The following is a 144,179-nucleotide window of genomic DNA, read 5'->3' on the forward strand; positions in this document are numbered from 1 at the left end:
AGTCTGTATGTGTCTGTGTGTGACTGTGTGTATGTTTGTGTGTGTGAGTCTGTGTGTGTGTGTGTGTGTGTCTGTGTGTGTGTGAGTCTGTATGTGTGTGTGTGTGTGTGTCTGTGTGTCTGTGTGAGTGTGTGTGTGTGAGTCTGTGTGTGTGTCTGTGTGTGTGTGTCTGTGTGTGTGTCTGTGTGTGAGTCTGTGTGTGTGAGTCTGTATGTGTCTGTGTGTGACTGTGTATATGTTTGTGTGTGTGTGTGTGTGTGTGTGAGTGTGTGTGTGTCTGTATGTGTGTGTCTGTGCTTGTGTGAGTCTGTGTGTGTGAGTCTATGTGTGTGTGTGTGTGTGTGTGTGTGTGTGTCTGTGTCTGTGTGTGTGTGAGTAGATGGCTGGCTTGACCGTTGCCCATGTCAGTATTTTCCCCGCGTGCCGCTGGATCGCCCGCTCGCCGTTCCCGACAGCCCCCTGGTGGTCCTCCATCAACACCACCGGGTTGTAGTACCGGATGCTCTTGTGATGCTTTCAGTGTGTTGGTGCAGCAGCACAATTTCACCACTTTTAACACACCAGGGATGACGTAGAAAATGCATCCGCTAAAGCTGCGCCTCCTCCACGCCCGCACCGAGCTGGTTCTGAGGTCACAAATCATTGCTCCGCCCCCTCTGCCGATCCGGGGAGGGCTGCAGACTACCACGTGCCTCCTCCCGTACACGTGGAGTCGCCAGCCGCTTCTTTTCACCTGACAGTGAGGAGGTTCACCAGGGGGACGTAGCGCGTGGGAGGATCACGTCATTCCCCTCCCAACCACCCGAACAGCCGCTCCGAGCGACCAGAGGAGGCGCTAGTGCAGCAACCAGGACACATACCCACATCCGGCTTCCCACCCGCAGACACAGCCAATTGTGCCTGTAGGGATGCCCGACCAAGCCGGATGCAACACGGGGATTCGAACCGGCGATCCCCGTGTTGGTAGGCAACGGTATAGACCGCTACGCCACCCGGACGCCATTCAAAAACCGCTTTTGTCATTTTGAATGCTGTCTACTCATACCATACCAGTGTATCGATGAGTTTGTTTCTTTATTTTGTAAAGACTTCCCGTCAACTCCAAATAAACATTTGCGACGAGCATGTTTATTTTCTACGACTTGGCCCCAAACCATCCGTTTATAATCTCTACAGTGACGGCAATGTTGTGGAGCACCACCATTACACTGTCGTACAGCACGTGTGCACTTTTCAAAAAAAATCCCAGCAGCTCCGAACCCAAAACTCTAAATGTCAAAAGGAAGGGTGGTCCGTAAATTCCACGGCCAAATTGGCGTTCCCAGCATGCTTGCAGAGTCGAGAGTCTGGGATCTGACCATGTGCTGGAATGCACAGAAATGCCACCCGGGAGACGCTTTTTAACAATCTAAGAGTGAATGCTGTGGGCAGTGCTGACTCTGTGCTGCCCTTGGCCAGCGTGCTTTATAATGCTGCACATTTACGCATAGATGACACGGTCGAGGGCCAACTGTCCAAAGTAACGAGGAGTGCGGAAGAGAGGTGAAGAAGAGCGTGCAGGCAGGGTGGAGCGGGTGGAGAAGAGTGTCAGGAGTGATTTGAGACAGAGGGGTACCAGCAAGAGTTAAAGGGAAGGTTTACAAGATGGTTGTGAGACCAGCTATGTTAGATGATTTGGAGACAGTGGCACTGATGAAAAGACAGGAGGAGGAGCTGGAGGTGGCAGAGTTGAAGATGATAAGATTTTCATTGAGAGTGACGAAGAAGGACAGGATTAGGAACGAGTATATTAGAGGGACCGCTCAGGTTGGACGGTTTGGAGACAAAGCAAGAGAGACAAGATTGAGATGGCTTGGACATGTGTGGAGGAGAGATGCTGGGTATATTGGGAGAAGGATGCTGAATATGGAGCTGCCAGGGGAGAGGAAGAGAGGAAGGCCAAAGAGGAGGTTTATGGATGTGGTGAGAGAGGACATGCAGGTGGCTGGTGTGACAGAGGAAGAGGCAGAGGACAGGAAGAGATGGAAACGGCTGATCCGCTGTGGCGCCCCCTACTGAATGTAGTAGTAGTAGATTATCAACGTCACTGAATCCAATAGTGGTTAGTTTTTGCTGATCACAGCAGTAATTCAGATGGCTGTTAACAAATTGGGCTGCCCAAGTGTAGGTTGTCCCCTCTCTCTCACTATGGTACTGACTACTGACTGGCAGTAATGTGTGTGGCAGTGGTTAAAGTAGTGCGATGCAACTGTCCTCCTGTGTTCCCTTTGTGATTCCATGTGACTCGCCTGTGGTGGAACATGTGCCGTCAGCCAATGTCCCAGGAAGACCTTGCGGATTGGAGTTGCATCAACTTGGCGAACCTAGACCCAAAGCACCGTGTGTGCAGGTCCCCCCCGTGTCTGCGGTGGGTTTTCTCCGGGCGCCCCGGTTTCCCCCACCATCAAATAAGACGTGCATGTTAGGGTCAGCACTCCTGTCGGTGTCCCCGACCGAGGCATGGCGAGGCGAACTGGAGTTGGTCCGCGGGTGCTGCCGCTGCTCCTAGCCACACAGCTAGGATGGGTTAGATGTAGAGCGTAATTTCCCTACGGGGCTCAATAGAGTAATATCAAAATCCAAAAAAAAAATCAAAAAATCAAAAAAAGAGGAGGCTGCGGCAGCAGCATCAACGCTGTTTAGATGTTACCCCCCGACCCCCGCATCACGCCTCCTCCAACGACACGATTCACCAGTTCTCGCCTGAATAAGTGTGTGTGAGGTTCATAAACAGCCTTCGGCATCCACTGCCTGGTGTGTTGACAGAGGTATTGGGTGTGTTGCAGTTTGCCTGTAATATTGAAGTGAAAGACGTACAGCGTTAACACCGGTACCACGTGACGTGAAATTCACTTTTAAAACAACACAGTACTGACAGAACTGCTTACCAGTGCTGGTTTTTGCTCGCCTCCGCTTCACTATGTTTTCATTGTGTTCCAGGATGGCGAGCATACCTCTCGCCCTCATGCCGGCGTAGCAGAAGTGTTGCCTTTTGGGTGAATACTTCGACATGGCACGGCGGAAAACCTCCAGTGGACCTGTGTGTGTTACCAACACATTTTTACCTCATTCATTTTCAGGGATTTTTATCTTCCATCATTTCTAATTTCGCCCCTTTTTAATATGAACACACTCCTTACTGGGGCGGGACGGCTCACAAAGCTCACGGGTTCGATAGCCTCACGATTTCGATTCAGCACGATACAGCGGACGCCTTGGTACGCAAGAGAAGAAACACCGCTGCAGTTCTCTATTTTTGGTTTATTTTAAGAATCAGGCCCAACATTTTGCCGTTGTCGAGGCACGTATTCAAACGTAACGCAAGTGCAAAAGTTCCGACATTATTTTGTGTCATCTTTTCTTGTGTAACACAATTGCTTTAATTTAAAACTTTTGTAACCGGTTATTTTCTTGCCCGGTGCGGGATTCGATACGGGGTGTACTGCACCACAAGGGGACATCACTAACCGCTCGGCTAAAGGGTGAGACCCGTTAGCTAGGGGCTAACGTGTCTTATTAGTAGTTTACAGTCGTCACCCTTCCCGGAAGCGCGCCCTCGCGCTTGTTATTCCCGCGCTCCGAAGAGACTTCTGAGGATCTGCACACTTCCGGATCCCACCGCTGCCACCAATGTAACCGGTTATCTTCTTGCCCGGTGCGGGATTCGATACGGGGTGTACTGCACCACAAGGAGACATCGCTAACCGCTCGGCTAAAGGGTCAGACCCATTAGCTAGGGGCTAACGTGTCTTATTAGTAGTTTACACTTTTAACGCTACTAGAACGACCAAGGCGGTCATTTTGACCGCTTTGGATTTTCAAAGTTTAATAACCTTGTGGGGGGGGAAAAATAGATACAGACCTGCCGCTCCCTGAGTGCGCCTAAAATTGCATAGATTTGCGTTAAATTGAGTTTTAGATCAATTGCACAAAAAAAAATCATGATAAGATCTACCTAAAACGACCATGAGCGGTATTCTGCCCGAGCAGTTGTGTCCTAACAAGGCGTAGGCAGATAGCGAACGAGAGAATGAATGTGGCTCGAGCTTGACGTCTTCTTCGGATGGAAGTTTATTGAAGACTTTACTCCATACATTCGTTCTTCCCTTTTTCCCGTAAAAGGACGCATCGCTCCAAGGATCCGACGCTTATAGAACAACTTGTCTTCCTCTGCTTGAAACGCGTGGGACCTGAACTCATTCATTCCAGACAACAGCTACCTATCATTTACACCGACACAAAATGCACTACCCAGTCTCACCACCAGGTGTCACATACGCACCGCAAAGGATGCCGAGTAGCTAACTAACATTGGCCTAGAATAGACTGAGCACAACCTTTAAATTTCTCAGTCAGAGCAGGCGGTCAAAATGGCCGCGCGTAATTTGCGCGCCATCGTGCGCGTCACGTTATGACGCGTGTTGTTCACGTCATTTCCTTCGCAACGTTCTTTTTTTTTTTACATTTCACGTTTTATAGGCCCTGTTGTGTTTGTTAGATCAGCAATATCACCTGTTTTGTGTTTCAGGTATTATCTCCAACATGTCTGGGTACAGACGCCGTTTCGGACGCACCATGACCACCACCCAGGCGTTGCAGTATTTACGGACAGCGGCCATTTTAAATTGTTTGAAAAAAAACAATAGTGTAACGATCACTGATGTGTAGACTCGCTAGCCCGCTGGCTAACGGGTCGTAACCTTTAGTCGATCTCCCGCACCATGGGGACCCCGCGGAAACCCGGGTTCGCGTCCCGGCTGCGGCGGATTCCCGGCTGCCCCCTGAATTCGCTACAGTATGAAAGTTGTTAAAATGTTAATTTTGGTGTCAGTCGTTCCCTAACAGACACACTTAACATATGTAATGCAGTAATATCTCAAGTGGGGACTCATCTTGACAGAATATAGAGCTTAAAAACCGGCGGTCATTTTGACGGCCCATGGCCGTTTTAGGTCGGAGTGAAATCCCAGTCGTTCTATTGTTGATAACACACGATCTCGCGAAACGGGGAGCGTCTCGAACCGTGAAGGCCATATAGAACGATTCAGAACTCAGTCCAGTATCGTCCCAACCCCCTACTCCTTACCACTATGTTTGAAGAGACCCATGTGCTCCATGTCTTCCATGAGGCGCTGATCCGTCACAAGATCCCGCAGTTCCTGGTAGGCTCGTGAGTCTCTGGCGAGCCACTTCTTCCTTCTGCGCTCTTCTTTGCTCAGCAGAGCATGGTAGCACTGCCTAGGCTCCCCATCCTCAGTCCAGCTGTGCTCATCTAACACATGATGGAGGATGGACAACCAACGCCTCTTGAGTTCCTGTGCACACAAAACTGTTATTTCGAAGCAAAGACGAGTTGTAAATCACAAAAATGAAAAAAAAAAACACTAGGCATTGCTTACTTCTGACACTCCTTCACAAGTTGCAGAAGACCACCACATGTGATTTGCAATGGACCTGTTGGGTTGGGGGGGGGGTGAAAACTCATTGATACTAAATGATAGCAGTACATTTTTTTAGAACTTCACCTCAAAGATCAACTGGTCTTCTGTGGTCGCAAAACTTACCTTGACCAGTTAAGGAGCTCGCCCATGTCTTTCCTCTTCGCTTTCTGTAGCAACTTCTTATAAAAACCTGGAAAATACCACAAAAAAAACGTTTTAAATGGCAAGACGACATTAAGTACACTGGGAAAATATATCAGTTTTCAGTGAAAAAGAAACATTACCTCCTGCTGTTAAATAAAGTATCCTTGTAAGTCTAGGGATGGGCATCGTTAGGATCTTATCGATATCGATACGATACCAATACCGCTTAACAATACCAATACTTATCAATACTCTTATTTATACTACTCTCTATAATTTGTTGCAAAAATCAAAGACATGACATGAAAAGATGTTTAGCTTTTCAACAGTTATTTTATTCATCATTAGAAGACGGTGAAAATGACAAGTAACAGCTTTCAATTCGCCAGTAACACCAAAGGATAGCAATACCGTTTGTCCTGAAGCTTATAGGTACCCAGGTACTGACCCGATTAGGTACCGGTACCAAAAATTAGCGGTACTCGGTACCCATCCCTACTTGTAACTACCGTGTCCACTCGTTGAAGTATACCTTTGGATGTGTGCTTGATGTCAAACTGATGGTTGTATTCTGGAAAATGTCTTTGCATGGTCCTCTGGACTGACGGGGACCCGTCTGTGGCCACCACCTCAATTTTAAGGGCCCTGTTCCGCAGCTCTGTGAGCCCACGTTTAAATCCCAGTTCCTTCATCGCTCCGGAGCTGGGGGCTTCATTCACCTATTTATAATAGAAGGATGCAGTGGCCTTTAGAATACTGATTCTGAACCTGACAAAATATGACATTATTGATCAGTACTCCTGATGTACACTTACCTGCACCAGTTCTGTGTGGACAATCTCCTTGGTGTCATCCACCATGAAGGTATAATGGCAGTACTTGCCCGACAAGCCTGAGCTGTCATACCTGCGTTAAAGGACAAAAAATAAAAATAAAAGATTAGAAAAGGCCAGGCTGTTAAATAAGTCTTCCGCTCAGCTTTAGCAGCATGAAACTAATACACACCTCGCATCCCCGGCAAGATGAACCAACTTGGGTGGCTCCTCTCCCTCTGGTGCCTGTTGAAGAAAAAGCCTCGCAAGTATCTGTTCCCTCTGCAGCGCATAGAGGTCCTCAACCACAGGACTCAGGTGACTCTTCTGCAGCTGGTAAAAAGTCTTTCTGGTCATCATCTTTAGGTTCATGACCCGGCACCAATCTTCTAACGCCGTCATCGTGCTTCCCGTGAAGAGCACGGCGCAAGCCGTGAGGAGGTCCACCTCAGCCACCCCTCCAACGTCAGGTGAGGAGAGCCACGTGCCCGAGTGCCCTCCCCGACAGTCCCACTTAATTCTCATTTGTGCGCCATTATAAGAAACGTCAGTGTCACTGATTGGCTTCCCGCAGATCTGACACATTTTGAAAAGATCCAGAACTTTGGCCTCATACACAACAGCCTTACGCTGCTGCCAGTCTTTTCTCTGAGGCTCCTCGTCTGATGAAGACAAGCTGCTAGACTCTGTTTCCGGGTGCTGGTCCTCAACGCTGCACACAGTACCGCCAAGTTCCGTCGCTGAGTGTGAATCAGTCACTGGGCCAAGCTGTGTTGAAATATATTTAAAAAATGCTTATTGAAATGTCAGAACATGGTAAGTACTTCACACATATTCATGCCAGATCACCTTGCAGAGCAGCAATATATATAGAAATAAAAGCATTCTCAATTTAAAACAGTTCATATTTACCGGAAGGTGTCTGGGCGTCGTTGCAGCAGCTGGTTTGGTTGGTGTGGAGGTCAACAGGCCGGTTGTAGATGTTGAAGGAAAGACGTCCTAAAAAGTAAAGGCTGTGATTAGTAAGGGGAAACCAGAGTGCAGATGTAATACTTTTTGCATTTCTACATAAAAACTGTGACGGTAAACATCGGATTTTTCCACATATGGTTCTTAAGCTGACTATCAACCAATTTTGAGTCTGCATGGTCATGTAACCATAAGGTTCTTTCAAAAAATAAAAAATAAAAATAAAAAATATATATATATAAAGAGTTCATTTGCAAAAACAGATATCTCTGTTTTTATTAATTTTCATAAATTATGTATTTTCTATTGTACATTCCAGCTAATATCAATCAAACTGCAGTTGGGTTTTATTGATTAGGTATAAATAACTCAACAGGATACAGGTAACTTACAAAATTAAACTTTTTATTTTAAAAACAAATTTTCCAATCAAGTTTTTTTTTGGGACAAAAACAGATAAATCCAACATTCATTTTTTTGGCAAAAGCAGATAACGCAACATTTCATGTTTCAAAGTTTAAAAAAGCCATGCAATGGGCACAAGTTCCTTTTAAGTGCACTATTTAACATTCTTAAATGTAAAACACATAGGTAAAGAACTTAAAATTGCAATAAAAACAGTCCATTAATGAGCAATTTTAAACATTCATAAGATCATAACTTGTCTGGAAAAATACTGTATTTCAGTGTTTCACAGTTGAGTTTACAGTATTCAATAGTGTCTACTCCATATTCCATGTTACGTATTGTTACAATACTCAGTGTTTCACAGTATTCAGTTTAGCTCAGTGTTTCACAGTATTCAGTTTAGCTCAGTATTCAGTGTTTCACAGCATTCAGTTTAACTCAGTTCTCCATGTTACTCAAAATTCACTGTGACTCAATATTTCAGTTTTTAGCGCTTCACAATAGGCTATTCAGTGTTTCACAGTTAAGTATTTACAGTATTCCATAGTGTCTGTTCCATATTCAATGTTACTTATTGTTGCTCAGTTTTTCAGTATCGGTATTCAGTGTGAGTCAATCACTCCTCATCACTGCTTTCCTCCAAGTCTTGTCTGTCGACATGGTCGCATCCCACATCAGCCAGTGCATCATCATAGAAGTTGTGGACTGTTTTGACTAACTTCAAGTTCACCTAGCAGTTTCAGGACATCCGCTTTGTTTGCCTCCTTGACACAGTTTATTGCTGGAGTAACAGCCGGTTTGAAGGTGTCCCACTTTTTCCCACGCTTCAAGACAGAATGGTAACACAGGTCACCACTGTACTGCTGCTTGAAGCTCAGCTTGTCACCACAGATTTCCAAGACACTGGCATCACTGATCTTACACGATCGAGAGGAGGAACAGTGTTTAGCTGCTGCAGCTTCGAAGTCATAGCATTGCCGGTGTTCCCCATACACATGGACGTTTCCATGTCTCTCCATGATTTCCAGGTACTCAGACAGCAGCAATATGGAGTCCTTCTTCCTGACCTCCTGCTCCAAGTGACCAAACACGCGGTCAGGGGGCAAGAAACTGTGGCCACGGATTGGAAAGGTGTAGTTTATTCTCAACTCTTTAAATTTCTGCTTTCTCGGGGCAAAAAGCATTGATAGTAGGTTAATGTTCTTGTTTTGCCCATAGCAGGAATCTGAGAAATCCCTCAAGGTGTTGTGCTCTCTAAGCTCACTCCGAACAACTGTACCTACATAATACTGCAAAGCAGAGGCCACCATGTTGCTGTCTTTCTTGTCCTGACCCTCCAACCATGTAAAAAGGTGAATGTCCTCTTTTCTCTGACTCTGACCACGGCCACGGTGGCGAACAACACCAAAAACATACTGGTACATCTGTCTTGAATAGTAGGTCTGTCCTACGGGTGACTTTGGCAGCACCAGATTCTGCATTACATCACCTGTGAGTTCTGGGTCCTTCAGCTTCAATCGAGATCTAACACAGGTGCTGCACACATCCTTTGACGGGTGTCCGAAAGCCAGATTAAAGTTATACATGAATACGCTATAATACAAAGCGTATGCAATCTGCTCATCATTTTGACGGTGAAAGAGTTCATGCATCTTTTTCACATTCAAGACAGCTGGAAGACACTTTCTGCCAGCTGCACCACGGCGAGCATAATGGCTGGCTCTGCAGGTAAATGTCTTAACGTGGCCTCTCACCAATTCTCTCTTGGCCGCCTTTTCATCCGAGTTGCGAGCACCACCGCGGTTTTCAGGCATTGTCACCCCGTTCTGCATCCAGTACTTGGCAATGTTGCACAGGCGATCTTTCTTCATACCTGGAAAACAACAGTAAGTTTTTAATATCAAAGCAATGTAGGCCTACAAAGCCTAACTGCCGTAATTGTGCAAGGGGTAAAACTGAGAAAATGGCTTTATAATGATCAGTCTACTTCATCTGGAAGGCTTTAAGCTAGTCTAGGGCTAGAGTAGTAGGCCTAAGTTATCCAAAGGAGTTGAATCAAGTGCAATTGGACCAAGTCCAGTTGGTATCGAGTCCAGTTAGTTGCACTTGATTCAACTCCTTTGGTTAACCATGACCTGGATGAATGAGAACATTCACAAACATAGGCCTAAGTTAATATTCATGAAAATACCCTAGCTGTAGGTCAAGCTACACTAGTGTAACCGGTTATTTTCTTGCCCGATGCGGGATTCGATACGGGGTGTACTGCACCACAAGGCGACATCACTAACCGCTTGGCTAAAGGGTCAGACCCGTGCGTCTTATTAGTAGTTTACAGTCGTCACCCTCTCCGGAAGAGCGCCCTCGCGCTTTGTTATTCCCGCGCTCCGAAGAGACTTCCGAGGATCTGCACACTTCCGGATCCCGCCGCTGCCACCAATGTGACCGGTTATTTTCTTGCCCGGTGCGGGATTCGATACGGAGCGTACTGCACCACAAGGCGACATCACTACCCGCTCGGCTAAAGGGTCAGATCCGTTAGCTAGGGGCTAACGTGTCTTATTAGTAGTTTGCACTAGTAAAAGTTAGCTAGTTAGCCAAAATCCCAATAATCACAGACATTGAGCAACATTCGACAGCCGACTTACCAAAAATACTCATAAATGACGCTTTGCAGACGGGTATTTTTCTAGTCCCATTCAGAGCGAAGTACTTGACCGTTTTGTGTTTTGCTGGATCGTCCCCTTTAGCTCTTCGCCGTTTAACTGGCACGGTATCCATGCAAGAGAGAAGGACGCCATCCTGTTTTACTTTGTCTGCTGTTGCATAAAGCGCTTGGTCTATCCTCCGCATCTCTTCAGCAGACAGCGCATGCGCCTGGCAAACGTTTGCCGAGGTGTGTTCGCAAGAGACGGACGCGGATGTTCCCTCGCCGCTATAACGTGCCGTTTTCACCGCGCCACGTGGACGCGTTTCAGCCTCTCTTCCTTGTACGGCCTGGAGGGGGCAGCATCACGGGTTCTTCGAGCTCATCGTAAGCATCCATCTGAAAGGCGCCTCTTTCTGAGCCGAAAAGATCCAACGTTATGCTGACATTTCCCCTCAGACCTCGCCTGATCACAGCGGCGGCCATGTTGTCGTCACCCGACGTGAAAGCTGCGCGCTGATTGGCTGGACGGATTTGCGGGTTGTGTTCAAGAACGGCGCCGGCGTTTGTCGTTTTCTGCTGCGAGACGTTTACGCGCAATGCATTGACAATGGTCGATGACGGCTTTTGTGACAAAACGTATTAGGATTCAGAATGTGCTATGTGTTAGGAATAACTCACGACAGCCAGTTTGGTTGTTTTTTTTTTTAAGAATGGCGTTTATCTGCTTTTGCAGCTGAACTCTTCATACTGTAACGTGCATGGATAAGAAGACACGCTGGCCGCTGGCTGGCGGATCGGGCCCTTTAGTCCAGTGGTTCTCAACCTTTTTGGGGTCCTGGACCCCCTGCGTATTTTTGATCTACCCTGAGGACCCCTCCACCTGATCTTGGGGGAGGGGGGTTGCAATTTGATAGAAACAGTAGAAACTGCATTTTAAATTGCATTATAGCATTTATTCACTCTTTGGGGCAAAAATAAAAGCTTTCAGTTGCAACTTAGATATGGTTAACAAAACAGAATTCTTATGCAGTAACTTTCAGATATATGTAACAAAACAGAATATGTACTCAGTAACTTTCAGATATATGTAACAAAACAGAATATGTATTCAGTAACTTTCAGATATATGTAACAAACAGAATTTTTATGCAGTAACTTTTAACAATGCAAACGGGAGCGAGATCTCTTATTAAAATACAATAAATTACACTTGTGAAACAGATGTAATTAGAGAAAAGAATCCTGTTACCCTTCATAGTTTAGGTAGATAAATGTCTTGGTCACATTTGAGTAAAATAATCCTATATCTATAAATGTCACAGGATCTTTTTTTAAAGATATTTCATTTTCACGGACCCCTTGCAATTATACCACGGACCACTAGGGGTCCACGGACCACTAGGGGTCCGCGGACCCCCGGTTGAGAAACATACACCCTCCCCACAGCAACCCAAGGGTTGACGTGGGGATGCCGGTTTAGTCGCCGACGACCCGACGGTTGCAGTTTAACGTCGTACCCTGAACCATCTACAAGCAAGCATACGAAGTACATCCTCCCTTTCAGGCATTGCCTTTCTGCAGAGGATCCACAGTTTGTAAATTCAGTGAATAAATAGTTTATATAAAATGACCACATGGAAAGGCCTTGTTCTTATTACATTTTGAATTATACTCGACAAATGGACACCGCTTGGCATCCCCTTCATCACATTTTATTTTTATATATCTTATAAAGCCATATCATTTTGCTATCCTGTTTTAATGTCATATCCTTCCCTCACTAAGACGTGTGACTATTTTCTTTAACATGGTGATGGTGGTCGTGTGGCTCGGGTCCTGGTGGCATCTGGACCCTGCTTGGCATCCTCCTCCTCATATTCTTCATATAGTTTATAATTCCACTATAATTCAGTTATCCTCTTTCAGTGTTGTATTGTGTAAGTTGTGTAAACACAACATCCACTGCATGTAGTCCGTCTTGGGAGAGAGATCCCTCCTCTGTTGCTCTCCCTGAGGTTTCTCCCTATTTCTTCTCCCTGTTAAAGGGTTTTTTTTTCTTTTTAGGGAGTTGTTCCTTATCCGATGCGAGGGTCTAAAGGACAGGAGGTTGTGTTGCTGTAAAGCCCCTTGAGGCAAATTTGTGATATTGGGCTGCACAAATAAAATTGACTTGACTTGAAAGATAAAATGTATTTACTCTTATCTGATTATTTTTCTCCTTTTATTTAGAAAGTCTGAGCAAATTTTCAATTACGCGTGTAACAAAAAAAATCAAATATTACTGTGTGCAATATATTTTGAGCACTCCGCTGTACTTTTGTGGCTCTCATCCGTGCGACAGAAGTAGCCCCTCTTTTAGGTACGAGCTCCTCGTTTCGTCTTGGCTGGCGGCAGTCCTCCTCCTGTTTGGAATGACTCCATTCTGTGTCACGGTTCACTCTCCTCCATGTTTGCTTGTGCTGCCTTCGTGCAAATTTCCCGCCCGCATCGGGGCCGTGCACAAGAACGCAAAGCGTCATTCAAATGATGAAAAACATTGCCGTGGAGAGTGTGATCTGTGATGAAATAAACGATAGCGCTTGCTTATAGCACGAAACAGGCTTGTATTGTCGCATAAAGACTCTCCTTGACTCACTGGGTTATTTTGCTCCTTATTGGTTGAGCACTTCCCCTACCGTTGAGTGTTTCTTTTAACAAAGTAATACGAAATGAGACTTTTTCTATCGTCATATGATATATATCTTCATATCACAAACCCCTAATTATCACAGGCTTATCATAATCTATTTGCAGACTTTCAGATCTATATTACATCTGAAGTATGGACGTGGAGAGCGCCAGCAGTGTTGGAGCCGGAGTTCGCAGTCAGTACAGTTAGCAGTGCACCTCTTCCAACTGGCATATTCAGTCTGATCCACGCTTCATTGGGTTTTGTGCAGATGATGATTTTATACTCTGTTGTATTAACCTTTTATTGTCTACCCTACTTTGTTTTGATTTTATGCTGTCTTATACAGTGCTGCTTGTTTTTTACGGTCTTCTGTAAGGTGTCCTTGACTGCTCTGAAAGGCGCCCACAAATCAAATGTATTATTATTATTATTAAGTTCCCAGGAGTTCACATCACAGAGGACCTCTCCTGGTCCTCACATCTCACTGCGCTCCCCAAGAAGGCCCAGCAGCATCTTCACTTCCTGCGGCGTCTGAAGAAGGCGAGTCTCCCCCCACCCATCCTTATTACATTCTACAGAGGCAGCATAGAGAGCATCCTGACCAGCTGTATCTCTGTCTGGCACGGGAACTGCAAGGCCTCCGACCACAAATCCCTACAGCGGGTAGTGAAGACAGCTGGAGAGATCACGGGAACTGCTCTCCCATCCATCCAGGCCGTCTATGTGATGAGGGGACGGCACCATAGAGAGCATCCTTGACCAGCTGTATCTCTGTCTGGCACGGGAACTGCAAGGCCTCCGACCACAAATCCCTACAGCGGATAGTGAAGACAGCTGGAGAGATCACGGGAACTGCTCTCCCATCCATCCAGGCCGTCTATGTGATGAGGGGACGGCACCATAGAGAGCATCCTTGACCAGCTGTATCTCTGTCTGGCACGGGAACTGCAAGGCCTCCGCCCACAAATCCCTACAGCGGATAGTGAAGACAGCTGGAGAGATCACAGGAACTGTTCTCCCATCCATCCAGGCCGTCTATGTGATGAGGGGATGGCACCATAGAGAGCATCCTGACCAGCTGTATCTCTGTCTGGCACGGGAACTGCAAGGCCTCCGACCACAAATCCCTACAGCGGGTAGTGAAGACAGCTGGAGAGATCACAGGAACTGTTCTCCCATCCATCCAGGCCGTCTATGTGATGAGGGGACGGCACCATAGAGAGCATCCTTGACCAGCTGTATCTCTGTCTGGCACGGGAACTGCAAGGCCTCCGACCACAAATCCCTACAGCGGATAGTGAAGACAGCTGGAGAGATCACAGGAACTGCTCTCCCATCCATCCAGGCCGTCTATGTGATGAGGGGACGGCACCATAGAGAGCATCCTGACCAGCTGTATCTCTGTCTGGCACGGGAACTGCAAGGCCTCCGACCACAAATCCCTACAGCGGATAGTGAAGACAGCTGGAGAGATCACGGGAACTGCTCTCCCATCCATCCAGGCCGTCTATGTGATGAGGGGACGGCACCATAGAGAGCATCCTTGACCAGCTGTATCTCTGTCTGGCACGGGAACTGCAAGGCCTCCGCCCACAAATCCCTACAGCGGATAGTGAAGACAGCTGGAGAGATCACAGGAACTGCTCTCCCATCCATCCAGGCCGTCTATGTGATGAGGGGACGGCACCATAGAGAGCATCCTGACCAGCTGTATCTCTGTCTGGCACGGGAACTGCAAGGCCTCCGACCACAAATCCCTACAGCGGGTAGTGAAGACAGCTGGAGAGATCACAGGAACTGTTCTCCCATCCATCCAGGCCGTCTATGTGATGAGGGGATGGCACCATAGAGAGCATCCTGACCAGCTGTATCTCTGTCTGGCACGGGAACCGCAAGGCCTCCGACCACAAATCCCTACAGCGGGTAGTGAAGACAGCTGGAGAGATCACAGGAACTGTTCTCCCATCCATCCAGGCCGTCTATGTGATGAGGGGACGGCACCATAGAGAGCATCCTTGACCAGCTGTATCTCTGTCTGGCACGGGAACTGCAAGGCCTCCGACCACAAATCCCTACAGCGGATAGTGAAGACAGCTGGAGAGATCACAGGAACTGCTCTCCCATCCATCCAGGCCGTCTATGTGATGAGGGGACGGCACCATAGAGAGCATCCTGACCAGCTGTATCTCTGTCTGGCACGGGAACCGCAAGGCCTCCGACCACAAATCCCTACAGCGGATAGTGAAGACAGCTGGAGAGATCACAGGAACTGCTCTCCCATCCATCCAGGCCGTCTACGATGCACGGTGCACCCGGAAGGCTCTCAGCATCATGAAGGAGCCCACCCTCCCTTCCCACATCCACTTCACCCTCCTACCCTCTGGCAGGAGGTACACCGGAGCATACATGCTGCCTCCACCAGACTATGCAACAGTTTCATTCCTCAGGCTGTGAGGTTCCTCAACAGCCTGAGCACTTAGACCTCCATAAAATGACTTTTTGACCTCCTCACTTACTGTCCGTGTCAGGTATGCTTGCGACGTTTAGGTCTGTGAAGTAATTCTTGTTTTTAATGCACTTTTGAATGTTTATTGCATGGCACTGAAACATAATTGTGTTACCTTGTATGTATGAGACATGCATATAAGGTAATGACAACAAAAGCAGTATTAGTCTAACTTTATGGCGGTAATGACATCAAAGCCATATTAAGTTTGACACCGCAGTCACGTCATAGAACTTATTTTGTGTAATCGCTGCATTACGTGGTCATGTCACATTGCTTAGTATTATTATAATCCATTTATGGACTTCCAACTCTAGATCACTTTTGAACCACATCAAGTAATAATGCCAAGCTAAAGCCGTGTAATTCAGTCCGACCCCACAATTGTGTGACAGAGCTGGCTTTTGGAATCATCACATCATTTGATCACGTCAACGGGCCTTGTTATAAATCCAATAATTGACTTTTCAAGGCCTTTAAAACGTGAACTTATTTCTCATGGCGAAAAATGGGTTCTGTGACACGACTGCCTGGTTAGACTGAATACTCTGACCTCGTCATTTTGTACATTTCAAAAGTTAGGTAGAGTTAAAGGTCCATACACGGGTTATTATGGGGCTGTATTATGGGGCTCCTACAGAAGCAGCTCCGTGATGCGGTCGGCGGGTCAGACTGGATCACGTGGCTTTGGGTTCAAATCACCGCCTTGCTGTTCAGAGGTTAGACCCGAAACCCGACTAGCCGACGAATGGCCAATGGAAGCACGACGTTACCCATCTCTAAAAGGATGGCGACACCTTATCAAGACTGGCGTCGTGCCGATGTTGGCAGGGACCATTGTGTCGTCCCGAAGGCTTCCCTTTTTGTTAGCGAACGAAGCGTCAGACTCACCCGAACCAGCTTGGTTCGCCTGCGTTTCTGCGGCGGCTGGGAGATGCCGACGCTGCCGGACTCTCCTCCTCCTCCTCCACCTCCGCGGAGTTTCACAGAGGGAACGACGCCTCCTCTCAGCCTCCTCCTCCTCCTCTTTCTGTCCCCGGGCCCCAGCGGTTCGCCTTGCACGCCTCTCTCGTAGTCGTCCGCCGTGAAGTGCAGACTGCACACCCGGAGGTTTCTCAGAGTCTCCGCCGGGGTGCTCTCTCCGTACTTGGGGTTCCGAATGGCCCCGAGCCACCGCTGGCAGCGCTCGGCGTCTTTCAGCGGGAAAATGTGAAAGACGACCCCCTCCAACTGCTTCCTCCGGTCGTCCCCGCAGTTGGGGACGACACAACAAGAAGGCATAGCAGCGCGAATAAACTTCTTTTCTCGGCGAATAAAAACTTCGGCGAATCTTCTCCTCCTCCCCCGCCTCGTTTTCTTCTTCTTCTTCTTCTTCTTCTTCTTCTTCTTCTTCTTCTTCTTCTTCTGCCCCCTGCCCAGTCCGCGTCTTCTTCTGCATCTTCTTCCTCGGCCTTTAAAGGAGTTGGCAGATAATGAATTGGTGCGTTACATCACCAACTGGTAAGGAGTGCTGCTACCTGGGAGAGGGGCGTCCACCTGGCCCATTGTTTCTTGCTGAGCACATACTTGACGCTACCCGGATGTACTTTTTTCCACTCTTAGAAATGTAACGTTGCTGCTGTGAGCATGCTATGGATGTTTTAGCACCACAGAAACTGGAAAAAAAGAGTAGTACAGCGGGGTAGTGAAGCAGACTGTGGCCCCATTAAGAACACTGAGATCCCCCTCCAGCATTCCAAAAGGGTTAATCCTGTTTTTGCCCCCCCCCCCAGATAAGTTAAACTAATTATATTGTACCTTGCCCCCTGTTCCCGTATTCTAAAATACTTTAAATTGTTCCATTTGCATCTCTGTGTCTTCATGCAGGCCCAATCCTGGTAAGAAAATTAAAAAAAATGAATTAGTCATCTGGATAGGAAGTTTATTGAGAGAAACGTCTCATCACTCGTGCAAGTGACCTCTTTCAGTCTAAACTGGCTGTTGGTGTCCCCACCCTTATGAATGTAAGCGGTTATTTTCTTGCCCGGTGCGGGATTCGATACGGGGTGTACTGCACCACAAGGCGACATCACTAACCGCTTTGAAAAGTTCCTCTCTGCTTCAGCTACAATTACTGGAAGAGCGGTCCACAAATTTGGATAAATTTCTCGGCGCTCCCTTTTGTGTATAAATATCAGCAGCTCAACAGGGTCATCATCGCGAACAGGACCAGCGCATGCACTTCTGTCGCCCTAGGCGAACAACAATTATGCCACCACTCTATTTGTAATGTACTATACCAGCAGCAACCCACAAAGGCCAATAAGCCATATACATAAAGCAGATAGTCTAGTCCAACACTAGTGTGCTCAAAGTGCCAACAATATGAATGATGCAATATGTGGGGATTTTGCAGATCCATATGGAAATAATGCTCCAAACAGGTCTGCATAATTTCTACTACTACTTTCGGCTGTTCCTGTTAGGGGTAACCGCAGCAGATCATCTGTTTCCATCGCTTCCCGTCCTCTGCATCAAAAAGGCATGCATGTTAGGGTTTATACTCTGGTCTGTGCCCCTGACCAAGGTTTGGCAAGATGAACTGGAGTTAGCCCCTTGTGCTGCACAGCGGCTGCCCACTGCTCCAAGCTACATGGCTAGGATGCAGAGCATAATTTCCCTACAGGGATGAATAGAGTATATCAAAATCAAATCAAATCTTCCTCTGTCACACCAGCCACCTGCATGTCCTCTCTCACCACATCCATAAACCTCCTCTTTGGCCTTCCTCTTCTCCTCTTCCCTGGCAGCTTCATATTCACCATCCTTCTCCCAGTATACCCAGCATCTCTCCTCCACACATGTCCAAGCCATCTCAATCTTGTCTCTCTTGCTTTGTCTGCAAACCGTCCAACCTCAGCTTTCCGCCTAATACACTCGTTCCTAATCCTGTCCTTCTTCGTCACTCCCAATGAAAATCTTATCATCTTCAGCTCTGCCACCTCCAGCTCCGCCTCCTGTCTTTTCATCAGTGCCACTGTCTCCAAACCAAATAACATAGCTGGTCTCACAACCATCTTGTAAACCTTCCTTTTAACTCTTGCTGGTGCCCTTCTGTCACAAATCACTCCTGACACTCTTCTCCACCCACTCCACCCTGCCTGCACTCTCTTCTTCACCTCTCTTCTGCACTCCCCGTTACTTTGGACAGTTGACCCCAAGTATTTAAACTCACATGCCTTCGTCACCTCTACTCCTTGCATCCTCACCATTCCACTGTCCTCTCTCTCATTCACACATAGTTATTCCATCTTGCTCCTACTGACTTTCACGAATCAAAGAATCAAAAGCAATTTATTGTCATTTCTATCGTGTACTTGACACAAAAGAAACGAAATTTCGCTTCACCCAGCCCACAGCAGTGCAACACAAAAGATAATAAAATATCAAAATTTCCAAATACACCACCAAAAACAGAAAACAAAGAAAAAAAAAGAAAAAAGAAACAAACAAAACCCACAAACCGTTAACTACACAGCCCGTTCAGTGCAACACAGTCCAAATATTCACTCCTCTTCTCTCCAGTGCATACCTCCACTTCTCCAGGCTCTCCTCAACCTGCACCCTACTCTCACTACAGATCACAATGTCATCCCTAAACATCATAGTCCATGGAGACTCCTGCCTGATCTCGTCCGTCAACCTGTCCATTACTATATTGCAAATAACAAAGGGATCAGAGCCGATCCTCGATGTAATCCCACCTCCACCTTGAACCCATCTGTCATTCCAACCACACCCCTCACCATTGTCACACTTCCCTCAAACATATCCTGCACCACTCCTACATACTTCTCCCGACTTCCTCATACAATACTGGGGGACGTAGCACATGGGAGGATCATGCCGTTCCCCCCAGTTCCCCCTCCCCCCTGAACAGGCGCCCTGACCGACCAGAGGAGGCGCTAGTGCAGCGACCAGGACACATACCCACATCCGGCTTCCCACCCGCAGACACGGCCAACTGTGCCTGTCGGGATGCCCGACCAAGCTGGAGGTAACACGGGGATTCAAACCGCCGATCCCCATGTTGGTAGGCAACGGAATAAACCACCACGCTACCCGGATGCCCCCCAATGTCTTCTCTGATGGGACTCTGGGGAATGTGGCTGACAATGTCTGGTTCAGCTGTGCTGGTGCAGTTGAGGAGTTCCTGGAAGTGTTCCTTCCACTGGGCGTTAATGGACTTGTCCTTCAACAGCTCCTGCTCGTCCTTTGAGCTCAGCAGGTTTAAGCCACGGCTGCTTGGACCATAGAGGGCCTTAGTAGTACTGAAAAAGCCTCTGGCATCCCCTGGTTCTGCCTGTCTCTGGATTCCCAGAGCCTTTTCTGTCCACCAAGAGTTCTTAAGCTCCCTCACCCATCTCTGGACGTCCTCTTTGGTTCTGGAGTGAGCCAGTCTTTTAGCCTTGCAGGTTACATCATTTTGCCAGGCATGAAAAGCTTCCCTTGTCTTGGAGATGAGCTGTTCTATCTCTGTGTCATTCTCATTAAACCAGTCCTGGTGTTTTCTGGATTTGTACCCAAGGGTGGTTTTGCAGGTGTAAGGATGGTGGATTTGAGCAGGCTCCAGTGCTTCTCAATGTCATTAGGATATTTCTGTTGGAGGGTTTCCCCAAGAGAGGCCTCAAGTCGCTGCTGGGTGGCAGTTTCATCAGGCTTTCATGGTTCAGTCTTGGCCAGATCTGCTTCTTTTGAACCCTCCTCTTCTCCTTGAGTTTGACGAACATCGTGGAGTGGATGAGGCGATGATCTGTCCAGCAGTCATCTGCATCAACCATGGCCCATGTGATGCTCACGTCACAACATTCCCCGGTTTGTACAATGACATAGTCAAGGAAATGCCACTATTTGGAGCGGAGGCATTTCCAAGATGCCTTAAAATTGTTTTTCTGGCTAAACAGAGTGTTAGTGATGGTGAGGTTGTACTGAGCTCATTTGCTAAGAAGCAGAACTCCATTGCAGTTGATGTTCCCAATGCCTTCCTTTCCTATAGTGCCCTTCCAGGGGGTTTGATCCCGGCCGACCCTGACGTTGAAGTCTCCAAGATGCATAATCTTATCCTCCTTGGGGATTCTTGGCATTTTCTCATCTAAGCAGGCGTAGAAGGTCTCTTTTACTCCCTCTTCAGAGTCTAAAGTAGGGGCATAGGCACACTCACAACTACTGCCATCTGGTTGTTGGCAAGCACCAGACAGATGGTCATGAGAAGCTCACTGATCCCCACAGGAAGTTCAGACAGGTGGCTGATGATCTGGTTCCTGATGGCAAATCCAATGCCGTGGATGCCGGGCTCATTAGCAATGGTTCCTTTCTAGAAGCAAGTGTAGCCACCCTTCTCCTCCTTCAGTTGTCCTTCGTCTGCCCATCAGGTCTCAGAAAGGGCAGCTATGTCAAGCCGGCATCTCTTCAGTTCTCCAGCGATATCGCGGTTTTCCTCTCCGGTCTGTCACTGGTTGCACTATCCATCAGTGTGCACACATTCCAGACTCCAAAGTTCATGTTTCTATGTTTCTGAGCCTGTGGTGATCCCTCTGGACACGGTAATCCAGTCAGGAGGTTTGAGGCTGGCTATTTCTATGGCACCTTTTTTAACCCCTTCTCCAGGTGGGTTGAGCAGAGGGCTGCTCAGTTGTGGTGCAGCTACCGAAGGGCTCTTTCTACCTCGTTGCAAGAGCCCAGTGAATGAATCTAGTACCCACTGCCTGATGAGCCGGCTCATGACTCGGGGCTTCCAGATCTCACAATTCTGCCCCTGTCGCCACTTGCCAGTAGCCATAGGACATAATCCGGGATGTTTGGTTGGATTCCCTTTATGGAGGATGCCTGTGTGTGGCAATTTTTAACATGGGGAGACTGATGCACAGACAGCCATCACACGGTCCTTGACAGATCTGGGTCAGGAGCCAGTGGCATGGAGCCCAAGATGACTGGGGGCCCATTTCTGCTGCAGCCTTCATCTGCCTTCCCAGCCGTTGTGATGATTCTCTAAATTTCCTCATCATCCTCCGCCTGCTCCACTGCTGAGGTCTTGGTTGGATTGCTCTTTGTCAGAGACCCACCCCTTGACCTTACCGCCATGGGTGACACTACCAGGAGCATAGCTCCAGACGGCATTGCATTTGGGATCTTAGGACCACGACAAGGTGACAATCCACACAGAACACACACACACACACACACACACACACACACACACACACACACACACACACACACACACACACACACACACACACACACACAAGCGCGGCCAAATGAATAATGCCCTCCAAGCTTTCTGTCTGGTGGGGATAATGACTTCTGTAACTAGGGTTGTAGTGCCCGGATATGGGCTCTGTTGTCTCCCGTCTCAAATCTGCATTTACAAGTGGTCAGTCTCGTCTCGGCATTTCGAGAGTATCTGATTTCTGTTTCGTGGCTCATCCATCCGTCCGTTATCAGAACCTATCTCAGCAGTCATTGGGCGGCAGGCAGGGACAGGTCACCAGGCCATCACACACACACACACACACACACACACACACACACACACACACACACACACACATACACACACACACACACACACACACACACACACACACACACACACACACACACACACACACATACCTAGAGGCAATTTAGTATGGCCGATTGACCTGACCATGTTTTTGGACTATGGGAGGAAACCGGAGCACCCGGAAGAAACCCACGCAGACATGAGAAGAACATGCAAACTCTACACAGAGGACGACCCGGGACCCCATGGTTGGACTACCCCAGTTACAGGCACGGTGTTTCAATGGACTTGCACTGTTCTAGTTTCAATTTAATAAATACGTTTTGGCCCCACTGGTCTTGAAATGGACTCACCATTTTAAAGTCTGGGGCTTGACTTGGACTTGATGAGCTTTAGTGTTGGATTTGACTCAGACATGTGCTTAAATATTTGGTCTGGACTTGGTCTCGTCTTGGGTGGTCTTGACTACAAGGCTACTCTGTACCTTACTTAATTACCCTTGTATTCACTATATTAATGGCATACAGTAGTTTACATAAAGCTGACTCTGGAACACGTGTTAGAGGTTCTTTGGACCCATCACCAAACATCAGTATATACTCGTTTCCATACGCTTAGGAAACGCTCGTTTTTATCTTTGTCTCAAGTATTTCAAAACCTACTTCTGTCTGGTGGGGATATGGATTTCCCATAGCGAGGAAGGCACAGACAGCCACACAAAACCCTTTATCGTACACTCTTACCTCTCTTGTTATTGCACCCCCAACCCAGGGGGCAGCAGGGCCTGCCCTGGAGATCTGCTCAAGAACCAAGCCTTCTCATTGAGTTCTGTTTTAATGTAGGCTCGGGGTTGGAAATTTTGCATTTTCTGAGCCTGTTTTGCATGTAATCTAACAGTGTTAACGTTGATCAACCAAAGTAAATGCCATTATTTGACAAAACGTCCAAAAATCTAATAGTGCAGAAATCTTTTAAGGGTTTTCTTTGCCTCCTGTGTTTTTTCTTTTTAAATAATTAAGCTTATTTATATAATAACCAAATAGAATGTTAAAAACCAAGAAAATTGGTTTCTCGTTCGGTGTGCAATCTTTTTCATGTATAATTAGTTGGTTAAATAAATGTGGAGCAGTCATTTCCAAATGTTGGTCAGATTTTAATTTAAAAAAAAGTCCCTATGTTGTTGCTTAGCCTTCACAGCAGTAGCAGTGGAGACTGGATACTCTTTTTTGTTTTGTTGTAATTACAAAACATCACAAAAGCCATTTGTGCACAAAGATACATACAAAGACAAATACAAGTAAAACACTTCTGACAGGGGGGGGGGGACTCTATAGATGCCACAAGTGCCAAGTCAATATTATGAAACCACAGATGAGCACAAAACAATGGTTTTCATTCCTTTCACAATACGACACGTGGCAAGTAAAAAAAATAAGAGTTTGTGGCGACCCACATCTATATAACAAGAGACATTCACCTAAGAGGACGGTGCACCTTTAAGGGAAGAGGCGAGGGGTCAGATAATGCACTTCCGCTTCCGGTTGACAGGAGTTCAGTGTCGTTGTCGAATGTATGACATGCTAAGTTGGAGCTAGTAAACTACCTCGACTACGTCTACTCTCACGTCTCCTGTCTCGTTGTTTTCTAACTCCACAAGTTGCAATAAAAAAATGGTTAGCTTTGGAGACTGGATAGACTTCTTTTTTTCTGTAATTACAAAACATTACAAATGTCACGTATGCACAAAGATGCATACAAAGACAAGTAAAACCCTTCTGACTGTGGGGGGGGGTCCATATTATATACAGATGCCACAAATACCAAAACAATATGATGAAACCACAGATGAGTACAACGAATAGTTTTCTCTCCTTTCGCATTGGTGGCTTAATGTGCGATGAATACGACACTTGGCAAGCGCAAAAATAAGATTTAAAATTTAAAATAATAAAATGAAAACAGGCCAGCTTTGGAGGCCGGACAGACTCGCAGGCACGTTGACGGCGGCGCTCCCGGGGTCACGTGACCACGTTGCGTCCCGCGGGAGAGGCCGGAGACTCCGGGCGGAACGACGTTCATATTCTCGCGATAACGGACGACTGAGCCACGGAGCTAGCGCTAAGCAACATGGCGGAAGGTATGAGATTGTTTTTTTCTTCCACTGCTTTAACTGTGCCCTCTCTCTTTCCTCAGGGCGTAGGTACCGAACCGCTGGGATGGATCTGTTTGTGCGCAGAAAGTTTAATTCACCATACGTTACCCGCGTTATCGGCTCGGCGCCCCGTACTCGTTTCAGCTAGCTAGCTTAGCTAGCAGGAGCCAGGTGAGCTATGGTTCTGTTGCTAGCCACCCCTAAAATTCTCCTCCGTGCAAGCCAGCTGAAGCGAGCAAGTTGGGAGTTCGTGGTGGGATGGACGGCGGATATTCGGGTCGTTTTCGAGAGCTAGTAAGGCAGTTCGGTAAACTAATGTTAACCGACGCTGCTGGCGTGGATGGTTGGTGATGCATAATTGGACCCCCCCCCCCCCAATACCTGTGGTTACAGATCACTCCCAACCTGTTAACGATAATATAATGGCCAAGTCAACAGTTCATACTGCAGTTCCACTTGGCTGATAACCGTGCTGAGCTTGAAGACGCGCTTAGTGTCGTTCTGAAGACGGTGGAGAAACTGGTGGTACGAGACCTCGGGTCGCTGGGGAGAAACTGTGTCAAAGGGAACTGTGCGTTGGGCGTGCCTGTTCCATGATAATGCATCGAAAGAGCAGGATGCGCTCTTTTTGGATGTGTTCAATGGTTGTTTGATCGTTCACACCCGCACATATTTTACCCACAACCGTGCTATTCTGTCTAAATCAGATAAGCCTGCTGCTGGCTCATATCCCTTGTCAGTTTTGACAGTTGACCCTCTCCCCGCTCCACCCCTGTCACTCACCATGAATTGTCTCATACTTATTATAGTTGGTAACGTGGCCAAGGCAATTTTATCTGTATAGCCCAATATCACAAATTTGCTTCAGTGGGCTCAACAACAACACAGCATGAGAGAGTTTCTTGATGAAAGCGTGCAGGCTTCGCTAACTTGTTTTTCAGCTCAGGAAGAGACTTTGTCATAGTCTCGCAACTCATCCCTAACTGTTCACTATCATAAGAAACACGAGAGATGTCTGGGAGGGGTTTTTCCACCGGTATCAGAATTGCATTTCACGTTGCGATGACTAGATTATCATTTCAAGGCCCCCTTTTTTTTTAAAGACGAATTTGAACCTTTGCCTTGCAAATGAACTAGAAATGCACCACGTTATTAATTATGCAACATGAAAGTGGATTTGTGGTATCAAGTAGAAATTAACTGGTGCTTTTTTTTTTAAATGTACATCGGTTCAGTCTGAGCTCACTGTTGCAGCGTCGAACCTTTCCTGTTGCTGACTGATCAGGTGGTGTTGAAACTCCCCTTCTGCCCCTCATGACCAGTAACGTTGCCAGTAACGGTTTATGAGGGAGGCCAAAGAAATGTGTCTCCTCAGCATTCTTTCTTCACTGAAAGTTCACCGGCTAAAAAGGAAGGAAGTGGGCCTCAAAGAGATTATGCGCAACCCTGCCTTAGGCATGCATCATGCATTAAAAGTTTAAGTTCTATGAAAAGTATGTCTTCTAATTAGAAAATAGGGAAGTTTATCATAAAAGAAGTTAATCAAAGCATAATTACCCTCATTTGACTTTGTTGTTGCTGATTTAATGAAACATAAACTTCCTAACTTATATACAATAAAAACAGGTAGAAGCAGTAACTTAGAAGTCCAGTTGTGACATATGCTCTAAGTTAGCTTTAACCTTGGAAGTACCATACCATGAAGCTGATTCATCAGAAATAGTTGTTTACTTTCTGTCTGTCTCCTTGTATTCCCTGTCCTTTATTCTCTTTGTCCCCTGGACAATTACGCGGGGCAGAGGAGGTGGCCAAGCTGCAGAAGCACCTAGCCCTGCTCAGGCAGGAGTATGTGAAGATGCAGCAGAAGCTGGCTGACACCGAGAGACGGTGTGCTGTGCTGGCCGCCCAAGCCTCTGGACAGGGTTCCACTGGCCCTGCTGCTGGAGACACCTTCATCAGCCGTCTGTTGGACATTGTGGCCAACCTCTATCAACAGCAACAGTACAGGTGAGTTTGATGGTTATCATCATTGAAAGGATTTGGCTATTATATAGTTATACTTGGTGAATAAGGGCCATTTCTCATTAGTGTCTAAAAGCCAGAGTCTGTAAATTAAACCTGGAGTGCGGAAGTTTTTCTCTCCCCCCTTCTGGCAATGAGAGTAATTACTTCTCTTCTTTGGGCGCTCTCCAATGAGGTAAAGCTACATCAATGGATATCGGTATTTGGCCGCGCCATCGATCACTGTCTTTTTTGCTTTTTCTTTTTTTTCTTACTTTAATCCTTCCTCTGAACACCGAGGATTTTTTTCTCTGGAGCATCAGATACATTTCTTGGTCACTTCTTATGTTTTTCCACCATAGTTTCCAAGCCCGGAAGCTTTCTGCCAGAAAGCCCAGGAAACAAGCCAATTAGAGGCATGCAAACACTTTCTTCACACAGTTCAGCCCTGGCAAAGCAATCATCGCTGGTTGATGTAAACTGTGTCACTACACATCACCTGTGGTGCACAAGTGCAGGAATATGGCGCACGAATATCGTCACGGATACCAGATTTAAAAACTCCGGTATACTGCGAAATACAGAAGGATTTACCAGGCAATGATAGGCTTAATCATCATTTTCTGAACTCATTTGGCAAGGGCTTGAATGTCACAGACATTCATTTATATGCACAAGTCCCTCATCTAGCTTTAAGTTCTGGGTTCCTTTGCGGTTGCTACAATTGTCTTTTTGCTGAGTGAGTGAAACTATAGTTGAGCAAATGCAAATACATTATTCGCACCATAAGTCTAACAAAGGATTGGTTTGGAGGTCACATTTAATGTACTTTCTTCTTGATTTGGCTGAGAAGATTTTATACTGTTATCGTAAAGCTTGACATTCAAAGTCCGAAGTCATCATGAAAGAGAAAAAAAGAAAGCCACTTTATTTTGTCATCGTATTCTTAGAACGAATGTGTTCTCTGCATTTAACTCATCCTATTGTATAGGAGCAGTGGGCAGCTGCAATGCCCGGGGACCAACTCCACTTTTTCTTTGCATCGCTTCGGTCAGGGGCACAGACAGAAGTATTAACTCTAACATGCATGTCTTTTTGATAGTGGGAGGAAACCGGAGAACCCGGAGGAAACCCACGCAGACATGGGGGGAACATGCAAACTCCACACAGAAAGGATATGGGACGGCCTGGGGTTTGAACCCAGGACCTTCTTGCTGTGAGGCAACAGTGCTAACCACTGGGCCACTGTTCCAGTGTGCCGCCCTGTCATCATCATTGGCACCAAGCTACCTTAAAACATATCAGCTCTATGCATACCTGGCTTGAAAACATTGCTATGTTGAGAGAAAAAAAGAATAATCTTTGGTCACCTAACTGAATTGACCATGCGGTATCTTTGGCAGAGATTGTATTTTAAAGCAGCAGTGCAGATGTTTTGTCTCCCCCGTCCTACAATAATTACTTCTCTTCTGTCAGCACTCCCAACAAGGAAAAGCTACACCAGTGGTTATCCATCGATTACTTTCTTTTTTCGACTTTAATCCTTCCTCTGAACGCCGGGTTTCTTTTTTCTCTGGAGCATCACAAACTTTTCTTGGACGCTTCTTAGGTTTTTCCACACTAGCTTCCAAGCCTTGAAGCTTTCTGGCAGAAAGCCGTGAAGGCAAGCCAATCAGTGACATGCGAATGCTTTCATCACACGGAAGTTCAGCTCCTGCAAAGCAGTCATTGCTAGTCGATGTAAAATGCATCACTATGCATTACTTCCGGTGCGCCAGCGCGGGAATGCGGTGGGGGAATGTTGCCCCAGACACCAGATTTAAAACTCCGGTGTACTGCGAAATACGGAGAGATTCCCCTGGCGGTGATAGGTTTAATCGGCATTGTGTGAGCTTGTTTGGCAAGGGCTTGAATGTCATGGATATTAATTTATATGTAAAAGTTCTGCATGCCAGCTTTAAAGAAAACCTTTAAGCAAAAAAGCATAAGGTCGTGAATGCAACAGCGGCATGTTTAGTTTGAGTCAGTAAGAAAGACAGGGTGCACTGTTAAAGTGCTAACCAATCAATTTATAGGGCACACAGGTTTTTTTTTTTTTTTTACACTTGTTACTGTTGTGACAGTAGCATTGTTGGGAAATGGATCCTCTGGCTGTTTACTGTGAACACGTACTTAATGCAAACTTAATGCACGTTTTCATTAAGATGTTAGTTTAGTAACTGATTTATGCACTTTCTGAATTTGGAAATATGTAATCCACTTGTGTTACTTGCCCTTTCTAGTGTTTTTACTTGCTTTTTGTCTTGTTATTAATCACAGTAAATGAAGGCAACGCTCTCGATATATTTTAGATAAAAATGTCTCATCCAGGGCGGCACGGTGGCACAGTGGTTAGCGCGATCGCGTCACAGCAAGAAGGTCCTGGGTTTGAGCCCCGGGGTAGTCCAACCTTGGGGGTCATCCCGGGTCGTCCTCTGTGTGGAGTTTGCATGTTCTCCCTGTGTCTGCGTGGGTTTCCTCCGGCTGCTCTGGTTTCCTCCCACAGTCCAAAGACATGTAGGTCAGTTGAATCGGCCGTACTAAATTGTCCCTAGGTGTGTGTGTGTGTGTGTGTGTGTGTGTGTGTGTGTGTGTGTGTGTGTGTGTGTGTGTGTGTGTGTGTGTGTGAGAGTGTGTGAGAGTGTGTGTGGGCCCTGTGACGGACTGGCGGCCTGTCCAGGGTGTCTCCCCTCCTGCTGCCCAATGACTGCTGGAATAGGCTGCAGCATCCCCACGACCCTGAGAGCAGGATAAGCGGTTCAGATAATGAATGAATGCATGTCTCATCCATTTTATAAAAAGCCGTCCCGTAGAATTACAAAATGATCTGTGAAAATTACCGTTACCTAGATTTTATTGATTGCAAAACTGGAAAATGTTGTTTTTGAAACGCTTATGACAAATGTTATCTTGGAAAGTGCTCTCAGGTCTCAGTGATGCTGTGTCCTGATGTGTTGCAGTGATCTGAAGGTGGTGGTTGCCGAGGAGAGGCTCAGTGCCCACAAATTTGTACTGGCTGCTCGCAGTGATGTCTGGAGTCTTGCCAACCTTGCCTCGACTTCAGAATTGGATCTATCCGGTGAGCAGCATCTGATGCAAAACCATTATATCAAGTTGTCCAAGAAGACAGATGTTCATTATTTTCAAGTCCATTCTCAACCCATTTAATCCAGTGTCCGTCTATAAGTCAAGTCAGTTTTATTTGTATAGCCCAATAATGAAAATATACTTGCCCTGGAACTCAGAATTACAGTTTACTACTTTGTTTGTGTAAATCCCTAACTGTATTACTTGCTGGTCATCTAGATGCAAAGCCTGAGGTCGCCATGGCGATGCTTAGGTGGGCATACACTGATGAGTTGGAGCTTAGTGAGGATGATGCCTTTCTTATTGAATTAATGAAGCTGGCGAACCGCTTCCAGCTGCAGCTGCTCAGAGAGAGGTAAGCAGTGATCATACCATGGTGTTTGTTTTGTGGGCTGCACCTCAGCTGGACATGTAATTTATGTGTTATAAATTTTATATTTTCGTATCTGGTTTTTCTACTGAATAGTACCCGGCAAAGTAATGCTAAATGATGTTTTCTGTCTTTATTGGGGCAGGTGTGAAAAAGGCGTCATGTCTTCAGTGAATGTAAGGAATTGTATTCGCTTCTACCAGACAGCTGAGGAGCTTGATGCCGCCACGCTGATGAACTACTGTGGGGAGATCATAGCCAGTCACTGGGTGAGTCCCTACAGCTCAGTTTTAATTGGCTGTTTTGGGAACTGTATGTTGTTTGGTACATCTTAGTGTGCGTAATGAAGACGGTGGGGCTGAATCGGTAGACGCAGTGACTGATTTATTAAGTGGTTGTACCAAGAGACCTGCTGGACTACATATCGACAGTGACGTTACATCAGACTGTCAGTTTGCTTTGCTACCAATTTCTGTCTAGCCATGCTAGGAATGACTCGATATCCTGCATACTTAGCAATGGTTTTTAAAGGTAGAATGAGTAAGGGTTTCCTAAAAAACAATTTCATACAAAAATAATCCTTCGCAATCATCACTTCTGACCCACCAGAAGCGTGTGGCAGTGTCTCTATCTGCAGAGACCTGTCCTCCGCCTGTATTTTCTTATTTTGCTGTGTACCGGAAGTTTCTGGGCGTCAACCTTTGGACAGCGGGACCCTAAAAAGGTAACGACCAGGAGCCAGATCGAGATCGTAAGCACGCATCCAAGAGAAAGCTACGACAATGGTGTACACAGTGCCGAAAAAAATGCAAATATAGCAAGGCGAAATGCCAAGCGGACAAAGCTCATTCAAAAATGAGTGAATCTGGGGTTGGATTTCACCTGCTGGCGAGCACTGCGTGAGCGCGAACGGTTTATCCAGATTTGTGATATTATGAAAATAAAGACAGGGTTAGGGTCAGACCAAAATGGTCCATAGCAAGCCTTTTCTTTTTGGAATGTGGAAGTTCATATTAGACTTGGTCGCATTCGTGCGAGGGTCCGCTATAGGAGGCTGCACATCCACAGACTGACAGGCAAAACATTTTTATTTGGTAGATTTTTTAGCTTGAGAGCTGCGTATTAAAAACTTTTTTTCTCCATATTTCCCATTCAATCAACTCAGGTGCTGTTTAAAAGCATTACAATGGTGGGAAAAACACTAGTTTTTCTGTTGGTGTGTGTGTGTGTGTATGTATCTGTCCACTGCTAATCTGGCATACTACTGGGCCTGTCAGCCTAATAATTTTTATGTACAGTTATGACTGTATGATCAAGGACCTCTCATGGTTGCAGTGAATCAAAACCTTTGAAAAAGCAGTTTTACACCACAATAGAGTGCTAACTCCTCAGCTGGTTTTTCGCCTAAGTCCGAGCACCGGAGAAGGGGAGATACACAGGCAGTGCCTCTGTATTTTCCCTTCTCCCAGTAGGCGAAAATAGGGGTGTTTTGTCACCAAGTCTGAGCACCGGAGAAGGGGAGATACGCCTGGTGGGGATCTGCACTCTACTGAGTGCACTCTTCCATCCATCCATCCATTATCCGAACCGCTCATCCTGCTCTCAGGGTCGCGGGGATGCTGGAGCCTATCCCAGCAGTCTTTGGGCGGCAGGCGGGGAGACACCCTGGACAGGCCGCCAGGTCATCACAGGGCCTGAGTGCACTCTTCTAGTCTGATATTTTGTCCCGAAGTTAATTTTTTTTTCCATTTTACTAGGATGACCTGAGGAAAGAAGACTTTACTACCATGAGTGCCCAGCTCCTCTACAAAATGATCAAGTCCAAAACTGAGTATCCCCTCCACAAAGCCATCAAAGTTGAGCGGGAAGATGTGGTTTTCCTGTACCTCATCGAGATGGATTCCCAGGTCAGTTCCAAATGGATGTCCTTTCTTAACCATGGTGGACACTTGCCTTTGTTAAATTGGCATATCAAACTAATTTAGTCTGGTTGAAATCCAAACGCACTTTGTTTCCAAGTTAGCGATGGGAAGTTTTGCCATCTCCTGTTTTCAGCTGCCTGGCAAGCTGAATGAACTGGACAACAACGGTGACTTGGCACTAGACTTGGCACTTTCTCGCAAATTGGAGAGTATTGCCACCACACTGGTCAACAACAAAGCAGATGTAGACATGGTGGACCAGAGTGGTTGGAGCCTCCTCCATAAAGCCATCCAACGAGGTTTGGTGAAAGTTTTGAATAACACTTGCTCATATACCTGTGATGTTGCATGAATAAATAGAGGATTTTAGCAAACCTTGTGGAAACGGTAAAGCTATAATTTTCCTGACAGTTAAATGCAGATCTTTTCCTTTCTTTTCTCAGGTGACGAGTTTGCCTCAACCTTCCTGATTCGCCACTCCGCCCAGGTGAATGCAGCCACTGTAGGGGCAGTGGAAACCCCTCTCCATTTGGTGTGTTCCTTCAGTCCGAAGAAACACTCCAGGGAAGTGATGAGTGGCATGGCCCGAATTGCAGAAGCCCTGCTCAAGACTGGAGCCAACCCCAACATGCAGAACAGCAAAGGCAGGTTGGTGACACAGTTCTCAAGCTATATTGATAGCCACTAGGTGCATTTTATAGCCTGACATTTTTTTTTTCTTCCTTCATCCTGTTGGCAGCAGTGGCAAAAAACACTCAAACAACAGTCTTTTCACTTTTAGAAAAAAAAAGTTTTGGAGAGAAAGATGGGGGTGTAGGGAGGCTGAAGGTGGCAGTGTTATTGTAGAACATCACACCCTAGCTTCTTACAAGTCTAAGAGTTTAGTTGGCCAGCAAAGCTGTGTCAACTTTCTTCTTGTCTCATATTGTATTAAGGCGATGGACCCTATTTATGTTGATCATAATGTGTTTTACCCTGAAAGAATGATACAACATATATTTTCTCCATTAAAGCTGTTTAGTGATGTGTTGAATTTATCACCAGGGCAATCAGTTTTCACATCCTACTGAAATGCGGACGTATTTTCAGCTCTACCGCTGACTAGGAGTACTAGATCACCATATATTTTGTAATCAAATACACAGAATTCCTCAACAAGTACTTCTGTACTCCCCCCTCATCTGCTGTAGTCCATATGAACCTATCAAGACATCTGCTTGATAGCCCCAGCAGAATGCATGGCGAGCCTCAAATTAGGGACGTTTTAGACCTGGAGCGGAAGGTGAATGTAATAAACTACCTGCTAGAATAGAAAACCAGCAGTACTGGTGATACCTGAGGACCGTCTTGAGAACCCCTGGTCTGGACATACTAGCAACCACTTATTTTCAAGAGCAACCTTTATTGGTGTCTGTAATGTATCTACTGATTCCACTATAAAAATGCGAGTTACAGTAGTGACAACAGTGGAAAGGTTTTCTGGATCCCTGAATTGTAAATACTAAAAGAATCTGAGCGGTTCATTCAAGTACGGGTATTCCTTCTACACTACAACAGCATGATTAACTCTTAGGCTTTCTCTTTTCTCTTCCATAGAACCCCTCTGCATGAAGCTGTGGCGTCGGGGAATGAGCCTGTGTTCAACCAGCTCCTACAGTGCAAACAGTAAGTTATGTTTGAGGACACCTGAAATGACCCAGCCAGCCCACCACTGAACTTTGTCCTTTATCCTGTGTCCTGCTTTTAATCCTATGTTATCTGTCTCGTTAGGTTGGACCTGGAACTCAAGGACCACGAGGGGAGCACGGCTCTGTGGCTAGCCCTGCAGTATATCACTATGTCATCTGACCCCTCGGTAAACCCATTTGAGGATGAGGCTCCGGTGGTGAACGGCACCTCCTTTGACGAGAACAGTTTTGCAGCCCAGTTAATCCAGAGAGGCAGCAACCCTGATGCACCTGATACTGTAACTGGTACTGCTAATGAAACGCCCTCTACCAGAAGACTTACTGGAACTCTGGTTGTGCTTTTAACACATTTTCATCACCATCTTTTCCCTACTAGGAAACTGCCTTCTGCAAAGAGCAGCCAGGGCTGGCAGTGAAGCTGCTGCTCTCTTCTTGGCTACTCATGGGGCGAAGGTCAACCATGTGAACAAATGGGTGAGTGTTAAAGTCAGGCACGTCTTTTGTTTGTCCTGTTTCCATCCACATCCACATTCTATCCAGGGGGTCAGTGTGGACACTGTGGAATACTACAAGTACCTGGGGGTGTATATGGACAATAAACTGGACTGGGCTAAGAACACTGATGCCCTCTACAAGAAGGGGCAGAGCCGTCTCTACTTTTTGAGGAGGCTGAGGTCCTTCAAAATCTGCCAGACAATGCTCAGGATGTGGTATGAGTCTGTGGTGGCCAGTGTTCTCCTGTTTGCTGTTGTGTGTTAGGGCAGCAGGTTGAGGGTAGCGGATGCAAACAGGCTCAATGAACTGATCCAAAAGGCCAGTAACGTTGTGGGGGTGGAGCTGGACTCTCTGGCAGCGGTTTCTTAGAGGAGGACGCTGTTGAAGTTATGTGCAATTGTGGACAGTGTCTTCCACCCACTCCATGACATGCTGGTTGGGCACAGGAGTACTTTTAGTAGTAGACTCATTCTGCCAAAATGCAGCACAGCGCGCCACAGGAGGTCATTCCTGCCTGTGGCCATCAAACTTTACAACTCCTCCCTCAGAGTGTCAGACACTCAGAGTTAATGGTCGCTGGACTGCCCTTCCACTTGTTTTACCCTGTCGGGTTTTGTTTGTGCTGTTTGGTTTGTGCTGCAGTAGCACAGTATAGATAGGGTGGTATGTGCACTATGCTTGTTTATATATTATGTTCTTATTTCTATTTCTTATTTTATATTTTCTTTCTATTTGTTACTGTTTTTCTTGTTTCTATTTGTTTCTATTTTCTTGTTATCTTGTTAGTTTTTAGTTTTTTCTTACTAGAGCACGAGTGTCTGTAACAGGACCCAATTTCCCCTCGGGGATGAATAAAGCATTCTGATTCTGATTAAGTAAAGCAGAGCCGCATTTTGTTAATTTTTATATTAGTGCGACACGATTTGATCAGAAGTCATATTGCGATTATTGTGGACAATATTGTGATTGCGATATAATAAACAAATTTATACATATACAAATAATACAAATTTGTTGTGTTGCCTCCACATGTAGTGACTTTCATTTTGCATGTTTTACACAATACCTCTTTCTGTTCAATGTCGCTGAGCTTGAATCCAACACATCGCCATACAACAGAGGTTGCGTTTTTTTTTTGGTTTTTTTTTGCCACTAGTTCATCAGCATTCATTGTCACCGGTATCCATTATTTCCTTTCTGGTCCGCACACGGCACAGCAGATAGTCATGTGACCGTAGACTGCACACGCTTCACTGACTCAACAGAGACTGATGGGTCATCTCTTAATTATTGACGTAGATATGCAGACTGCACACAAACAGAAGTTCACACACGCACATTTCATTATGTAATTAAATCACAGCCTTTTGCGGTTATGTAATCGCACAGGCTGACATCGTGATTGTGATTAGATTCATCGTGCAGCACTACTTTATATATGTAGCACATTGTTGATTGACAGAAGGGTGACAGGGATACCATGATGGCAAGCATTTGCTCTGTTTTAGTGCACTATAAGCAAGACTGAGTCCTTACCAGATCACATGGTGCTGGTCTGTTGTGGAAGCTGGAGTCTGGTTTTCCTGTGGAGAACGGCAAAAGAAGAATTTTTCAAGGAGGGATTATTGGATAATCACTAAAAAAGAAGTGTCCCTACCAGTCCAGTGTAGTCCCCAGCATCACCCCAGCATCCCCGGGATAGTAGATTGTTTTGAATTACTGCTTTTGAATTTCCACCACAGATTCAACCTCTAGCATTACAGAATCCCCCACTTACATACTTCCCTGCAGTATGAGCCTGACCGACATCTTAAACCAGTCTACATTACATAGACTCTGCACAAATGGTCCCATGCTTGAAGCTTCTATTTATCACAGGACACCAGGGCATCAGTGTTTCATAAGCTAATTTATTATCTGTTAAACCCATATGATTCAGCAGTTCATAAGTTGTGATATGTTCTTCATAGATATTCTAATATGTACAGTTTTATTTATCATCTGTTGCTTGGCTCCTTCCCTGCTCCGACACAGGGTGAGACTCCACTTCATACAGCTTGCCGATGTGGCTTGGCAAGTCTGACAGCAGAGCTGCTCCAGCAAGGGGCCAACCCCAATCTGCAAACCCAGAAAGCACTGCCCGATGATGATGCCCACGGTGTGGCTCTGCAGAGCCCCCTCCACATGGCCATTGCTTACAACCACCCGGATGTGGTTTCTGTCATCCTGGAACAGAAAGGTCAGCGGGGCAAGGGGTAATTCTAGGGCCTTGCAATTTATTTAGAAGATCAGACTTGAGCAATTTTAGTAATGTTACAGAACTAAGCCTATTTTTGGCTGCCCTTTTTAACAGAAGGATTTGCCTGCATAGCAATTTGAATTTCACTGAATTGCACAGGAGTGTCTGATGTCCCTGAAGCGCTTCAAATGTGCACCTATTTTTCTCTTTATGGTTCTATTGCAGCCAATGCACTGCATGCCACCAACAACTTTCAGATAATTCCAGACTTCAGCCTCAAAGATTCGGTGGACCAGACAGTGCTGGGCTTAGCTCTCTGGACAGGTACACTTAAACATTATAAACTCTGCAGTCTATCATGGTTGTTTAGACATGAATGATTGACTTTTTGTCAGGTTTGCATTTCTTTGTTGGTTGTAGTCATGTGCTATCCATAGTGTGTGTGATTTGTCCTTGTCAGGTATGCACACCATAGCGGCTCAACTGCTGGGCTCAGGGGCTTCCATCAATGACGCCATGTCCAATGGCCAAACTCTGCTGCACATGGCCATCCAAAGACAGGACAGCAAGAGTGCCCTGTTCCTTCTGGAGCATCAAGCGGACATCAATGTTAGGTAAAATAGATGAGGGCATTCGCAACTGCTGCATTTTAGTAGTCGTCAACTGCTCCCAAAAAGTAGTCGAGTAGTCGGTTAATGGGGGAGGTATCATATTTTTTCACCCGATAACAGCGATCAAGTCTCGTCAATAAGGTCTCAAATACAACCAGTAAAGGCTTAACTAATGTAGGCGGAGCCGACCTGGCAGTAGTTGAAATAGCGGAGTCCTTGATTGGCTGTTAGACGCTGTTTGCAAATGAGCCGCAGTCTGATTGGACTAAAACCCCCAGCAACCTTGTCTGAGCTGGAGCTCCTGTTTGACTGCAGCAACACAGCAGCTGCTTTCTTGCAGGTGTTTTGGTTTAACTAGCGAATGTGTTCTGGTGACAGTCAGCCGAGTGCGTCCGCGGTTGTCATGGTAACGGCAGCTGTTAAAAAGCCTTAAATTATCTTAAACTGAAGATTCAACACAGTATATATTTGTCTGGGTGTTTTTGTCCTACATTATGTAAATTAAATGGTGTCGCCAGCAAGAAGCGTTCACATTTCTTGAAGTTACATGTAATGTGGGGGAAAACGCAGATTAGCAGAGCAGCTAGCATCTGATGAGTGGTGGTGGGGGGGGGGGGTTCCCCATTTTTCTCCCCAATTGTACTTGACCAATTACCCCACTCTTACCCTCATCCAGCTTCCCACCCGCAGACACGGCCAGTTGTGTCTGTAGGGATGCCTGAACAAGCCAGAGGTAACACGGGGATTCGAACCGCTAATGAGGGATTTGACATAACGTTACAGGTTACATGGTTGGATATGGGTCACTCTCCGATTAAGGATAAGGGTATAAAATACAGCCGCACTGCTAGCTGCGGTTTGTAAGAAACCTTGAGAGAGGTGAATGAGTTCGCCGAGCACAATTTAACTCACTTAAATGGTCAGCATGCACATTAAACACGGATGAGTGTGTATTTAAAATTGGTTAAAGTAAAAATTACAGGCTTTTAGGAGGACACAACATGTTCTGTTGGTGTTTTCAGCAGCCGCCGTCACTAGTCCCCAGTTAACAAGGTCACTCGTTTAACCGAAACACGGGGATTAGCGGGAGTCTTTCCTTCTCTAAATACCTTCAATTCTGTTTATTTAACATGGCATAACATGGGAAATGATTGTTCCAACAAACCTATGTTGGAACCACGGTGCCCCCAGCTGCGTATCTGTTATAGATGCATTGCCACTGCTTTATTACGGCACAGTGCTGAAACCACAGATGAACGATTAGTCTGCCAGTATGCACAGTGTCGACCACTCTGTGAAACCCCGCATGTAGATGCAGTTCAGACAAAAGAAGGGTTTTTTTTTCTAAATGATATGGAAAGGAGGGGTTACAGAATGGCTCGCATGCATCACCATGAGTAAAAATTACCAGCAAGTACTCAGTTGAGAATACTCATAAAATCCCTGTTGAAGGAAACTTGTATTGGTAGTTATTAGGGGTGTAACTACGACTACTACTACTACTACTACTTCTGGCTGCTCCCGTTAGGGGGCACCACAGCGGATCATCCGTTTCCATCTCTTCCTGTCCTCTGCATCCTCCTCTGTCACACCAGCCACCTGCATGTCCTCCCTCACCACATCCATAAACCTCCTCTTTGGCCTTCCTCTTCTCCTCTTCCCTGGCAGCTCCGTATTCAGCATCCTTCTCCCAATATATCCAGCATCTCTCCTCCACACAAAAATCACGGTGCGGTACGTTACCTCGGTTTTGAAGTCACCGTTTGGTATGTTTTCAGGGTTACACTTTATTTTAGGCGTAATAAGGTGGTAATTATCATGTAATTTCTTAGAAATAAGGTTGAAATTACCTTGTAATTTGGGTTAGGGTTAGCTGTAAAGTTACCTGTAAAAACTACCACCTTATTACTCGGTAATTTCCGACCCCCTAAAATAAAGTGTTACCGTTTTCAGTACAGCGAGGGGAAAAGAAACAAAACATAAACCGGCTTTTTTTGTTGTTGTTGTACATAACAGTGGTTTCCTGAACAAACTGGGGTATGGCTTTGTCTTTCTTAAATAAAAAAAGGGTCAGTACTGCTGCAACCATCTGCAAGGGGGCGACATGGCTCAGGCGGTAGAGCGGGTTGTGTAGTAACCAGAAGGTCGCTGGGTTCGATCCCCGGCTCCTCCGGAGAGCGTGTCGAAGTGTCCTTGAGCAAGACACCGAACCTCCTAACTAACCCTAATGAGCAGGTCGGCGCCTTGCATGGCAGCCTCCACCACCATTGTATGAATGTGTGTGTGAATGGGTGAATGTGAGGCGTCCGCTGTAAAGTGCTGCGAGTGGTCGGTAGACTGGAAAAGCACTTTATAAATGCAGTCCATTCACCATGTGAAAGTAACGCAAAATAAATATTCTCTCAAATAAAAAATATAAAATAAACATCCATTAAGATGCAGCATTTAGGAAGTTAACTGTACTTGAACTTACTGGATCTTCAAGCTCTGGTTTATCTGCGTTCGCCATAACTACGAGGCTGCATTGTTCTAAACTACCGGCAGTCTCTCTGTGGCGTTCATGTGGCTGAACGTACAACATCCAGCCCTTTGTGAAAGTAGCCAGGGGGAAACCCAGCGTTTTAAATCAAACTGCGCACACACCAAAAGCTCTGCACGAGCGGTGGTTAAAACAACGCTGCATTTGTTCGGGTACACATGCGCGTTGAACCGAAGACCCATGCTGAACATTTTTGGTATGAATGCGTGTACCTTTACACCCCCTAGTAGTTACCACAAGGCTCTTCCAAGTGTAATGTGTGCCCTTTCCTGTCCCTTTCCAGGACCCAGGAAGGCCAGACAGCACTACAGCTCGCCATCAGGAACCAGCTGCCCTTGGTTGTCGATGCCATCTGCACGCGAGGGGCAGACATGTCCGTGGTGGATGAGAATGGCAACCCACCTCTGTGGCTGGCACTTGAGAACGGCTTGGAAGATATTGCCTCCACACTGGTGAGATGCACACATTCACAAATCATCTGAGGGACCGTGGAACTACTGTTGTGCGTCATCAGTTAGTTTTAAGATAGTATGAGTCTATGATGGGATTCATAGACAGGAGGTGGAGCTGGAGGTGGCAGAGATGAAGATGCTAAGATTTGCATTGGGAGTGATGAAGGACAGGATTAGGAACGAGTATATTAGAGGGACCGCTCAAGTTGGACGGTTTGGAGACAAAGCAAGGGAGGCGAGATCGAGATGGGCATGTGTGGAAGAGAGATGCTGGGTATATTGGGAGAAGGATGCTGAATATGGAGCTGCCAGGGGAGAGGAAAAGAGGAAGGCCAAAGAGGAGGTTTATGGATATGGTGAGGGAGGACATGCAGGTGGCTGGTGTGACAGAGGAAGATGCAGAAGACAGGAAGAGATGGAAACGGGTGATCCGCTGTGGCGACCCCTAACGGGAGCGGTCAAAATAAGTAGTAGTAGTAGTAGTAGTAGTAGGTGAGTCTATGATGGGATCTTAATGGATAATATAATACAGGATTTTGGAGGTGGCACAAATATATGACGTGTCATGTGCCCTCAGTGGGTTCTTTATGAGGATCAGGATGCTTTTTTCCCCTCTCTCCTTAAACCCTTTCATACAATTTGGTACCGTGCAGTAGAGAACCATAATCTAAACTCACTGCAGTATTGAATTACAAGCTCTTAGTTACTTTATTCAGATCCTCTTTAGAAGGTTTACCAGATAAGACGGTGGGTACTTGAGGTCACATGCAGCCAGGTGTGTGAATGGCTCACAGTTCAAAGCAGGCTGAATGAAAAGTCCAGGTTACATGTGCAGGTCTAGTCAGTTGCCGTGAACAACACAATAAAAAGGTCATTGAGTTCCTTGTGTGCATAAAGACACAATATAAAGGTCTTCAGATGTGTAGGATACCGTGTTAAAATGAGGCGTAAATACCAACACTAAGTAGTAAAGTCCACTAGCTAGGACTGAGCCAGCCCTCATGGCACCTGACACTGGGCCGGATCCGCCCACAGTCCGGCAGATCCGCATAGGAATCACATCCGCCCATAGACCACCTCGCGCCTCTGGCCAGATTGTGGCCTCCTAAAGTATTGGCCCGTTGTGCAAAAAGACACCGGAGCGGATCCGTTTTGTGGATCCGCACCAGTTGCTGTGATACATTCGGCCCGGATGTAGCCCAGTTTAATTTTGCTGTCTGGGTGTTGTCCTGTCCAGCACTGTGTTTTTTGTTGTTGTTTTTTTTTTTATTATTATTATTATTATTGGTGTGGGTGGGGGCTCATTTCATCTGTGATTGCGGCGATGATTCGTGCTCACCTTTGAACAGGTTTGACTCTAACGTGGTGGCAAAGTACAGCTTGAACATGTAGATTACTGTTTTTTTCATGTTTTGTCCCCACCAGGTGCGCCATGGCTGCGACGCTACTTGTTGGAGCTCCGGTCCCTCAGCCTGCCAGCAGACTCTCCTCCACAGGGCTATCGATGAGAACAACGAGATCTCAGCCTGCTTCCTCATTCGCAGGTCTGATGCCTCCCGCTTGCTGTCTGGATTATAGATTGGCACTTTACAGGAAACTTTTTATTCATTCACAAAGGGGGAATGTATTTGCTTAGACTGTTGGGGCTGACAATATAAGCACCCGGCATGGATTAAATATAAAGTCTCAGGATTTAAGACGTTAAAGTTTTCATTATAGGTAGAAATACAGGTAGCTGATTAAGCCAAAGCCTCCATGTGTAGTGTGATTATGGAGTTTTAAAGGAAAGGAGAGTAGTTGGTAGTCAGGGGGTAGTTTGCAATGTTCTTTATGGTAGGTACATAGCCCATTTAGGTTGTATTTTATTATATTCCAGTGCATTCTTTTACTGTTCCTCGTTGATCTTCAATGTTGTGTTATTTTAAGGAATCATCAGACTCAAGTTAAGTCAATGTCAAATGGGGATCCCTGTGAGATTATGTGTAAATTCACACATCTATAGCCAAAGGAACATTTGGTCTACCTTCTTATAGGGGATTGGTTTTCATGGTGGTATTACCGTTAAACCCCTTGGAGAAGATATTTATCCCTTTCTGTGAAAGGGGATTTACTCAGCTGGTATGGTGATGGAGTAATCCGCTTTGCCTCTGTAGTTTTTATGTTAACCTGGTAAATGAGCTTGCTATCTAACTTCCTGCCTGTCACTCTTCTCTTTGTGTGTGTGAAGTGGTTGTGACGTGAACAGCTCAAGGCGACCTGGCCCTAACGGAGAAGGGGATGAGGAGGCACGAGATGGTCAGACACCCCTCCACCTGGCGGGCTGCTGGGGACTGGAGGAGGTGGTGCAGTGCCTTCTGGAGTTTGGGGCCAACGTCAATGCACAGGTCTGTACTCTCATGTTGCTCTGATGCTTTAATATACCTTACCAGACAGAGAGCTGGACCCTAAAGCAGATGGCTGATGAGATGTTGCACATCATTGATGTCAACTCATCTTATACCAGTGGTGTGCTCTCTTTGCATTACATTATCTTGTATGTCACTTTTCCCCAGGATGCAGAGGGCCGGGCTCCCATCCATGTTGCCATTAGCAACCAACACAGCGTCATTATCCAGCTGCTCATCTCCCATCCAGACATCCGTCTTAACATACGTGACCGTCAGGGCATGACCCCCTTTGCCTGTGCCATGACCCACAAGAACAACAAGGCTGCTGAGGCTATCCTGAAGAGAGAACCAGGGGCTGCTGAGCAGGTGATACTCAGACTTGCGAGAGTCTCTTTACACTTTTAACATAGGTGTAAAAGTTCAGCCATCTGATGTCAAACCTCTCCTCCTACGTTCAGGTGGATAACAAGGGGCGTAATTTCCTCCATGTGGCTGTGCAGAACTCCGACATCGAAAGTGTCCTGTTCCTCATCAGCGTCCAGGCAAATGTCAACTCCAGGGTGCAGGACACAGCCAAACTCACGCCTCTCCATCTGGCTGTTCAAGCGGGTTCTGAGATTATTGTCCGCAACCTGGTAGAATAGCAGCTCTTTTTAATCCTTTATAGCCACGTGCCCTGCTAATTTAAGTATTGTAGGAAGAGTGGTATGCTATTGAATGCGATTAGGTTTTTGTGCGTGTGTGTGTGTATGTGACCACTTCCAGTTGCTAGCTGGGGCCAAAGTGAATGAGCTTACCAAACACAGGCAGACAGCCCTACACCTGGCTGCCCAGCAGGACCTGGCTACTATCTGCTCTGTGTTGCTGGAGAATGGAGTAGACTTTGCTGCTGAGGATGAGAATGGAAACAATGGTAAGTATCCTTACATCATGTGAGCTCATATTTCTTCTGTTTATGGATGCTCCCATTCAGTGTGACAATTGATAGCAATGAAAGCTGGTCCATTTTCTTTCCAAACAAACTACTAATACTTCCAGCTGCTCCCGTTAGGGGTCGCCACAGCAGATCGTCCGTTTCCATCTCTTCCTGTCCTCTGCATCTTCCTCCGTCACAACAGCCACCCGCATGTCCTCCGTCACCACATCCATACGCCTCCTCTTTGGCCTTCCTCTTTTCCTCTTCCCTGGCAGCTCCATATTCAGCATCCTTCTCCTAATATACCCAGCATCTCTCCTCCACACATGTCCAAACCATCTGTCTTGCCTGTTTTGCTTTGTCTCAAAACCGTCCAACCTGAGCTGGCCCTCTAATATACTCGTTCCTAATCCTGTCCTTCGTCATTCCCAGTAAAAATCTTAGCATCTTCTGTTTCTTTCCAAACAAAGATTATCTCAATTTATTATGGAGAGAAAAAGCAAAGCTAATAGTGCTTCATCCATTTTCAGACAGCCGGCTGCATTTATTGTCTTATTACCATTAGTTTATGTTGCCATCTTTCAATGGAGAATGCTGTTGGTCTAAATTAATCTCAGAGAAAGCACTGTCATTCTTTTGATGAAATCACATCATATACTTTTCCATAAAAGATATCACACTAAGTTACACAAAAAGTATAGAGACACACACAGTACATCTTGGAGTGGGATGGTGTTGGTGTTTGCATGCGTAGTTCATGCTTTTAAATTCCACTTTTCCTCCCCATTACCCCTCCAGCTCTGCACCTGGCTGTGATGCAGGCTCGCCTTAACAACGTTCGTGCCCTTCTCACGGAGTCCAACATCGACGCCGAGGCCTTCAATCTCAGGTACATTGCACCTCTTCCTAGATACAGCGGTCTTGGGTTGTCTGTGAACTTTAGTAGTGGCCTCGAGACATCCTCATCCTCTGTTTTGCCTCCTCAGGGGTCAGTCACCGATGCATGTCCTTGGGCATTATGGGAAGGAGAATGCTGCTGCCATCTTCGAGTTGTTTCTGGAATGCATGCCTGAATATCCTCTGGACAAACCAGACAATGAAGGGAACACAGGTAGAGGAACACTTGCTGATAATGTGACTGTGATTGTGCGTCTGTGTTAGTCGGAGTTGAACAGTAGACTGTAGAGATGCACCAATTGTAATTTTCTTGGCCGATTTCGATTTTTTTTTTTAAAGTCTGACTTGCTGATTCCAATTTTGGCCAATTCCAATTTTTTTTCTCTCCGTAGAACTATAATTGGCAGCACACGCAAACATTTTTGTAACTTTTCTTTAATGGCGATATCAGTTGCATGTTCATAATACAACATCGACTATATCACTTTATATTTTCTCTAAAACCGCACCAGGTTACAGGACCATCTCTCATTCTCACTCAAACAGATCTGAAAATAAAGAAGTGCTCCGGGTTACTGAATAGAGCTTTTTTTTGTACAAATAAAATCTACGGTTGGGTTCGATTGTTGCCGTGGTAACCGACGGCCCCGAGAGACGATAAATGGCGTTTGGCGATACGGCATGGGAAAAATGACGACCACGCGAACGCAGCATGCTAGCTGTTTGTAATCATAATAATGTTCATTAGGCAACAGAAGAAACGCCATTAATTATTTAAGATTTCATGGGAAGAGCGTCCTGGTGGTGTGGCGGTCTAGTCCGTTGCCTACCGACACGGCGAACGCCGATTCGAGTCCCCGTGTTACCTCCGGCTTGGTCGGCCGTCCCTACAGACAAAATTGGCCGTGTCTGCGGGTGGGAAGCCAGATGTGGGTATGTGTCCTAGTCACTGCATTAGCGCCCCCTCTGGTCGATCGGGGCGCCTGTTCGGGGGGGGGGGGGCAGCGTGATCCTCCCACGCGCTACGTCCCCCTGGTGAAACTCCTCACTGTCTGGTGAAAAGAAGCGCTGGTGACTCCACATGTATCGGAGGGGGCATGTGGTAGTCTGCAGCCCTCCCTGGGACGGCAGAGGGGGTGGAGCAGAGACCGGGACGGCTCGGAAGAGTGGGGTAATTGGTCATGTACAATTGTGGAGAAAAGGGGGGAAAATATCCCCCCCAAAAAAAAAAGATTTCATGGGAAGTTCTACACTGACAAAAAGCCTTGTTTCTTTTTTTCTTGTCACGAGCAACCAGTTTCACATTGAAAGTGTTTTTGTAGAAAGTTTATTTCAATAAAAAGGAAATAACTTGAAGTCAGATTTGGCCTCTGTCTCAACAGCATAGTAGCTAATTACAATAAAGGCCTAATGATCGCATGACATAATTAATAACAGCAAACATATCAGCAATTTAATGTCTATAGTCTATGGCTGTGATTTAGCTAGTTCCATAAATTTAATTTTTGGGGGGGGGCCAACTGATCGGTGCCTTTCTAGCAGACTTCATGAAGCGGTGAAATATGCTCGGTAGAGAATATATATATATATATTTTTTTCTTTCACAGTTCTGCTCCTGGCCTACATGAAAGGAAACGCTAATCTGTGCCGCGCCATCGTCAGGGCTGGGGCTCGACTGGGCATCAACAACAATCAGGGCATCAACATCTTTAACTACCAAGTGGCCACCAAACAGTTGCTCTTCCGCCTCCTAGGTCTGTTTTTCAACCTCAAGCACATTCCCCACAGGTTTAAGGGAAAATCAGGTTATAATGCCCTCCATTTTTTCTTCCTTCTTTGTTAGATATGTTGTCCAAAGAGCCGCCATGGTGCGATGGGTCCAACTGCTATGAATGTGCTGCCAAGTTCGGTGTTACAACACGGAAACATCACTGGTCAGTACATACTGTACATGCAACAGACAGTCATTTCTATCCGTTGTTTCATTTCTGCACACCATGTCAGACTGTACGTTTAACGTTGTGTTTCTCGTCCTTATCACCGACTTCGAACTACAGCCGCCACTGTGGGCGCCTGCTGTGCCACAAGTGCTCTATAAAGGAGATTCCCATCATCAAGTTTGACTTGAACAAGCCTGTGAGGGTGTGCGACATCTGCTTTGACGTGCTGACTTTGGGAGGGGTGTCCTAATGCGGTGGCCTCGGGGGTACCGCCATCTTTCCACGCCGGTCGCAACCAGGTTAAGCTTGGTACTGTCGGGTCAGGCACATCAGGAAAAAGGGACACCAGTAGCAGGAACATACTGACAGGGGATCCCTGGACAGATATGGACCACCGTCTCCAAAAAAATTCCACTTTAATCTATCCACAAAAAAAAAAAAAAGAAAAAAAAAAGAAAATTCATGTTCTACAGCAACACTTGATGTTGAAATTTAAACATGTTTTTTGTTTTTCATCGGGTTTTTCATGTGAATGTGGAAGTTGAGCTCACCAGCTTGTTGCCCGCTGGATTGAGTCTGTAGGAGGGCAGATGGGGTTTTTTCTTAGGGGTATTTATAATGATCAGAACTAGAAATCACTCAAAAGTAATGAAATCAGATTTAATGATGAACCTGTTTTGGATTACATTGGATCCGTTTACACATACACATGTAATGTTACTGTATAAATACACACATGAGGAAGCGGAGACGGCCGCTCTTGGAGAGCAGAGTAAACCTCCTCTGAATACAAAGTACCTGCAGTTCTGCGGACCCTAAAGGGCTGCGCTGTTGGTACACGTTCATGGAAACCTTCATCGCTCACTTTTCTTTACCCCCACCTCTGTTGACCGGGTCCAAGAGAGACCTGTTGGATTTTAAGGGACAAGTGTTGCAGATAATTTGCCAATGTGTTCAAATATGTCTGAGCGGGCGTTTCGTAATTTCACACAAAGATGCATACTTCTGTATTACTTGACAATTGCAGATGGAATAACGCTAAAAATGTATTGAGATGTGAGATTGTGGAATAGAGTACCCCATTTCAAAAAGTGCCCCCCCCTCCATGGTTTTAACCATGCAGTCCTGTCAAGCATCTGCTTTTTTGATTCAGTGATGAAGCTAGACATTGTTTTTAACTGAATAAGGTTAATGTGATCTAAGATGGCCTTTTTTTTTCTGTGACAGAAGTATCGACATTGTCCAAAACACAGCAGAATAATCCTTTACCAAGTAACAGAAATGCTATTATGCCTATGCATGTCATATTATTTGTAGCTGTTCAATGACATTTATAATAATCACAATCGTGTTCCCAAAGTCGGTCACCAAAGCATTACATTCCATTTTTGGCCTATCGTGAGGTGTTTGGGGATTTATAAACATGGTCCCACAGATGATGTTGCCTCAAGTCAAGTTGTCTTGGCCTATTACACGTAGTACTTATTGATTTCTAAGCCTAACAGGTGCACTTTATCAATATAACATGACATTTCTGATCATTTTGGAGAATGTGGAGTGAGAGGATGGGCCAGGAGTTGGGGCCTCTTTAGGTATTGTTAAATTGTACAGATAAATGTGTGATATTTTTGACCACTACAACTGTTTTGTACTTAATGCAGTTTGTGCTTGTCATTGTGACAGACTTAAATTTTCATTAATCTTTTATGCACATTGTATTGTATCTGTATGCTCAGATATCTAGCCTGTCTCTTCCTGGTGTATCCTTTTAGAGAATGGGAGGACACATTTACATAAAGGTCATCAAAATGTTTGTTCACGCTTCTGTCCTTGTTATTGCTGCCTTGTGACACCTCTCTTTGCTGCTGGGTTTTAAGAACAAACCCGCTGATCCCTGAGTTTCAGATTGTGTTACTGACAGAACACTAAGACTAGCTCCATAATCCATGCAGCCAGCGCAGAGCCCACTATCCTGGAATAAAACAGGAGTCGGCAGTCACCGGGCAGCCCTCGTATTCCTGCAGGTTGGGGTTTTGCGCTGCGGAAGAGTCTTTCACGCAGACGCAGCGAGAGTGACTGGAGCCAGGAGAGTAGAGCTTTCTGGGGACGCCCACCCAGTCTCTTTGGACTCCCCCACTGGAGAGGAGGAAGTAAAAAGGAATCAGTCACTCACAGTGTTAAATGGTGTGACAAGCATAGCAATAGTGCCCACTATTGGATGAAGTGCTAAATTACAAATGAGCCAGCCTTAAAAATGGGGGCACAGCAGTTTTTGCTTGCATTGCGTGGACCGTGTACCCTTTCAGGCCTCTGACCCCACCAGAATGTCTACTCACGGTACTATGTCCTACCTCTTGGTGGAACACCAGACCCTCCCTCCGTTAGCGGCGCTCCATTCGGAATTGCAGGGTGGGAAGAGCTCTCTCTCCGCCCGAGACTGAGCCTTGAGTCTGCGGCCTTCTCTCAGTGACTCCTCCACCTGCAGCAGGGCCTCCGTGGGCTGCCCGCTGTCTGTGTAGAATCTGCCAACGAGTCTACCTGAAACGAGGCAAAGGGCAGACTGTTGGCTATGCAGGGCAGTCGTACTGTATAGTGTTGCCCAGAGGCCAACGTGACATAACCCACCTACAGGTGTGTAATCCCTCTGGTAGAAACCCAGCCAGTCATACAGGGCCACTGCCTGCAAAGGGGACAGGCCGGACACATCATCTGTCAGCCCACTCTCGGTAAAGTCACCAGTGACGAATGCCAGCGAGGCATCTTTACCTTGACAGAGCAACGAATAAATAACACAACGTCTCTTACTGGGAGTTTTGTTTTGTGTGCCGGTTTCATTTCACGCCTCTATGATCACCCCAGTTGATGGCTGTGGGGGTGCAGGCGCGCTCATGCGTGCAGCAGGTGGTACTAAACGTTGTACGCATGGGCAGCATTAACATTAAGGGATTTCGGTAACACTTTATATTAGGGTACACATATTCACCATTAACTAGCTACTTATTAACATGTATGTATATTAGTGGCATATTGGCCCTTTATTAGTAATTACAAACCACTTAATAACAACTTATTCTGAATATTAGGGTACACATATTCACCATTAACTAGCTACTTATTAACATGTATGTATATTAGTGGCATATTGGCCCTTTATTAGTAATTACAAACCACTTAACAACTTATTCTGAATATTAGGGTACACATATTCACCATTAACTAGCTACTTATTAACATGTATGTATATTAGTGGCATATTGGCCCTTTATTAGTCATTACAAACCACTTAATAACAACTTATTCTGAATATTAGGGTACACATATTCACCATTAACTAGCTACTTATTAACATGTATGTATATTAGTGGCATATTGGCCCTTTATTAGTAATTACAAACCACTTAATAGCAACTTATTCTGAATATTAGGGTACACATATTCACCATTAACTAGCTACTTATTAACATGTATGTATATTAGTGGCATATTGGCCCTTTATTAGTAATTACAAACCACTTCATAACAACTTATTCTGAATATTAGGGTACACATATTCACCATTAACTAGCTACTTATTAACATGTATGTATATTAGTGGCATATTGGCCCTTTATTAGTAATTACAAACCACTTAATAACAACTTATTCTGAATGACCATATTCTACCATTACTAGGCCATTAACTAAGGGTTCACCCTACATAACCCCCTAATTACTGCGTATTGATAGTAAAGCTGTTGTATACTTACTACTAATAAGCAATAATTCTGAGGCTATAGAGGGACAACTCATAGTTAATGGCTTACTGGTTGTAGAATAAGGCCATGCAGAATAAGGCATTAATACGTACTCACTAATGACCAATGAAGAGCCAATATGTTGCTAATTTGCATGCAAATGAGCAACTAATTACTGAATAGGTGCACCTCAAAGACTGCGTCAAACTTCTACATTTAAGCCCTTGCACATAAAACTCTATAAAATCACCTGCCATGCAGTGATAAGCGCCACCGACCCCGTAGTGCTTTTGGCCCCTCCGCACGTCGAAGACCTGGCCCAGCAGAGCCACGTAGAGGCCCCTGCTGCTCTCCTCGCCGTCGTGCAGCGACAGCTCCCGCACGCTCATGAGCCGCGCGGGCGGCGCAGCTCGCGACGGCTCGCTCTCGAAACCGGCGTCGTACCAGTGACGGGGCGCGCACAGGATGGCGAGCAGAACGGACAGAAACGCGAAGGAGACGTAGGCCCAGCATGGCGTCCAGTTGAGCGTCCCCATTTAAACGGTTAACACCTCCCCCCCCACCCCCAAAAAAAAAATAATAATAAAAAATCACCGCGGTTTCACAAAACCGCGCACTTCCGCCATTTGGATCGGCGCATGCGCAAACCCGCTCGTTCCGCGTTCTTCCTTCCTTTTTTTCCGTGCCAGCCATCGGCCGGTGACGTAGCTGGCCCGCTGACGTACCGTACGTCAATGCGGTAGTAGCGAGCGGCGGATCGCGGGTTAGAGAGGTCCGAGGTGCAGAGCCGCCCCCCCCCCCCCTCTCTCTCTCTCGAAAGCGACGCCGTGTTAAGTCTCGAAAGGGTCCCGGGGAGAGGAGGCCGCCGGACGACCATGGGGAACGCGGAGGGCGGCTGCGGAGCCGGCAGCGGCGGCGACGACGACGACGTCGACGCGGAAAGCCCCGGTTTCGCGGAAGACAGCCCGGCCTCTGCGGCGGCCACTGGCTTCGGCGCTGGAAGCGGCGGAGGCTCCGGCTCCGCCAGGAGCGGAAGGGGCTCGGGTAACCCGGCGGGCCTCACCAGGGGACCTCCCTCCCCCGGCGTCCTTCTAGAGCAAGTGAAACTGCGGGAGACGGCGGCTCGCATCAGTGACTCGGGGGTCGCCATTCCGCGGTCCGTACTCGCCGGCAACGAGGGCGTCCTGGTTCGCTGGCTGGAGGACCGGCTGAGTCGCGGAGAGGAGTCGGTGAACGTGGAGCAGTTCTGCGAGATGCTGGAAAGCAGGGACGCTCGGAGGGACGAGTGTGAAGAGGTTTGCCTGCCCCCCCCCCCCGGGGACGACACACTGTTGCGTCAAACGAGCCCACCACCACCACCACCCGAGTGACACATACTAAGTAGTGCCAGCAGGGTGGATTATGTCGCGCATGTCTTCGGCTATGTCAGGCTAGGCAGGTAGCTGCTGCGAGGCACCTTCGGCAGAACCAATAGAGTGGCTTTGACCACGCCCCTCCCGTGTCGCCGATTCGGAGAAAATAGTTACCTTGTTACAGATGTGAAGTTCTCACAGGTGGCGGGCGGGGGGGGGGGTGTCATGGGACAAGATACATTAAAACTGACCGAGGTCACAGTAAGCTTTGCTTGCCAGATCCATTGTCATTTGGATTTCAGCTGTGGTCTGTCATAGCAAAACAAGTTGCTTTGTTGTCTGTTGCCTTACCTTTGTTTTTTTTTTCCAGTCAAAGGTTACAGATGAATAGGTTAGCTAATGAATGACTGCGTTCAGTTCTGTCTACGTGGACCCGGAATGCCACTGTTTGATAAGTTTGCAGACTTTTGTCCCATTCATGCACCCTCCCAAATGGTTTCATTATATATATATAAAGTAGTGTAGCCTGCTTCATTCCAGTGAAAAGGGGATTTCTGCAGTGACACAAAATGCAAAATATGAACATCACAACATTTAGGAAAAGTGGGCTGTTTTGAATATTGTAGGTCTTTGTCTCGGGCTTTTCGCTCAAGGTAATACCGCTCGTCAGTGTCCATCCAGAACTTTATTGCAGCCAGAGGATGATAATAATAAATTAAACTTATATAGCGCTTTTCTAATACTCAAAGTCTTAGGGTCTGTTGTTAACATATGGCTGGACTTGAGGTATCATAATGTTGTCCAGTTTACACTGTCTGTGTCTGTGTTTCAGGCCTTTGGTCAGTTCGATGCTGAGGGGGATGGCGTAGTGGATGTTGAGAGCATGCTGGTAGCTCTGAAAAACTCCAATGGGGCAAATCTACAGGGAGAGCTGAGTCATGTGATCCGACAACTCCAGGCGTGCTCCCTAACCCCAGGTAGGCAAAATGATTTGTGCATTGGAATGACTTGCAGTCAGCTCACTTTGAATGGGAAGTTGAGCCTTGTGAACTGAGGAGTTGGTTGAGATGAGGACTGCACTGATATAACTTTCACTGCCGATAGCCATTCCAAGTATGACTCTTTTAAGTGTCTTCCAATACCGAGTACCGATCTCATCCACTACTTTTGCTGAACAGTGCATACTTGGAGAATATTAGTTTGGAAGTCTTTTGGGAAATAACTGAGATAGAATCAGTTTTTTTCCCACCGTTAAAGAAATACAGACTTTCATGTGCCAGAAATCAATCCTGCGTTTATTTATTATATTACTCGTGGCTTTTAATATTGGTTTTTAATCTCCAATATACTCCATTTTAGCCTGGTATCACCTCAATATCCAGTACCAGTAATTGGTGCATCCCTAATTGAGAGAATAATTTCTCCGTGTTATATTCATTCAATCACTTCTGTTTATTCCTAGGTTTTGTTGATATATTCTCCAAGTCCAAAGATCGATTGGGAGCACATGCTTCCAAGATCCTGAAATTCCTGCACAGGAACCGTATTCCCAGCAGTGCCATCCCTTTCCCTCTCTTAGAGGGGTATAATAGTATCTGCACCATGAGGTCCACAGTGGTTCAGGATTACCTGGAATTCCTCATGCAGAAGGAGAAAGGTGATTTTCAGATACTGAAATTATGAAGCATGAACAGCTAGTCTTGCATGAGTTTTGGTATGAGACATTTTTATTGTCATTTACACGTTGTTCTCCCAAGCGGTGAAAATCTCACAAACCTGGCGTTCTTCTTTATTAGCCCGCTGATCTTTTCTTTTTCCTCAGATTTAGACATTCAGTACAGAACAGAGTTGAATCATGACCCTGAGGTAGACAAAGTCAAGGTGGTCACGCAGTGCTACTCCTCCATAGAAGCTTCATCCAATGTTACTGACATCTACAAGATGACCAACGGAGAAACCGGTTCCTTTTGGCAATCGGACGGCAGCGCACGCTCACATTGGATAAGGCAAGAATTTTTACATCTGGCGCGTATGTTGCCGGAAGCCATGGTTGATGTAACCGACACTTGGCTCGTGGGTTTTCCGTATAATGTTTATATGAAGGTGATGGTTGTTGCCTGCTCGCCATTTTCAGGTTAAAAATGAAACCAGATGTGGTATTGCGGCGCCTGGCCATCGCCGTGGCCTCCAACGACCACAGCTACATGCCTCAGCTGGTGTCTGTTGCTGTCGGGAAGAATCAGCGCTGTTTGCAGGAAATGAGAGACATCCGCATCCCCAGCAATGTCACGGGTTACGTCGTCCTCTTGGAGAATGCCAACATCACACACCCTTGTGAGTCACCATCTAGCAGTTTGTTTGGTCACACATGGGCTGTTTGTTGTTAAGGGAATTTCTTTTTTATCAATGCCTGATATGTAAAATTAGCTCATATCTCCTACGGAGTGATCTGAGCTCTTTTGGGGGGGACAGAAGTGTATATTGCATGACAAACCCCACCCCCCCAGTAGCAGGTCTCAGTGCCAGGTGGAAGCACGAGCAGGACTCTAGGCAGAAAAAACATCTAGGAGCCATTGGCTTCTATATCCAAAATGTTTAGGAGCCAAATAATATTTTCAGGGACCAAAATATAGTGATGCCATTTGTTACATTGTTAAAGGGCTGCCCTACACTGCCCTTTCTTTCCCCTCTTCACTGCCCTCCATAGTCTACACAATGTATTCTTTATATACACAATATTTGCAATGTTCAATATACTGTAATCCTGTCTTGATGCATGCTCAGTAATCCAGGTAAGAAAATCAAAGGTTGAATCAGTTCATATGGATCTTTCAGATAAACATTGATGAACTGATTCAGCCTTCTTTGATACTGTAATCTCGTATCACCCTAAATATTTAAATGTCCAATCTTTTTTTATTCAGCTGAATCGGGCTGGGGCGACTCAAATGTCACTTGAGAACTTGTCAAGTTGGTCTCGACATCTTCGGCATGTGGTGTAGAGGAGGCTGGGTTTGGACAGGCGGGGAGTGAGAAAAAACCTGATATTTTTTTGCTTGCGCGTTTTGCTTTCTCGCCAGCTGTCTAACGTTAGCTAACTACGCACTTAGCTACATCCAGGGTTCGAATTACACAGTGGCTTTCAGAGGAGCCACTGTGTGTTGTCAATTGTAGGGTTACTGTGAAAAACATTCTGCCATTACTACTACATACAGTTAATACTATGAACATTTCACTTCATATGGAGAAAATCTAGCCGTGCAGGTAACACAGAGAGACGGAAAAATAATTCATCGTTGCAATGTTTTTATATCGCTTGAGCAACAACAACAAAAAATCCACACAGTGAATCGGGTAATGGTTTGTGCCATGCTTCTAAACAGACCAGACCTAGGCTACGTCACATGACAACGTCAGAACATGCCCACACTCTCAGCTGTTGGTCTTACACACTCCAGACGTCCCTCTCCCCAGCAACACCCTCCAGCTCCTCCTGGGGAATTCCAAGGCATTCCCAAGCCAGATTGGACATGTAGTCCCTCCAGCTAGTTCTGGGTCTACCCCGGGGTCTCCTCCCAGTTGGCCGTGCCCAGTAAACCTCCAAAGGAAGGTGCCTAGGAGGCATCCTAATCAGATGCCCGAACCACCTCAACTGGCTCATTTCGACACGAAGGAGCAGCGGCTCTGCTCTGAGCTCCCCCTGGATGTCCGAGCTCCTCACCCTATCTCTAAGGCTGAGCCCAGAGGCAGCTTCTCAGAATTAATTCAACTGATCTCTTAACTGTGACCCAGAAATAAAACAGCGACTGGAGGAATTACCTAGAAACGGGAAACTTAGGAGCCCCAACATCCAGAATGAGATACTGGAAATGGCAGCATTGGTACTCATCCGCAAATTAAAGACAGATTTGCTTGATGAGACAGACACGTACTATGCAATTTTGGCAATTTTATGAGTGCGCCGCCATGCACGGATGGCCACAGCAGGAATAGACACAACATTATGTTGGTTATATTGGAGACAGATGTTCAGAATTTGGAATGTAATGAGCGAATAAACATAGCGTTGGCATATTTTTACTATTATTATCCATTTAAGGAACCTTAATGTACAGAAAAATAATCTATAACATGTGACACAAAAAGGGACGATGTTTCAGAGCTCCCCCTGAATTTCTCAAAGTAGGCTTTCAGGGGAGCTCATGTCCGCCTTAGCTTCCCCGTAATCTTAACTTCTAAATTCAAACTCCATCGAACTAAATTAAACACCGTTCATAAAGTTAACACTTGGAATTTTTAACCTGATAAATGTGATGTTAAGCCATCTTCAGCCCCTGTTTCTGTTCATCTGTACAGCCAGTGCTTCAACCACCTCAGGACAGAAGTGCAGAGAAGGTTATGTGTTGGAAACTGTACAGGAGTTGCAATAGAGCAGGTAGACGCAGGCGCAAGAGGGGATGAGAGTTCAGTACACAAATAAAACGTATGGCCTTTTTTTCCCCCCTGCTTGTTAATGGTGGCCAATGTTGTTCCTGCTGTCAAATTTCATCCTCGGGGTATCGTTACCTCTGAACAGTGAGTATTTTTATGTTGTGTTTGTCATCAACAAGCTAACCACATTACCTCCACACCCCAAACCCTAGACATCCAGATCAACATCAAGCGGTGCCTAAGCGACGGATGTGATACGCGGATTCATGGCCTGAAGACCCTGGGTTATCAGATCACCAAGAGTAAGGAGGTGTCCGTGTCTGAAGCCTCGGCCATCTGGTACCTGTCTCTCCTCACTTCCCTGGTCACGGCCTCCATGGAAACCAATCCCGTTCTGGGCCAGACGGTCCTTCAGAGCACACAGTGAGTCACTCCTCTTAAACTGTTTATTACAGAATTTGATAGCATGTTTTAAAAGTTCTCTAGACTAATCCTAACAAGAAACTGCTTATGTATAAAAGTTGGGGCGTCCGGGTGGCGTGGCGGTCTATTCCGTGGCCTACCAACACGGGGATCGCCGGTTTGAATCCCCGTGTTACCTCCGGCTTGGTCGGGCATCCCTACAGACACAGTTGGCCGCATCTGCGGGTGGGAAGCCGGATGTGGGTATGTGTCCTGGTCGCACTAGCGCCTCCTCTGGTCGGTCGGGGCGCCTGTTCGGGGGGGGGGGGACTGGGGGGAATAGCGTGATCCTCCCACGCGCTACGTCCCCCTGGCGAAACTCCTCGTTGCCAGGTGAAAATAAGTGGCTGGCGACTCCACATGTGTCGGAGGAGGCATGTGGTAGTCTGCAGCCTTCCCCGGATCAGCAGAGGGGGTGGAACAGCGACCAGGACGGCTCGGAACAGTGGGGTAATTGGCCAAGTACAATTGGGGAGAAAAATGGGAAAAATCCAAAAATTAAAAGAATTTGATAGCATGTTTTAAGAATTCTCTAGACTGATTCTAATAAGAAACCGCTTATGTACAAAAGGAGATGCGGCCAACTTGCATCCTCAGACTTGGAGGGATCGTGCTCATGTTATGCTGAGAGTTTGGTTAGTCTTGGTGTCTAAGTAGTTTCCTGTCTTGTTCTTCCTCTAGGAAAGCCTTAAGGCACATACCACCGTTGTCGCTAACTCCTTTATCCACCGAATACCCCAAGTTTTTCTCCGTGAACATCCTGGAAGAGGTGGACGGCTTTCTCCTCAGGATAGCAGAGTAAGGACCTCCTCTCCTCAAGGATCACGTGACCACACTGAGCTCACCGAGCTGACATCATGACCATTACTACTGCTATAGCATGACCATTGCTAACAGGCTAAAATTAACAAGGTGATCCAGAAGCAGATGCAGGGATAAGCTCAGCAGTGAATCGCCATACCCCTCTTTCAGAGCTTTAAGATACGGTGTTGATTTACAACTTGAGCAGCTTTTTCCCCCTTCCCGATTTTTCTGTTGAGTGCAATGGTCGATAAGGGAGGGAGGGGGGAAAAATGGCTTATTGTACATGCCCGTCTTGAAGCTCTGTAACAGAAGAATGTTTTGAAGATGGATCGATAACTTTTTCTTTTTTTTTTTAATTTACTCGTGTCATTGGCTCCATACAGCCTCAGAAAGCCATTTGATCCAAGCAAAGTCACGGCTGTTTATTCGATTACTCTGAAAAAGAGCAGTTGAAGTACCTGATATAAAGATGGTTTTATTTTAGTGAATTTAGTGTGAGCAGCAGGTAAGAACTCATTGTGCGAGAGAATCTCCAGGGTATATAATTAGTGGTGGAAGAAGTATTCAGATCTTTACTTGAGTAGAAGTACTAACACCATATAAATACTCCAATACCAAGTAAAAGTCCTGTATTCAAAACCTTAAGTAAAAGTATGAAAGTATTATCAGCAAAATGTACTTAAAAGTATGAAAAGTAAAAGTAATGTGTATATTGCATTTTGCTGCTGTAGATGTTGAAGGTTGGGCTAATTTTAACTACTTTACATGCTATTTGGTACTTTAATCTACATCAATATATCGTACTGTATAAGGTCATCATATGTTGCATCGCTGTCCTGTGAGATCCATATATCTCTAAAAAGTCAACGTCTGATGAGCTCAGAAAAATAGCCCTGTTTGCAGCTTTGTGACAGTGCATTTTCCAGCTAATCCAAGAGGGGTTTTAAATGGTTTATTTAGCTTAAAAAGTAGGAGAACTTTGCTCAACCTACGTATAAAGGATCATGTAATCCTTCAGTGTGTCAGGAAAAAAAAAATCAAATTCAAAGTCACCGAATTTGGAGATACATGCTATTATCTAGACAGGAAGGGTATGGAAAATTGTAATCTAAAAAGTAACTAGTAACTAAAGCTGTCAGCCAAATGTGGTGGATTAGAAAGCTTGATATTTGTCTTTGAAATGTAGCAGAGTAGAAGTATGAAACTGCATAAAATGGAAACACTCAAGTAAAGTACAACGACTTTGTACTTAAGTAAGTACTCGAGTAAATGTACTTAGTTACATTCCACCGTTGTATGTAAATTTAAACTGTCCAAATATATTTGTCTCCCTGGAATTAGTAGACCATGCACAAAAAGGTTTTGATTGAGTTAAAAAAAAAAAAAAAACATGAAATCAATTTCAATAATCTGCACTTCAGCATCATTTAAATATATTGTTTGAAATAAAAAATAATATTTTGCTGTCAAAACAACTAGCATAGTTTTATTTTTTCATCAAAATACCTTTTGAGGTCACTGTAAGTACTTGATTTCATTTGTTTTCTCTTGTGTTTGGTGTAGCTGCTGCGTGAGTCCTGACGCTGAGCTGACCCTGCTGGCTTTTGCCTTGGCCAGGGGCAGGGTGGCCAAGGTGCTGCAGGCCTTGTCGGGGATCAGCGACCACCTAGAGAGAGAATACAGAGCCATCTCCCTCATCTCTTCCATGGCTTCTGTCAGGCTCCGTCTGCTGTATCGCAACGGTAATATGACCAGCTGTCCTCTGCTCCCACTCACAAAGGGGTATTGGAAACCATAGACTTGGGGGGGGGGGGGGGTTGTGGATGCTAAAGAGTAGGGGTGGGACGATTCTCAGATCTCACAGTTCGATACGGCTCACGATTTCGACTCGATAAGATACAGTGGATGCCTTGGTAAGCAAGAGACGAAACACCGTTGCAGTTCTCTGTTTTTCATTTATTTAAGAATCCGGCCAAACATTTTGTGTTTCAGGTATTATTTCCAACATGTCTGGTTACAGCCGCTGTTCCAGACGCACCGTGACTACCACCAAGGCGTTGAAGTATTTACAGGCGTTGGACAGCGGCCATTTTAAACTGTTTAGGAAATAGTATTGTAACTATCACGGATGTGCAGACCTGCTAGCCCGTTGGCTAACGGGTCGGACCCTTTAGTCAACTGCTTAACTTAGTCGCCCGTGGTGTGGGAGACCCGGTTATGCGTCCCGGCTGCGGTGGTTCCCGGCTGACCCCTGAATTCGCTACAGTGTTAAAGTTGTTAAAATGTTAATTTTGGGGGGCGTCCGGGTAGCGTAGCAGTCTATTCCATTGCCTTCTAACATGGGGATCGCCGGTTCGAATCCCCCTGTTGCCTCCAGCTTGGTCGGGCGTCCCTACAGACAAAATTGGCCATGTCTGCGGGTGGGAAGCCGGATGTGAGTATGTGTCCTGGGCGCTGCACTAGCGCCTCCTGTGGTTGGTCGGGGTGCCTGTTTGGGGGGGGGGGGGACTGGGGAGAATAGCATGGTCTTCCCACGCACTACATCCCCCCAGTGAAACTCCTCACTGTCAGGTGAAAAGAAGCGGCTGGCGACTCCACACGTATCGGAGGAGGCATGTGGTAGTCTGCTGCCCTCCCCGGATCGGCAGAGGTTGTGGAGCAGCTACTGGGACGGCTCGGAAGAGTGGGGTAATTGTCCGGATACAATTGGGGAAAAAAAGGGAGGGGGGGGGAAGACCGTCTCTATCGAGCGATTCGGAGCTCGATCCAGTATCGTCCCACCCCTACCCTGTTAAAGCTGCAGTAGCGCTTTAGTAAGTGGAGTGTTATGGCACGAATCCCCACGACACATTGCAATTTAAAGCATTCCAAATCCAAGAGCTAAGAAAGAGTCCCCTCGGTCAGCTGGTACTGACAGATTAGAGTAAACCAAATCATCAAACAATGCAGAAACTCATATTTGGAACATTGGAACATAGAAACCAAAATACAACACAAATTAGAATGTTAGAGAACACAAACTGGCTGACTGTCTGTCCACTGTCAGAGACAGTAAGCAGAGACACATCCTTACCAAGTACAGGCTCACTGACCACAGTCTAGCCATTGAAAAGGGCACACACAAAACATCTTGGCTACCAAAAGAGCAAAGAATGTGTGGTCACTGTACGGCAGGGGAGGTCGAGACAGAGATGCACTTCCTCCTAAATTGTGAGAAATTCTAGAACATAGGAGAAAAATACCAGGAGAAATTTGAAAACCAGATTCCAAATTTTCTACTGGATGAGAAAGAGCAATGGCCACTTATTTTAGGAGAGGGCCAAAGTGCACACCTTGTGGCAGAGTATCTGTCAGATTGCCATAGCCTAAGGGTCAGTGAGTGACCAAAACACTATCCCAGGGACTTTACTTCAGTAGACCGCGGAGTAGAAAATGTATTGCAAACATGAGGTGCTTTCACTTCATCGGTGCGTCTGACGTTACCGGCCAGGGTTGTCATCTCTGGAATATAATGAGTTTATCTGGAGGTACAGAAATCACAGTGACGGCGTGGTTTGTGCTCTGTTCCAGGAAAGTCCCTCCAGCTGCATTTACTGGCTTGTGATGTGAAAAGCAAAGAAGAGAAGTCCGGACCAGAGAACATGCTGACGGAGTCCTCCACCGGGGACGGTAAAAGCGGCAGTTCTCCTCTAGAAAGTCAAAATAACGGTGAACGCTACACTTTTTTACACAGACCTCAGCGACGTGTTTACGGTGAGGATTGAAGCTTGTCGTGTTCTTCTCCCCAAAGGGTTCCTCACGGAGAGCGGCAGGAAGAAGGCCAGCGTCATTCTCTCGACAGAGGATCAGAGCAACTTCCAGGTCACGCAGATGAAAATCAAAGTGAGAATTCTTTGGATCACCCTGTTTCAGACAATATTTGCAGCGATTATTACACCTTACTGGATGTGTCGCCTCACCCTCTCTGCTCTCATAAGGTGCGGAAAGGAGCCATTGGTGCAAAGTTTGGCTTGGTGTTCGCGTACAAAGAGGGAGACCGTTTCGACGCCGAAAAACATTTTAAGCGGTTCAAAAAATACGACTCGTGGGACTTCAAGGACTACAAAGTGTTTGCGCAAGACAAGTAAGGAGCTATAGTTTGTGTTCAATATGTCAGCGCTGTATTCTTTGTGAGGATGATCTGTGGGGCTGCAAACTAATGATTATTTTCATTATCAATTTATCAATGTCATTTACCAATTTGGCATATAAATTGTTCAGAATAATGACAGTCGGCCATTACAAGCTCCCTGAACCCGAAGAAATGCCTTATAACTGTTTACTTATTCAGTGCAGCAGCCAAAACACCTCAACAGCCCTTTTTATAATGAGATGAATTGGAGAGCAGAATGGTGGCCAGGTGGTTAGCACGGTCGCCTCACAGCAAGAAGGTCCTGGGTTCGAGCCCTGCGGTAGTCCAACCTTGGTGGGTCGTCCCGGGTCGTCCTCTGTGTGGAGTTTGCATGTTCTCCCCGTGTCTGCGGTTGGTTTTCTCCGGGTGCTCCGGTTTCCTTCACTATAAAAAAAAAAAGAAGTGCATGTTAGGGTTAATACTCCTGTCTGTGCCCCTGAGCAAGACAATGGGAAAAGAACTGGAGTTGGTCCCCGGGCGCAGCATGAAGGCGGCATCCCACTGCTCCTAGCTACACAGATCACAGCTACCCGTCCTAGCTGTGATCTGTGTAGCTAGGAGCAGTGGGATGCCGACCTTCATTTTAAATTATTATCTTCATCTTAATTTGCAGTAACTGAATTTCCCCCAAGGGGATTAATAAAGGAAATTGAATTTTAATTTAATAACACCCCTAGACGGGCTTAAGAATAAGTAAAATGGATGTAGCCTCATCTTTGCCTGTTAAGGAAGTCTCATCACAGCATGGTGGTGGTCTCTGGGAATCGTGTATATATATATATATATATGAATTGCTCACAGTTGCCCTCTGACCCCTGCAGTGAGAGGAGCCTGGCACCATCCGAAGACGAGCCCATTGGCTGGTTCGAGCTCGAAGAGGACTGGAATGATGTGGAGATCAAGCTGCAACAATGTCGTGTCGTAAAGGTACGCACCGCTTTTGTTCCTGCATCCGTGTGAGACTGAAACACTCCTGCCCCCCCCCCCCCCCCCCATTCGTATTTATCCACGTCCTGTCACTATTTGTTATGCTTTGTATCCTGTCCATCTTGTCTTAGCTGTTTTGTCCTGCGCCAGGAAATAGTGTATTGGTTTTGTCTTTCACTCACTAGTGCAGGGGTTTCAACATTTTTTTTTTTTTTGTCAATAATTAAGACCCCCAAAGAGACAACATTTACAGACTCCAGTTTACTGGGATTTTGCATAAGGATCCCTGTATTGTGAGCTTTTTCATGTTGTTGTTGAATCAAATGTTTACCTGTATGTACTTGACATGGTGAGCGGTAAGAGTGAAGCCTATAAGTAGAGTAAAGGTATCTGTGAATGTTCTCATTCATCCTGGTCATGGTTATCCAAACGAGTTGAATCAAGCACAACTGGACTCGGTATATATCCGTGAAGACGTTTCGCCTCTCATCCAATAGCTCCGATAACGACGGGCGCGGCCATAACATCGGTACACAAAAGAGCCACTCGTATCTATGGCTCTGTTAGCGACGGGCGTTGTTAAACATCGGGACACAAAGAGCCACGCATATCAATAGCTCTGACAACGACTCCTAGAGGATAAATATCTGAGTCTCATCACCGGCCAGTCAGACTAGCTTGGTCTAGTCAGAAAGGCATGAACTGAGGAAGCCTCTTGGATGAGAGGAGAAACGTCTTCGCGAATATATACCAAGTCCAGTTGCACTTGATTCAACTCTGTTGGATAGAGTAAAGGTACCGCATCCGGACCGTTTTGGTGAAGAGGGAGCTGAGCCGGAGGGCAAAGCTGTCAGTTTACCAGTCAATCTTCGTTCCAACCCTCCCCTATGGTCATGAGCTTTGGGTAGTGACCGAAGGGGTGAGATTGTGGATACAAGCGGCTGAAATGAGTTTCCTCCGTAGGGTGTCTGGGCTCAGCCTTAGAGATAGGGTGAGGAGCTCGGACATCCGAGGGGAGCTCGGAGTAGAGCCGCTGCTCCTTCGCCCTGAAAGGAGCCAGTTGAGGTGGTTCAGGCATCTGATTAGGATGCCTCCTGGGCACCTTCCTTTGGAGGTTTTCCGGGCACGGCCAACTGGGAGGAGACCCCGGGGTAGACCCAGAACTCACTGGAGGGACTACATATCCAATCTGGCCTGGGAGTGCCTTGGGATCCCCCAGGAGGAGCTGGAGGGCGTTGTTGGGGAGAGGGGTGAAGTAGTGCCCTACTTAGCCTGCTGCCACTGCGACCCGACCCTGGAGGAGCCGCTGATGATGAGATGATAATTTCCAGGACTAGTCCTGTAGGACCCTTTGCACATTCCTAGACATTTTGTTTAGAACTCATAATAATAGTAATAAATCAAACCTATATTGCACTTTTCTGATACTCAAAGTCGCTTTACAATAAACGGGGTGAAACTAGACAACAGATAAACATAACACAGACATACAGGGGTGGATGGGAAGGGGGGGCTACGAGAGGGAGAAGCGGCAACCACACACAACGCCAGTAGTACTTTCCCGACTTAAACAGATACAAAAGGGCAAGAAAAACAAAACAACAGCGCTGTAGACGTTGATGTTGTGTAGGGGTTTTCTCCTGTAGCCTCTTCGTCTCCCGAGGTATCTCTCCACTAGGCAGTGGCACTGTTTAACCCATAGCTGGGGGATGGTTCGTGGGCATCAGGGGATGATCCACACACCGGTGGGCCTGCGTACCGCACGTCTAGGGGCCAGACCTCCTCCGAGTCCCTTGTAGTTCAACCGGGGTCCAAGGTGTACCCGGTTACCGTGTGTCGCCACGAGGAGGCGCTACATAGGGCTTGCTGTTGGAGAGGCTATGTACTGGCAGGGAGAGACTTACGTGCTCGGCTCCCCTGTTCGAATTTCTGCCAGCCAGCGGTGAAGTTTAAGAGTGAGACGTGACAGGCACAGAACACTACACCAACACACCAGACGCTTCACAACAACCCCACTTCTTACACAAGAATGCCACATACAGCTACTGCTATAGTTAAAGAAACAAGATGTGAAAATGCTCTTACCGTTGTGGCGACGGTGCCATTAGTTTCGTCCATCTCTTTGTCTTCCCAGTTCCTGATGGTGAAGTTCCTGGGCACCAGGCAGGAGTCTGCTGAGCGCCTGGGGGTGCAGTCCCTTAGCTTCAGTGGTTACCTGTGCCCAGGGGCAGATCGGTTGGGCGACCTTGACGGTCTCAACCCCCAGGCAGAGGGCTCCGAGGGCGATGTTGTCACTGGCCTGACCCTGCTGAACAAGACACTGTTTTTCATCCAGCACACACGAGACATGGTAACAATAACGACAACTCAAGATTCCAATCTGATCACGTTCTGCTGATCATTTTGAATTATTTTCGTTGAATCCCGTTTTTCGCTCGTGGTCTCCCCCTTTCTTTGCAGGACGTGTCCCACTTCAAGCAGAAGTACCTCTTGGACTTCAGCGGCCTCAGCCTGACCCTGTTCTGGAACTTCTACAATAAACTTCGGGCTATGTGAGTAGTTACGCCGTCGCAGCTTTTCTCGGTACTCAGTATGACAGTACTGCTACAACAACGACGAGTTCCTTCAGGAAGTCACGATCCCTGTTGCGATAGTCTCATTTTCTTCATTTGAGCACTCTGCTGTTCTGTTTTTTTTTTTACTACTCTGCTCATACAATTTTGGCAGGCATAGAAATGACTTTGCCAAAATCTTATCCTTCCTCCTCATTTGGTCCCTGTTGCAATTAGAGTCAAGGTCATAACCTATTTACCATTAAGTCAGCACACTAGCAAGCCTATTTGAACGACATCTAATGCCCCTTTGCCACTACATGGTACTGGCTCAGGTCCACTCCACTCCACTCGCCCTTTTTTCGTTTTCCATTACTGGAAAGTACCGGCATTTTGGTAACTGTTACCACTTTTCTGGTGCCACCTTTGTCGAGGCTCCAAAAAAACTGGATCGGCTACCAAAATTAATGCAGACCTCTGATTGGTCAGAGAAACGCATCACTGCGTCGTTTTGCGTCACCGCATCATCAATGCATGCACGGGATATCATCGAGGCTCAGCGTTTTCGGTTTTTTACGGATTTTCACCGAAAAATACCCAGATTTTTAAACTGATTTTCACCCGGATTTTATGTTTCCATGGATCCAAAAGTTGTTCCTGTTTGTGTGAGGTTATGTAACAGTGTCCTCTTGTGGTGAAATTTGGCATGCTGGATGACTTAAAAAAAAACGAAAACGCTGAGCCTTGGATATCACCCATCCATCCATCCATCCATCCATCCATCCATCCATCCATCCATCCATCCATCCATCCATCCATCCATCCATCCATCCAGCCATCCATCCATTATCCAAACCACTTATCCTGCTCTCAGGGTCACGGCGATGCTGGAGCCTATCCCAGCAGTCATTGGGTGGCAGGTTGGGCGACACCCTGGACAGGCCACCAGGCCCGGCATTTTTAAATACCGAAGCGGAGTTATCTTAAAAGTACATTTTGAAATTGAAAAAAAAGGAGCCGACCACTCTGAGGGGGCGCTGTTACGGTAATCGAAAACGACACAGAAGTGAGTTGAACTGGTACCATGTGGTGGAAAAGGGGCATAAGTGAGCCGAATCCCTCTGGAAAAAGAAAATGAGACTATTGCAGTACGTGCGAAAGTGAGCGGCGTCTTGGCTAGGGATCGAACTTTCGGCATGATCGCAATTTCCCGGAGGGACTGAGTGACCACCATGCGAACTGCCCTTTAGCAGGCCAGCCTTTCCACGGTCGCTGAATATGAAGTGTGAAATGCACAAGGAACTCATCCTTGATCGGATTTTATTATGTCTGTGTGCACTCAGTGAGGGAGAGGAGGTGATGAAGAGCAGAGTGTTGTTGCTCCAGCTGCTGCAGAACTGTTTCCCCACGCTGCCCAACCCGCTGGAATCCCGGAGCGCGGAGGAGAGCCAAGGCGCAGAGGTGGGGGCAGCAGCGGATCATCCATCTACGTCTTGCGGCCTCGGGCCTCAGCCTGACCCTGCTGGAGCCGTCTGGGAGCTCTACGCCCACCTTTGCCAAAGTAAGAGCTTTGCATTTCATCCAGCTTGGTTTGAATAGAAATTAGAGAAACAAAGCTTACTCAAAAGACGGATGACACAGAGCTTCCCGAAATGCGATTTGTAGATTTTAGAAACTTTTGGAGAATTTTTTTTTTTTTTTTTTGCAAATTGAGTCGGTTGATGTTATTTCCCCGAAGAGACGACTTGGATTGGATCAGTTTGCCGGAGTTGAAAGAAATTTCGCTTGCGTTTGTGTGACTTGAGCGCGGCTATGTTTTCAGTCGTGGATGGCCCCGAGGGAGAGGCGCTGGTGGAGAAGGCCCTGCAGAAAGAGGCGGTCAAGGCCATTCTGAATGGAGCGGCTGTCTTCTTCCCTGATAAACACAGCAGGAGAGATAAACTCTTCTACATGATGGTGAGATGGGGAAAAATCACGACTGGGGGCTTTTGCTGTGTCAGAGCACATTGATTGTTAGGTCTCGCAAAATAGGGGGCGTCCGGGTAGCATGGCGGTCTATTTCGTTGCCTACCAACACGGGGATCGCCGATTCGAATCCCCGTGTTACCTCCGCCTTGGTCGGGCGTCCCTACAGACACGATTGGCCGTGTCTGGGGGTGGGAAGCTGGATGTGGGTGTGTCCTGGTCGCTGCACTAAGCGCCTCCTCTAGGGGGAATAGCGTGATCCTCCCATGCGCTACGTCCCCCTGGTGAAACTCCTCACTGTCAGGTGAAAAGAAGCGGCTGGTGATTCCACATGTATCAGAGGAGGCATGTGGTGGTCTGCAGCCCTCCCCGGATCAGCAGAGGGGGTGGAGCAGTGAGCGGGACGGCTCGGAAGAGTGGGGTAATTGGCTGGATACAATTGGGGAGAAAAAGGGGGGGAAATCCCCCCCGAAAAAAGGTTTCACAAAATGTAATTATTTTGTTTTTGTTTTAAGAAAAATATCACAGAGGAAGACCAACCGGAGTCGGTGAAGGTGACCTTTGAGTCTCTTTGTAATTACTTCAGGTAAGTGTGCGTTGCTGCATACACTTACACACGCTCTCGGAGACACGCGTTAACCAGACAACTAACTCTATGGTGAAAGAGACTGAAGGTCAGTTGCTCTCTCCTTCCAGTGACCAGGATCCTAGTGGCCTTCTTTTGCTCCCACCTAAAGGTGCTCCCCCAGACTTTGATATCAGCCCGATACTGTCCGTCATGGAGACACTGCTGCTGGTGGCGACTCGAGAGGTGAGGCCCCCCTTTATGTCCATTATAGATCCTTTACAAAGATTTTTTTTTTCTTAATATGCCACTCGTACACAATCTGCAATAACAACACTTGATCTTTGGTGTCTGTACTTCTGTTCTTGAGTTGCCTTGATGTAACGCAAACCTCAGTATGGCAACTGGGAAAACACTGAACTATCCTAAGTTTGTGTGAAATGCTTTTTTTCTGTGGCATGGTGGTGCACTGGGCGGCACGGTCGCCTCACAGCAAGAAGGTCCTGGGTTCGAGCCCCGGGGTAGTCCAACCTTGGTGGGTCGTCCCGGGTCGTCCTCTATGTGGAGTTTGCATGTTCTCCCCGTGTCTGCGTGGGTTTCATCCGGGTGTTTTGGTTTCCTCCCACAGTCCAAAGACATGTAGGTCAGGTGAATCGGCCGTACTATATTGCCCCTAGGTGTGACTGTGTCGGCCCTGTGATGGTCTGGCGGCCTGTCCAGGGTGTTTCCCCGCCTGCCGCCCAGTGACTGCTGGGATGGGCTCCAGCATCCCCACGACCCTGAGAGCAGGATAAGCGGTTTGGATGGAATGGATGGATGTTTATTTTCCATCATGTTTGCCTGTTTGCGTTGTCTAGTTCTCCAGCTACCCAGATAGTCTTTAGAAGAAGAAAGAAAGCCACTTTAGTTTGTCATTGTACAGTTGTACAGTTACAGTGAAATTTGTTTTCTGCATTTAACCCATCCTATTGTATAGGGGCAGTCTTTATTTAGTCTTTACTCCGCCAACTTGCGAATCTTTATGTGAATTTATTCGTAGGACCGTTTAATGACTTGGTGATCTGTAGTTTACACATATTTATGTCCGTTTAAGTACAACATGTATTTCTATAGATGTTGTAGGTCTGCTCCTAAAAAACACAAACACCTTCATGAGTCCATGGATGTTGATTTCACATGCTGGGTTATACATACTGACCTACTACTGGGTTAGTAAATAGTCAACCAAGCAGTTAACTGTGACATTGTTTGCCGTCAAATGGGCTCTTTCCTCCTATCCTCTCATTCCTAAGTCTCAGAATGAATTAAATGTAACGATGCTTGTTGGTCTTAACGTTTCACCATCATCTGTCTCTTTGTCTGTCAGTGTGAGGTAATGATGGTGGACGCGAGTGGCGGGGCCAGTCGGGCAGTGCTGCTGTGTCTGTTCTGGGCTCTGCAGGGCAGTCTACTCTCCTGGTCCTACCTGCAGCTCAAAGGAGGGGCGTCGACCAACGCCGCAGAGCTGGCCAGGGACATCCTGTTAAAGTGTGAGCGCAGACGTCTCGGGAAGTTGAATCAGTTCATCTGGACACAAAAGGTTTAGCGGGAGAAACCTCTCATCGCTCAGCTAAGTGACTTCGTCAGTCTCAGCTGACCGCAGGCCTCCCCAACCTTATAAACAGCACGGTCGCGTAACAACCAAAACCCGCCACAGTTACATAACAATCGAAACCAGTGATCGGTTTCATATGCAAATTGCCGTGACCGTTAATTAGGGCTAAAACGGTGGGTTTCGGTCATTGTGTGACCATGCTGTTTGTAAGGTTGGGGAGACCTGCAGCCAGCAGAGACTGATGAAGTCACTTAGATGACCTCGTGTCCAGATGACACAAGGTTTAGATCAATGGATCGGTGTATGTAAGGAGGTGTGAATAAGTGGTGTGGCAATTTAACACAGATGCTCATCATGTGGAATTCATCCATGACTTGGTAGACAAGAGTCATGGACTCGCGCTGACTGAAGCGTTTCCTTCTGCCTGTGTTTCTCAATAGATGTGGATCAGTTTTTGAGCAGTACAAAAGCAGTGCTGGGATCCCTCCTGGAGAGGTACGGTGGAGCTGAGATCGCCGACAAACTGAGCAGCTCCATTCTGGCGACAGTCACCAGACAAATGGTAGTACTCTCTAATCACTCTCTAAGCCCATATTGCTGCATCAATGCATTTACTCTGCTAATAATAAGCTCAACACGCTAACTGTTCCTTTCCTGTCAGATAATATTCCTACTGGAGCTTTGTCCCTTGGATATCCCTCACAGTGTGCTGCTCAAGAGCGTCTCTTCTCTGGTGGAGCTGCTCAAAAATCTGTCCAGTGATACCGGAGATATATTTTCGAAGGTCAGCCTGCCCTCGTAGCTGTTGTATAGGCTCGTATGAAGTGATGAAACCTAACATGTCGGTGTAAAAATCGTAATTGGTGACCGTGTACCACTGTTAGGTGGACCAGGAGAGCTGCCAGCAGCCCCAGCAGCCAGTGATCCTGAGAACCTGGAACATGGAATCCCCCCACAACTATCAGAACAGTCGCCACGAGACTACAATCTTCGCCTGCCCTGGGGCCACCTCCTTCGAGGTGGAGTTTGATGAACGCTGTGAAACAGAAAAGAGGTAAGTAAGCACCAAAAAATACATCTTTGTGTTCATCGTGAGGATTTCGTTATTTACCGACGCTTGATTTTCCTCTTAAAATATTTACAGATACGACTACCTGGAGTTCACTGACACCAGAGGTGGCAAGGTACGCTACGACATGAAGGTTGGAACGGAGAAGTGGCCAAAGGTAGGATAATGGGCAACTTTTTGATTTTCTTCAATGAAGAGGCAAAAGAATACAACAGCAAACCCTTGAAACTCTGAATCCGCTCACCCTGCTTTGTCTCCTCTCTGGGCTCCTTCAGAAGGTAACGTTCGATGCGGGTCCTCAGCTCCAGTTCCTCTTCCACTCTGACAGCAGTAACAATGAGTGGGGTTATAAATTCACTGTATTAGCCCAAGGCTTGCCTGACATCACTGTCTCCTGGGTGTCAGACCTGCAGCTGCTGGTGGCTCGCCTCATGGGCCGTCTCGCCTCCAGAACCATGGCCCTCAAATCTCCTCATGGTAAGCCTTTTTTTTTTTTTTTATGTGGACCTTGATATATCGCAATTCAGCTTCAAAAGCTGTGGTTGAGAAATCCACTTTTGGGTCCTTGAGCGTAATCCAGACAATCCAATATAATATATCCACTATAAGGAGGTTTGGTTCAGTTTCATTTCATTTTTATTAAAAGTCAAAATATCGGGCCGCTCTGATGGCCGAGCAGAATAAACGGCCGTTCTTGCAGTCCACTCGTCATGTGGCTGGGAGGTTCATATCCCAGACTCGCCGTAACCGGTCACGGCCAGAGTGTCCACGCGGTAAGGCATTCATTAGGCCACCCATACCCGAGGGATAGTGGGTGTAGATCAGTGTAGTGTTCGGGGGCTTGTCGTTCTCCAGCGACCCCTCTGGCCCATCCAGGCTCCTGCAGCCAAACAACCGAAAGCAATCTCCCTACGTCTCCTTCGCGGCCTGTGGGTAATGCAATCCATGCGAGGCTTCAGCGTGTAAAATAGCGAGAGCAGCCAAAACGAGTTTGAAGGAAGCTGGTGTTACCACTATCTCCTTCCTGTGGAAACGGGAGCCAGGGGAGTTATTCGATAAGAGTTCCGGCCATATGCCACTGGGTTAATCGGGTGGGATAAGGGGAAAAACTGGAAATAAATGTATAAAAAAAAGTAAAAATATCAAAAGAACGTGTAAAATACACAATTCCTAATAAAAGTTTCGGCCTCTTCACGGTTAGCTCCCCACCTACATAGACATTCTGCAAGAATAGAGAGTTTTCTTGATATTGTTGGAGTCTTTGAAACAGTTGGGGAACCTTTGTTCCTTAACCGAGAAAAGGTCCAACCACTGTCAGACCTTTAATTAGCTTTTCATTGATGAAATATAATAACATCATATTGTGTTATGGATGAGTCAAACATTTCATGTTGTTCTTTGAGAATTATTATTTTTTTGGCTGCTTCAAATTAGTTTTATTCCGGCCTCATCCAGATCAAGGATGGTGGACTGGAACACTAAAAGCTGTTTTCCGTCTTCTGTCCAGAGATCCGCAGTATGAAGGAGCTCCCGCCAGGAAAAATGGCCCATGTTCAGGCTTCCTGCCTGTGGAAACCCATCCTCAGACATGGGGTTTGTGATGCGAGAGAAACTCCCCGCACTAACACACACCCAGAGCAGGTATGACCAAGCACATTTCAGTCCACTGACAAGTTTCTAATACTCTAGCGCCTCAGCTGCTGTGAATTGCTCTGAGTCAAGTCTGGTTTTCTTCATAGCAGACGAAGGCGTGGACGTTTGATGAGTTCAAGAGCTTCCTGGAGGACTTTGCTCGCTGGAATCCTAATCAAGAGCCAGCAAACAGCAGAGATGAGCTGATGAGGACGCTCATGCAGTCCTGTAGAAAACAGTCAATGAGGAATGAGATAGCAGCTGGGTCAAAGGTCGACCAAGCTGTGAATGCCATCTGGGCAGCCATGGTGTACCACACCCCAGCCTTAAACCACTGCCTAAAGATCTTAGGTAATGCTGTAACAATCATAATCCAATTATTGCCCATAAGCTTTTAAATGTACTGTGTCATCAGTGTGTACTCGTCTTGTTTCATCTTGCTATCATAATTGTGCGTGTTTGATTGACTTGGATGACTCAAAAAGATAATGTGTGTTTTTTCCTCATCTCTTGTCTTTGCATGAGAAGTTAGCCAGGGCTGCAAGACCGGTCTGACTGAGGACTTTGTGCAGGTATACTCCCTGGCGGAGGGCATCAGAACATGGATGGTGAGTGTTGTTTGAGGGACTCATCTACTCCGCTACCTGTATCTGCCTCTCTTTTCTTTATCTGTTGTTGAATTTGCATGTGATGTGATATAGTAATTACACTGATTTCGTTTTTTAGTTGGAAATGAGGCAGAGATACCTAGTTGGCAAAATGAATGTTTCTGATGAGAAGGAGGGGAGTCACGATGAGGTCACCATGGAGACACTTGGTGAGCATTACAGCTTCAGTGATGCCTCAGTTTGCTTGTTTGTTTATGTTTCGTGGCTAATATGTTGTGTTTATCGCTGATATTTCTTTCTCTCTAGCTGAGGTTTGCATTGAGAAGAGCCTCTTGCTGTTCAGGTTTGCCCCGAGTGGGCCAGCGTGCCAGGAAAGTGACTCCTCAAAATCAGTTGAAGACAGTAGTGTTCCGCTCCTCCGCTCGGGTTCAATTTCAGAAGAAGACTTTCACACCAGCCCCTCACTGAGCGCTCAGGGAGGGGGGACAGAATTAAACAGTGAAGACAGGGTCTCAGCCACAGGACAGAGTTCGTCTTCCACAGCTCAGGCCCAAAGCTCCTCATCCCCTGACCCAGGGCCTGGGCCCAGCAGCCAGGGCCAGAAGGGCTCCACAGAGAGCCTCTCATCTCAGACAGGGGAGCCAGCTTCTCCCTCCACCTTCCCTCGCAAAGCTGCATTCAGTCGTGGGCGCCTACGCTTGCTCTCCTACCGTTCTATGGAAGAGCCCCGCACCACTCCCTCCGTTAAAGAACGGTACCCCATACTCAAACATATCCTCAACTTCATGAAGGACCAGGCTCTCACAACAACAAGGTGACTGATTGCCAAGCTTTTATATGTAAACAAAGGACTTGGTCTTGTCAGCAGATTTTTTTTTTTTCAAACGAACCATAATTTCTCACGTAATTAATGAGCTGCTCTTTCTTTTCGTAGTGTTCTGCAGACCTTGTCTTTGAACAAAGCCCAAGTTCTGAGTGTGTGTAACGTCCTGGAGACTGTTCAGCAGTGTTTACGGTCCCTTGGAAAGCCTCATCTCTTCCAGGCTCCCTGCATTCTGTTCCTACAGGAGCTGCTGGCATGCCAGAAAGACTTTACTGGGTATAGCACCATTGGTAATACATTAAATTCGAGTGCCAGACCATTTAATGTCAGTTATTTTGATAGCATATGGCAGGTAAATGCATATTTATAAACGTGAACTTGAACCCGAACAGTCTAAGAATCAGTTAATTGGACTGTAGAAACTGGAATTATTAGATTGACTGAAACTGCCACATTGAAACTCCTGCTTTAATCTGCAAGTAGTTCAAGTGTCTGTGAATGTTCTCATTCATCCAGGTCATGGTTATCCAAAGGAGTTGAATCAAGTGCAACTGGACTTGGTATATATCCGTGAAGACGTTTCGCCTCATCACCAGCCAGTCAGACTAGCTTGGTCTAGTCAGAAAGGCACGAACTGAGGAAGCCTCTCGGATGAGAGGCGAAACGTCTTCACGGATATATACCTAGTCCAGTTGCACTTGATTCAACTCCTTTGGACAGTAGTTCGAGTACTCTCACATACGTATAGTGATGTAAAAATATACAGGCATATCCCTGAGTGACTTAACTCCAGCTATTCTTTCTCCCCAGTTATTTCTCACAGTTATCAGGCAGTGGGCAGGAGCTGAGAGAGGAGGTAAGGCACTCTTACCACCAACTGGTGCTGATGCTGGTGGAGGCAGTGCAAGGTTTCAGCGGCCTCAACGAGAAGTAAGAACCACTACCTTCTCACCACTGTGTTACCTTCATAATTTAAAATGGTAAAAATCGAGTGATCACTACAATGTCAGCCATTAACTGTTACCCAAATGCTTTATGAAGTCCCGTAGCGTTAGTCTTTCCCTCCTCACCTCTCCCCAGAGCCTTGCTCCCTGCCCTGTCGTGTGTGCAGACTTGCTTGCTGCATCTACTAGATATGAGTTGGGAGGCGCAGGACCTCCACCTTTTCCTAAAGATCAGGCTGCCCGACCTGCTGCTCTGCATGTCCCAGGAGAACATCAGCGTTCACGACATCGCCATTAGGTAATGTCAGAGGCTGTCTAAAAATAAGGGCTCCACCTAGTGGAGTGGAGGGGCTCTGCCACGTGATGTCCAACGATGTTTTATACGAGTTCATCAATTTTATTGGGATTTTAAAGATATATGCTACATTTAGGGTTTCATAATTAAAATATAATAATGATAATTATAGTATTTGGGATAATATATAATTACTATAGTAATTATGCTAACACTGGGTCCAGGATGTCTCCCCGCCTGCCGCCCAATGACTGCTGGGATAGGCTCCAGCATCCCCACGACCGAGAGAGTAGGATAAGCGGTTTGGGTAATGGATGGATGGATTTGAAAACGTGAAGCAGACCCCTGCGATGCATAGATGAATGGTTGTCTCGTGTCCTCTCAGATTAACGGTTGTCTCGTGTTCTCTCATCTGCAGCCAGTGGACCGAGGAGGACGAAATAGCAGACTATAAGAAGAACCAGGAGTGGATGGATGAGTGTGTAGATGGGATGTTTGAGAAGTGGTATGACAAGATTGACGAGGAGGGCTCCATGGAGGACAGGAGAAAGGTAAAGTATTTAATACGACAAGAAGGTAAATTGTTGGGGACGAAATCACTTGTGCAGTAGCGCTCGACTTGTTCTCTTCTTTCCTTCCCTCCCAAGATTAGGGAGCAGATGTACAGAAATATTCATAATACTCTTGTGTTGTGTGTGTACACACACTAAGATAGCTTGCGGGTATAATCTGGGTGTGTAGAACAGAAGCAGGAAGTGTGCAGCTCCACCCCGAATCGGCCTCAGGTGCAAGATACTATACAAACTTCACAGAAATATATTTACACATATATATATATATATATACACATGGAAATATATTCACTCGTGAAGTTTAAGCTCCCAGGAACTTTTTACTGCTGCCGTGTTTTTACTGACAAGGTCTTTGTCAGTCAGTCACCCGTATATGTAGGAGACACTGAGTAGATATAGTCAGACAGGTACTGACATCATTGTAGTCAATTAAGTAAAACAGTGTACAGGCTATATTACAAGGTAAAATTTAAGCCGAGCCGCACTCCCACAGGTTAGAGCTCATTATCACAAACCGGCGTTCCAACTCCATCAGAGCAGAACAGCAGGATGTCTCTAAGGACTCCTATTATATATGCAGAACAGACGCTGGTGATTATGAACACAGCACTGCCGTCAAAATACTGATTTCCTATGAGATCACAAAGAATTCGGACTTGTGGGAGAGAGGCCACATGTTTTCCTTTGAATTTCTGTCCTTGTGGACCAGCACGCCGTCCTTAATGCTGTGTCTCCCGTGTGAAATCTATATGACGGGTCCGCGGTGGCGTAGCGGTCTAAGCATCGGCTTTGTGTCGATGCAGTTGCCCACTGGGGGCCGGGGGTTCACGCCCCGGTCTCGTCAGATCCGACTATGGCCGGACTCGATGAAGCAGCAGTCATTGGCAACGCTGTCTTCGGGAGGGGGGCGGAGTCGGCTTGTGTTCGTCACGTGAATGCGTCTCTGTGTGTGTCGGAAAAAACAGCGGTTCGGTCCGGAGTCGCCTCGTCACGAAAGTGGGGAGGCGTCTCCTTCGAGACTGCCGGCCGGAGAGATGCGGTTGGCGAACGCATACAGTACGAGGGTGGGTGTTTGAATTAAGATAGGGATCGATTGGCCACTAAATTGGGAGAAATCAGAAATAAATTTATAAAAAAAAAAAATCTATATGACGCAGAAATGACATATTAACATAGATGTTGTAAATAATCCCTTTTTTCTCCCCAATTGTACTTGGCCAATTACCCCACTCTTCTAAGCCGTCCCGGTCGCTGTGCCGCCCCCTCTGCCGATCCGGGGAGGGCTGCAGACTACCACATGCCTCCTCCGATACATGTGGAGTCGCCAGCCGCTTCTTTTCACCTGACAGTGAGGAGTTTCACCAGGGGGACGTAGCGCGTGGGAGGATCACGCTGTCCCCCCCCCCCCCCCCCGAACAGGCCCTGACCGACCAGAGGAGGCGCTTAGTGCAGCGACCAGGACACATACCCACATCCGGCTTCCCATCCGCAGAAACGGCCAATTGTGTCTGTGGGGACGCCCCATCCAAGCCAGAGATAACACGGGGATTCAGACCGGCGATCCCCGTGTCAGTAGGCAACAGAATAGACCGCTACGCCACCCCGACGCCCATAATAAATAAATGTTAAGTACACTGAGAGGGCCATGCAACCGGACCAGGTGGCGTAGCGGTCTATTCCGTTGCCTACCGACACGGGCATCGCTGGTTTGAATTCCCGTGTTGCCTCCGGGTTGGTCGGGCGTTCCTCCAGACACAATTGGCCGTGTCTGCGGGTGGGAAGCCGGATGTGGGTAATTGGCCAAGAGTGGGGTAATTGGGCCAAGTACGACTGGGAGAAAAAGGCGGGAAAAATCCACATATGCGCAAGCCTACGTGTCCCGTAAACCTGATTCTGATTCTAAACGTCTTCTCAGATTTGAATGAATTAATCATGTGACTTGTCAAATGTTGGCGTGCTACTTCAGTGACATGAGAAATGTAAATGCAAGGCAGAACGCCAAATTCCTCATTCCCGACCATTAGGGGGCGTGCTATGTAGGCTAAAAATCCCAGGGGTTTCTGCTCTATTTTTTGTGACTTCTCAACATTCTCACAACCAGTGTATCTCAATGCACTGGTACTGTGATCGGCTTGTTTGAAACGGGCCGAGACCGTCCTGATGTTACTCACTGGTTCTGGTGCAGACGAGCCAGAAGGTTTTCCCACGTAGTCCGAACCACACAGGCAGTGAATAAGATAAATGACATATGTGGTGTTGCAACGAAGTCACGACATATTTAAAACAGGTTCGACTTACAGGGAATAATAATAATAACTCAGATTAGTGTCTGTTTTCTGACGGTTGGATTTGTGGTTCTAGAATATTCTCAAGTCCGATACAACATTTGCTTTAGGAGTATCCCTCCGCTATCCAAAATCCAAACCAGTCATACGACAACATCTTATTTAGTGATGTAAAATGTCATGTGTGTCAAGAAATATTCGAAGGCGCCTGACTTACTATGAAGAACCAGGGTACCAGTATACTCGCCAGTACTCTGGTGAGTTTGTGTCAAATATTTGCTATTTATAAACGAAGTCCATTGCACCTATGGCCAGCTCAGTATAGTAAGAGACTGCGGCAGCCTCACCTTTGATTTGACCTTTGATAACATTTGTAAACAGACCCCCCCCCCTTCCCCCCTTCTGTACCACCGGTATACCTGCCGCTGTGCTCTCGGGTCCACGCCAAAGCAACCGGCAGTTGCATACTGTGTTTGCACCATGCAACAACACTCGGCATGACGAGGGGTGGAGAACGGGCGTGGTTTGATAACGTGTTTGTGATGTATGCGTGCACAGGTGCCCGACTGCGTCCAGACTATTCGGCGTTCCTAACACAACGTAAGCTCGCCCGCCGTCGTGAGGCGGCCTGGCTGATCCAAACCCAATGCAGTGTAATATTTCCACTGAGCATTCAGACTTGTCAGTTAATGCAGCCTGGTGTGACTGAATGCCTGAGTTCACATTAAATGACAAGTGTAATCAAAGTTTTAGGAAGTACCCCCCCCCCCCCACGAGATATTGTGGGGTGGGGGTCATTATCTACAAATGTGACAACAGAATATTGCAGACAACCGTTTAGTGAAAGTTCTTCCCATAAACCTTTTTGGGGTAGCTGGTACCCTATCTTCCTCACACATTTCTGCAAAAGGACTTCCTGTATATGCTTGTCTCCATTGTTTGGGCATGACACGTTGAATACAAATCAACTGTAGATGGACTGTCAGTTGATGCTTAGGCGATGTATGTTGAAAGTGCTGTCCTGGTCCTTTTCCATAGATGCACATGTTCATAGCACGCTATTGTGACCTGCTGAATGTGGTGATCTCCTGTGATGGCTGTGAGAGGATGGCTCCCTGGCACCGCTACCGATGTTTGCAGTGCATGGACATGGACCTCTGCAAGACCTGCTTCCTTAGTGAGCTTACCTTTTTTAATATATTACAGTCACACAATACTTAATAAATTCCCGCTGTGGACCGATCCGCTGTAAAGCAGAATGTACGCAAGTAGACATCGCATGGGTGTCTGGGTAGCGTGGCAGTCTAGTCCGTTGCCTACCAATACGGGGATCGGTGGTTCGAATCCCCGTGTTACCTCTGGCTTGGCCGGGCGTCCCTACAGACACAATTGGCCGTGTCTGCGGGTGGGAAAGCCGGATGTGGGTATGTGTCCTGTTTGCTGCACTAGCGCCTCCTCTGGTCGGGCGGGGCGCCTGTTCGGGGGCGGAGGGGGAACTGGGGGGAATAGCGTGATCCTTCCACGCACTACGTCCCCCTAGGGAAACTCCTCACTGTCAGGTGAAAAGAGGTGGCTGGCGACTCCACATGTATCGGAGGAGGCATGTGGTAGTCTTGCAGGCAGAAGGGGTGGAGCAGCAACCAGGACAGCTCCGAAAAATGGGGTAATTGGCCAGATATAATTGTGGAGAAAAAGGGAGAACCCCCCCCCCCCCAAAAAAAAACACCCCAAAACAAAACAATAGACATCGCATGAGCGGGGTTAGATTAGATGATAATACATAGACAATTCCATGTAGGTTAGCAGTGCAGCCAGTGGTAGCTTGAAGTGTATGTGCCACAAGAGTGATCGTCATACTCTATCCCTTATCCTATGTATTCTGACTCCAGCTCTGGGGAATTGAAACCCCCTGATGGAGTGACTGTTTCATTCTTACTGAAGTCCACAGTCACCCCAGTCTCCATTTCTCTGTTTTGAATGATTGTTTTGCCAAACAGGAGAAAACTTGACCTTTACTGGCACAAGCCGATAGCTCCGTATTACATGACTCCCCACTCAAACTCATGGCGGTACCGCAGCATGACCATATTGATTGGGCCCGCTGTCGGATCCCCTGCCCAAAGCGGTCAATGGTTGCAACACAATGAAGTTGATGCTTGTGGTTGTGAGGAGGCGCAACAGGAGTGCTGGTAATAGAGTCTTTGGATTGACGAGGAAAGCTTAAAGCGTCAAGCGTCGCATCACCTTAAGTTCTAGCCAGCAACGGGCAGCCATGAGCTATACTGTTGCAAGCAAATGGGGAAAACATGCAACTTCCCTTCCAACTGCTGCAGTATTGCATGAGGAAGATTACAACAACCCACATGAAGAACAGACATTCTTCTAGTGCTAACCACTGGGTGGCATGGTGGCCCAGTGCAAGAAGGTCCTGGGTTCAAGCCCCCGGGGGTCATACCAGGTCATCCTCTGTGTGGAGTTTGCATGTTCTCCCCGTGTCTGCGGTGGGTTTTCCCTTGTTTTACTTACTGTCAACTTGCTCAAATAAAGGCTATTTTCTGATGGTTTAAACCTTTGCCTTTTTGTCTCTCTCCAGGTGGTGCCAAGCCCGATGGTCATGAGGATGACCATGAGATGGTGAACATGGAATATGCCTGTGACCACTGCCAGGGCCTCATCGTTGGAAGTCGGATCAATTGTAACGTGTGCGAAGACTTTGACCTGTGCTTCGGTTGTTACAATGCAAAGAGGTACCCTGACAGGTAACAGAAAAACTACCAGTTTAATTACATACTCATTTTCCATGTGACTCTTAATCCCTATTAAAGTGTCCTACCCCTGCTTCCAGCCATCTGCCCACCCATAGAATCACGGTGTACCCCATGGTGACAATACGCATCAGTGACCGCCACCGCTTGATCCAGCCCTACATCCACAACTACTCCTGGCTGTTGTTCGCAGCTCTAGCTCTCTATACGTCAGACCTGAGCAGTGAAAAGCAGGTGGAGGGCAAGCTCCTGGACCCCGGCGTTTTGACCCAGGCCTCAGGCCTGCAGACTCGCTGTTCCCAGCTCATCACTGAGTGCTTGCTCAAGGGACAGACCGGCAAAGGTAGGCTGGACCAGCGTTATAGATTATACCAGTGTCCAGTAAACCTAGCAATAAAACAACAAGTTGAAAATATATCCTTTAATACTGATTCATAAATAAAACCATTGAGAAAGAGAGAAGAACCTTTGGCATGTTTTCATGTTTTGTCTTTTGTTCTCACTGGTCCTGGTTTGAATTATACCCATGTTTATTCACTGTTAAGGTGCGTTCAACCCTTTTTGTCCTCTCTATATAGGTCTTCGTTCCTCAGCGTTGCTGGCGCTGTTGTCCTCCAGTGAATCAGTTTCTGACAGTGAGGTGTGTCCAGTCTCACCCGAGTCCTCACAGGAGCTCAGCACCACCACTGATACCTCCTCTTTACCTGGCAGCACTGCAGCCATCTGCTCCCCTTCATCTCCCAGGGCCAGGGTTAGGAACAGCACCTACGTCACAACAATCAATACTCCTGTGTTCCCGAAAGTGAAATGGGTCATGAGATATTGACAGGTGGTATTTTTCTTTTAATTATCCCCCCCATTTAGAATAAATCATCGGGCAAGGAAAAGAAGGCTAAAGAGGTGGGTTCTCCTCCCCCTGCTCCTCCAGAGGTGCCATCTCCCCAGAGCACCGGGGAAGAAGGGAAGAGGAAGTTGGTTGCCCAAGACACCCTGGACTCCTCCAGCCTCAGCCAGACCCCATCATTATCCAGTGAGGACACCCTCTCTCCTGTGGTCCGATGTAAGAGTTGAGATTAACTCCACTGGGCTGATGATGTTTTGAATTATCAGTATTGAGTGTTGGGTGAATCATCATTGTTTTACACTGTTGTCCCTTTCAGGTTCTGGTTCAGGGACGGTCACCTCCCCAGTGTCCAATGTCTTAAAGGAACCAGAGGAGAGGTTGGCCCAGGTGCCCCTCCAGGAGCATGTGTTTTCAGAATGTTCCAGAGAGAGGATCTTGGGACTGCTGGCAGCCATGCTGCCCCCAGCCAAACAGGTATGTCACTAGGGCTTGTTTATAGATGGGTCTATGTATACAAAATAATTTTCAATGCTATTAAACAGCAGCAAATCACGTTGCAGTTACACAATGTATCCATAAACATCTCTAAAGTATCTTGGTTGGGTCCCCAGGGCACCACCCTGTCTCTGGCCAGCCTGAGCTCCATCCTGCCCCAGCTCTTCAGGGTAGTCATCTCCAACGCCGGCTGTCTCAACGAGACCTACCACCTGACCCTGGGGCTGTTGGGCCAGCTGCTGTTGCGGATGCCTCCCGCTGAGGCCGACGCCGCCGTCACAGAGGCCCTGGCTGAAAAGCATGAGCTGCTAACCGGGGGAGAGGCGGCGAACACAGACACCGAGGGCTGGAAGACCACACAACTTCTCTTCAGCCTCGGGGCCGTCTGCCTAGACAGGTAAAGGGAAAAACCGTAGCTAATTATAGAAAAATGATAGTTTTATTAGGTATGTATAGATCCCTTGTCTTTTTGACAGCAATCCAGGAGGCATGAATACTACCAGGGTAGGTTTGGTCTGTGCATGTGTTAGCTTCTACATGGATTTGTAACCCATCACAAATAACCACTACAGTATCAGTTGGAGCTTTTCTACAGTCGAACTGCTTAAAAAAAAAAACCATCTTGAGCAGTCACTGTGATTTTTAATTCATTTTGGGTCATTGTCTCTGTTGTTTGAACAGTGTCGTGGTGATTACTAGCATTTCTGAATAAGATACATTTTTAGGAGTCTTACTTACTGTAGCGTAACAAGCTTTGTCCAGATTTTAGGCTACCTAGATGGTCACGGCAACTGTAGGTCTTTGATAATTATCTGTTACCAGTAAGTAATAAAGCTAAGGTCCGGGTGGCGTGGCGGTCTATTCCGTTGCCTACCAACACGGGGATCGCCGATTTGAATCCCTGTGTTACCTCCAGCTTGGTCGGGCATCCCTACAGACACAATTGGCCATGTCTGCAGGTGGGAAGCCGGATGTGGCTTTGTGTCCTAGTTGCTGCACTAGTGCCTCCTCTGGTCGGTCGGGGCACCTGTTCGGGGGCGGAGGGGGGAATAGCGTGATCCTCCCATGCGCTATGTCCCCCTGGCGAAACTCCTCACTCCTGAAAAGAAGTGGCTGGCGACTCCACGTGTATCGGAGGAGGCATGTGGTAGTCTGCGGCCCTCCCCGGATCGGCAGAGGGGGCGGAGCAGCGACCGGGACGGCTCGGAGGAGTGATGAGTTATTGGCTGTCATTGTTAAAATTGCTTTTCTTTCTCTCCGTCCCCTGTGCCTGTAGCCGTATTGGTTTGGACTGGGCATGCTCAGTGGCCGACATTTTGCGCAGTCTGAATGCCTGTCCCCAGTGGAGCACCGTCATCGCTGCCTTCACCGACCACTGTGTCCAGCAGTTGCCGCACACACTCAAGCGCACCAACCTGTTCACCTTGTTGGTGCTGGTGGGCTTCCCCGAGGTAAACCATCGACAAGTAACCCTCATGGACACATTTTAAATGACATCCTGAGTCTTTTCCACTCTACAGTATGTCAGTCATGTTCTTCCTGACAGCGAAACCTGTTTTTGACTCTTGTCTTTCTCAGGTGCTGTGCATGGGCACACAGTCGGTGTTTATTGACAATGCCAATGAACAGCACCATATGATCCTGCTAAAGCACTTCACAGAAAAGAACCACGCTGCAGTAGTGGATGTCAAGACACGCAAAAGGAAAACGGGTCAGTGGCAGGCCTAATAGCATCACAATGAGTGCCAAATCATCCCCCCATTAACACTGTGTTATTGTCAGAAGCAAATACACTAATGCTCTGTGTGTGTGCTCCTTCTTCATAGTGAAGGATTACCAGCTGATCCAACCCCAGGACTCCAACACAGCAGGCCTCCCAGGCCAAATAGAGGGTCAGAGCCCCCCTCAGGCCCTACTCAGTCGCTATCTCAGCAATTTCACTTCCATCATAGGCCATCTGCTGCAAAATGACCAGGACATCAGCTCCCCTGATGCTGTAGAAGCCTCCTGGGTCCTTTCCCTGGCCCTTAAGGGCCTCTTCAATACACTGAAGGTATCTGGCTCAGCCTGCGAATTTCCTTTATCTTATAGCATCTCGCCACATTAGTTCAATTATTTATATCAAGGCCTGAGGCTGCCACTGCTTGCTTTCACAATAACGTAGATTATATTTTAAGTATGACTACTTCTCCTGTTGGTAGAATCTACGATAAAGCCACCCAGTAAGCTATATTACTGTAAGCTCATAGGTAATACTACAGGCAGTTTCCTTTGTACTCTCTCTCTGTAGAAGCATGGAGTGGAGCAGGCCCAGGAGCCCATTAGGCAGTCCGGGGTGACCCAGCTGCTGGTGAGAAAGTGCAGCAAGGGGACAGGGTTTAGCAAGCTGTGGCTGCTCAGAGATCTGGAGATCCTCTCCATCATGCTCTACTCCTCCAAGAAGGAGATCCATTGCATGGCCCAGGATCCCGAGCGGGACGACAGAGAGCAGGACAAGGACCACGACTCGGATTCCAGCTGCTGTGCTGACGATGCTGACCCCAACCGGCCTGACCCGCTGGAGGGCCTGGATGAGGCTACAAAGACCTGCTTCCAGGTGAAGAGCAATTCTGGCACTGGTTTGGGTTTTCCCCAGGTTTCATCCTCAGCCTGTGATTTCATTATTGATGCAGGACTATATGAAATGTGTATGTCTGAAGTGCTTCTTTTCAATGCAGATTACCCATGATGGCTTAAATGCCCCTTTTCACATCTTGCGGGCCATGTACGAGCTGCAGATGAAGAGTATAGATTCCTTCTTCTTGGAGGTGCAGAAGAGGTCAGCATCAACTTTGACACCAAGAACCAGCACTTTTCCAAATAGTTTCCATTCCTTATCATTGTGAGCGAGTCATGGTCCTCATACTCTGTGTAATTTTCAGATTTGATGGAGATGTGATCAAAACAGATGAGACAATCCGCACACTAGCCCAGAAATGGCTGCCCAATAGACAGCCTCGCTCTGAGGAGAGGAACACCAAAGCCGTGGACACTGACATGGTTGTGGTGTCGTGTGTGGTGAGCTGTTTATTAGATTTTACCTCGATGGCTGTTGGGAGCACTACCAATGCTAATATCTATGTTACAATTGCCAAACTTCGAAAGTAGTAGTTAACAGCAGTCGTGCAACCATCTTAATCTGTCCTTGCCTTACACCTCCTCTGTGCAGTCCAAGCCCAGCCATTGTGAGAAGGCAACAGAGGAGATCAATGTTGTGGCACAGAAGCTCATCACCAACTCGGAGAGTGACCTGCAGCTCAGCTACGCCAAGCAGAGGCGCACAAAAAGCTCCGCCCTCTTGCACAAGGAGCTGGACGTCCGTAGCATGCGCAACGTGCGCCAGTACCTGGTGAAGGTCAACCAAGCCATAGCCACGCTGTACGCTCGCCACGTGCTGGCCTCACTGCTGGCTGACTGGCCCGCCAGTGCGGCGCTGAGTGAAGAGGCGCTGGAGCTGAGCGGAGCCTCCCACATGGCGTACATCCTGGACATGTTGATGCAGCTGGAGGAGAAGCCGCTCTGGGAAAGGGTGAGACAGCAGGAGGGGCATTGGCATCCATGTTGAATTTTTGTTGTTGTTCACAACAGTGACTGAATGTGCTTTGGTTTCATACATGTGAGTTCAATATGTAGGTTAACTTGATGATGCCTAAGAGCGTTGGTAAATTGTGTGTGTTAATTTTATCTTGGTTTGCTGTGATCCATCAGATTCTCCAGAGGGTGCTGAAGGGCTGCAGCCAAAGCATGCTGTCCAGTCTGTCTCTGACAGCCTGCCAGTTCATGGAGGAGCCAGGCATGGCTGTGCAAGTCAGGGAGTCAAAACATCCCTATGACAACAACACCAACTTTGAGGTGATTTAACTAGCTCTTGTTCAGGGTTCGAAATTGGACATGTGATGATAACCTTCATCCTTTTATCTACTCCTCATTAAGAAACTGAGGTGACCTAGCTATGTTGAATATGAGAACAGATTTAGCTTGAAAATGACCATGTGCCATTATGACCTTGACCCATTATGACCTTGTGCTCTGGCCTGTAGCCACTGGCTGCCCTCCGTGCTAAGGGACACCATTTTCAAGTGTGTGAAGTGTCCCCGTGTTATCTATGCAGGACAAGGTGCACATCCCAGGGGCCATCTACCTGTCGGTGAAATTCGACTCTCGCTGCTACACGGAGGAGGGCTGTGACGAGCTCATCATGTCCAGCAGCAGTGACTTCCTTCAGGATCTCCACAACTTCAGTGGCTCCCCTCAGAAATGGTCTGACTTTGAGATTCCTGGTAAGGAAGGAAAATGAAACTCCTGTCTGGTTCCTCTACATCCTTGCGTGTGTACATTGCATGTTTGAAACGTCTTTTCCCTGACGGCATGTTTGAAACGTGTTTGCCGACGTGTGACACTTGTGTGCCTTCGCCTCAGGTGACACCCTGTACTACAGGTTTGTCTCGGACATGAGCAACACTGAGTGGGGCTACAAGTTTACCGTCACAGGAGGCCACAGAGGACGCTTCCAGACCGGTAAGTATAGGAAAGAAACACATACTTGTACAAACCCCGATTCCAATGAAGTTGGGACGTTGTGTAAAACGTGAATGAAAACAGAATACAAGGATTTGCAAATCCTTTTCGACCTATATTCAATTGAATACACTACAAAGACAAGATATTTCATGTTCAAACTGATAAACTTTATTGTTTTTTGCAAATATTCACTCATTTTGAATTTGATGCCTGCAACACCTTCCAAAGAAGCTTGGACAGGGGCAACAAAAGACTGGAAAGTTGAGGAATGCTCAAAAAACACCTGTCTGGAACATTCCACAGGTGAACAGGTTAATTGGAAACAGGTGAGTGTCATTATTGGGTATAAAAGGAGCATCCCCGAAAGGCTCAGTCGTTCACAAGCAAGTATGGGGCGAGGTTCACCACTTTGTGAACAACTGCATGAGCAAATAGTCCAACAGTTTAAGAACAACGTTTCTCAACGTGCAATCGCAAGGAATTTAGGGATTTCATCATCTACCGTCCATAATATCATCACAAGATTCAGAGAATCCGGAGAAATCTCTGCACGTAAGCGGCAAGGCCAAAAACTAACATTGAATGCCTGTGACCTTCGATCCCTCAGGCGGCACTGCATTAAAAACCGACATCCTTCTGTAAAGGATATTACCACGTGGGCTCAGGAACACTTGGGAAAACCATCGTCAGTTAACACAGTTCGTCGCTACATCTACAAGTGCAAGTTAAAACTCTACCATGCAAAGCCAAAGCCATATATCAACAATACCCAGTAACGCCGCCGGCTTCTCTGGACCCGAGCTCATCTGAGATGGACTGACGCAAAGTGGAAAAGTGTGCTGTGGCCTGACGAGTCCACATTTCACATTGTTTTTAGAAATCATGGACGTCGTGTCCTCCGGGCTAAAGAGGAAAAGGACCATCCAGATTGTTATCAGCGCAAAGTTCAAAAGCCAGCATCTGTGATGGTATGGGGGGTGTGTTAGTGCCCATGGCATCATGGGTAACTTGCACATCTGTGAAGGCACCATTAATGCTGAAAGGTCCATACAGGTTTTGGAGCAACATGTGCTGCCACCCAAGCGACGTCTTTTTCAGGGACGTCCCTGCTTATTTCAGCAAGACCATGCCAAGCCACATTCTGCAGGTGTTACACCAGCGTGGCTTCGTAGTAAAGGAGTGCGGGTACTGGACTGGCCTGCCTGCAGTCCAGACCTGTCTGCAGTCCAGACCTGTCTGCAGTCCAGACCTGTCTCCCATTGAAAATGTGTGGCGCATTATGAAGCGCAAAATACGGCAACGGAGACCCCGGACTGTTGAGCAACTGAAGTCGTACATCAAGCAAGAATGGGAAAGAAGTCCACCTACAAAGCTTCAACAATTAGTGTCCTCAGTTCCCAAACGCTTATTGAGTGTTGTTAAAAGGAAAGGTGGTGTAACACAGGGGTGAACATGCTCCTGTCCCAGCTTTTTTGGAACGTGTTGCAGGCATCAAATTCAAAATGAGTGAATATTTGCAAAAAAAAAAAACAATAAAGTTTTTCAGTTTGAACATTAAATATCTTGTCTTTGTAGTGTATTCAATTGAATATAGGTCGAAAAGGATTTGCAAGTCATTGTATTCTGTTTTTATTTACGTTTTACACAACGTCCCAACTTCATTGGAATTGGGGTTTGTAACACACTTTTACAAACCCCACTTTCCCTCTCTCGGGTACAGTCAGGGCTCAGCGTTTTCGGTTTTTACCGATTTTCACCGAAAAATACCCAGATTTTTAAACTGATTTTCACCCGGATTTTATGTTTCCGCGGATCCAAAGTTGTTCCTGTTCGTGTGAGGTTATGTAACGGTGTCCTCTTGAGGCGAAATTCGGCATGCTGGATGGTTTTGAAAAATAAAAACCGAAAACGCCGAGCCTTGGGTACAGTGCACGACTGACACGATGAACTGGTAGGAGCACAGCCGCTCTGGACCCGTCACTTAAAATAAAACCAGGATCTTTAGGATTCGACTGCACTGAACACATCAGAAGGAATCTTCAGCTGTGTCTCTATATTCTTGTTTTTTTTTCCATTATTAGGGTTTGAAATTCTGAAGCAGATGTTGGCTGATGACCAAGTCCTTTGTCACCTGCCATTGACTGACATCTGGGAGTGGCAGGTGGGCGTGGCCTGTCGTCAGACAGGAAACCAGCGGCTCAAAGCCATCCACTTGTTGCTCCGTCTACTGCAGTGTCAATCACAGACGTAAGGTTCTTCCACTCCTACACACACACACACACACACACACACACACACACACACAAATCCAATCAAAAACACTACACTCACTGATAGGGATGGGTACTAAAACCCGGTATTAAACGGGCACCAGTACTCAGTTATTAAAGACCATAATATTGATACACTCCGACATTAATGGAGCTTAACAATACTACGGTCTTTAACAATTTATAGGGGCACTAATAATTTATAGGGGCACATAGGGGCGCTATCGGTATTGGAGAAAATAAATGTCCTATGTATGTAGGCTACATAAATGTTATCTCGCACAATTTATCTCACCAACTCCATTTCTAATTTGCAGTCAGATTAAGACATTTGTCTGTGATGCACAGCACGGTGGCCCAGTGGTTAGTGCTGTCGCCTCACAGCGAGAAGGTCCTGGGTTCGAACCCCGGGTTAGTCCAGCCTTGGGGGTCACCCCAGGTCATCCTCTGTGTGAGGTGTGCATGTTCTCCCCATACCTGCAGTGGGTTTTCTGCAGGTGCTCCGGTGTCCCCCACCATCAAACAGACATGCATGTTGGGGTTAGTACTCCCGTCTGTGCCCCTGAGCAAGGCAATGGGAAAAGAACTGGAGTTGGGTCTCTGGGCGCTGCGTGAAGTGGGCAACCCGCTGCTCCTAGCCACACACATCACAGCCCGGGTGGGTTCATTTGCAGTAAATGAATTTCCCCGAGGGGAGTGATGAAGGATACTTAATCGACTTAACTTTCGTTATTCCCAATCCAGAAGCCGAGCCTGTCGTATGTGCAAGCCGAGGGGCAGGGCCAGCGCTCTTCTTCTTCTCTCTAGACACACACACACACACACACAGAACCTGCTCTTAGTCAAGATATATGTCACTAGAGTTGGTCCTGACAACGCTCGTTGCCACAAGTGCGACAAGTCTTTTGCATGTAAGGGCGGAAGCCCGAGCGACCTTTCGAAACATCCGGCGAAACGGCGTCGAATACACGTGGAGAAATGCCCAGTTTTCAACTGCCTGGCTCGTAGTTCATCTACCGTTGCCCCGTCCACGTCAGGCATGTCATGTATGCTGGCAGTCGAGAGCCCACATGGAGTTAACTGAATTATACACACATGCTGATGATTAAAAGTAACGCTCTGCCCAGACGTGACAAAATAAAGCAATGTTAAAGTACCGGATCGATGTCGGTAAGAATAGCAGTACCGTTAAAATCTTGACGATACCCATCCCTACTCACTATTACTGCAAGCTCTTCATGCCTTTAAGAACGTATAGTAGTAATCTGCACAGCCGTTCTTAACTAGTGCATCAACCCCCTGTGCCTGGACTCGACCAGTAAGCCTGTCTGGGAGGATTCGGTTACACAGTGTTGTTCTTGCTCGGTTGTGTGCGCTGTCCTAAGAGAGAGAGAGGTCCACATAGGCCCACATGTCCACACAACATTTGCATAAAGCTTCCACAGAGGCCCAGGGTCCTGATAGTTGCCACGGAGACGAGTTAAAAGATGCGCTCGTGGATTTGCATAGTTTCAGACTGGGCCCGTCTGGCTATGGGTCCACCAGCACTGTGGCTAATAGCCAACTGCCAAGTCAACGTTTGTGAGATCTTACAAGGGCTGCTATTTATTTATTTAGCAGTTATTGAATGATAGATCTTTAACGAATTATTGTGGTTGTCTTTGTCTGCCTGTGTATTTGTGTGTGTGTGTGTGTGTGTGTGTCTGCGGGATGTTTGGCGTACCCGTGCTCCAGGGCCTGTGAGCTGACTCTACTACGACCCCTGTGGCAGCTCTTCATCTCCATGGAGAACAACCTGAGTCGTGATCCCACCAGCATCACTGTGCTGCTGCCCCTCCACAGAGCCCTCACTGAACTCTTCTTCATCGCGGAGGCCAGGGCTACCGTGGGTTTTACACACACACACACACACACACACACACACACACACACACACACACACACACATACTAAAGCCAGTCTGGTGTTGTACAGGCATTTATCCAGCTGCAGTGTTTTCCAGTTTTGTAAGCTGATGTTGTCTTCTTAGTTCAACAATGGGAGATTTTTTTTTTCCAGAATCACAATCAGAAACACTTTATTTGTCGTTGCCCCCAGCCCACAACAGGGCAACACAAAGACAAAAACACATATCCAAAAACAACAAGAACACCGACATCTAAACTAAACAAAAAACTGTGGGAACTGCCGGTCTGCGTGGGCTAGCAGTTAGCTTAGCCTGCCCCGCTTCCGCGTCCTGTCAGACCGCCCTCAGTGCTTCCTCTTCGGGCGCAGCTCCGGTCAGGGCCGCGGTCCTTGGGCCCACGGGACGCATCAGACCAAGCTCCCTCAGCCCATCCACCGCCAGCTCCCCCAGCCAGACACCTTCGACACACCTACCCGCACTCCACATGACGACACTAAAAACACAATCGAGGGGCGTCCGGGTAGCATAGTGGTCTATTCCGTTGCCTACCAACATGGGAATCGGCTGTTCGAATCCCCTTGTTACCTCCGGCTTGGTCGGGCATCCCTACAGACACAATTGACCGTGTCTGCAGGTGGGAAGCTGGATTTGGGTATGTGTCCTGGTCGCTGCACTAGCGCCTCCTCTGGTCAGTTGGGGCACCTGTTCAGGGGGGAGGGGGAACCGGGGGGAATAGCGTGATCCTCCCACGTGCTACCCCCCCCTGGCGAAACTCCTTACCGTCAGGTGAGAAGAAGCGGCTGGCGACTCCACATGTATCGGAGGAGGCATGTGGTAGTCTGCAGAAAAGGTGGAGCAGCAACCGGGAGGAGGCACGTGGTTGTCTGCAGAGGGGGTGGAGCAGCGACTGGGATGGATCAGAGAGCAGGGTGATTGGCCAGGTACAATCGGGGAGGAAAAAGGGCGAAAAATCCCCCCCCACCCCAACGCAGTCAAGGCTAGGCGAGGCCGCCGCCAGACCACCCTCAGTGTTATCGGAACAGCCGGTCTGCATGGGCTAGCAGTTAGCTTAGCCTGCCGCGCTTAACTCGCTTAGAATGTCAATGTGTGGATAAAGCTTATTAAAGTTTAGCGGGTGGTTTAATCATTACAGTTTAGTCTCCTTCTTCCTCTGTCTCGGGCTGTGCGTAAGTGTGTTAGACGAGCATGATTTCTGGGTCCACCTGCTCCCCTGGCTGGGCCTAGGGCCAGAGCCAGCCCCGCCATCTGCTAGAGTGCCCAGCATCACACCGGCACACACCAGCTCCCTACGCAGTGGCTGTAACACAAATGGAGGCCTTTTGTGTGCATGTGGGTGCCGTCAAGTGTCTTGAATTATTAATTAAGGGGGATCTCGAGGATTACTTGCGTGCAGGTACCTAGCAGTTTACATCCCATCTGTGTGTGCAGTTGAACCGGTCCCACATGGCCACTGCCGCTCCCGTTTGCTCACAGGGCTGGGGCCCGAGGCTGCCACGTGGAGAGTAAAACAACATCAGGTGATGTGTCATTCGTGATGGATTGTCAGTGTTGACTGCTGGACAGATGGATGGTCTTTGTGGTCTGTGCCCAGCAGATGCTGTTGCGTCTGGAGGCACTTGGAAGCTAAGGTGAGGTAGTTACATCAGCAGCCAGTAGGGGGCAGGAGCGGTACTGCAGAAAACAGACACATGCGCGCACACAAAGTGAACGTTAAGCAGTGATGGAGCACACTGTGTGGTGTGTGGCAAATCCCAGAGGCTCCATCCAGCAGCAGCCTGTTTATCATCCCAGGGAGCCATGACCTACCTTCTCACAGCACCATACAGAAGTTCTGGCTGCAGAACCCATTTAAAGCGTTGTCACTTTGCAGTCTGTACCCATGGCCGGAAATGTTCAGCGTGCCTGGGAGCTTAGCGGGGGTCGAAAAAAAAACAGGGCGATAGATAGGTGGATAAATGTTGTTGTGCCGTCATGCCAGGTGATGTGCCAAACCAGATCATCCAGAACCACCGAAGAGCTGGAAGTTAGGAGTGAGTAAGGACCTGTTTCTAGTCTGTCTTACTCGCATTTAGGAAAAGGATAAAATGTGTGTAGATGGTGAAGGTGGCAGTGAAGTTGTAGAACGCCACACCGCAGGTTCTCACAAGTCTACCCGTAATCCGGCTGGAAAGGGTTGGCGTGTCTCCGTTCTACCCGACTCCTGTCTTACACGCCAGATCCCACACGTGTCACATGGGTCTTGTAATCACCAGGCTGCCCACCAGGCTGCTGCCGCCGTCACTGGCACCTGTACCCTTCAGATAGCTTAGAGTTCAACTGCTCATCGGCCCGATTGTTTGGGGGGGGGGGGGTTGGGGGTATGGCTTGATCTCTGTCCGTCAGTTCGCCTGTCACGACTAGTCATCCATCACACACGATATCTCAGATACTGGGGTTGGGGTCGGGGTTTGTCAGCCAGTTCGGTTTTGGAACCAGTTTTGAACTGATGAAATGTCTATATTTGATGAGCTGTGAGTGCAACCAGCCTCTTGTTAAACTTGTTTCCACTCAAAATCCAGAACTTTCTTCTACAACTGCCACCGGTTGCTGTGACATAATGAAAGTACATACAGTGTTACAGTAAAAAGGTCATTACCGTGGATTCAACAGGTGATGATGTGATACAGGTACATTTCCGCCCACATAGACGGCACGCTTTATTTTATTTACTTCGTATATTGTGGTCGATCAGCCAAAATGAGCCCAAACGGATCGCCGGTTCGAATCCCCATGTTGCCTCCGGCTTGGTCGGGCATCCTTACAGACACAATTGGCCGTGTCTGGGGTGGGAAGCCGGATGTGGGTATGTGTCCTGGTCGCTGCACTAGCGCCGCCTCTGGTCGGTCAGGGCTCCTGTTCACGGGGGAGGGGGAACCGGGGGGGAATAGCGTGATCCTCCCACGCGCTACGGCCCCCTGGTGAAACTCCTCACTGTCAGGTGAAAAGAAGCAGCTGGCGACTCCACATGTATGGGAGGAGGCATGTGGTAGTCTGCAGCCCACCCCGGATCGGCAGAGGGGTGGAGCAGCGACCGGGACGGCTCGGAAGAGTGGAGTAATTGGCTCAGAAGAGTGGGGTAATTGGCTTTTTTTAAAATTTATTTTTTTAAGATTTACCAGAAACTGTTCGATACAGGTCTTCAGTCGATCTGGACTCTATGAGCGGGTCTGAAGGTGGCAGTAGCGTCGTAGAGCACACCGTCCCAGCTTCTGACAGGACCGCCATGTGTACTGTTGCTTCTCTTCAACATGTAATTGTGTTGCAGAAAGACATTTAGCCATAAAGGGGAAGTACTGCGGTCGACGTTCAAGTGTTTCACTGATCCAACGCAACTTCCTGATGTTGGTTTGAAAAATGCACCAACTGCTATTGGCTGTGGCTCCTCGCTCTAACCCCCCCCGTTGCCCTCTGGATTATGTTAGGTAGGTTATGTTACGTTCGGTTGGTTCCGGATGTGGTTGAAACCATTACGAGTTTGAAAAAGGGGAACTGCCGTTTGTGCCTGCGTAGAGGCGAAGCGAGGCCGACTGAAACTGGGTTACACGTGCCGCTGCTGCTTTACAGCATGCGGAGACCAGCGCCAAACAAGACCTGCTCGACCGGGCCACGGCGTTTTAGTCTTCGTCCGCACCTGCGTTTACTCGTGTGCTCCGTGAGAATGTCCGGTCTCCTCGAGGCAGCGCTATTTTAAGGGTGATGTGGACAGAGCCTCATCGCTCTGTTCACACAAAAAAAAAATAAGGGAAAGGAGGTTAAAAAAAAAAAAAGGGGACGAGCGTAAGGCCGCGATTGGCTGGTTCGCGTTACATGTTGACATACGAGCTCCAGGGGAGGGACGACAGCGAGTCTTGTTTCAACAGCACCATGTTGACACTTGTGTTAAAACACGGCAAGCTGCAGAGCGGACCGACAGGCCGCCGAGCGCTCTATGGCCTTATTAGGACTCCGACTTGCGCCGGCATATTTAAAAGGCTCAGTCGCTAATGCTGCCCAGATTTCGGTTTCAGGCCACGCTTCTTGTGTGCAAGTGCATTTCGGGCCACATCCTTGGAAATATAATAAACTCTCAAAGCCCAGGAAGTGAGAGCTATATTTAGGAATCGAAATGGGACGTTGTGCACTCATGAGTGCTCAAATCGTCCTAGGATGTTCCCCAAGCATAAACATTTTGGGTGCCGAAAGATGGATGGTGCGACAGGTCTCTGGAGTGTGTCTCCTGCACCATAAAAGCTCCACTTGACCGGCCTCGGCTCATTTAGCTTGTATTTAGTCTTGTCAGTGGTCCCTGACTTCTACATGCTTACATAACCCAAGGTATGGCTTTCCTATGGAGCCCTGGTGGAAGCGCCCTCTGCTTTGTTTTCGATTCCGAATGACCTTTCCAACATTCCACAGTCTGATCTGACAGTGAGACGGAGACCGAAAGTGGTCGGGGGGGGGGGGGGGGGACCAGGGCTCATTTATAATCCACGCATTCCTTATGTGACCTCGTGAGCAACCGCATCCCCAGGAGTTCCTCTGTGTTTATGACGAGGGCTCTGGCTTGCGACAGTTATCTCTCATGGCCTTTCCTTACCAGCTGCGCTTGGGGATGTGGCTCGTGATTCATTTAACCAACCATGCTTTTTATGCATCTTCCAGGCGCAGGGCATTCTCCAGCAGTACCTCCTCGCCATGACCACCGATGAGCTGCTCCTCAATCACACCACCCTGGTAAGACCTTTTGCCTCTTCGCCTCCCTTTGGCTGTAGCTGTTTGCTCCCTCTCTGTCACACGCACACCGCTCAGTGAACTCTTTGCTCTGCCACCTCGCCGGCGAGAGTCCAATCAACCATTGTCTGTCTAGTATTCGCGGACAAATATTTCGGTATCCGAGGTAATTGGCTGCATGCACCTGGCTGTCACAGATGCCGGTGGCCACCGTACAGGAACACAACAAGGCGTCATCGCTGAGCGCTCAGAAATCTTGGCGATATTATGCAACATTCTCCCTTCGCCTTATCATCTCGCGGAGCAAAGTCTTCAGCTGCTGTGAGTCAGCTGGCGGCCGGAGCCTCTTTAACTGGTGAATCATCAAGCTGCTGACACCCAGCAGATCCCCCGGCACCCTCCTCTTCCCTGTTTTTCAGCGTGTGTGGGCTGCACTCAGGAGTAATGTATTTAGTAATTACAGCCCATTAGCATTAGTCGCGGAATGAACCATGGTGTCCGACCCCATAGTACAGCGGGGGGGGGGGGGTGCTGTTAAGAGGAGGCTGGCCATGATGGGTGATGGTGGCAAAGCATCCGAGTTTGTGGGTGGTTCAGTTGCAAGGTTACCTAATTCCTGCAAGGTTGAAAACTTCATCAGAGATGACTTTTGCCGGCCCGTAGTAGTCAACGACGGTGATGCTAATGAGGAGGCACTGCTTAGAAGTGAAAGGGGCTGAATTTCACCATAGAGGGTCTGGAACCTTGAAATAACACCCTATCACTTGTAAGTACACGTATTTTTACACCAAGATCCACTAAGGAGTTAAACCCCTGAGGTGAGCGGGTTGGGTAGCCCATGTTTGCCGTTGATTCATATGGCAGCTGTATTGCATGGCATTGTCTCTTCTAAACCATGTTCCAGCACAGCCTACCAAAAGGCCTTACGGTCAGCAGGCATGACGTAATCTGTATTCTGCCTCAGATTTAATCGACTCTGTGCACAACTGTAGTGCACTGACTTCCGGGTTCTACTGCAGCGGTCATACCAGTTTCCTGTTTGTTGGCGTGTGCTGTTGACAATGACGTAATTTCCGCGATGCCTGCAAGATTTATCATGGATAAATGTCGACAACGTGCACAGAATTGTCGACAAACCTTCACCTGCACCTACAACTCCGTCCGTCCCTCCGCTCGTCCTCATAATTGTGGACGTAACTTGATATGTATGACTTGAAACTTTTCACCCGTTTGCTGGCAGGTGCAGGTGAAAGTTTCTCGACAATTCTGAGCACGTTGTCGACATTTATCCACGGTAAATCTCGCAGGCATCGCGAAAACGACGCCATTGTCAACAGCACACGCCAGCAAACAGGAAACTGGTACGACCGCCACAGTAGAAACCGGAAGTCGGTGGACTACAGTTAGGCTCAGAGCCGATTGGTTTTGACCGTGACTCCTGTAGGGAGTGATGTTGTGACTGACTCGTCGGCAGCCACTTAAAAAGGTTAAGAGGTTGTAGGTGGTTGAGCTTTCTTAATGGGTGGGTTATGGAGGAGGACATAGTGGTGGGGGGGGGGGTTGGCCATCAGACCTTCAGACCTTACCTTCTAAATTTGGTGCCAAACAATTAACAAGAAATAGCAATCCTTTGACTGCTCTTCGTGGCACACAGACAACCACTGAACGCAGCATCATCTGAGCTGTGGCGGCGGTCACATGACGCTGTGGCGGTCACATGACGCTGCGGCGGTCACATGACGCTGCGTTCAGCCAGTCACATTTTGTGCCCCAGTTCAATAACGATACTTGCCGTCCCGTGAACAGTGGATGTTTTGGTAGCCAAATTACGGTGTCAATAATGATGTTTTATCAAGTTTCGTTTATGCCGCGCAACACGCAAATTTAATTTACCATGTTGCCGTGGCAACAAACCCCATTCCAGCCAGTATGGCAGCGCTTATCGAAGAGGTCAAGCTGAAACGAGGACGAGGCAGACAGCACGACGCTGCTCGCCTTCCTCTCCCTCCGCTTTCTTTCCTTCACATGCTGATTCACTCGCTCCCTTCTCTTTTTAATCGTCAGGCTCTGAAGAACATTGCTGCCATCAGCCTGGCTATCAGTTACCCCAATAAATCTACCAAGCTGCTCAACATGCCCCCCTGAGAGAGCCAGATGGAGTGAAGCAAGAGAGAGGGGGAGAAGAAGGGAGCGAGGAAGAACGAGAGCGGTCTGAAAGGAGACTCATCCGGACTCAGCCAGCTGATTTTTTTGAACAAAGTGTGGAGGAGTCTGTGAGGACGGTCTCCTCCATCTAACAATGCTTTCCTGCTGAAGGGAGGAAAGAGCACTTATTCACTACTTACTCACAATCCTTTTTGCCTTAGGTGGATCAAATATATCAGCATGTGCATTTACCGGAGCACCAACACCTGTTGTGTCTTTGTTTTTTTAAAATTGTAATTATAATCTGAAGATACGGTTTTCACTTGAAGATGCTGTGCTAATGTGGACGGGCGTGTGCCAAATTCGCCGCTTTGAGGAGGCGAGGTTTATTCTGCTTTTTCATTTCGTCCCCCCCCCCCCCACACACACTTTTTTTTTTCTTCTTCTTCTTCTTCACACCAAACAAAAAAGCCGCCGGAGTTAACGCAGCCGACCCTGGCGTAAGCGGGTCACCTTGCCCGCTCGCGCCCCGTCTCTCGCCGGACACGGACGGGCGGCCTAAAAATACCAGGTCCGGGGACGGCGGAGTCTCATTAGTCACTATGAGAGAGTTCTGACCTCCTCCCTCGTCCTCCTCCCCCGGCGATCTTTCGAGAACAAAAATGTTTTGTGTTTTTTTTTTTTTTAAGGCCTCGGCCCTTCGAGGAGCATCTTATGAGGCTACTTCAGAAACCGCCAGGGTTTGATCGTAGACCCCCAAGATCAGAAACGACTAACGCCCACCTACGCCCCGCTTCAGAGCCGCTCGGTTATCTCTCTCTTCCATTATAACAGTTCTGATGTCCAGTTCAGTTCCTAGATAGCCAAAAGACCATAACAGTGTTTGGAGACAGTCTTGAAAAAATGGAAACCGGGGCCTTGAAGACCGCCTGGAACTGTCAAAAGGTCTCTCATCTAATAACTTGTCTGATTTGGTCTTCCGACACCGGTGTGGTGTGTAAACGAGCTTTATATCCAGCTGCCGTAAGGGTTAGCCATTGTTTGATGGCTGCTGAAACGGAAACGGAGCGGTCACTTCTTCTCGGCACCAAACGGCGACGCCTGACCCCCCGCGGCGAAAGGAAAGACGTGATGACAGCATCGTGGCCTTACAACGCTTCCACTTCTGCTACACACAGCGAAGGGCCCGCTCCCATCGCTGCCTTTCCAAACCCTTCGACCGCATCGTCATTCAGGTGTAACGTCACCGACTATGTGCCCGTAGGTGTGCGCGCGCACACACAACCACACACACACACACACACATAATTGTAAAAGCCACTCACAAGTGCTGTCGTTCGCTCACTCTTTCACTGGTTCGTGACGCGGTGAGTCACCTCGGTCTAACACCCACTGAGCAGTGATCAATACCTCAACTTTTGTAATAACCTAGCTAGTTTATTATTTTCTTACCGGCGGGGGGGCCTCTGTCGAAGCCCCCGCGATGTTGTTCTCTTTTTCCCCCACTTCTGTTCGCACAAACCCTCTGCTAGCGTCTGGATTATGGGACCACCAGTCGTGCGTCCACTTCCGCAAGTCGGTCACTTTTTTCGACTTTACGCTTCCATGCACAGGAATATCCCGCTCTCCCGCCAGCTCGTCCTCCGGTTCTTTTGATTTCCTCTTTTTCTCGTTTTTCGATTCCCTAACAACGAACGGATGCCAGGCGCTACATGGGGTACACATTCGGACACGGGCGCACCCACACGTCACGGTCGCACCAACCCCCGAGCAGCGGCGGAGGCCAAGCGATGTCACGCGCGTGGCTCCCATTATAATGGAACGGAGATTTAAGGAAAAAAAAATCCCCAACAACCAAAAAAGTCTTCAACTTTTAATTTATTTGTGATTTTTACGTGGGGGGTGGGGTGGGGGGGGGGGGTTCTAGTCAACGATCTGAATTCAATTGGTACGTTATATTTTAATTTCAGGGAAAAGATGACGGTGTATGCCAAAGAACCCCGTTACAGTGAGCCATGAAACGCCTCCCTTTAACGGCTCCCCGTGGAGCTTCCTGCTCTCTCCGTTCACCAGACTGCGGCCCCGTGAGGCGCAAGAGGGAAGGACATATCGGAGATTGCCCCGTATTTACTTTTTTTCTTCTTCTTCTTCTTCTTCTTCTTCTTCTTCCCATGGTCCTTTAAGGGCTGTAGCATGGTTTGATGGTGTTTCTGTTTACACAAACGTCAGCGGCATGATGGGAAAGTGGGGTGGGGTGGGGCGTCCTGTCTCTACACTCGATGACATGTCCGCCACGTTTGCTTTTCCCTCAGACGATTTCAGTTTGACGGTGATTATCTACCACGTGCCTACAGTTGAGAATGAAGTGATCATAATTTAACTCATGTTTTTTTTTGTTGGAAGAGTCTAATTCTATTTTAAAGGAGAAATATATTGTTTAATTTGAGCTTTTCTATCTTTTTACTTTTTTTTTGTTTTTTGGTCCTCTGGTGAGGATGCTTGTTATTTGAGGCTGAATGAATGTACATATCTGTGAATACTGTTAATTGCATAGTGTTAATGCAGTAAAAAGAGTTTCATATCAACCCCTTACAAATGTACATTTTAATACATCGGTCACAAAAAGCAGCACATTGATTCTGTGTGACTTTGTATGCATGGCACATCAAAAAAGAAAAAAGGTAGAAATGGCTTGGGTTGATGTGTGATTCATGTGATCCATTTCTAATTAAAAACTACACTTTTGATGTGACTGTTTTCCGTCTGTCGTCTTTTTTCATGTGTGTGCTCCGGAGGGTTCCTGCACAAAAAGAAAAACGGGCCTCAGTGTTGTAGCGCTAACACCTTCCTCCTTACTCAAAACCACCGTAGCCTAGCTTAAGAGCACCCGGGTATCACCAGATTTCTGTCATAGTCACGACTCTGAATGCGGTCACCGCAGGCAATGACCATTAGCCGCCTCAGTGTTGTAACACCATCAGTCCACTTCTACCTCCTACCAGACGTGTGGACTCGAGTCACATGACATGGACTCGAGTCCACAGTGTTGTAACGCCATCGGTCCACTTCTACCTCCGACCAGACGTGTGGACTTGAGTCATATGAAATGGACTCGAATCCACAGTGTTGTAGCGCCATCAGTCCACTTCTACCTCCGACCAGACATGTGGACGTGAGTCACATGACATGGACTCGAGTCCACAGTGTTGTAACGCCATCAGTCCACTTCTACCTCCGACCAGACGAGTGGACTCGAGTCACATGATGTGGACTAAAGTCCAGTGCTGTAACACCATCAGTCCACTTCTACCTCCATGTCATGTGACTCGAGTCCACAAGTCTGGACTCAAGTCCAGTGTTGTAACACCATCAGTCCACTTCTACCTCCGACCAGCCGTGTGGACTCGAGTCATATGATATGGACTCGAATCCACAGTGTTGTAGCACCATCAGTCCACTTCTACCTCCGACCAGACATGTGGACGTGAGTCACATGACATGGACTCGAGTCCACAGTGTTGTAACGCCATCAGTCCACTTCTACCTCCGGCCAGACTTGTGGACTCGAGTCACATGACATGGACTCAAGTCCACAGTGTTGTAACGCCATTAATCCACTTCTACCTCCGACCAGACGTGTGGACTCGAGTCACATGACATGGACTCGAATCCACAGTGTTGTAGCGCCATCAGTCCACTTCTACCTCCGACCAGACGTGTGGACTCGAGTCACATGACATGGACTGGAGTCCACAGTGTTGTAACACCATCAGTCCACTTCTACCTCCGACCAGACGTGTGGTCCTCAGTGTTGTAACGCCATCAGTCCACTCCTACCTGCGACCAGACGTGTGGACTCGAGTCACATGAAATGGACTCGAGTCCACAGTTTTGTGACACCATCAGTCCACTTCTACCTCCAACCAGAATCATGGACTCGAGTCACATGACATGGGCTCGAGTCGACAGTGTTGTAAAACCATCAGTCCACTTCTACCTCCGACCAGACCTGGACTCGAGTCCACAGTGTTGTAACACCATCAGTCCACTTTAACCTCCGACCAGACGTGGACTCGAGTCCACAGTGTTGTAACACCATCAGTCCACTTTAACCTCCGACCAGACGTGTGGACTCGTGTCACATGACGTGGACTCAAGTCAGACTCGAGTCACAAATTTGATGACTTTAGATCTGACTTGAAAAGATTGAAAAAGACTTGGGGCTTGACTTTGACTTCAACACCAGTGACTCATTGCTTGGCTTGAACGACTAGATAACGTCTCCAAAGCGCTTTAAAAATGTGCAGCCAACCAACTCATCCCTATAATTACATATCCACGTTGACTCAGCCTGTAATAATTACACATCTTAAAAAGCATTCATGAGTTGAGTCCATTTAGTATATTAATATTACTCTGTTGTTAGAATTTGGAAATGCCATTAAATCTAATTAAGAGCACGTTAGGGCTTGAAAATCAAAGTTTAGGACTCCGGACTTGAGATTTGACTTGGAAAACAGTGACTTGGTCCCACCTCTGTCTCAGACTGCCCAAATGGTCCCCTTTCACATGCCAGGTTGTTTTGTTTGTTTGTTTTGCTAAGAATACAACTGTTTTTATTGCGTTTTGCTTGAGCCACCCCCCCCCCCCGTTCATTTTTATCGTAGGACCGATCTGTCTATTCTCTATTTCTTGTTTTGGCTAGGGCATCAGCCCTCTATTAATTTAGCAGAGGGCATAAGTTATCATCTCAGGGGCCTTTTCTTCCGTCGCTGTCTATCTCCCGCCTCGCATCAACTGCCCCTGGAGTCTCTGGGACGGCGGTGATGATGAGAATGGTGATCGCTGAGGCGATAATGACATCAAATGGAGGAAATATTCAATAAGGCTCCAGATGATTCAGTGCCCCTCTGCACCACCAGGCCCCCACATCAGAGTGAGTCAGCACCCCTCGTTCCACTTCCTACTCCCCCCTCCCCCCCCGGTTAGCCCCAGGTCCCCCAGCTCTCCTCCACAGGAACACATGTAACCAGCTGCAAAGGCAGGAGGGGAGGAGGGGGGTGAGCGAAAGTGGTGAAAGTGACGTCAGCATATAAATAACCTGACACCCACTCTGAAAAGGATGAGCACCGCATTGTTAAATGATCCATATCTACAGATCCGAATGACAAGTCAGAGAAGGACAAGACCAGCTATGGTACCGTATAATACCTGGCTGTCTGACTCTTCATTTTTGCCGCTTTCAATGAGTTATCCTCTGATGACGATGACTATGATGCTCGTTTCACATATTCTTATGGGCAACAACAACAACAGCAAAGGCACTTCTGTGAAACTGGTATTTCAAACCTTCACGAGTTTGTGCCAGTGGTACACAAATACAGAATGTATTGCCAACGGCAAAGGGATCATTCATGACAAATTATAAATGTTGGTAATGACCACGGTTTCCTGGGAGTCCGGTGCCACTTTGCAGCTAGCCGCAAAGCGAAATTAGATTGCGGTGCCTCTTTGTGTCGGGCCGTGTTCCCGTTACATGATTCACACGAGTTAGGTAACACTGACGCCAGTTTGTAAAGGTCAGCAGTGGGGCAAACTGCCCATTAGGATTATCTTGGCCTCCTCCTCCTCCTCCTCCTCCTCGGTCTCTGGATGTGGTTGTTCCCGCTTTACCCCGAGGAGGGAAATGAGGGGTCGTCCGTGCACATGGGGGATGTTTTTAAAACATTTTTGACCAACCAACAGTATCCGAACTGAGAGGCAAATTCTTCAAGTACCCACTTCCGGCCAAAACGAAAGAAATTCTCTGCAAAATAATGAATGATTTCTGTCCTTCCGGTGCGTTTTTAAGATTAAGATTTGGATCTGAGACTAATGAGTGCGTTTTGTGTAACGGTGACGTTGAAACAACAGAGCATCTCTTTGTTTCATGCCCCCGTACCCAATTGTCCTGGAAACAATTTATGGACTGGTTGAGGAGAGAAACCACAACAATGCACATTATAGATCATCATAGAATTGTGTTTGGTGTGTTATTAGAAGATGAAAGACTGGACCTGCTGATCAATGTTTTACTTACTTTAGCCACATTTCTTATTCCATCCATCCATCCATTACCCAAGCCGCGTATCCCAGTTGGGGTCGCGGGGGTGCTGCAGCCTATCCCAGCAGTCATTGGGGGGCAGGTGGGGAGACACCCTGGACACAGTGGCGCCCCCAAGGGGTGGCCAGGGGTTGCCACCCTGATACTATCCCTGGCCCCCCCCCAGCCACGAGTCGCATATGCAGAATATGCTTCTGATTATGCATAATATGCTTCTATCTGATATTTCACATTAGGTGCTGCTCATTTAAATCAATAATGTATATTTTTCTTAACTCTCATATTGACAGTTTTCCACTAGCCTATACAGTATACTACAACAGCAGCATAGAATTCCCCAAATTCAGTCATGGCTTTTGGTTTTGGTGTGCCACCCCAAGATTTTCAGCGGCCCCATTTGCCCCCCCCCCCATGAAACATTTCTGGGGGCGCCACTGCCTGGACAGGCCGCCAGACCATCACAGGTTTGTTTTTGCTCCAACCAGCTGAATTTCCCCTCGTCATTGCGCCACCTCTGGTTGAAGTTAAGACGCCACCCATCTTCATGCGCTACTATAATGCAACTCAACTCCATGTTAGGTCCCTAGTGAAATCAGAATGTGCCAACGATCACACACTTGTGTTATTTTGTTCTTCATTTAAACTGCGTCTCGTCGCCAGGATCACAGAAATGCCGGAAGCTGTCGACGCAAACTTGTATTTCTGTCAGAACGATTTGAACTTGTCTCGACACATAGTAGCCAATAGGTATCGGCCTCGCCAGGTCATTTTGCCGGGGCTTAAACCCCGAACGATTCGAGTGTAGCCCCGAATCTACTCCTATATTTTCATAATGTGTGTGTGTGGTGTTAGTGTGTGTGTGTGTGTGTGTGTGTGGTGTTAGTGTAGATAGCGGGACCGAAAACTAAAGCACTTATGGTCCTCATTTTTTTGGAGGTGGTAGGTATTGTTCCGGAGAGGACCAGAAAAACAGCAGAAAATTAAAATAATTATGCATAATTATGCATGACTGTGCAAAATATGCATTTTTCTAAAATGGCTAAAAACCACTTTTCTCGGCATTTCAGATGATTCTGAGCATCTTTGATTTTTTTCCCCTATATAAAAAACAATTTCTGGGACTTGGAAATGTTTTGGCATTATGCAAAATATATGCATTTTTGCAAAAATGCCCTTATGGTCCTCATTTTTTTGGAGGTGGTAGGTATTGTTCCAGAGAGGACCAGAAAAACAGCAGAAAATTAAAATAATTATGCATAATTATGCATAACTGTGCAAAATATGCATTTTTCTAAAAATGGCTAAAAACCACTTTTCTCGGCATTTCAGATGATTCTGAGCATTTGGGGGGGAGGGAGTTGGAGTGGGGGGGATTAGGGGCAGGGGGAAGGCGGTTAGCTGGCAGGATGAAGAGGAGGGAGATTTAGACGGGTGGAGAACCAAACCGCTACATTGTAGCGGGGTTCTTCTGGTATGATTATAAATTTAAGCCTATGTGAAGCCCGGCAAAAAACCTAACAGCAGCCCCGTTAAAATAAATGCAGGTCTCTCCGTGTGCGCATGCGTGGGAGGGTCGGTCAGCGCTGGGTCACGTGACCAGCTAAAGCGGGAAGAGAGGAGGAGGAGAGGAGAAATGGCGGAGCGCGCTGGAAAAGACAAGTGAAAAGACTGCTCCATCTTTTTGGGTTTTTCCAAAAGAGAAAGGAGGGTAAGAATTTAACCTATGTAGTAACTTGTCAATAATGGTTGAAATTGACTTTCGATTCGATACAATCATGATGAAGAGAAATCCTCTTCATCGTGATTGTAGGCGCCGTTTAGCTAGCCGGCCATGCTCGTCTGATCCCGCAGCATACTTTTATTGTCCTTTAGCGGTGGGTTTTTTTCTCGTAATTAAATAAAATGTCTATAAAACGAACTAAAACGCTAACGACTCATTCATTTGACTATAGGCACAAATAAAAGCTAACCGTCGTCGAACTTCAAGTAAAGAACTTGACGCCATTATGTTTGGGGGTATTGTTTAGCTACTACTACAGTTAGATCATGTAATGTAATTAGAATGCAGTCCAATCCAATTATGAATCCAATTATGAGTTTAATTTAAGTTGGTTTCGTGGTTTTGCAGAGGCTAGCGAAGACGAGCTCCAGACTGAAGAGCCAGCAGCAGCAGCTGAGTCAGAACCAGGCGTGGAAACTGGTAACAGTTTAGTGTTACTCTGGGTGTTTGTGTGTCAGAGAGAGTCAAAGAGTGAAGCAATTTTGATTAGCTAAAATGCTAATGCTACTCATGCTTGTACATTGGAATGAATTTTGGGTAACACTTTAGTATGGGGAACGTAGTCACCATTAATTAGGTGCTTATTAGCATGCAAATTAGCAACATGTTGGCTCTTAATTGGTCATTATTACGTACTCATTAATGCCTTATTCTGCATGGCCTTATTATACAACCAGTAAGCCATTAACTATGAGTTTTCCCTCTGTAACCTCAGAATTATTGCTTATTAGTAGTACCATCTCAATATGCTTTGCTTAGTGTGGACTTTATAAGGTGGTAGTACCACAAGAAGAGTTACTCTCCCTTACTAACACTTAATGAATATGCTCTGTTCTTACATAACAAAACACAAAACTACAAGTGTTAATACTGTTAAATTACTGTAAATTAAGTTTTTGTTACTTAGAATATGTTCCCCATACTAAAGTGACATCTTGATCATTACTAATTCACTAGTAATTAAGTTTTTTTATGTTCCCCATACTAAAGTGTTACCGAATTTTATTAAATGTCAGTATAGACAGGTCAAGTGTCATGGTGTACCTTTTAAAGTTGCACTGAAATAACAAATGTTTTTCAATCATTAAGACGTGTACTTTTAATGTAAATAAGGTGCCAGAGTGCATTAACAAATTCATTAAAATAGAGCTTGTTTATTAAAAAAAAAATTCCGGGGGAGGATCCCCCCCCGGACCCCCGTACAGGAGTCCAGGCTGAGCCCCAAATGTCCTCAAATCCTGGAAACGCCCCTGCCTATAGGCATAAAAATGACATGAAAACTCCTGTTATTGAAGAATAAGTTAAAAGTGGGATTTTTTTTTTTACAACCCTGATTACTTTTGTAGATTTTGCCATTATGCAAATCAGTTATAATATCATTTTACTTACCGGCGTCATTGTGGAGATCTTGAACGTGGAACCACCGCTGGACACTGTACAAGGATATGGAAAACAAAACCTGTCCTTTAAAAAATATATATCTTGCACCTCAGTTAGACTATATACATTTTCCCCAGTATCTACGACTTCTTAATTGTGCTGTGAGTACTACTACTACATCTTACTTAACTACAAGTAGTAGTTAAGTAAGATGGTCAAACCTGCAAGTAACCAGGAAGTAGCTCAGTAATGCACTCAAACATTGTTGATAATGTTGACCATTTGGAGGATTAACTTAACTCTTGTTTTTGTATTCACTTCCAAATATGTGTTTTAGAGAGTTGGGCTAAATCATAATTGATGAAACATGTTCAACAATCGTATTCTACGTCCCTCTAAGACGCCATTGTCATGTGTCCAGCAGTGATCCTCCCCCCAACCCCGCCTTTTGGATTACTGGCCAGAGAGCAGCTCAGGTCTCCCTATCAGCTTGACACAGGTCCTGTTGCGAAGCGGAGATAATGATCTTTAAGGAAGGGGTGATTCTTTGCTGCTTTCCATACAGCATCTCTGTAAGATCTTGAGATGAACTGAAGAATGATGCCTCTCGGTTTCTGATCATTTTCTCGCATCTCCCCTTAACATTGCGCAATATCAGTGTTCTCTGGCAACTTGTGTTCCTCATCTGGAAGGATCGTTTGACATATTTTGGTGGTTTCTTCTTTACATCATCCTTGGACACAGACTCTGGTACTCCATAACGTTTCAAGATCCATCTTCTTAAGTATTCTTCAGATTCCAAAATTATTTCCGACATCCTGGAAGAAAACAAGTCATCTTTGCTGGTTTTGTTTTCAATGATGTCGACCCTCTGCTTTATGTCTCGTATCTCCTGAAAGGCAAAATTGATGGTTTTCTTTAGGCCCTCAATTTTCAGCAAGTTATCTCCTATCATCTTTTCCATGGCGTCAAAGCGTCTGTTGATAAGTTGAGAGAGAGTTCCAACAATGTCTTGAGTTTGATCAGTATCATTCTTCTTCTTATTGTATTCAAATAGAGGGGTTTTTTGGAAGCTGGTGATTTACAGGCAGTTCCCTCAGTAGATCGCGGCAAAGCCAGAAAATCTTCAAATGGTGTTGCTATCCCATCATCGGCATTAGCCATTTTAGCACAACTGTGGCCTGCTAGTGGGTCGCCGAGCGTTGCAAGTAGTTTAGTCTCTCTTGTCCCTTCAGAGGATCTTTTCCGGTCATGAGAGAACATTGGTGTCTTTGTGAAGGTTTCCAAATCTTGTGTAAATACAAAATTTAAGTAGCCTCTAAGTAGTTCTTTTCCTATTATTTGTAAAGGTTTGGTGATAGAGCTTGAAAAACGACATCTGTTCAAGCCACCACTTCGGAAGCCCCCCCCTCCCATCCAGATGAGCAGGTGAGCAGCGTCACTGTTATGGGCCGGCCTTGGGGGTCCATGCTCGTCCAATAAGGTGCCCCCTCAGCTGAATTCTCTACCTGACAAAAAAATAAAACTGAAATACTTTTACAGCTGTAAGTAAAATTCCATTCATCCATTATCCAAACCACCCATCCTGCTCTCAGGGTCGCTGGAGCCTATCCCAGCAGTCATTGGGCGGCAGGTGGGGAGACACCCTGGACAGGCCATCACTGGGCCAACACACACACACACACACACACACACATACACACATTCATACCTAGGGACAATTTAGTACGGCCGATTCACCTGACCTACATGTCTTTGGACTGTGGGAGGAAACCGGAGCACCCGGAGGAAACCCACGCAGACAAGGGGAGAACATGCAAAACTCCACACAGAGGACAACTCGGGGTGACCCCCAAGGGTGGACTGCCCCGGAGCTCAAACCCAGGACCCTCTTGCTGTGAGGCGACCGTGCTAACCACTGCACCACCGTGCCGCCATGAGTCAAATTAAGTCATACAATTTGGTAATAGAAGACTTAACACTATAATGCAAAATAAAGTGCAAAACAGTGATACTTTGCATTTAGGAGACCATTTCTTACTAAAAATTACACCCCTCTGCCTAGCCAATTAAAAACAACTACCATATCTATATATATAGTATGACCAGCCAATCAATTATATTACAAGGTTGAACTTGTAGTTACATAGCGACGTTAGGTGGGCGGCACTAATGTGGACATTTTCTTTGTGGTAAACAAAGCTAAAACTTAGCAATGTGCAACTTAGCTATCATTCAAGTAACATGGACATGAGAAAGCAGTTTGGAACAGTACCCACATTAGCAATAAGTCGTTGCAGTGACAACCACGCCCAAGCTGATGATTTGGCTGATATTAGCTCAATTCTGCACCCACAGTCGGCGACTCCAGCTGTTCTAGTGTCGAGTTCATAAATCCACTAGTGCACCTTGGGAAAATGTCTCCTTTGCTTTGTACGTTGCGCAGGTACAAGAGAGGTTGTTTGCACATTTGTAATTATGGGTATGTTTCTGGATGAGCAGACACATGGTTGTATAACTGACCCTCTCTAAGTCCCGCCCCCTTCCGCTTTGTGCTCCAATAACAGTTGAGCAAGCTTGGTACCCGGCAGGACCTTGGTCAGCTTCCCCTATACCTGTTCGATATGCTATGTGTCAGGCTCGTTTATGTTAAAAAGGAAACCAAATTTTGAAGATGGTTCAAAGATATGTCTGGGGGACCTGTAAAAGCGACACTCGGTATCCTGGCATGTGGAAGAGGTTGTGTTTATTCCATTTCCCAAAATCGAAAACAGATTTTGTCGGATGTAAAGAGTGGATTAGGCTGTGCGGTAGACCTCACCATCAGCTGAACATCAACACCATCACCAGGGGCATCTCTAGAGATTTATGGATAGGGGGGCTAAGCCTTTACTAGGGGGGTCTGGGGGGGGATGATTTTTTTTTCTTTTCCTAATGGCCCCAAAATGTCTGTTTGTCATGAATTTTTAGAGTAGCAATAGGTGTAAAATCAATCAAAAATGTGGTTATTTGGTCAAGTTGTCCCACAGTAGATCTGTATCTTCATAGTTTGTATTAGGCACGGATCTAATATGACTTAAATGCTATCCATCCACATACAACAGGCACAGATCAAGCAAAGGTATTGAAGTCAAGGAACGCTATCTCCTCCCAGATAAGTTGCAGGTCCCAAGATTATTATTCATACACAGACTGTAGATTGGTGCGATCACAGTTTGTGCAATCAGAAAGAGTGCGATTTTGCTCTGTAGTTGTGCTCACATGTTTAATAACTTAGGTCACAGAATTTCAAGGTAACAGTGACATTTGACAGCACAAATAACTTTTCTCAATACATTTTTATTCTCACAAATGAGGATATATTAAGGGAATGGCATTTCTACAGATATGGAAGAAATCAAAGTCCGGCCCATCCCCAGCCAGAGGACAATAGGGCTGTTAGTCAAAAAGCACCAACAAAAAGGCATATGCATAAGATGGCAGTACACATGGCAATTTACATGCTGGGTTGTATTGAAATCAACATCTTTCAACTTTCAACTTGCTGGCTTCACTTCACAGTGTAGTATGGTTTAGATTGGCTCAAATTATTGCCTCCTACGGTGTTAAGATTAGGTAAAAATTTTTGGTGTTTTGTATGGAAATTGTTATTATGATATACCTGGGCATGGAACTTTTTACATGTGAAGGAGTTTTCCATGGAACATATTTTCCACAACCATGCAAAGCCACACTCAAGCAGTAGACAACGGATCATGCATAACATATTCATGAAATAGACAATATTCAGAATGCAGAATATAGGATGGTTTGTGACTGAACCGAGGTTTTGCACTTGAACCGACCTCATAGTACTAAACACAAGGAGAAACACAATGGAATGAATGAATGAAGGATCAGATGGAAAGGAATTTTAACAGACAGGTTTATATAATCCTTTTCAGCAATTACTTCATTTACTGAAACTGAAAAGCTGCTATTCATAGAGACTATTTTGTGGGTGTGAGCATCAAAGAATACCTTCTGTTGTGACTCAGCAGCCCTAGTGATTTGCTCTCAATTGACATGGCTGCAAGATTGTGACGCCTCTTCTGCCCCATGCAGCCTGGAGTGCAGCCAGCACAGTGCACTAAAAGACTTTTCACAAGAGCAGCTGCTCACAGGTATTGTTAGGGCAACTTGAATGATTGCCTTTAGAGAGGGAAACATATCTGGATCTAGGAGGTTGTGCACAGCTAACATGTCTTGGGGTTGACATCCGGTCTCTGTTTTGCGGGCAAGAAAGTTTCTGTCCACCAGCAACTCTTCTGTTTTGAGATCAACCTTGTCGTGATTGGCAAGCTCAGTTAAATATGATTCACTCAAGAAGTGCTCTGAATTAGGGCTGCATGCCTGGATGCCTTTTAGTAGGCTTGCATCTACACTAGAAAATCATTGTTCAAGATCACAAACCATCCTGTCCAAGCAGGGGAACAGCAACTCTGTTTTCAAGGTTCCTTAGCTGAACCAAACTGTGCCCACCCTTAGCAATAGGACCACCCTTAACACTGACCAAATGTGTCTGCTCCTGAAGCCTTTTTCCACATACTTCACATACAGGGGGCACATGGGTCCGCTATGGGTTCCCCAGTTTCACCTATAGTTGCCAACTTGTATATGGAGGAAGTGGAAAAGAGGGCTCTGAAGTCCTATCCAGGGTCACCACCTAGCCATTGGTTCAACTATGTGGATGACACCTGGGTTAAAATTAAATCTCAGGATGTACCACATTTCACAGACCACATTAATTCTGTGACAGGTTAGTCTTCTTACACTGAAATTGCAATTGGTGATGGGGGTGACATTGTTGATGTTTACTGTAAACCAACACGTACTGATCAGTACTTAAAGTTTGACTCTCATCATCCACTGGAGCACAAACTAGGGAGTTATCAGGACGCTGTACCACCGAGCTGACAACGTCCAAGCCGACACAGCGGCCGGGGAAGGGGAGAAATCCCACATCAAACAGGCCCCGGTTAAGTGTGGTTATCCTAACTGGGCGTTTGTCAAAGCCAGGAAGACGCCCAAAGAGTGCACCAGCTGATCGAAGAGAGGAGAAGGACAACAAGCCTTCTAAAGTGGCCATTTTAACTCTAACTAATGACGGCAATTTCCATATGAAACCGGTCGCTGGTTTCGGCTGTGACACAACTGTGTCGGTTTCAGTCGTTATGTAGCTGTGCTGTTTATAAGGTTGGGGATACCTGCAGTCAGCTGACACTGACAAAGTCACTTACATTAGTGATGAGTCATTTCTTCCACTAAACGTTGTGTCCAGATGAGCTGATTCAACTTCCTGGGATACATTAAGAGGAGTCAGCTTAATGTCAGATCACAGATGTCGGCCAGGTTTGCCGCCTCCTCGCCGCCGTGATGACGTTAAAGAGATTTGGGAAATGACAGATACATTGATTGCTGACATATTTTTAAGATGACATGAATTATCGTTAGCTAGAAAAGATCAAGACCAACGTTCCTTTGTAATATCTCTGCTACATGCTGGCCCGAAATAACTTTTGGTGCTATTTATTTGGATATACATGATGTCTAGCACCCCAACAGGGAAAGTTACCTTTGTAAAAGTTAACATCTAGTGCAGGAGCAATGTTGACTGATAGTGTTCATAAAAGTTAACATTGTGAATATATCCTATCGCATGCTGTAGTCCCTGCTGTCAGCATCTTGAAGATATTTCCTAACGCTCAGAAATGATCTAATGCACACTGTGGCGCCCGGCTAGATGCAGCCATTGTTGTGCCGTAATATGCACCCCTGCTGTGAAATGCACCCCCTTAATTTAGCTGCGTGAAACGCCACGTGAAATACTTTCAACTTGCTCAAAAAATCCATTTCATTTTTTTTTTATTAAATTTTCAAACAAAGGAAATATACAATTGCAAAAACAGCAACCACCCCCCACCCACAAAAAATATATCCAAAGGCGTAGTCTCGGACTCATAAGGGCACTGAGAGGATTTATTGCTGATAAACCTATGAACTTGTAGCTATCGAAAGAAGTGATGTCTAGGGAGATCCATTTCTCTGATAACGCTGGAAGGAGGCGAAGTTATTATCAAGATAAATGATCTGGAATGTTTGGATTCCAAGATTGAACTTTTTTCTTTTTTTTGGGCATTTTCCGCCTTTATTAGATAGTGATAGTCAAGAGAGACAGGAAAGGCAGGGGAGAGAGAGGGGATGACATGCAGCAAAGGGCCCGAGCCTGATTCAAACCCAGGCCGCTGCGGTAAGGACTCAGCCTTATGTGGTACGCACTGTACCAGGTGAGCCACCTGGGCGTCAATCAACGATGGGAAAGGTGTGGTTTGCTTTTAATGGAGCCGAAGATGAAAATGTTTGAAAGCCAAAAATTACATCTAAATTGGTTCCAGATTTTCCCGACAGGTTTTAATTATTATAGTCTTTGTGTATGAAGAAGAAAGGTGTGGAATAGGGGTATGAGCAAGAGCTGCAAGTGATACTGGCTTGGAAGACATGGATTATATCACAAGCGGGGGGGGGGGGCACGTAGTGTGTCTCGTAATCAATATTGTGTGGTTCTAAAATTTTGTCTGCATATTTTTTGACTTTCATTTTTCTTCTCTCCAGTGCGTACCTCCACCTCTCCGGGCTCTCCTCAACCTGCACCCTACTCTCATTACAGATCACAATGTCATCCGCAAACATCATAGTGCACGGACTCCTGCCTGATCTCGTCCGTCAACCTGTCCATCACCACTGCAAACAGGAAAGGGTTTAGAGCCGATCCTTGATGTAATCCACCTCCACCTTAAACCCATCTGTCATTCCAACCGCACACCTCACTACTGTCACACTTCATACATATCCTGAACCACTCCTACATACTTCTCTGCAACTCCCAACTTCCTCATACAATACCACACCTCCTCTCTTGGCACCCTGTCGTATGCTTTCTCTAAATCTACAAAGACACCATGTAACTCCTTCTGGCCTTCTCTATACTTCTCCACAACATTCTCAAAGTAAACATCACATCTGTGGTGCTCTTTTGTGGCAAAAACACATACTGCTGTTCACTAATCGTCACCTCTCCTCTTAACCTAGCTTCTATTACGCTTTCCCGTATCTTCATGCTGTGGCTGATCAGCTTTATACCTCTGTAGTTGCTACAGTTCTGCACATCGCCCTTATTCTTGAAAATCGGTACTAGTATGCTTCTTCTCCACTCCTCAGGCGTCTTCTCACATTCCAAGATTGTGTTAATCTAGTTAAAAACTCTACTGCCACCCCTCCTAAACATCGCCATGCCTCCACAGGTATGGCATCTGGACCAACTGTCTTTCCACTCGTCATCCCCTTCATCTCTGCCCTCACTTCCTCCTTGCTAGTCCTTTGCACTTCCTGATTCAGTATCCCCACATCATCCAACCTTCTGTCTCTCTCATTTTCTTCATTCATCGGCCCCTCAAAGTACTCCATCCACCTTCTCCACACACTCTCCTCACTTGTCAGCACAATTTCATCTCTATCCTTGATCACCCTAACCTGCTGCACATCCTTCCCAGCTTGGTCCCTCTGTCTCGCCAATCGATACAAGTCCTTCCCTCATTCCTTATTATACTGTCTAATCTCTCATACAACTCACCATATGCCTTTTCCTTTGCCTTTGCCACCTCTCTCTTCACTTAACACTATATCTCCTTGTACTCCTGTCTACTTTCTTCATCTTTCTGACTATCCCATTTCTTCTTCGCCAACCTCTTCCTCTGTATACTTTGCTGTACTTCCTCATTCCACCACCAAGTCTCTTTGTCTTCCTTCCTCTGTGCTGATGACACACCAAGTACCTTCCTAGCTGTCTCCCTCACTATTTCTGCCGTGGTTGCCCAGCCATCCGGCAACTCTTCACTACCACCAGTGCCTGTTTTAACTCCTCTCTGAACTCCACACAACAATCTTCCTTTTTCAACTTCCACCATTTGATCCTTGGCTCTGCCTTCACTCTTTTCCTCTTCTTGGTCTCCAAAGTCATTCTGCAGACCACCATCCGATGCTGCCTAGCTACGTTCTCCCAAGTCACCACCTTGCAGTCTCCAATCCCTTTCAGATCGCGCCTTCTACATAAGATATAGTCCACCTGTGTGCACTTTCCTCCACTCTTATACATCACCCTGTGTTCCTCCCTCTTCTTGAAATATGTATTCACCGTAGCCATTTCCATCCTTTTGGCAAAATCCACCACCATCTGTCCTTGACACCATACCTGCCCATCACCTCCGTTCCCTTCACCAACATGCCCATTAAGTCTGCTCTAATCACCACTCCCTCCCCCCTTGGGCACCCTCTCAACCACTTCATCCAAGTCACTCCAGAATTCTTCTTTCTCTTCCATCTCACACCCATCTATCTCAGTGCATATGCTCCACCCGGGGTATATGCACTAATAACATTCATCAATACACCTTCGATTTCCAGCTTCATACTCATCACTCTGTCTGACACTCCCTTCACCTCCAGCACACTTTTGACAAACTCTTCCATCAAAATTACCCCTACCCCATTTCTCCTCCCATTCGCACCATGGTAGAAGAGTTTGAACCCACCTCCAATGCTCCTGGTTACTCCCTTTCTACCTGGTCTCACACAGTATACCTACAAACCCCCATTCCAATGAAGTTGGGACGTTGTGTAAAACGTCAATAAAAACAGAATACAATGATTTGCAAATCCTTTTCGACCTATATTCAATTGATTACACTACAAAGACAAGATATTTAATGTTCAAACTGATAAACTTTATTGTTTTTGTTTTTTTTTTTGGCAAATATTCACTCATTTTGAATTTGATGCCTGCAACACGTTCCAAAAGAAGCTGGGACAGGGGCATGTTTACCACTGTGTTACACCACCTTTCCTTTTAACAACACTCAATAAGCGTTTGGGAACTGAGGACACTAATTGGTGAAGCTTTGTAGGTGGAATTCTTTCCCATTCTTGCTTGATGTACGACTTCAGTTGCTCAACAGTCCGGGGTCTCCGTTGTTGTATTTTGCGCTTCATAATGCTCCACACACGTTCAATGGGAGACAGGTCTGGACTGCAGGCAGGCCAGTCTAGTACCCGCACTCTTTTACTACGAAGTCCCGCTCTTGTAACACGTGCAGGATGTGGCTTGGCATTGTCTTGCTGAAATAAGCAGGGACGTCCCTGAAAAAGACGTCGCTTGGATGGCAGCACATGTTGCTCCAAAACCTGTATGGACCTTTCAGCATTAATGGTGCCTTCACAGATGTGCAAGTTACCCATGATGCCATGGGCACTAACACACCCCCCATACCATCACAGATGCTGGCTTTTGAACTTTGTGCTGATAACAATCTGGATGGTCCTTTTCCTCTTTAGCCCGGAGGACACGACGTCCATGATTTCTAAAAACAATGTGAAATGTGGACTCGTCAGACCACAGCACACTTGTCCACTTTGCGTCCGTCCATCTCAGATGAGCTCGGGCCCAGAGAAGCCGGCGGGCGGCGTTTCTGGGTGGTGTTGATATATGGCTTTCACTTTGCATGGTAGAGTTTTAACTTGCACTTGTAGATGTAGCGACGAACTGGGTTAACTGACGATGGTTTTCCCAAATGTTCCTGAGCCCACATGGTAATATCCTTTACACAATGATGTCGGTTTTTAATGCAGTGCCACCTGAGGGATCGAAAGTCACGGGCATTCAGTATTGGTTTTCGGCCTTGCCGCTTACGTGCAGAGATTTCTCCGGATTCTCTGAACCTTTTGCTGATATTATGGACTGTAGATGATGAAATCCCTAAATTCCTTGCAATTGTATGTTGAGAAACATTGTTCTTTAACTGTTGGACTATTTGCTCACGCAGTTGTTCACAAAGTGGTGAACCTCACCCCATCCTTGCTTGTGAACGACCGAGCCTTTCGGGGATGCTCCTTTTATACCCAATCATGACACTCACCTGTTTCCAATTAACCTGTTCACCTGTGGAATGTCCCAAACAGCTGTTTTTTGAGCATTCCTCAACTTTCCCAGTCTTTTGTTGCCCCTGTCCCAGCTTCTTTGGAACGTGTTGCAGGCATCAAATTCAAAATGAGTGAATATTTGCAAAAAACAATAAACTTTATCAGTTTGAACATTAAATATCTTGTCTTTGTAGTGTATTCAATTGAATATAGGTCGAAAAGGATTTGCAAATCATTGTATTCTGTTTTTATTCACGTTTTACACAACGTCCCAACTTCATTGGAATTGGGGTTTATACCTTTTTTCTTTACATCATATCAGCCCGCTCTCTCCCTTTACCAGTCATAGTGCCAGCATTCAAAGTTCTGACTCTCACCTCCACACTCATACCCTTCCTCCTCTCCCGCTGCTCTGGACATGGCTTCTCCTCTCCTTCTCCTTCGCACAGCAGTAGCATAGTTTCCACCGGCACCCTGCTGGCCGACAGTACTGGTGGCAGTCGTTGGTAACCCGGACCTCAACCGATCCGTTATGGAAATTTGATCTATGGTAAAAATATATATGGAATACAGAAAAAATATGGAAAAAATCAAGGACTCATCACACATATGATAAAAAATCATCAACCACAGGCTCATGATGTTGCTCCTCCCCTTCAAGAGGACTTAGAATCACAGAATCATCCAAAAAATTTGATGTGTCTGTTAGCATGGTTGCTGTGACAATCATTGGTGTACAAGATGTAGAATAGTGGGGAGAAACAGCAGCCTTGAGGCGAACCAGTATAAGAGTGCAGCTGATTGGAAAAACAGCCATTTCTCCCCACACACTGGGACTTATCAGTCAAGAAGTCCAGTATCCAGCCATCCATTCATTATCCAAACCGCTTATCCTGCTTTCAGGGTCGCGGGGATGCTGGAACCTATCCCAGCAGTCATTGGGCGGCAGGCGGGGAGACACCCTGGACATGCCGCCAGGCCATCACAACGAAATTAAAATCCAGTTTAAAAAGCTGGATTAGCTTTCCCGCTCACAGATGCTGCTGGATAGTATCAAAAGCCGAGGGGAAAGCTATAAACAACAGCCTGGCGTGAGATTTTGCCTCCTCAAGGTGGCGATACAGAAAATGCAATTGTGTGATAGTAGCATCCTCCACACCTCTGCCGGGCCTGTATGCAAAGCTATAGTCTAGTCTAGACTTCAGCCAGATTTTTGTCTTACCTAAATCAATTAGTCTCTAATACCTAGATCTTGTTCAGAATACAAGTTGGAATTTTAATGGGCGTTAATAGTAGTAATTGCATCATACCAATTAACTCCAACACCTGCCCATCATGGCATGATACGCCACACACACACCTTATTCTAACCAGGGTTTATATTCCAATTCCCACCCTTGTTGCTTGCTAGGTCTTTGTTTTTGCTGTTGTCCTTTTCTTCTTAACCTTATTTCTTTGCTTTTTTAAGAGTGAATGAATTTGTTTTTAAGGTAATTATCACGGTTGCTGGGATGTGGGATGAATATTGACAACTCTTTCTCTCACACTACATCTGAATGGTTGCGTTTGGGTTTACTGGTTGAATGAGCTATACCGGGCTTATGCCACAGAATCCTCTCTGTGTCGCATCTCCATCTGTTGTTTTTGGCTCCCCATTGACCTTTTTCCCAGCCCGAGTCCAGCAGAACCTCGGTGATGTAACTGGAACCAGCTCACGGCAGATGGTCAGACAGGTATGTAGTCTGATCCTGATAGTGTGACGTTTCCTCCACCTCATCTCTGTAATAATGAGACCTACTTCTCCTCACCCTCCTGGGACGGGAAGGCCAGTGTGGGTCACTTCCCATGATGCCCAGGCATAATTGGGTAATTTAAATAACCCATCAGAAAAAAGACACTCTCAACCCTGCTCCCATATTTAGCAGCTCCATACATGCTATTATCTGATTGAATTGGGAGACATAAGCATGCTGTTTTCGATCTCTGTTCTTCCCTGTTCTTTTTCTGGACGAGAGACGTAGGCTGTTACTGGAACACCCACCTGTGGTGCCAGTACAAAGTGGACTGTAAGGGCAGTCCCTACCATGATCAGGAATCAGGAACCAGGAATCAGGAACACTTTATTTGTCATTTCATTTCATGCACGAAATGCCATTTCCCCCAGCCCACAGCAGTACAACACAACGACAAAAACACATCCAAAAACCACAAGAACACACATATCCGACCTAACACACATATCCAAACTAAACAAAAAGTCCCTGTCCAGGTGAGACTGCCCTCGGTGTTATCAGAACTGCTGGTCTGCACTAGCAGTTAGCTTAGCCTGCCCCGCTCTCCCAGCTGATCCAGCGCCAGCTCTCCCAGCCATCAAACGAGGACAAAAATTAAGACCTAGACGTGGACAAAGACACTGCATGGACAGTACTGGGTAACACTGCTGCAAACGCGGATTAGCACAGCCACCTCCCCACACCAGAAGCGAAATGATAACCACGAGGCTAAGCTAGTTAACTAACATAGATCGTCAAGACCATACGAGAAGAGAGGCGGTGGCCTTCCCTGCCATTCCATGAGCCTGCATGAAATAGAGGCCTGTATATTTACACCCTAAACTGGGCAAACACAGAATAAAGGTACATGAGAGCATCTCAGGACTTGCATTGGGTAGACTGATAAGTCTGACTAAAAGACGATCAGTCAATCCCAAATGTTGTTTCCTACTGCCAGTGACTGAAAAGCGGAGGGTAGAGAGACATTGAGTGGTGCATATAATATTTCACAATGTTGGGTACAGCTTACTTCACCTACTTTATCACCACCAGTTTCAGCTACCCTCTTATGACCATTTATTTTATGAATATTTTTGCTAGGTTATAAACAACAGTGCTAAAATGGATTTTAGTTTAGTGCTAATAACTCATTAATTAGGTGCCTTTTACGCAGTAAAAACGCCATGTTGGTTTAAATAGTAGCACTATATGGTAACACTTAATAACTACACAAATGAAGCATTAGTTAAGTATTAGTAACTACTGAATTTATCATTTGTATAGCATGTGTAAAGCAAGACATGCACCAATGGTTGGTGTGTTAATAGATGTTTATAAATACTTCTTAATACTGCAATTCATGATTAATCCAGGTAGTTACTAGTTGTTGAGTATTTTGTATGACCTCATCTAAAGAGACGACTAGCTATATCTTACAAAGCATTTACAAATGAGGTTGAAAGACCAGCAGGACCTTGAGACTCACAAAAGTCTAAAGGAGCATAACATCCTTTAGAACGTGTAAGTGCACGATTAACAAACTATTTGTACATTTGTGCATGAATTAATCATGAGTTGCTGTACTACTACTTTCAGCTGCTCCCGTTAGGGGGCGCCACAGCGGGTCACCAGTTTTCATCTCTTCCTGTCCTCTGCATCTTCCTCTGTCACACCAGCCACCTGCATGTCCTCCCTCACCACATCCATAAACCTCCTCTTTGGCCTTCCTCTTCTCCTCTTCCCTGGCAGCTCCATATTCAGCATCCTTCTCCCAGTATACTCAGCATCTCTCCTCCACACATGTCCAAACCATTAAAAATCTTGCCTCTCTTGCTTTGTCTCCAAACCGTCCAACCTGAGCTGTCCCTCTAATATACTCGTTCCTAATCCTGTCCTTCTTCATCACTCCTAATGAAAATCTTATCATCTTGAACTCTGCCACCTCCAGCTCCACCTCCCGTCTTTTCATCAGTGCCACTGTCTCCAAACCATATAACATAGCTGGTCTCACTACCATCTTGTAAACTTTCCCTGTAACACTTGCTGGTACCCTTCTGTCACAAATCACTCCTGACACTCTTCTCCACCCACTCCACCCTGCCTGCACTCTCTTCTTCACCTCTCTACTGCACTCCCCATTACTTTGGACAGTCGACCCCAAGTACTTAAACTCATACGCCTTCGTCACCTCTACTCCTTGCATTATTATTGCAGTATTAATAAGTATTTATAATTGCAGTATTAATATATATTTATAAACATCTGTTAACACACTCACTAACCATTGGTGCATGTCTTGCTTTACAAATGCTTTACAAATGATGAATTCAGTAGTTACTAATGCTTAACCAAGGCTTCATTTGTGTAGTTGTTATAGTGTTACTGTGGGGTTTTTTTTCTTGCTCATTAGTCCTGTGTGTATCTAGGATTATCCTCCACATAAAGGACCTGTAGCCTGAACATATTCAGGGAGGCCAATCTTACTGAGCAAGATGGTCTACAGTGTACCAAGTGAAAGTCCAGGGCAACATGGACCAAAACTAAAATAGAAGGCATGAATCTCACACCTTGACAGAAACGGGGCTGTCATTGAAAGCAGATGACCTTAAAGAGGTGCACCCTCTGTTTTAATTTCCGCCGGTGTCCTAAATACTTTGTGATAAGACACTTAAAAATGGCATCTCTTGGTTGATCTGAAGTCTGGGCTGAGGTCCAAAGGTGACCCACCTTTGCCGTCAGAGCCCCGAGTCTTTGGAACAATCTCGCGGGAGATTAGCTTAGGTCAGTGTCTTCCTTTCAATTCTTCTTTTTAATAACTCACTTTTTAAGTCGAGCCTTTTCATCATAATTAGGTCCTGGGTACGATGTTAAACTGCAACCGTCGGGTTGTCGGTGACTAAACGGGCACCCCCACTTCAGCCCTTGGGATGTTGTGAGGAGGGTGTGTGGACACCCAGCAGGACTAAAAACAAAACCTGTCAAAGGGCAGATGAGTTGGTCTGTGAACCAACCACCATCCATACCCGGAGAGGAGATAGGGACCACCAGGTACTCCCCCTCTACTGAAACACTATGATGACTCAACCTGTTGAGACATCAGCTGTGCTCCTACGACCTCAAAAAGGTCACGGAACTGATGACGACGATGATGATGATTTTCATCATCCCTGTTACATGGTTCCCCCTGCCTTTTTACTTCCTTGTTATTTTCAATTCAGTTTACCCATGTTTTTATCTGATTTTCCTTTTTTTTGTCATAATTTTATTGCTGCTCGTTTTTTGTCCGTTCTACACTGTAAAGCACTTTGTAAACTGTTTTTAAGAACGATGCTGTATGAATGAAGTTTATCTGACTTGACACTAAGTTTGTTAAAAGTTGTTAAAGTTAAAGGCTGAATAGTGGTCTGACTCACTGGATGGGGACTGCTAGAATAAGATTCCCATAGCTGTCGATCACCGATCTATAATAAACTCTGGATTGATAATGTAATGATAGAAACTCCACTAAAGTTGAAGCCAATGGAAGTCAATTTTTATATTTGTATTTATATTTGTATTTCTATAAAAGTCAATTGCGTCTGAGGTTTCTGCTGGCTTGTCACGGTGAATAGATGTGCGGCATATGGTTGCGTAGTTACATTTACAAAAATATGTGCTAAAACTATACACAGGTGATTGCAATATTAGAAGAAATAGTAACTTATTGTACGTTTATGGTTGCAATGTTATTCTTAGCATAACTATACTCTATATATTAGCTGTATGTCTTGAGATCTAATGGTATTAATGCCACATAATGTTCCCAGATAGCAAAAAGACGTTGAGAGGGATTTGGTCCACTACCAAAACATCTGGCCCAGATCCGCCAAATGTCATGGTTGTGTGGGCTGAGTTTTCAAGGTTCACCTGTTTCCCATTCCTTGATTGGCTTGCCATTTCTGTTCCTGCCGCTGCTTTACTCACCTGTTCCCCATTCCTTGATTGGCATTCCTGCTCACCTGCGCCCCTTTTCCCTGATTGGCTCCCCAGCAGTTGTATTCCCTCGGGTTGCCCCGCTTCTTTGTCAGATTGTATGTTGACTTTTGGTAACCGGATGCGCCATGCCTGGTCTCGAGCATTCCTTGCTGCCTATATCTATGTTCCTGTTTTTTGTAAGTCTGTTTGCTTTATTAAAGCCTTGTTCTAGCCCAGCCTGTCTTCGCTGTCTGTGTGACAAAAACTATGTATTTGAACTTTTTCTATCTCCTTTCAGCGCCTGTCCTTCCACTGAGACTACTCTGACCAGGGTCTTGAACTAGGTGGCACGGTGGCCTGGTGGTTAGAGCTGTTGCCTCACAACAAGAAGGTCCTGAGTTCAAATCCCAGGTCCTTTTTATGTGGAGTTTGCATGTTCTGTCCGTGTCTGCATGGGTTTCCTCCAGGCACTTAGGTTTCCTCCCACCATCAAAAAAGACATGCGTGTTAGGGTTAATACTCCTCTCTGTGCCCCTGATCAAGGCAATAGGAAGAAATAACGAGTTGGTCCCCGGGTGCTGCACGGCGACTGCCCACTGCTCCTAGATACACAGCTATGATGGGTTAAATGCAGAGAGTAAATTTCATTTGTATGTACAAAATTACTAATAAGAGTATTCTATGCTATGGACTCTGATTCCACCTCTGTGCTTCTACTGCTGGACCTCAGTGCATCCTTTGATACCATTGATAACTATATACTATTTGAATAAATTTTAATTTTGTCTCTGGCTTGGCTCTCTGTCGGCTTAAATCCTACTTTTCTGGGAGACCACGGTCTGCTATAAATATTACTTCGAAATTCTCTGACGTTAAATATGGCATACCTCTGGGCTTGGTTCTTGGCTCTCTGCTTTTCTTTTTATATTTCACCTCTTGGCCAAATTATACGTAGTCATGGCATAAATTTCCATTGCTATGCGGATGATACTCAGCTGTATCTGCCTATTAGGGCTGATGATCATACTCAAATGGGTAATTTAGAGCCCTGCTTGGTTGCTGTGAAAAAAATTGGATATCACTAAACTTCCTGCTTTTAAATTTGAAGAAAACTGAGTTGCTGGTTGTTTGCGGTTACACACCAATTTGATCAAGTAACAATCAACAACTCTGATTTTACAAAGTGTGGCAGCCAAAAATCTTGGTGTTACGTTTTTAACCCCAGCCTTTCGTTTGATGTATGTATGCAAAGAAATCACCAAGACTGCATTTTGTTTCTTGTGTAACATGGCTAAAATTCGGTCTTTCCTGTCTGTCTGACGCAGAAACTCTTATACTTGCATTTGTTTAATCCAGACTTGATGACTGTAATGTTCTGTTTTCAGGTCTGCCACACGCTAGCAACTAAAAGTGTTCAGATGGTTCAAAATGCTGCAGCTAGAACCTAACTAAAACTTCAAAATTTGACCATATTACACCAATTCTTACCTCCCTTCAGTGGCTTCCTATCCATGTTAGATCAGACTTCAAGGTGCTTCTGCTGACTTATAAAATCCTAAATGGGCTTGCCCTATCATACCTGTCTGATCTCCTTAAATCATACATTCAATCACTGGGTGCTGCACAGTGGCTGCCCACTGTGCCTGGCTACACAGCTAGGATGGGTTAAATTCAGAGTGAATTTCATTGTATGTACAAATGACAGTGTATTCTAATTCATTTATCTCAAGCTCTCTGCTCTCAAAATACCTGTGTGTACTCAACATTAAAAAGAAGTCATCTGGTGGCAGGGCCTTTTCCTATCAGGCACCGTTCTTGTGGAACAACCTGCCTGCTGCCATCAGATGATCAGTTTGAGTCCTTTAAATCCAAACTTGGAAAATTTTTGCCTTAACCTACAATTTGTTGCCTTTAAATTGAATACTTCACGACCTGTACTGCAGGTTTCAGTCTCGGTGAGTTTACCAAGCACTGTTCTGCTGACGAGAGTATATAGATTATTTTGACTATTGCAAAATGTTTTCGTCTCTCAAGTCTTTTCTCTCTCTCGCTGAATGACGTCTTCTCCTTTCTCCTGTGTATGTGAATGGTGTGATGTGAGTGTCCCCTGTGGGCACGTGTAGTCTGTCCTCTCTGTCTCTATGCAGATGGTGGTCGCCACCTGGACACTGCTTGGCATCCTCCTCATCACGTTTTTTATATGTCTTATAAATCCATATAATTTTGTGATACTGTTTCAATGTTATATCCTTCTCTCACTATGACATGTGACTGTGTTTTTCTTGTCTCTTCTCCTGTGTACGTGAATGGTGTGATGTGAGTCTCCCCTGTGTGCATGTGTAGTCTGTCTGCCAGGTTTACATGGTGATGGTACTTGCGTGTCTCAGTTCGTAGAATGTTCTGGTGGCATCTGGACACTGGTTGGCATCCTCATTATATTCTTAATATATCTTATGATTCTGTGATCCTCTTTCAGTGTTTTATTTGGTAAATTGTGTTTTATTCTGTATACACATCCGTTGCATGTCTGTCCAGTCTTGGGAGAGAGATCCCTCCTGTGTTGCTCTCCCTGAGATTTCTTCCTATTTTTTCTCCCTGTTGTATTGCTGTAAAGCCCACTGAGGCAAATTTGTGATTTTGAGCTATACAAATAAAATTGGCTTGACTTCAACTGCATCTGCAAGTGTTTGGATAAAAGTGTCAAATGAGTAGATGGGAATTGACATATGAATGCATTCCATTTCAACTAGACCACTCTATTTCTATTTGCACCATCACGCTGGTCAAACAAACATTTCGAGAAATACTTACGGATCAGTATGCTTTCTATGGCCATCTTATTGACGACCCTTTAGCCATTCACCCCCCCTTCCAATTAATCTTGCAGGCCATGGGGCACAAAATCATACAGGCCAGAATATTCCATGTGATCTGCTTTGTGTCAACCCCCCCAACAGGAGCGTGAGGACCCCTAGGTGGACATGAGAATGGAAACTGGACTGAATAGTCATTTCTGCAACAACCTCAAAGTCTTGGTCAAACAATGCAAAATTTAGTATCCCCCCCCCCCCTTTTTAAATAACAAGTCAGTGTCTGAACAGCAGAGTACACCAAGAAGCAGATCAAACGTTCGGGGTTTGAAGTTGAGAGAGCATATGAAAGGATGTCTCGGAAAAACTCTTACAAGATGGAGCTTTTGCCTGTCATTGACAGGGTCGTGGCGCCCCTCTTCAAACCGCTCCTATTCCTCCTCGCCGTCGAGGGGGGAATTGGAAATCATCCGGCATTCCGTATGTTGCGGGGTGGGCACTTGACCCAACTCTTGCCAACAGCACATTCACAGTTGCTGCAAGTTGACCGACCTGCTGCTTGCAATTGTCAGGCCATGCAGCTGTGCAGCTGCAAGGATGTGGAAGGAGAAGGAAACCCCTTGACATAATATTGACAATACCCAATAAAGAGGGGATTACAGATATTTAACTGAGCGAGTCCATGTAATGCTTTGTCAGTTTAAAGAATTTTTTTTATAATTTCTGGATTTAAAAGTTAACCTAACCATTGTAAGGAGGCTAGTATTGGGGAAATGTGTGCTGTGGGCTTAGTTCTAGTTGAAAGCCTTGCACCTGAGTTCTGTTAAATCTGTAATTGGGGGATTTATTGGCCGTTTAATACTTTCTCGGTGCCAGTGAAAGATAGTATTAATATTATAGAGATCTTCCTAATTTGAAAGAAACTTGGCTTGTAATGCTTTTGGGTAAAGGGCCCAGAATATTTTTAAAAAAAAGTTGTATGCAGGGACTTTGCTTTATACTGCAGGTTAGTGACCAGAAGTTTGCAAAGAATCTTTTCAAGTGTCTTATTTTAGGCTAAGAAGATCACGTTCATATAACAGGAAATCCATATATGGGCACATTTCGATTTGTCTTACCCGTGCAAGAAATCAGGCCACTATCACCCCCAACCCTAAATGTGGGCCTGAAGATGAGGACTCCAGCAAGTTCATGTAATGACTCCTGCATGCTTGATCCCTATAGTCACTGGCTAATTGGGAAAAGGTAAATAAATTATTAGCAGATTATAAATAGATAAAGCAAGAGCCTAGCAGCACATGCAAAACATATAAACTGAATGACTTTAATACTTATAAGACAGGTTTGAGAAATATACAGCATATCCACTGGGTGTATCCAACATTTGCCCAGCATTGAATTTAAGGATTTATAGTTTCTATAAAATGGTTAAATTAATTTATTTCACTATAATATCGCTTTGCACACATACTGGTCCACAAACTACTACTACTACTACCACTTTTGGCTGCTCCTGTTAGGGGTCGCCACAGCGGATCATCCGTTTCCATCTCTCCCTGTCCTCTACATCTTCCTCTGTCACACCAGCCATCGGCATGTCCTCCCTCACCACATCCATAAACCTCCTCACACTCTTAACCTGCCTCCCCTCCCGCTGCCGCTACACATGCCTTCCCCCTCTCCTTCTCCTTCACCCAGCAGCAGCATAGTTTGCACCGGCACCCTGCTGGCTAGCAGTACCGGCGGCAGTCATTGGTAACCCAGGCAGGCCTCGACCGATCCGGTATGGAAATCTAATTTACGATCCACATATCTAATTTGGCAAAGGTTTTAATGCTGGATGCCCTTCCTGACGCAACCCTCCCCATTAATCTGAGTTTGGGACTGGCACTAAGAATGCGATGGTTTGTGCATCCTCAGTGGCTGGGTTGTTCACACACTACATGATGCCATTGATACTAGTAGTGTGTGTGGGCCTAGAACTGTGAATTGTGTATTAGAATAGAGATGCAGCAGTTATGATACAAAAAGTAGAACCTGAACCCACTGGCAGGAAAAACAGCTGTCCGATCGGTAGCCTACCATAGTGCCGAATAGCCTATACCCTCTGAATATACTGCCCATTTTTAAATTCATGAAATTTACTCATATTCTAAAACACTACAAAGACAAACATCTGGTTCCCACCACCTTGCTGGCATCCTTTTCGAACCAATCAAGATTCCACGTGAAGTTCTTGACCTCCAGTATCCAGATATATAGGCTGACTATTTCTTTAACCCCCCCTCCCCCCTTTCAGGACTTTTTATTTTGCACTAAAAGCTCTTGCCATTTAATTGTAGAAAGTTCTGGAAACTGAAAAACAAATTTGGTGGATGTCTTCTGTCAGACAGAGCCACCGTGAAAGAGCTATTGCCTAATAAACGGTGGACATAAGGGGAGAGCGAGGACAGGAGAGGCAGAGCTGGCAGGAGTCAGGAACAGGACTGGCAGTGGGAGAGCAGCTGGACCTTAATCCAATAGAAATTAAGTAACAGAGACTGAAGCAGAGGGATCATGCAAGAAAGCCCAGTAACATCACCGAGTTGAGGTTCTTGGTATTGGAGAATGGGCCAAAATTCCTCCCAACTGTTATGTGGGACTGATCAGATGTGACTGGAAACATTTCTTTGAAGTCATTGTTAAAGGGTTCACTCCCATTTATTGGAAGGAGGCGTTGACTTACATTTTCCACACTGAGGTAATTTGTAATAGGATAATTTGGTCAACACAGTGTAGCCCATGCTACTTCACAATCGCAGTACACCTTCCTGACAGCCTCCAATTGAAACAGTTAACTTGTTGACGCTCCCTAAAGAGCAAAACATGCGACGGGGCCGTGACGTCACCGCAGCGACACAGAATCGGCGCAAAGCCCCGGGAAGTCGGGTGTCTCTACAGACACAAGTTGACCGCGTGTCTTCGGGTGGGAAGCCGGATGTGAAGAGTAGGGCAATTGGCCAAGTACAACTGGGGAGGGGGTGGAAAAAAGGGGGGGGGCCGGGAAGTCTGTTGTTCGCCGCTGAATGTGCAGCATAGCAGAGCGGGAGACCAGACAGAAGAAAACAATTAGAGAGAATGAACTTTGAGACTTGAAAAGTGAACATAAAGACCCGCGGAGCGAACATAGAGACCTGAAATGTGAGTGTTACGCCCCTGAAAAGGGGGTGAAATAATCGCAAAAGTGCTAAGACGGGTGTTTCGTCGATGAGTATTTCATTGGAATCAGTTCTTCACAAATAAGTAACGATTTACCAAATAACAGATACAGGTAAGCAAGACAACACACCATATTGCAGCGAATTTCGGGGGGGGGGCAACTACAGGACCTGCCGCAGCCAGGGCGCGACCTCGTATCTCCCGCACCATGGGAGACATCGCTGACCGTTCGACTAAAGGATCCAACCCGTTAACCAGTGGCCAACGTGTCTACTTATCCATGCACGTTACAGTATTTTACCAAAAACAGGTGTAGCTCGGCAACTCTCATAAAATTCACCAAAACTCACTAAAGTGCATCAGACATGTTACACGAATAGCAGTGCAAAACATAGTACAACACGTGAATCCACGGTATCGGCTCAAAATGGCGTCCGCACGCGGCAGAACAACACGCTTTGTTAGAGTGTGGGGGCGCGTTCTCTCTCACACATACAGACACTTAGCTGTGCTCGGTTAAATTCCATTGCTTGCTTTGTTCTGTTGTGCAATTTGAGCGGTACTGGTGTTGAACTGTGATCTACAAAGTGGTGTGGATCTGGTATTCTGAGATCGATTGCTTCTGTAACCGGTTCTTTTCTTGCCCGGTGCGGGATTCGATACGGGGTGTACTGCACCACGAGGCGACATCACTAACCGCTCGGCTAAAGGGTCAGACCCGTTAGCTAGGGGCTAACGTGTCTTATTAGTAGTTTACAGTCGTCACCCTCCCCGGAAGCGCGCTCCTCGCGCTTTGTCATTCCGCGCTCCGAAGAGACTTCTGAGGATCTGCACACTTCCGGATCCCACCGCTGCCTCCAATGTAACCGGTTATTTTCTTGCCCGGTGCGGGATTCGATACGAGGTGTACTGCACCACAAGGCGACATCACTAACCGCTCGGCTAAAGGGTCAGACCCGTTAGCTAGGGGCTAACGTGTCTTATCAGTAGTTTACACTTCTGTCTCCACCCACTACCAAGGGGAATTCGCGGTCATTTCCGGATTCTAATAAAATACTCATCGAGGGAACACCCGCCTTATTGCTTTAGTGATGATTTCACCCCCTTTATCAGGTAGGTTGTGGATTATAAACCGTTAATGTGACTTTAGTAACTTGCTAACATGTTAAAAGTGTTCAGAGGTTGTTACTGTGATATTTTGAGCAAGTTAGTGGCCTGGTGGCCTGTCCAGGGTGTCTCCCCGCCTGCCGCCCAATGACTGCTGGGCAGAGGTTTAAAAACCAGGTCCAGAAAGTAAATGTCCAAACCGTGTATTTGCTCCAACCATGTCACTAAACCAGCTGATTTCATTAGCTAGTTTCCCTACCTAGTTGAGGAGTGGCGTTGACTAGAATCTGCTGGCGTAGTGCACGAGTGGAGCAAATATGTGGTTTGGACTTTTACTTTCTGGACCTGGTTTTTACACCTCTGCTGCTGGGATAGGCTCCAGCATCCCCGCGACCCTGAGAGCAGGATAAGCGGTTCGGATAATGGATGGATGGATGGATGATTCCAATGAAATAAAATACTCATCAAGGAAACACCCGTCTTATTACTCTCTGTGTGGAGTTTACATGTTCTCCCCGTGTCTGCGGTGGGTTTTCTCCGGGTGCTCCGGTTTCCCCCACCATCAAGAAGACATGCATGTTAGGGTTAATACTCCTGTCAGTGCCCCTGACCGAGGCATGGCAAGACGGACTGGAGTTGGTCCCTGGGTGCTGCACGGTGGCTGCCCACTGCTCCTAGCTACACAGCTAGCATGGGTTAAATGCAGAAAAAGAATTTCCCCACAGGGATCAACAAAAAAGTAGTAGTAGTAAAGAAAGCAATTGGTGAGTTGATAGTCTGCCTGGATCCCAAGGATCTGAATGAGAACGTTAAAAGAGAACATTGTCAGATCCCAAAGAGGGAAGAGATCACCAGTGAGATGGCTGGTGCAAAGTGTTTCAGTAAACTTGATGCTTCAAAGGGGTTTTGGCAGTTAAAGCCCGATGCTGAAAGCACCAAGTACTGCACCTTTCATACATTCTTTGGAAGGTTGTTTTTTAGGCTTCCCTTTGGAATCATTTCGGCGCCTGAGATCTTTCACAGGCAGGCGCGGATCTACGGGGTGGCAACAGGGGGTGGCAGCTGTCACCTCTGGGACACAGTCTTGCCACCCCATTTATAAATCAGATAATGTGTTTTTAAAGTATATTTGATGTACGTGCATGGTGAAGGTCAATGAAACCCGCACCGAACTCATCTCAAACAGTATAGAACAAAATACATTCGATGAAATCCGAGTTTTGAATAATAATACGTTTAGAATAATGTCCATTGACCCCCCTCCTTGAACCTCATACCACCCCTTTGCCACCCCAGGAAAAAATCTCTAGATCCGCCACTGTAGGGCGACGGAGACATTAATAGAGGGTCTGGAAGGTACAAGAGTATATGGTACGGAGAACCACACATCAGCCACATAACAAAAGACTCTTGGAAGTCTCGCAGAGAATCCAAGAGAGTGGGCTGGAGGCGCACAATAAAGACAAATGCCAATTTGGCATCAGAGAGATCAGTTTTTTAGGCGACAAGCTATCAGTAGAGGGCATGGAGCCACATTGCTCTAAAGTGCAAGCCATACAGGAGCTACCAGCTATCTTCCAGGACAGCAAGCCTAAGAGAGCTACTGCAACACAACACAGCGTTTGAACGGACTGAGAAACATGACGAGGAATGGGACAACTTGAAGTGCTCTCTGTGGAACGAGCCAGTTCTTGCATTCTTTGATTCAGCTAAAAGAACAAAGATCTCCACGGAGGCCTCAGAAGATTGTTTGGGTGCTGTGCTATTGCAGACCGAGGGAGATAAATCGCAACCGGTGGCATATGCTCCAAGATCCATTAACGAGACAAGAGAAACGCTATGCTCAGATTGAGAAAGCGACTCCGAGGCTGATGTATGGGGGTGAAAGGTTTCACATCTATGTTTACGGTTTATCTCCTTTTACTGCAGAGACTGATCATAAACCGCCGATTTCAGTCGTAAAGAAAACCCTGAATGACATGTCTCCCGGGATTCAGCGCGTGGCGACGAAGCGTCAAAGGTATGATTTTGATCTAATATACACACCAGGGAAATATATCATGCTTGCTGATGCTTTGTCTAGGGGCACCTCTCCCCGGCATGGGAACACAGCACACCCCACATGTGATGATGTTGATGAGCCTGTCGACACGATGACGTCGTCACTTCGCGTGTCTGACGTCATGTTGCAGAAAGTTGTGCAGGGAAACTGCGAAAGACGAAACACCGCAGGCAGTTATAACCCATATGCGAGATGACTGGTCAAAAGGCAGCTGTCCAGAGTTTTATCCAGTCAGAGTGGATGTGAATGTGGTGAATGGCCTAGTGCTCAGACAGGCCAGGATAGTAATTCCGCAGTTCATGCACCGCTTCGTTGCATCCACAAAGGGCACCTCAGGGCGGAGAAATGATTGGAAAATGGGAAACTTGCCTCAGATATCGCTGCAAACCAACAAAAGAACCAGTGCTGATTGCAGACATGCCAACTGAACCGTGGCAAAAGGTATGAACTGGTTTATTTCATCTGAATGACAACGACCAACTTGTGGTGACAGATTACTACTCGAACTGCCCCGAAATAGCTCGGCTTTCTCGCTCATCAGATCATTGTGTTATTACACACATGGAAAGCTTCTTCACAAGGCATGGGATTCCACAATTTGTGGTCAGTGACAACAGAGCACAATACAGCTGCAGAGAATTGAGGCTGTTCGTAGAGCAGTGTGGGTTTCATCACAACCCTTCCAGACCCCTGTGCCCACAGGCTAATGGCAAAGCTGAAAAAGGAGGCCAATTTTGTAAGAGACTTTAGGGCGTCTGGGTGGTGTGGCGGTCTATTCCGTTGCCTACCAACACGGGGATTGCCAGATGAATCCCCGTGTTGCCTCCGGCTTGGTCGGGTGTCTCTACAGACACAATCGGCCCTGTCTGTGGGTGGGAGGCCGGATGTGGGTATGTGTCCTGGTCGCTGCACCAGCGCCTCCCTCTGGTCAGCCGGGGCGCCTGTTCAGGGGGGAGGGGGAACTGGGGAGAATAGCGTGATCCTCCCACGCGCTATGTCCCCCCTGGCGAAACTCTTCGCTGTCAGGTGAAAAGAAGCGGCTGGTGACTTCTAATGTATTGGAGGGGGCATGTGGTAGTCTGCAGCCCTCCCCGGATCGGCAGAGGGGGTGGCGCAGAGACCAGAACAGCTCGGAAGAGTGGGGTAATTGACCAGATACATTTGGGGGGGGAAACCCCCCCCCCAAAAAAAATGTTGAGACTTTTGAAGAAGACAAGTGACAGTGGAACTGATCCTTATCTAGCTTTACTGAGCTCCCGTGGGGCCACCATTGGCATGTGGAGCCTCTCTTGCTGAGCTCCTCATGGGCCGCAAGTTGCATACCACACGACCACACAGTCCATCTGAAACGAGCAACCAAGGACTGAATAAAAAACAGCGACGGCTCAAGCAGAAACAGAAAAATGACTACAGCAGAACAGCCAGTGTAAAACCTGATCAGATTGGGCGCACACTGGAAGCGTTCTAGACCAAAACGCTCACTTTTCGGCTTTTTATTTTCGTCCTCCAGGAGAGCGATGTGTTTCTTTACTGCGTCAAGCTGGTCTTCCACAGAAAGGGGCTTCACGTCGTAGTCATGATCAGGTAGAGTCGCCCAAACCTCACTGGACACATGAGGATATGTCATACATGTGGGAAGCAATATAAATCCACACATGTTCCTGTTATCAAGATGATGTGCCAGAACAGAGCTATCCACTATTGAAAGATTAGTGAATATATATATATATATATATATATATATATATATATATATATATATATATACAATGCAGTAATCTACATGTTTGAAAACTTGTATTGTACTGACAGTAACAACTCACCTATCTCCCTCATGTTCCTCTTCATCTTCTTCCGCTATTAAGTCACCAATGTGACTACAAACAGGAGCAAACATTTTTGAAAGGTCAAGGATTTATCTCTTTCCCTTCTTTGATAGGAGTTGCGGGATGGTACACAGCAGTACGACATCTTGCTTCCAGCACTGTTTTCAATGAAGCAAGAAGGGGGCGTGGCTAAATTCCCACCACTTGGTTTTTTTAAAAATCCAAGATGGCCGCGGCGTGAAATGGGTGTATTTCTCTAACCGGAAGCACACCCCCGTAATGTTCGCCATTCAGCGCATCTGTAGAGGCCCTAGACCTCCGTTATATCAATTGTTCTGTTAAACGGACTAAACGGTCCAATGGGTTTGTCCGGATTAATCAGATTTTACCTGTGAGACGCCATTAATTATCAATGATGTTTGTTATTTAAACTGTGAAACTCTTATCAAGTACACGGCCCACATTGTCAATCATTTAGGATGGAGTACTCTCCTGAGGTAACTGATCCGTATCCCAGGGCTCGCCATGTGTAAAGTCCTCCGAAATAGTATTTCCCCCTGGCACTACTTTGCAAGGGCACTGGTGAGAGTAGTGCAGTTTGGTATTACCACCAGACTTTTCCATGCGTGATGATGACGTTATGAGAACCACGTCCGGAAATTACAAGAACTTCAAGAACACACATACTAACTAATACATATATCTAAACTAACACATATATATATATATATATATATATATATATATATATATATATATATATATAAATATAAAAAACACTGTCTAAGGGAATGAACCCCAGCCAGGATGACTGTCAGAACTGCCGGTCTGGGGCGTCAGAGTAGCATAGCACTCTATTCCGTTGCCTATCAACACAGAGATCTTTGGTTCGAATCCCCGTGTTACCCCCGGCTTGCTCAGGCGTCTCTACAGACACAACTGGCCGTGTCTGCGGGAGGGAAGCTGGATGTGGGTATGTGTCCTGGTCACTGCTCTAGCGCCTCCTCTGGTCAGCCGGGGCGCCTGTTCAGGGGAGAGGGGGAACTAGGGGGAATACCGTGATTCTCCCACATTCTACGTCCCCCTGGTGAAACTCCTCACTGTCAGGTGAAAAGAAGCGGCTGGTGACTCCACATGTAGCGGAGGAGGCATGTGGTAGTCTGCAGCCCTCCCCGGATCGGCAGAGAGGGTGGAGCAGCGACCGGAACGGCTCGAAAGAGTGGGGTAATTGGCTGGATACGATTTGGGAGAAAAAAAAAAGGGGGGGGGGACCTGCCGGTCTGCATGGGCTAGCAGTTAGCTTAGCCTGCCCTGCTTCCATGTCCTGTCAGACCGCCCTCGGTGCTTCCTCCGCAGGTGCAGCTCCAGCTCCAGGCAGGGCCGTGGTCTCTGGGCCCACAGGACTCAGCAGACCAGGCTCCCCCAGCCGATCTAGCGCCAGCTGTCACAGCCGGATACCCTCGACACACGACGACACCAAAAACACCACAGCCAACGCCAGGCGAGGCTGCCGTCGGTGTTATTTGAACCGCCGGTCTGCATGGGCTAGCAGTTAGCTTAGCCTGCCCCGCTTCCGCGTCCTGTCAGACCGCCCTCGGTGTTACCTCCTCAGTCACAGCTCCAGGCAGGGCCGTGGTCCCTGGGCCCACAGGACGCAGCAGACCAAGCTCTTCCTGCCGATCCAGCGCCAGCTCTCCCAGCCATAAAACGAAGAAAAAATTTAACTCAGTCGTGGACTAAGACACTGCATGGACGGTGCTGGGTGAGGCCGCCGCACACATGAATTCGCGTCACCATCTTCCCACACCGGAAGGTTTGTGTGTGATGCCCTCTCTCCGGAAAACAAACAGCGCAGACATGGAAGTTGAAACAGCAAAAATCAAAGTACCCTCAGGAGAACTTGAGCTTTAGCAGCGCCGTCTCTTTCTGCCCCCTGTGCTTTCTGCCGTAGGAGGCTGGATGGGGCTGAAGCAAGGAGGCTGTGAGTGAACTCCCATTAGCTGCTGCTACTGGTGTCTCTGCAGCAGAGGCAGCTGCCCACGCCAGGCGACCCTCCCACCCTACAAGTCTGAGGGGCAGGGATCTCTCTCTCTGTTCTGTCTTCTCTTTTTTTCCCATCTTCTCGCGTCATGCTGACCCCCTCCTCGCTTTTCCTTTGTCTCCCTCCCTTTTTTTATTCTCTTTCTGTATCTGATATTTTCATCAGCTGTTCCACAACACAGAAAACACCAGAACGAACAAGCCAATTTTAACATCAGTTTGAAAAGTCATGGGACGCCGTTTAACTAATTGCTTGAATCCTGTTTTTCTTCTTCTTCCATTAACCCGGAATGAATAAGAACATTATAGCTTCACAAGAGAGTATTTTTCCCTTCCTCTATCCTGTTACCACATTAAACCTCCACGTGTCCAAAGTAAATTCCAGATTAAGGGTTATTTTTAGGTTGAATACGTTCATTCACTGAAAGCGAGGGGGGATTGCTGCAAAGACAATAGTAGACAGTAACTCCATATATTATATCCTGGACAACACAGAATTTGCCCACGTGTGCCCTTGTCGTGCCTTCATTACCCAGATCAGATCTGTTTGGATGAGTGGTGGGAAGAGTGATGTCACCAGTATTTTTTAGGAGTTGTTCCTCTGGGTTTGTAATAACAGCCAATGCATGTAATATCTGTCTGGTAATGAAATTCATTCATTCATTCCTCTTCAGTCGCTTCTCCGGGGTTGGTTCGCGGTGGCAGCGAGCTAAGTAGGGCACTCCAGACGTCCCTCTCCCCAGCAATGCCCCTCCTGGGGGATCCCCAAGGCGTTCCCAGGCCAGATTCGACATGTAGTCCCTCCAGTGAGTTCTGGGTCTACCCCGGGGTCTCCTTCCAGTTGAATGTGCTCGGGTAAACCTCCAAAGAAAGGTGCCCAGGAGGCATCCTAATCAGATACCCCGAGCCACCTCACCTGGCTCCTTTCGATGCGAAGGAGCAGCGGCTCTACTCTGAGCTCCCTCCGGATCTCCTTGGTAATGAAATAATCTATCAAAATAAACGATTCCTCTAAAATAAACCATCCCACTAAAATTGATTTATTCATCCATTACGGCTTATCCTTACTTAGCGTCACGGGGATGCTGGAGCCTATTCTAGCATTCGTTGGGCGGCAGGTGGGGAGACACCCTGGACAGGCCGCAAGTCCATCACAGGACCGACACATTCAAACCTAGGGACGATTTAATACAGACGATTCATCTGACCTACATGTCTTCGGGCAGAAACCGAAACACCCGGAGTAAACACACACAGAGAGAACATGCACACTCCACCCAGAGGACGACCCCCAAGGTTGGACTACCCCGGGGCTTGAACCCAGGACCTTCTTGCTGTGAGGCGACCACACTAACCACTACGCCACCGTGCTGCCCTCCCACTAAAATTATCAAAAATAAAACGTTAATGTAACTTAAGTGTCATATAACAGCTTCAGACTGATATTGTAAAATTACCATCCCATTGTCATTGGGAAAAACATCCCAATATCAGCCTGTATATGCATTATGATATTATAATACATTAACATGTACAGTCTGAGTAACATAGAGGGTCAGTTTATCACATTTTGATAAGCTAACATGATTTTGTCATTTGTTGCGAGTTTGTCCATGTAAGACAAGGAGCTTGGCATATAGAGCCATGGTGAAGGTGTGTGTGGGGGGGGGTGATCTGGGTGGGTTGGATGGATGATATGGAACTGAAAGATAGCGTTAGAACAGTCGAATTGTCCGTTGAAGTAGCCGAGCCTCTACTTTGCAAGGTTAGCGCTGCTACGAGCAAGCACAGTGCGCAGAGGCATCGCAGCCAGGTTCCTTATGGCTGCACATCAGGGACTCTACCCCATCCCTACCCTGCATGTGTGCACGAAAACATGCGCGCACCAAGAGCAGCAAAACTGGAGGAAATCTCAGCATCAAAATAACTCTTCTCCTTTTGTAAGAAGCGACAGATTGTCACGGAGGCCTTCTGCGACAGAGGGGGCTGTGCAAAACGACAGGCAGATGGGTAGAGGACAGAGCCGTGCGACATGGAAAGATGTGCAAGGACCTTTGTTGTATAATGGTTTACTTATAGTGCAGGCCATTGGTCTTATTAAGGTAATACTGGGAGCTATGCGTACCACAGCAGTGACCTTGACTTAGTCCCGTTGAGGTGTGCTGGTGTAACGCACCAGAAATACACGAGTCTGAGGGGAAATCACCATGCTTAAATGGGAAAACGAAAAGTACCCACTTACCATCGGCATCGACTGATTTGAGCTCGGCTACTACTCGTCTAAGTGGATAAGTGAGACACGTTTCAGGGTGCGTATGCACAGAGAATCTTGGAGATTTATAAATATCCAGTCTACATGGCTTCGGCATGTACTATTTCCTCTTTGATACGGACTTTAATCCAGCGAAGCCCCGAGAGAATGGGGAAGTCTTGTGCTGCACTTGTTCCACATCTACTTTGCCTGGATTCAGGTCACAGCCGGGTGATGTACAGCCGTGTGCTGCAGTGGTCTACTTGTAAGTAGTAGCCCTGCTCTGCGATGCAATCTGATGTTGTGCTCAGCGTCCTGGAACCCTCGCAGGACTAGTGGAGGCAGCCCATGAAAGATGACACTTTTAATTCTCTCTGCTTTATATAGCTCCTGGGGTTTTTTGTCTTCATGACTCGTCAGCGACCTTGAAAGACAAAGAATAAGCATCACAGATGAATAAGAGCTGGTTAATAGTTAATGGACTTATCCATCAGTGTATTACCTTGAAGCACTGGAGTGTGTACCTCTGCATTTGCTATTTGGTGCGTGTGCGGTCATGCTCGTATGTCATCAATCCCATAATTGGGCTTGCTCTGGGAGGGGGACCTGGTTTCCTTCTGAGGGAAGGATACCGTCTTTATTGTTTGTGAAGGGTAGTTCCATTCCTTCACAACATGGGTTTTGTTTTTGTTGTTTTTGCCATTGTGCACGTCGGTTGTGATAGTGTTTTACTCAGAGTCTTCATTTTGGAGAATTTGGACACAGAACCCGGGCGGCACGTTGGCGCAGTGGTTAGCGCGGTCGCTTCACAGCAAGAAGGTCCTGGGTTCGAACCCCGGGATTGTCCTACCTTGGGGGTCATCCCGGGTGGTCCTCTGTGTGGAGTTTGCATGTTCTCCCTGTGTCTGTTCGGGTTTCCTCCGGGTGCTCCGGTTTCCTCCCACAGTCCAAAGACATGTAGGTCAGGTGGATCGGCTGAACTAAATTGTCCCTAGGTATGAACGTGTGTGTGTGTGTGTGATGGCCTGGCAGCCTGTCCAGGATGTTTCCCCACCTTCCGCCCAATGACAGCTGGGATAGGCTCTATCGTCTCGCAAGCCTAATTAGGATAAGTGGCTTGGATAATGGATGGATAGATGGATGGGTGGACACAGAACCACCACTAGATATTGTTTTATAACCATCTCATGGGGCAACTGACCTCACCTAGTTCGTCCATCAGGACGCCCCGATAATAGGGTTTCGGTTGTGCGTGTTTGTTTAAAGCATGGGGTGCTACTCCATATGCAGTTCTATGGTTCTCAGCTAACTGGAGATTTTGTGCCTTTCCATTATCAAGATGTATTGATCATCTGCAAAGCCACGATGTCCCCCGGTCCATAACATCAGTCTATCGATGAGTGCACCTAGGACTACTGCTACCCACAGGAGTAGCAGGATTTATCATCGAGGTTTACTCCTCTAGATCCACCGTGTTCTGCTCTGGTGTCTCCTGACAGCGTTAACAGGGTTACCGCGAGGAGGTTGTGGCTCTTCACCACACACGGACGGGCATTCATCATGGAGAGGCTATATTTTGCACTTCACATGATGCTGGGGTGTATGGAGACCAATCTAGGACACCATGAAAGGCCATCTAGGAAAGGTACTACTCCTACGCTTACCCCCTAACTGAACATGAGTCTTAAACCTGTCCTTTCAACAACAATGGTGAAAAAAAACCCTGGTGCCTCAGTTAGACTGTTGTACATGATGTCCCATTATCTATAACTTCTCAGTTGCACTGGCGGGGTAGTTTATGGGAGCTTACTACCTACCAACGGCAAGTAAGATGGTCATCCCTGCAAGCTGAACCAGGAAACAGCTCAGCAGTGTGATGGAGTATTGATAATATTGGCCATTTCAGGTAATTCCTTTTAATTTGGACTTTTGTTTACACCTCCAAATATGAATTTTAGATAATTGAGTTGAATTGGGCTTGTTGAAACATGTCTGATAGTCACAGTCGGTTGCCCCGTAAGACTGCCGCATCCCAAAACTCCAGTATGAAGCCGGTGAGAAAAATCTGAATTGTCCTTTAAGGGAATGGTTGAACATTATAGTGTTTTCAAAAGCCACCAGAAATGATGTTTTACAACTCTCTGTGGGGAGCGTACAGCTGGACCACCAGGGCACTTCCTGTGAAGTACCCTTATCTAGATCTTTGCCATTGCTGCTGAAAGGGTGTGAATGTGTGATGTGTGTGTGTGTGGGAGAGATGGGGGGAGGGAGAAGAAGAGCGAGGGAGAGGGAGCGAGAGAGACGGAGAGGGAGAGAGGGAGAGAGAGGGAGAGGGATTCAAGATTCAAGAGTTTTATTTGTCACGTACACACAAGTACAAGTCCCGAGGGCAGTGAAATGAAAAAGGGTTCGAGCTCCAAGATGTGCAAACAACAGAGTACAACAGGTACACACACATTCCAATTTGCAATATACAATTTACAATCCAGGACATTGTAAATTGTAGATTTACAATCCAAGAGGGAGCGATAGGGATAGGGATGGAGAGAGAGAGGGCGAGGAAGAAAGAGGGAGAGGAAGAGAGAGAGAGAGAGATGGGGAGAAGGCGTGGATGTACTCGGAGCGTAGCTTTGTGGCTACTTGTCACAGGCAGCTGCTTTGTCAGTGAGTGTTAAGAGTTTGCTGTCTGCACCATCTGCATGAATGTACACAAACCATTAAAACCTCCCATTTCAAACGCCGTAATCGAGTCCATAAATATCCTGGGCACGGAGGGGAATTCCTTTTTTATATTCTGTGCGCTGATCTTTCCACGAGAACATTTTCATATTTCTTCGAACTTGCGGCCTGCGGTACTGATCTCAGACCAAGCAGGCCCCGTCTCTTGGTTCAGTGAGTGCCGGGTCGGAGAGGTCATACCTGGCTGCAGTGGCGACGTGGTGACAAGAAGACGTCAACTCACACCCGGCTTTGTCGTTGCTTAAGGCTTGCTAGCGGTCACGTGGTTCTGATGACGCGCGAGATTCAGATGGAGGGCCCGGCAGTGAGCTAGTTTAGCCCCAACTGTGCTGGTTTAGGCGATGTGATGAGAGAAAGGGGTAAACAGAAAGTTAGATATGTTGGACCTGATCTTTATGTTACGAAGAGGGATTTTTATGACGAAGTGGTCACTGCACACACGCCCGTTACCCGACTCCGCTCCTCCCGGCCGCAGACGACGGCTCGCGAGCCATTTTTTCCAGCGTTTTCGGTCAATTTCTTGCATTTTACCCCCTCATGAAGAACAACTTTTTGTACTCAATGAAAACTCCTTGTGGTTTCCCAGTTAATGACGCCAGACAGGCATTTCGACAGTTTGTGACAGTGCTTCCTATGTAGAAAATCACTTCCTGCCCTCCATCTGTAGTTTGTGACCTCATATGCAAACAACCTATAGCTAAACTGGCATCTGCACAAACCATTTTGCCTTCTCATTGGCGTTGACTTTGAATGGAGACAAGATGTTCTCCTGTTTTTTCTCCCTGTTAAAGGGTTTTTAGGGAGTTGTTCCTCGTCCGATGAGAGGGTCTAAGGACAGGATGTTGCGTTGCTGTTAAGCCCACTGAGGCAAATGTGTAATTTGTGATATTGGGCTATGCAAATACAATTGACTTGACTTGACTCCTGCTCCTCTCAGGATCTCCTGTGGTGCAAGCCGAAGATCAGCAGCAGAGGAGGGCCGCTGTCGCCCGTTGCATTTGTTACACGACCTCATAAAAACGACCGCCCTAATTTGTCGGCCATGCACTTGAGAGGATAATGGAGGTTTTCTGCTCTTCACGTTGGTTCACGCCGCTTCTTTCTCTTTCGTTTTAGGGTGACGTTTAGCGGTGTATCTCACGCCACAGAAACCGGACTCCTCTCGCCAACCTCTTTCTTCATTACCTCTGCCTCTTTTGCATTTCCATCTCTGCCTGCCGTCATTTGTTAGGCAAATAAGCATGAGGTCAACCGACTTTCGCCCTCCGTCATCCAGACCGGCCTGGCAGATATTGCACCTCGGTTGTCACAGTGACAATGGGCCAATGGCAGAGAATATGTTTGTACCGTCAGGCCATAAAGAGTGTGTTTATGACTCTGACTCTAATTACCCTTTTCATAATCCACTCATAGTTTACTGTAAATGGCGATCACCAGGACAACCGTAATGTCCCCGTCCTCCCTTTTATGACTCCCGGTAAGCTCTCCTGTCATATTGGATCCTGCGAGCTTTATCCCCGGTGTTTGACTGCGTGTTACTGTCCTGGACTGAGCTGGGCTTCTGCATTTAGGCCATGCGGAAAACCTTCCTTGTGCTGCCTGTGTCTGAGGCTGAACACTGCACCGGGGGGAGGGGGAGAGAGAGAGAGCAAGAGAGAGAGAGAGAGAGAGAGAGAGAGAGAGAGAGAGAGAGAGAGAGAGAGAGAGAGAGAGAGAGAGAGAGAGAGAGAGAGAGAGAGAGAGAGAGCGAGAGAGAGAGCGCACTAGAATCAGGGCAGAGTTTTATTTAAAGGCTGTAACGTGGGCAGCAGCAATCCTCTCCAGGGCTTCAACTCTTCGCAGCACAGCTCTTATAGAGGTGATCAGACCTCCTACAAACTTGTACCACCTCGGCCCTTTTCTCCCCCAGCTTAAGAAGTTTGACGCAGTCCGGAGCTGGACTATGGGTTTCTTTTCACAGTGTCACAGTTTCCTTGGAGCGTGATGACAGATAGAAAGGAAAGCGTGAGAGGTGGAGAGGTATAGGGCAACTGGCAGCAAAGAAGAGAGAACGAGGGCGTCCGGGTAGCGTAGCGGTCCGTTGCCTACCAACACGGGGATCGTGGGTTCGAATCCCCATGTTACTTCCAGCTTGGTCAGGCATCCCTACAGGCAAATTGGCCGAGTCTGTGGGTGGGAAGCCGGATGGGGGTATGTGTCCTGGTTGCTGCACTAGCGCCTCCTCTGGTCGGTTGGGCACCTCTTCGGGGGGGGGGGGGGGATAGCGTGATCCTCCCACGCACGATGTCCCCCTGGCGAAATGCTTCACTGTCAGGTGAAAAGAAGTGGCTGGCGTCTCCACATGTATCGGAGGAGGCATGTGGTAGTCTGCAGCCCTCCCCGGATTGGCAGAAGGGGCGGAGCAGCGACCGGAACGGCTCAGAGAGCGGGGTAATTGGCCAGGTGCAATAGGGGAGAAAAAGGAGGAACCCCCCCCCCAAAAAAAGAGAAAAACCAGATGATGTATGCCTAGAAGTGTTTGTGGAGGACGGACATCTATTTTGCGTACAAAAAAAACACAGTTGTCAAAATGTGTTGGCGTGTGCAGGGTCGGTGACTGTGTGTGTTTAGTAATATTTTAAGTATGTAGGCGTACTTCTTGTGCCGCATGAGTGCGCTGGAAGTTGTATGTTTGCACACGTACGTTGGTGTGATAAACGAGAGATCTGCTGTGCATGTGTGTGTGTGAGAAGGGTCATTTATGAGTGTGTGACCACTGTTTTTCTCAATATTACACAAACAAGTGTTTTGATTCACTTAGCGCCACGTCAGTTCTGCAAATTTTAGCGGCGGGGGCGGTCCACCCACTTAAATAACGCCTACAACAACCACAATAACAACAACAACAGCAGCATGCGGCAACACAAAGCACTAAGTCATGGATGCTCACCAAACATCCTACAGAAGGAACAGAAGCGATGTGCCAGTGAAGGCACAAGGAGGGTTGAGTAAGACCTGGTCTTGATGTACTTTCTGAGAAGCAGGATAAGATCAGATAGACCAACTGCATCTATAAAATGTGTCTACTTGCGATTGAATGTGCCTTGTGTATGTTTGTGTGTTGTGCTTCTGGCGGTGGGGTGGGGTTTGTGTGGTAGTTTTTTGCCATGGTTCATATTGGTCACAATATAATTTTACACTCCACAGTGAAGGCAGTGAGTACACTAATCCAGGTAGTATAAAAGCGGGATCATACTTTTTAAAGGCTATGTTGTGCTGGAGTCCATAAAACTGGTTTGTTCGGCTCAGCTCAGAATCAGAACCGAAGGTCTCCTACATTTCCGTAACAGTGATAACCTGTGATAGGCAGTGGCCTGAACAAGGGAGTCTTGATAGATGGAGTGAGGGGTAAGACTCAGTGAATCACTGCTTGGCTTACTCCAGGAGTCAGGCCAGAGTACCGCATAATCCTGCAAGAAGACAAAAGACAACTGGGCTATCCTGAAACAGCTGCAAGAGCATCTGGCTTTGGGCCCCTGGGAGTCTGGAGTTCACCAGATAGGCCTCCAAGTACCAAAAGTGTCCTCAGAAGACATTGCCAAGTCATACCCAAATGCTTTCAAGATAGCAGTGAAGGTGTATGATTGGCCAGAAAAGGAGTGGGTTTCCTGTTTCTTCTATTGTCAAGGGAGGCCCAGTAAGCAATGCAGTCTCCCATTTGCATAGGAAGGTATATAGCAACAGTTTGAAAAGGCTCTCCTGGACCAGATGGTGTTAACGTCTGAGGAACATCAATGTTGGCTTAGGACGCAATGATTCACTTCCCCTGGACCTCCCTTCTCCTTTACTCAATAGGCACCTCAATGTGGAAAGCCGATGGCCACAGTGGGCATAGAGAAAAATGACAGAGCTTCTGGAGTATATGATGCAGAAAACTCCCTCTCTGGCATCCCACCCACCACGGCAGACTTTACTTTTGCCCCTCCAGCCTGCTCCAAGCCATAGCACTAGTAGAGGACCACCTCACCATCTTTCCTTTAACTCCTCAGCCAGAACCTCAGCAGATCACTGGGCCCAGCCAGCCAACACCAGCTCCCTGCCAGCAGCCTCTGACCCTCACTTTCCTTCAACCTTGTTTTCTTTAGCCATGCTCTAACCCTGTCTTTCTCCCCTCTCTCATTCACCAGGTCCCAGTTCCTGTGACTGCTGATGCTAACCTGGAGGTATGGGCGGCCAGTCCTTCATGAAAAGAATCCGATGGCGGTGAGGCAGGTGATCTGGGGTTTTCAGCCCTCAAGTATTCTAGCTTATTCATTTAGCTGATGTGGCCTCAAAATTAGCAAATCACTTCCGTGTGTTGTTTGTTGTCTTGCTTGGATCCACCACCAACTCAGAAATTCCTCTGCATCCTTCTACATTCATGACAGCACAGATGAAATACGAATGAGGCGTATTTTAACCAAACGGCCATTCCTGGTTGCGATATGCAGAAGTGGATGAAAGAAACTTGCTTTCCCTTGTGAGCAAGGGAAAGGGAAGGGGGAATGATGTTTCCAGGTTTGACGCTTACCCCATACCCCAGATGGATAAACGTCTTAGGGACAGCTAGGCACAGCTTGTTTTTTCACAACGTTGGCCTTCTCTTACCTGCCAAGACCCTTGACTTGAAAGGGTGTTCCAGACCAGGAATATGTGCCAATGGATTGTG

At 46.7% G+C, this 144,179-nt stretch overlaps 3 protein-coding genes across 9 annotated transcripts; 2 read left to right on the forward strand and 1 right to left on the reverse strand.

Annotated features, from left to right (window-relative positions):
• The first annotated feature begins 24,280 nt into the window (after nt 1–24,280).
• ankfy1 (ankyrin repeat and FYVE domain containing 1) lies at nt 24,281–46,183 on the forward strand. Of its 2 annotated transcripts, XM_056285353.1 has the most exons (25): nt 24,281–24,321; nt 26,136–26,343; nt 29,337–29,455; nt 29,683–29,818; nt 29,979–30,102; nt 31,591–31,740; nt 31,889–32,054; nt 32,199–32,403; nt 33,352–33,420; nt 33,526–33,728; nt 33,820–33,917; nt 35,973–36,177; nt 36,403–36,501; nt 36,638–36,791; nt 39,611–39,779; nt 41,205–41,323; nt 42,007–42,163; nt 42,332–42,532; nt 42,625–42,801; nt 42,932–43,079; nt 43,881–43,971; nt 44,069–44,193; nt 45,587–45,733; nt 45,823–45,913; nt 46,037–46,183. In XM_056285353.1, the coding sequence occupies exons 1-25, from the start codon at nt 24,312–24,314 to the stop codon at nt 46,167–46,169; spliced, it is 3,504 nt and encodes a 1,167-aa protein (XP_056141328.1). In that variant the 5' UTR covers nt 24,281–24,311; the 3' UTR covers nt 46,170–46,183. The 2 variants fall into 2 exon arrangements, with proteins under 2 accessions (XP_056141328.1, XP_056141327.1); XM_056285352.1 differs by having other exon boundaries at nt 45,823–46,183.
• Nucleotides 46,184–46,204: 21 nt separating this feature from the next.
• Nucleotides 46,205–50,294, reverse strand: LOC130117184 (neuferricin). 2 transcript variants are annotated; one of them, XR_008810624.1, is made up of 7 exons: nt 49,904–50,294; nt 48,545–48,685; nt 48,271–48,457; nt 47,920–48,055; nt 46,718–46,826; nt 46,471–46,495; nt 46,205–46,340 (listed from the first exon to the last, which is right to left on the reverse strand). XR_008810624.1 is itself a non-coding variant. In XM_056285354.1 (5 exons), exons 1-5 carry the CDS (start codon nt 50,187–50,189, stop codon nt 46,791–46,793), a joined length of 786 nt encoding a protein of 261 aa, XP_056141329.1. In that variant the 5' UTR covers nt 50,190–50,294; the 3' UTR covers nt 46,700–46,790. The 2 variants fall into 2 exon arrangements, 1 of the variants encoding a protein (XP_056141329.1); XM_056285354.1 differs by lacking the exons at nt 46,205–46,340; nt 46,471–46,495 and having other exon boundaries at nt 46,700–46,826.
• Nucleotides 50,295–50,358: 64 nt separating this feature from the next.
• On the forward strand, nt 50,359–99,201 carry zzef1 (zinc finger, ZZ-type with EF hand domain 1). Of its 5 annotated transcripts, none has more exons than XM_056285350.1 (54): nt 50,359–50,948; nt 51,838–51,982; nt 52,468–52,662; nt 52,828–53,011; nt 53,140–53,339; nt 55,649–55,859; nt 56,580–56,696; nt 58,266–58,444; nt 60,273–60,371; nt 60,493–60,584; nt 60,680–60,825; nt 61,695–61,800; nt 63,935–64,150; nt 64,261–64,352; nt 65,696–65,913; nt 66,175–66,308; nt 66,833–66,903; nt 67,014–67,128; nt 68,249–68,411; nt 68,917–69,038; nt 69,138–69,260; nt 69,361–69,530; nt 69,621–69,702; nt 69,821–70,022; nt 71,053–71,186; nt 71,285–71,528; nt 71,706–71,785; nt 71,904–71,994; nt 72,092–72,599; nt 72,720–72,884; nt 73,419–73,538; nt 73,650–73,850; nt 74,266–74,398; nt 77,743–77,881; nt 79,298–79,463; nt 79,550–79,812; nt 80,048–80,220; nt 80,334–80,529; nt 80,630–80,787; nt 80,925–81,205; nt 82,085–82,259; nt 82,387–82,519; nt 82,635–82,861; nt 83,099–83,404; nt 83,526–83,626; nt 83,730–83,865; nt 84,017–84,376; nt 84,556–84,699; nt 84,959–85,127; nt 85,267–85,365; nt 87,450–87,615; nt 89,373–89,523; nt 94,246–94,317; nt 98,430–99,201. In XM_056285350.1, the coding sequence occupies exons 1-54, from the start codon at nt 50,529–50,531 to the stop codon at nt 98,469–98,471; spliced, it is 9,135 nt and encodes a 3,044-aa protein (XP_056141325.1). In that variant the 5' UTR covers nt 50,359–50,528; the 3' UTR covers nt 98,472–99,201. The 5 variants fall into 5 exon arrangements, with proteins under 5 accessions (XP_056141325.1, XP_056141323.1, XP_056141322.1 ...); XM_056285348.1 differs by having other exon boundaries at nt 71,288–71,528; nt 96,379–99,201; XM_056285347.1 differs by having other exon boundaries at nt 50,360–50,948; nt 96,379–99,201.
• Nucleotides 99,202–144,179: the final 44,978 nt, after the last annotated feature.

Source organism: Lampris incognitus, chromosome 8 (genome assembly GCF_029633865.1).
Source record: "Lampris incognitus isolate fLamInc1 chromosome 8, fLamInc1.hap2, whole genome shotgun sequence".
Classification (NCBI taxonomy): Eukaryota; Metazoa; Chordata; class Actinopteri; order Lampriformes; family Lampridae; genus Lampris; species Lampris incognitus.

Bases quoted from the DNA above. Each gene is read 5' to 3' on its own strand.
- LOC130117184 (XM_056285354.1), bottom strand. From the start codon at position 50,189: ATGGGGACGCTCAACTGGACGCCATGCTGGGCCTACGTCTCCTTCGCG. The intron at 48,686-49,903 runs GTGATTTTATAG...TGCTCTGTCAAG, and splicing joins CGCTTATCACTGCATGGCAG to GTAAAGATGCCTCGCTGGCA. The intron at 46,827-47,919 runs GTGACTGCCGAC...AAAATCCAACAG, and splicing joins AGGAATACGAGGGCTGCCCG to GTCTCTCTTGGACCCGGTCA.
- zzef1 (XM_056285347.1), top strand. From the start codon at position 50,529: ATGGGGAACGCGGAGGGCGGCTGCGGAGCCGGCAGCGGCGGCGACGAC. The intron at 72,600-72,719 runs GTGACTGATTGC...TTCTTTTCGTAG, and splicing joins CAGGCTCTCACAACAACAAG to TGTTCTGCAGACCTTGTCTT. The intron at 83,866-84,016 runs GTGAGCTGTTTA...TCCTCTGTGCAG, and splicing joins TGGTTGTGGTGTCGTGTGTG to TCCAAGCCCAGCCATTGTGA.
- ankfy1 (XM_056285352.1), top strand. The intron at 31,741-31,888 runs GTCAGTTCCAAA...TCCTGTTTTCAG, and splicing joins TCATCGAGATGGATTCCCAG to CTGCCTGGCAAGCTGAATGA. The intron at 33,729-33,819 runs GTACTGCTAATG...TTTCCCTACTAG, and splicing joins TGCACCTGATACTGTAACTG to GAAACTGCCTTCTGCAAAGA.